Source organism: Hevea brasiliensis, chromosome 2 (genome assembly GCF_030052815.1).
Source record: "Hevea brasiliensis isolate MT/VB/25A 57/8 chromosome 2, ASM3005281v1, whole genome shotgun sequence".
NCBI lineage: Eukaryota > Viridiplantae > Streptophyta > Magnoliopsida > Malpighiales > Euphorbiaceae > Hevea > Hevea brasiliensis.
In genome coordinates, this window is record NC_079494.1 from 85,649,037 (window position 1) to 85,793,215 (window position 144,179).

A 144,179-nucleotide genomic window follows, 5' to 3' on the forward strand; every position below is an offset into this window, starting at 1 on the left:
TTTCTTGTTCCCAATATTTTGCCCAAGATGTATAGACCAACTTTAGTGAAGGAAGATTGAAAAATGGTGGCTTAAACCAAGAGAGAGAGAGCTTAAGGTGAGGACGGTCATGGAGGTTTTGAATGGGAAATAGAAATCGGCCAAAGTGAAAAATGATGAAAAAGAAGATAGTGAGTGGCTATACACCTATCCATTTGTTGTTTAAACACCCTTAGTACTCCACTAAATCCATTTAAATATTATTATAATCCAAAGTTTTCACAATTGCATTTAATCCCCCCATTTTCCTAATTTCCTTTTATTTATTCTATTTATTTGACTTTTAATTTTTATGGCATTTTCAAAATTTAGCACTACTAATTTTTTTATGAAAATTTAGGTCAAAATTCAACATGAGGTGTCAATTGACTAAAATGCCCCTATTCGGTTTGTATTTCCGATTTTTCAGGAACACTGATTTTTGTTGGTTTCTCGATTTTTCATTTTTTTGGGTACTAATTAATTAATTTTTTTTCTTTGACATTTCTAATGTCATTTATACCTCAATAGATGTTTATTTAAGTCTTAAAAATATTTTTCAGGGTTCCCCGCGGTCTAGGGCTAGTCAACAATCCTCATCGCAACTTCCCAGTGCGGTCACCCATTGCTACGGTTTTTGGCTTGTTTAACTTAATCACATTTCATTGCTCTTATTTTTCCTTTGTTTTTCTTGTATTTTTCCTCTATTGTATTTTATTATTTCATGTCTCCTCACTAACATTTAAGTGTAATTCTAAGCATTCTAGCTGTCCAGACAGACACTGGTCACCGGAACAGTAGTACGCACTACCGAATATAGGGGTGTTACAATTCTCCCTCCCTTAAAATAAATTTCATCTTGAAATTTTACCTGATTTTAGTCTCTGAACAACTGTGGGTGTTAGTAGTATGCCCTAGAGCATATAATTTAGTATGTATCTTGTACATATTTTTATTAATAAAAGGCATTTCCACTTTTCCGTTTACATAATATATTTATGTGTAATAGAAAAGGTCCATTGATATTTTGTTAGAAATATTATTCTTAAGTTGTTAAGAATATGAGTTACAATATTTCTAGCACGAACTATCATAAATAGGTTCACAATCGAGGATACTTCATAATAAGGACATGACTTATCCAGAAAGATTGTATTCATGATTATTCCCAAGTTATTTATATGAGATATAAATAAGATGGAATGGTGAGTCTCATGCCATATAACAAACATGATAGGCACTTATAAATGATAAGTAGGCCGAACCAGTGACACTTATGACAAGCACATGGAGTTTATTCTTGTCAATGTTTTGTCATAAATCATATCAGTGCATATAATCTTTAGACCTGAGATAGCACAGTTATCTTGTATATAGGTAGTTTGAGTTTGATACTGCTTTCATACTTGTACTGTGTATGGGTATATGGGCATGTGTTGGCTCCTACTAGTTATATATGGAGGTAGGTGTTGATCAAGATGGAATCTGTTCCTCTAAGTAAATAGAGATAAAATCCTATGTTCATTTAATTGTTCTTGATGTTTCAAGTTCCTGGCTAGGACAGATAGATTTATTCAGAAAAGAGTTTCTGATAAGAAAATCTTTTTAATCAAGAACTGGAATTAAAAGAGAACATAATATTCATAGCAAATGGAGTTTGACATAAACCATGACTCCAGCTTGAGTTGGGATTTTGTAACAGAGAGATTCTAGTGCATGGTAACATATGATTATAGGTTCATTTAAGGTAAACCTTATTACTAATTGGGTGGCTATGGCATGCTATGCTAGGTGTTAACCATGGTCTATGAGGTTCATAAATTGATTTAGAGAAATCATTTATGGTAAGAAAGAGTTCTAATGATATTAAGAGTTGATATCATGTCTCATTGCCAATTAATTTTTGGGTTGTAATTTCATTTATTTAAGTTCTTGTAAATTCGCCTTGGTATGCCAAGGATTACTATGTAATATTGGATTGCAAGAAGTTCAAGGAGGTCAAGAGCATTGGTGGGACCAGTGGGAGGAATTCAAGATCAAGTGTTGATTATGTACTCCTTCAGCAACTCTTATAAAATGAATGAATGAAATGCACCTAGGAATGCCCTGATTCAATTCTTGGTGGCTCAGTATTGAATCCCTTAAAAAGTCCATGATCATACCATATTTACTGCTTATCCATGAATGCATGAGATGTGTGGGAATGTATGCAATTATATGATATATGCGTGCTAAATGGATAATGTGCAAAGTGAGTCCTTAATAGTAATTAGGATGACCATAAAATCTTCCAAACAAATGATTAAGTTGGAAATGCTATAATAAAAGTAATTATAACATGGGCCCTCCATTGGGGCAATTATTTTAAGAAATTTTAAATAGTTGCATAAGATGCAATTAATTTAAGAGATTTTCTTAAGAATAATTAGTAAGCATGAGATGTTGTAAATATGTAAATGGTTTGGTGGCCAATATTGGATGTACCTGAGGACATTAAAATTATTTACATAATTACTGGCTCAATGGGATCAACTTAACTAATGCAAGATAAGTCAATAATGGATGTACGTGAGATTTTGAGCATTAGGGGCTAGGTAAAGGATTGAACCTCACAGGAGATGTGATGGGCAAGGAGTTGCTCACTTATAGTTTATTGTAATCCCAATAAATAGAATTATAAGAATTTAATCACTCACTAGAAATCCATCCATTTAGGATTTCCGTTTTCTACTTTGGAAGTGTAGGATTTGCTAAGTTAGTGAGAAGACCAATTTGATTAAAAGACCATAATTATTTTGGTTAATTACTTGATATATTTACTAATTAATCTGGTTATTTTTTGCAGTTAATTTTTTGATAATAATGAGCACAGAACAGCCACCACCATCTAATATCCTTGCAAGCATACTTGATCGTAATAGGTTGACAGGACCTAAGCTCTCTGATTGGATAAGAAATTTGAAACTTGTCCTGAACCTTGAACATATAGGATATGTTATAGATTCAAATGTTCCTGGTCCCTTACCTCCAGAGGCCACTCAAGAGGAACATGGAACTTTGGACAAGTGGAAGGAGCATGATATGAGAGCTAAGTGTTACATGCTTGCTTCCATGAGTAATGAGTTACAGAAGCAGCATGAGAACATGCAGAGTGTGAGTGAGATCCTCCTTCACCTACAAGAGTTGTATGGTGAGCATAGTAGGAATGCTAGGTATGAGATATCTAGGCAGTTATTCCGTATGATGATGTCTGAGGGACAAAATGTTGGGGATCACGTCCACAAGTTGATTCGGCTGATTGAGCAGTTGGAACATCTTCACTTCAACATGGATTTCCAACTACAGACGGATTTGATCCTTCAGTCCCTTCCTGAGTCTTTTGGGAATTATGTGACAAATTTCCTTATGACTAAACAGGAATGCACCTTAGCTGGTTTACTCAACATGCTGGTTATTGCCCAAAAGAATATGCCGGGCAATAAAGGAAAAGAGGTAGCTTTGATTGCATCTTATTTAGCTGGAAAGTCCAACAAGAAGAAGGGCAATAAGAAAAAGAAACCTCAGATTCTTGGTCCTTCCAAGAAAATAGCTAAACAAAAAGGGAAGACTAAAGCTAATGGAGGCAAAGGAAAGTGTTTCCACTGCCAGAAGGATGGGCACTGGAAAAGGAACTGCCCAGAGTATCTTGCTTCTCTGAAGGACAAGAAGGATAAACCTTCGGAAGGTATGTCAATATCTTGTTATTTAGATTTTGATGATACTCATAGTTCACCTACAGCTTGGATTTTAGATACTGGTGCCAGTTCTCACATTTCTAATGATATGCAAGAACTAGCAAATAGTAGCAGCTTGCGTTCTCAAGATGTTAGAGTCTGAATTGTCAATGGTTCAACTGTTGAAGCTTTAGCCATAGGATCTAAATCTTTTTACATGTTTGGACATGTTTTGTGTTTGGATAATATTTTATATGTACCTGATGCTTTTAAGAACATCATTTCTATATCTAGTTTGACTAGAAATGGCTATGAATTTCAATTCACAGATGATGTTTGCAATATTTATTTTGGAAATAAACATATTGGTTCAGGTTATATGAATGAAGGTCTTTATTATTTAGATAACAATGACAAACACAAAATGAATGCAAGTGATCTAAATGAATGCAATGCCATGGTGAAAACCAACTCAAGTTCAAAACATATTTGGCACTTATGGTTATGTCATGCTGCAAAAGATAGGATTGCAAAACTGGAGAAAATGGGGATTCTATCCTCATTGGGCTCTGAGCCTACTCCAACTTGTGAATCTTGCCTTCAGGGCAAAATGACTAGATCACCCTTTGTTGGACAAGGGCTAAGGGCTGAAAATATTTTGGAGCTAATACATAGTGATATATGTGGTCCATTTAAGGAAATAGCTAGAGGCGATTTTCATTACTTTATTACCTTTATTGATGATAAATCAAGGTTTGGGTATTTGTATTTAATGAAATACAAACATGAATCTTTTAAAAAGTTCAAAGAATTTAAACCTGAAGGAGAAAATCAAACAGGAAAGAGTATTAAAGCTCTTTGATCTGATCGTGGAGGTGAATATTTGAGTACTGAATTTGATGAATACTTGAGAGAGCATGGCATTGTTTCCCAGCTGACTCCTCTAGGAACACCACAGCTAAATGGTGTATCTAAAAGGAGAAATCGTATCCTATTGGATATGGTACGTAGTATGATGAGCTATACAGATATGCCAATCTCCTTTTGGGGATTTGCATTAGAATTAGCTTTGTATATTCTGAATAGGATTCCATCAAAATCAGTTTCTTCCACACATTATGAGATATGGCATGGAAGAAAACCAAGTCTTAAGCATGTTAAGATTTGGGGTTGTCCAGCTTATATCAAAAAGCTGAACACTAATAAATTGGAAACCAGATCAGAAAAGGGTCAATTTGTTAGATATCCAAAAGATAGTTTTGGATATTATTTTTATTTGCCTACATCACAAAAGGTTGTGGTAAGTAGAGATGCCACATTTCTTGAACAACAGTTTGTTCAAGAAGGAGGCAAAGGAAGGCAAATAGAGTTGGAATTAGAGAATTCTGACCAACCAACAGATCAGATGGATATAGATCCATCTAATCAACCTACACCCGTTGATGAAACATCTACAGCTGTTCCTCGTAGAACAACCAGGGTATCTCACCCACCAGTGAGATATGGTTTCCTTCATGAAGAAGAATAAGAATTGTTTACTCATGAAGAAGTAGATCATGGAGATGATCTACTTACCTATGAAGAAGCTATATTAGATATAGACTCTTTAAAATGGATTGATGCTATGAAATCTAAAATTGATTCCATGTATAAGAATCAAGTTTGGGATCTTGTTGACCCACCTGAAGGTATTGTACCTATAGGGAACAAATGGGTTTTCAAGAAGAAAATTGGTTCTGATGGAAAGGTAGAGACTTATAAGGCAAGGCTAGTAGCGAAAGGGTTTTGCAAAAGGCAAGGAATTCACTATGAGGAGACTTTCTTGTCTGTAGCCATGCTTAAATTACTTAGGATTCTATTAGCAAATGCTGCATACTATGATTATGAGATTTTGCAGATGGATGTCAAAACAGCTTTTCTCAATGGATACATTGAAGAAAACATTTTCATGGAACAACCTAGGGGTTTTGAATCCCAATATGGTTCCAACGTATGCAAGTAAAGCAATCCATTTATGGGTTGAAGCAAGCTTCAAGGAGTTGGAACATCTGTTTTGATGAAGCCATTAAATCCTTTGGTTTTATCAAAAATGAGGATGAGCTATGTGTATATAAGAAGGTTAGTGACAATGCTATCACTTTTCTTATCTTATATATGGATGACATACTGTTGATGGGTAATGACACAGGTATGTTGACAACTGTAAAAGTATGGATGTCAAATACATTCTCTATGAAAGACTTAGGGAAGGCAACTTATATTCTTGGGATTCGCATTTATAGAGATAAAGGGAAAAGAATAATTGGTTTATCCCAAAGTCTATACTTGGAAAAGGTGTTAAAGAGGTTTAACATGCTTGATTCCAAGAGAGGATTGTTACCAATGAGACATGGCATCCATCTTTCTAAAGAGATATCTCCAAAGACACCTGAAGAAAGAGATAAGATGGCCAGGATTCCATATGCTTTGGCTATTGAAAGTTTAACGTATGCAATATTGTGCACTAGGCCTAATATCGCATATGCTGTTAGTTTGACTAACAAGTATCAATCCAATCCAGGTTTAGAACACTGGATACCTGTCAAGAATATCCTTAAGTACTTAAGAAGAACTAAGGATTTATTCTTGATCTATGGAGGTGGAGACTTGCAATTGGATGGTTATACTGATTCTGATTTCCAATCAGATATCGATGATAGAAAGTCTACCTTTGTATATGTGTTCATTTGTAATGGAGGTGCAGTCAGTTGGAAGAGTTCCAAACAGAGCACGATTGCAGATTCCACTACCGAGGCTGAGCATATTGCTGCATCAGATGCTACAAAGGAAGCTGTTTGGATAAAGAAGTTCGTGACAGAACATACAGTAGTTCCTTCATTGAGTCAGCAGTTCCACTACACTGTGATAATAATGGAGCAGTTATACAGGCTATGGAACCAAGGTCTCACCAGAAATCCAAACATATAGAAAGGCGCTACCACATTATCAGAGAAATAGTTGGACGAGGCGATGTAGCCATGCAGAAAACAGCATCAGCTGAAAATTCAGCTGATCCATTCACTAAGCCTATGTCACAGACTCAACTAGACCGACATCTTGGGAATGTGAGTCTAAGATATTGTAATGAATGGCTCTAGTGCTAGTGGGAGATTATTAGTAGTATGCCCTAGAGCATATCATTTAGTATGTATCTTGTACATGTTTTTATTAATAAAAGGCATTTCTACTTTTCCATTTATATAAGATATTTATGTGTAATAGAAAAGGTCCATTGATATTTTGTTAGAAATTCTATTCTTAAGTTGTTAAGAATATGAGTGACAGTATTTCTAGTACAAAGTATCATAAATAGGTTCACAATCCAGGATACTTCATAGTAAGGACATGACTTATCCAGAAAGATTGTATTCATGTTTGTTTCCAAGTTATTTATATGAGATATAAATAAGATGGAATGGTGAGTCTCATGCCATATGACAAACATGATAGGCACTTATAAATGATAAGTAGGCCGAACCAGTGACACTTATAACAAGTACATGGAGTTTACTCTTGTCAATGTTTTGTCATAAATCATATCAGTGCATATAATCTTTAGACCTGAGATAGCACAGTTATCTTGTATATAGGTAGTTTGAGTTTAATACTGCTTTCATACTTGTACTGTGTATGGGTATATGGGCATGTGTTGGCTCCTAATAGTTATATATGCAGGTAGGTGTTGATCAAGATGGAATCTATTCCTCTAAGTAAATAGAGATAAAATCCTATGTTCATTTAATTGTTCTTGATGTTTCAAGTTCTTGGCCAGGACAGATAGATTTAATCAGAAAAGAGTTTCTAATGAGAAAATCTTTTTAATGAAGAACAGGAATTAAAAGAGAATATAATATTCATATCAAATGGAGTTTGACATAAACCATGACTCTAGCTTGAGTTGGGATTTTGTAACAGAGAGATTCCAGTGCATGGTAACATATGATTATAGGTTCATTTAAGGTAAACCTTATTACTAATTGGGTGGCCATAGCATGCTATGCTAGGTGTTAACCATGGTCTATGAGGTGCATCAAATGATTTAGAGAAATCAATTATGGTAAGAAAGAGTTCTGATGATATTAAGAGTTGATATCATGTCTCATTGCCAATTAGTGATGAGCCTAGTAAGTCACACATATACACAAGTTATCACCTAATTAAATATGATTTAATTAATTAATTAAAGAGTTTAATTAATTAATTAAATAGGTTTGGTTTGCAATTAGATTGCAAAGTCCCTAGCATGACTTGAAACCAAATCTAGATTATTAGATGTATAGTATAAGTTAAATTTATATTTAAAGTGTTTAAATATGAATTTAATTAATGAGGAATTAATTAATATAGATTAATTAATTAATTTATATTTGATATAAATTGATTAGAAGAAGAAAATTAATTATTTTGGGTTGAGAACTCAAAATTAAGACACAGGGGCATTTTGGTCATTTCACAGGATGATATGTTGCATCATGTGATGGTGACACATGGCATTACACATAAGCTTGCCAAATGTCTTTTAATCATGTAAGATGATTAAAATTCAGATTAAATATAGGTTTGACACTTGGCACAATGTGATTGGGTCAATTAAACCTAGAACCAATCAGAGGGTGACATATGGCAAGGGTTTAATGTGTTGACCTAGCTATATAAGTGTTTTTATGAAAAGAAAATATAATAACCAGCAGCCTCTTTCTTTGGTGCCGCCACCCAAGAAGGTTTCTCTCTTCTTCATCTTCTTCTCTCATCTTTCCAAGAGATTAACAAACAATCTCTTAAATTAAAAATACTAGAAATTGTTTCTAGTGTCCTGTTTACATCTTTAATCTCTTAAAAGGCAGAACTTGATTTTCTAAATAATAGAAAAAGCTTTAGAAGCTGTTCAAGAGCTGCCATAGGTGTTCTTGTTGTGGACAAGCTTACACTACAGTGCATCAAGAGGTTAGTGTGTTTGTTCTTGATTTAATCTAGGGTTCTAAAATTAATCTTATTAATTTTAAAATCTTAAATGGCAAATACAGATCCAAAAACATATTAAAAGAGTTTTAATATGTTGTTTATCATTGAAATCAAATAGATAAAAATAAATCTTGCATGATGCATGTGACCCTAGGTGAAAATTTTTGAATCAATGGTGTAAACTTGTGTTTTTCACGCTTCCGCTCCTTCAGTTCCATGATCAAAGAGGCTATGAGTTGTTTGAGGAATCTGCAGATTAGCATGAGATAAAGAAGGAGGAGAAGAACTTTTGTCCATGAGTGCTGGATGCTGAGAATGTGGTATAGAATTCGCAGTGGAATCGATAATCTTTTCGCTATTATAATAAGTTTTAGTGGAAATCGAAGAGTTTTCCATGCAATCTTTGTTCACCACTATGAGCTTCTTGTTGCTAGAATTGTCTCTTGCGAAAATGGATGAGGTTTGGCATTGGGTGTGTGTGTGTGTATATATAGATATATTTACACATGCACACATTCTTAGGTAGTAAGTAAGGTTATAGAAAGTACCATTCTTGGTGGTGGAACCTCTAAATCCTATTCCTATAAGATTGAGAGAAAATTCATTTAATTAATAAGAAATTTTTGTCTAGATTGAGTTATTATGGATTCAAAATACAAGATGTATAATAAAACTCATATGAGTAAATAGATCCAAATATTTATATTTTAAATTCACAATGAATCAAATTCAAATAAATTTTCTTCTTAATTAAGTGGCATACTAATGATCACATTGTATTAATTTCAATTTTTTTACCAATCCAGGCTAGTTGAATCATCATTTTCTCTCAATTCAAGAAACTCTAACAATCCTATCTAGCATTTCTCTCTCTATTATCCAAGATGGATATTATCATTTCCTTCCATTTCTTCATATTTTCCTTATTTATTTTTTTGTTTCCTTTCTTATATTAAAAATCAAAATGCCCAAGTTCTTTTAAGAAACTTATTATAATTTCTTAGTTGTCATACAATCCATCTGTAAATTCAATGAAGAAATGAGTTTAATGCATATACTTAATCTTTAATCTATTTTTTTCCCCTTGAATTTTTAATATTTTGAATTTTTTTTGCATAGAATATTTTGAAAATAACTAGTATTTGAAGCATATGTATTGTACATACATCAAATAATTCATAACACAATTATTTTATATATAATTTGCATATAAATGTTAAATATCCATATTGAAATAATTTTAATGTTAGTTTATTTAATTTTATGAATAAAATATTTATTAATTTAAAATTATTATATTTTTAAAAAAATTTATATATTATAATTAATTGAAATATTAATATTATTTTAAATGTAATAAAATAAAAATGTGATATAATAATAAGTTATTAAAAATTTAAATCAATAAAGATGTTGTTTAAAATTCAAAATGATAGACTAATTTTGCCTACAAATTAACTCATAGCATTATGTTCATTTGATGTGCCTAAGCATGGCAAATGTTTAACTTTCTCAACTTGGTTCTCTACTCATGTTGAATATGTGCATGGGATCTTGAATATGCATTAGGGGTGTGAAAGAAATAAACTTATTTGGGCATAAGAAAACTAAGTCTAAATAAATCCATCTCGAGTAACATGTGTTGGGTTTAATGTGCTATCTTAAAAAAAGCAAGTATAAGCGCATCAACGAGAGTCTTGTGGGGCATCTATCGGCTACTAAGAATAATTCAAAATTGACCAAGTTCAATCCAATTTATGTTAGGAAGTCTAATTGCATATATGGGCTTAATATAATTAAAATCATGTACATGGACTGAGGTGTTAATGGGTTGGAATTGTTAAGACAAGTCCAAGGAGAATTGAAGACCAAAGTGGGATATAGATTGGTTGCATGGGAGGTTTTGACTTTTCAAATAAGCACTTTTAGAAAAGAAAGATAGGGAGAATCAAATCTGATTTAAAGAATCACTTTTTGAGGAAGTTGACTTTTTAATATTCTGTCTCTCTCTCTTTCTTTCCAATTCATCCAGCCTATTCCTTATACACCAAGGATTTTTTTTATTATGCTTATTTGTTTTACTTTACTTATTGTAATAGGATTTCCTTTAACTTCTTATTTAAGTTATGTAAGTTTGGCTATAAATAAGTGATTCTCTAATTGTGTAAACAGACAAGTTTTGAGATTAATGGAATTGAAGCTTTATGCTTATTTCCCTTACACTTATCTCTTTTAAATAGTGTTGTGTGCTTGAGTCTTATCATCAATCTTATGTAGTGACTTGATTATTGTAACACCTACTATTTTCTGATGTTGGAATTCCTAACATTGATGGGAATTCTTAGGAAACTTAGTTTTTCATGGACAAAGGAAATAGTGGTAAATTTTGTATGAGAGCACGGATGTGTTAAAGATGTATATATGAATGATTATGTGTTGTTTATTTTTGCCAAGTAAATGGTTTAAGTGTGTTTTTTGATAGAATGAACTTCGACAGCCAAAAGTTAGACTTCTAGTAGCCGAAGTTCCCTTTTTTAGTTGAGATGTCCTTTCAGACAAAATAGACTATGGTAGCCCAAAGCTGGGCTTTCGGCAGTCAAAAGTCCCCTCGACAGCAGGCGTATAAATAGCCCATCTTGATTCATAATTTCAAAGAAAGAAAATGTTTCTCTCTTTTTGCAACTATTGCATGCAAAGGATTGGATTTGAGTTATCTTGGAGATCTTATGCTGGGATTTTATTAGGAAACTCAAGGTTCAAGAGCTAATTGCAAGTTTTCTCTACCATCTCCTCTAATGAAAGAAAGGTATTTCTCACTTTTTCAATTTCTTTTAAATGATCAAAATGATTTTAATTATGTTTACTTGAGTGAGTTCAAGCAGTTGGATTGCATGTAAGAAAAGAGTTGGATGTAAAACTTTTTTAATGTTTTAAGAGCTTTGCATGTTAAGTATGTTATGAATTTTCCACTACATGTTCTTTTCTGGGGTTCTTGGCAAGTTTAAAAAACTTGTTAGGCATAAGGTATTGGGCTCTAAGTTGCTTAAAATTTGAATAAGCTATGTTGATGTGTTTTTGCTTTTGATATTTTTCTTGATTAGAGAGTTGAAAATCTTGATTCTTGATGGATGATGGATGCATGCAGCACCCTTGAGAATTTTTAAGTGTTTACATGTGTTTGATGCGTGCTTATTTGGTTAAATAAGGTTTTGAGAGCAAAAGAATGTAATTTTTAAAGGTTTTCGCAATTTGGGTTTTTATAGAATTCGAATTGGAAATTCTAGAAATTCTTAGGTTTAGCTATAAAAAATTATAGTTTTAGTAGTTAAAGCAGCTGAAGCTTCACCAGAGTTTTTACAGTTCAGGACTTCGATAGACGAAGTTCTTAATTTTGGCAGCCGTAGTAGATAAGCTCGAGACTTCAGCAGGCATAGCCTTTACTACCCAAAAAGGGCATTTAAGGCCTAGGACTTTGGCAGCTGAAGTTCCTTACTTCAAAAGCCAGTGTTTGTTTTGCAAGCTATATTTCCCTTTTTGTTATAAGACTCGAAAACTTATTTAAGACCTGGAGCTGATCTGAATGTCACTTCAAAGAAGCTTACTCAATTGCTCTATGCTCTTTTCACCTGCGACAGTATATCAAGCTATCACTGAGTGGTGAACTCGGTGGTGCATAACTATAATTTAAAATATAGTACAATATACCATAACAAAAATTACAGCAAATAATTTAGAAATCTAGATACTCATCAAATTCCAAAACTCAAAATATTCATTGCCATTAATATAAATCATTTGTATAAAATGACTTTGATCACGAAATTCAATTTATCAAATCATAACTAACCATTTAAGGTAATTCCAACAAAATCAATTAGACATAAATCATAATTGAAATCATAATTCTTTACTATTCAAAAACCATTCTTTATCTCGAAAACCATTTTTTATCTCACTAACTATGCAAGACTAATCCGAAAGGGCCATCTTCGGGGTGATTCTAACTCCCTATGGTCGGAGAGGTCGAATCAGATTCTAACTCCTTATGGTCGGGGACGTCGAATCATCGTGCACAATACACATCACAATAATGAATCTTTCGAAATGGCCATAACATAAAACTTAGATCTAACCTCTAATAAGAAGAGAATCTAAGCCTGTGCACGTACCATGGTAATCAAAACACAACTAACTCCATTGTCTTCTCAACAAATGAGAGAGACGGGTAATAACCTAGTCAAGCATCTATAGTTAGATATAAAACAATATCACAATCCTTAGTGAGCATAAATCACAATACAATTTGATTCAAAGTCAATTCTAATAACCAATAATTTTTATGCTTATCACAATTCAAATCATAAATTTGCTTTTTTCCATGCAAATTGCCCATCACAATTCAAAACATGTTCTATCAAAAATTTTTCAAAACATAATTTATTCAATTCACAACAATGCTTAATACTTATGGAAATACCATTTCACAAAGCTAAATTCATACATACTATAATAATTTCAATAATCATTGAATTAAATCCAATGCTTGTTAAACATAATACATAAGAAAAATATGTCATTTAATCAGATGAAATATTTAGAACAAAATCAGTTAAAAACTAGTTGTGCACAAACCTAATTTGAGTCGCTCCTAGGCCTTAACTCAATGTTCTTTATGCTTCTCAATATCCTTATCAACTGAAAAACACAATTTAAAGTGTTTCAGTACTCAATGAATTTGTTTTCAACCATAAAATCCAATATCTAAATTTTCTTTGTACTATTCCCATCAATTCATTTTATTAGTCAACTTATAATGTTAACCCTTGATGCACTCTAAGTGAGTCAATTCCAATGTTACCAATATGTCACATTTTATAGCCCTTTAGTGTTAGTATATGTTACCAAACTCATTTCCAAGTGTATTGCATTTTATTGCAATTTACCGGATTTCGATGTACTATTTTGACCTAGCCGAACGACCTAGTTCCCTTGATTTTCGAGTTTCAGTCCAAACTACAAACTTGTAAGTCTATGACTTATTGCATGCGGGGCAAAATTTCCGGTCATTCTGAGTTGTGTAGACCAAATTATGGTCAATTTACCAATGCTAGACAGAATGCACTAAAATGGTAACTTTAGGTCATTTTTAGGTCACTTTTGGTTCGGCTAGTTTTGGTACCTAAACTTGTGCAAGCTATTTGGCTTGGTTCTGGCCATTTCTGGGCTTTGGTGTCTTCATAAGAATTGTAGATATATATCTAAACTATTAATGGTGAAAATTTCAGGTCATTTGGACCTGTTTTGAGTGAGTTATGGCCAAAACACTAACTATTGCCCAAATGGTCAATTTTCAAGCTTTTAAGTCACTAATCCGAATTTGGCCATTTTTCAAGTCACCTTCTAGGCAGAATTTTGGTAAGCTTCCTTCATGAAAGTTCGCACATTTTGTGCCTAGTTTCACCTCCAATTGGTCTCATGCCAATTAGAGTCACACATTTAAGGTTTTAAGCCAAAACATACACTGTCCTACTACACACTTCTCATCACTTACCAATTACATATTCAACACTTACCAAATTACTTCCTTCATGCCAACTCTGGTTTGTACCTTACCATTAGCACCTTTAACAACACATTTTTGGTCATTTTGGATAGCTTGTAACCATTCTCAATATGCACACTATAATACAGAATTTTCCAAAGTCCATTGTGAGAAGCATCACTATAAACTATATATTCTTTACCCGGTGTAGGTAAAGTCAGGACTAGAGCCTCAGTTAAACACCTATTCAATTCATTAAACTCTGCTGGCATTTATCTGTCCACTAAAATTTCACATCTTTCCTAAGCAGCTTGGTCAATAGAGATGCCAACATGGAGAATCCTTTCACAAAATGACAGTAGTATCAAGCTAAACCCAGAAAACTGTGAATCTCTGTGATATTTCTGGGTGGTTTCCAATTAAGGACAGCTTCTATCTTGCTAGGATCTACCTTAATACCCTCTACTGATACTATGTGCCCTAAAAAGGAGATCTCCTTCAGCCAAAATTCACATTTCGACAATTTGGCGTATAGCTGTTTCTCCCTCAAAGTTTATAGTACAATGCGCAGATGTTTATCATGATCTTCTGCATTCCTCGAATAGACCAATATATCATCTATGAATGCCACAATAAACTGGTCAAGGTATGGTCTGAAGATAATGTTCATCAGATCCATAAAAGCAGCCAGAGCATTAGTTAACCCGAATAGCATAACCAAGAACTCATAATGGCCATAGCGGGTTCTAAAGGCAGTTTTAGAAATACTCTGCTCTTGTACTTTCAACTGATTATAACTTGATCTCAGGTCAATTTTGGAGAACACAGCTGCACCCCTCAACTGATCAAATAAGTCATCAATGTGGGGCAATGGGTATCTGTTCTTTATTGTCACCTTATTCAACTATTGATGTCAATGCATAACCGGAGAGTGCCATCTTTCTTCTTTACAAACAACACTGGTGCTCCCCAAGTTGACACACTATGGCAAATAAAGCCCTTGTCAAGTAGTTCTTGCAACTGCACTTTCAATTCTTTTAGTTCTGTTGGTGCCATTCTATATGATGTTTTAAAGGTCCCTTAGGCAAATCCCACATCGGCAAAGCACGAAGATGGTTTTGGGTTCAAAAAGTAATGATATATAAAATGGGGGAACTAATTACTAGAGGCGCCTTTTGGTGGAATGGCCTTGAGAGTTGAAAGAACTCCAGCGTTAAGCGTGCTCACTTGAGATAAATCCAAGGATGGGTAACCTCCTGGGAAGTTCTTCGTTGCACTTATGAGACAAAACTGTGAGGCTTACGGCCAAAGTGGACAATTCCTCAAGTGGTTGGTTCCCGATCGTTACAATTGATATCAAAGCCGCTTGCGTGTCCTCTTGGGCGATGGTGGGGCAAACCTCAACGAGGACGCTGAGTCCCGAAAGGGGAGAAGAAAGGTCCCTTAGGCAAATCCCACATCGGCAAAGCACGAAGATGGTTTTGGGTTCAAAAAGCAATGATATATAAAATGGGGAAACTAATTACTAGAGGCACCTTTTAGTAGAATGGCCTGGAGAGTTGAAAGAACTCCAGGGTTAAGCGTGCTCGCTTGAGAGAAATCCTAGGATGGGTGACCTCCTGGGAAGTTCTCCATTCCACCTATGGGACAAAACCGTGAGGCTTATGGCCAAAGCGAACAATTCCTCGAGTGGTTGGTTCCCGATCATTACAAAGTAAAACTAACCTTAATGAATAGAAGCTTATTTAATTGAACTCTAGTTCTTTATCATGTATCATTTCATGATTTATTAAGTTATATATTTCTAGAACATGAATATGTTACATCATTGGATAATTATTATTAATGCATGATAAATGATGGATGACCCACTAATTTCCCCCTTTATATGGATATGATATGTTATATGTTATGATCATGCATGATATGAGGTGGTAAGACCAGGAGGGGTCTAAAAAGCCCTTGGCTCCCTATTATAAAAGAGGAAAACCCAAGGAGCTTATTTGTGAGCTGAGCACTTTGGTTATGTTATGTATTTAAGAGGAAGTCTTGAGGAGCATCAATATGAGCCAGGCAAATTGGTTATTGGAAATCATAGGTGACAAGTCCATCTTATGTGAATTTTTTATGATGTGGAAAACTCATGTAATTGATGGATTGCATATGTATGAGGTGATTAATATGATAAATGTAATGGTTGGTTTACTCACTAAGCTTTTTTAAGCTTACCTTTTTCCCTTAAACCCCAGATGCAGAGTTATAGGACTAAAGTTGTCTTTTGGAAGATCTATCAGGAGAAAGAGTTTTAGTAAGCTCTTATGTATGTTTAAGTTTTAGAATGGACATGTAATTGATAAAGGATTAGATACTGTGCTTGGTTTTAGAAAAGTTGTAATATGTTTTGCTTGAGTTTAAGATATGTATGTATGTTCACCTTAACCTTTAAGGCACACTCATTGAGTATTTATGAATGTATGAAAGAATTACACTTTAGCATTTATGAATGAAATAAAAAGGTTCAAAATTTGAACTATTTTAAAGGAAAATGATTTATGTTCTAATATAAATGCTAAAGTGTAATTATTTATGAGTTACTTAGATTTTGGTTTATATGGAATGAGTCATGTTTATCAAGTTTTTGGCTTGATACGGGTTCCAGCAACCTTAAGCAGACCCATTCTCTAGCACTGGTAATGGCCCTTAGTTGGGTCATTAAAAAGTTGGTGTCAAAGCTTTAGGTTAGATGAGTGGACCTAGATGCTAGTAAAAGTTATAGCAAAGAAAGAAAGAAAGTTTGTCAACTAGTACAGTTAGGGAAAATACATGTCCATTTGGGTTGTGTCCAAATATGTTATATGATGCGATTATGTTTCATGCCATGCTTTATGGCATTTTTTGTGTTCATGTGAATCCACATGAACTTTATGTATGATCATAACTTCTTAATTACTTTTAGAAAATGCGAGGTTCAAGACAGTCTGCAACGTTGACTGGTACACCACCTGAAAATGAAGGTACCAAAGTACTACTCGTTAACCATGTAGTTAGGGGAAAAGCCAGTAGAAGTGCAAGGGAAGAATCCTCAAGAGGCTCCAAAAGGTCTTTTGAGGTTAGTAAGGAGACCTCTAGTGCATCCAGAATGTTTGTGGATGTATAAAGGGGTTCTCATGGCTTTCAGCAACAGTGTGAGGACCTTGTTTTTTCTAGTTTGGGAAGAGAAAATGAAGATAGATATGAAGAGGAAGGGGATGAGTAAGAGTTTGTATCCTTACCTCTACAAGGCTAGGAACATAGGTTATCCATAACAGGGAAGTTTTGGAAATCCTAGGTTTATGAGCTGCCCTCAACATTCTTCCTTTATGCCCTATACACTTTACTTCCCACCATTTAGCCCTTACATTATGTATCCTCCTCAATAGTACCCTCAAAACCCTTTAACCACCATGGCAACTTATAACCCCATGGAGGGAGTTATAGGAGAGCAGGCGAGGCCACTAGTAGCCCTAACTGTTTAGACTCAAGGGACTAGGTTAAGCGGCAAATGTAAGGCAAAGATGAAAAACTAACTAAAATTGGATGTGCCTAAGTACAAAGAACGAAATATTCCTTTTGAGTATGTTAAGGCAGTCAAGACCACAGTTAATAAGTCGAAAGCTAGTGACAGTAGTGTTAGTAATGTGCACTAGAGCATAACATGTAATTTTATCTTATAAATATTCATTCCTTTTATGGCAATATAATTTTTATTTAGATTAAATTGTTTAACTTTATATGAAAAGATCCTTTAGTAGCTTGTTAGATGTTCTATTCTTAAGGTGTTTAGAATATGAGTGATGGAATAATCTGACACAAGTACTATGAATGTTGGTTCACAGTTGAGAATACCTCATTGGGCATGATTTATCTGGCTAAATTGTCACCTTTGTTTGTTTCCATAGATTAGTATGAGATACTAATGGAAGTGGAATAGTGAGTATCATGCGATCTGACATTATGATGTTGGGACAAACATAGCCGACACTTATATGATAAGTTGGTCAAACTAATGGCAAATAGATGACACATACATGGAGTTTGCTATTGTCAATATGTCGTCATCTAAATTATAATAGTGCATATAATTCTTTGACTTGAGATGACATAGGTGGTTTGAGTTTGATATTGCTAGCTTACTTATACTATGTACGGATGTATGGGCATGTGTTGGCACTGAATAGTTGCATATAGAGATAAGTGTTTAGTCAATATGGGTTTCATTACCCTAAGTAAATAGGGATAAAGTCTTATGCTATCTAAATCATTCTTGATGCATAAAGTTCCTAGCCAGGAGAAGTAGACTTAATCAGAAAAGAGTTTCTGATGGGAAAGCCACATTAATCAAGAATTTGAAATAAGATGAGGACATATGATTTGAAGCAATTAGGGTTGGACATAAACCGTGACCCTAGCTTAAGTTGAGACTTTGTAATGGAGAGAGCTTTGTGCATGGAATATATGATCAACGTTCTAAGAAAGGAATGGTTTAATACATCACTAATTAAGTAGTCATGATACACTATGTTTGGTATCCATTATGATTTATGAGAATCAAGGGTGGAAAGGGATTTTACTTTAGGTATGGAAAGAACTCCATTGGTATTAAAGAGTTAATATCATTCTCATTACCAATTGGTTGTGCACCTAAGAAGTCACACACAATACAAACAAAATGAGCAAGGCTTAATTAATTTAATTAATTAATTAAATGGTTTGATTAATTAATTAAATTAATGAATTTAGATTTGCAATCAGATTGCAAAAGTCCCTAGCATTACTTAAAACTATATTCAAGGAATTGGGTAAAAAGGAATAAATCCCATGTTGACCGAAAGTTGCATAAGTTGTAGCATCAGTTATGCAACATCAGCATGGAGTATGTTTTTACCTAGTGCAAATGTTGCACATGATATGCAACATTTGCATAGGGTATGCATTTGGGAGAAAGAAAATGCAAGTGTGTTTTAATGTCTCTTACATGAGTTGACTGGAGACTAGCCTTAGTAGGAGATAAGTTATGCACTTGTGGGATAAGTGTCACATGTGTCTCCAAAGTGGACAAATTCTCCAGTACTCATATGGTTTAGGGATTGGAAATCTCTAAAAGTTAGATATTTCCTCCCTAATTTAGGGATTTCCATATCCTTAAAGGTATAAACAAAAACTCGCATGCAACTTTAGGGATAACTTAGAGATCTTCCATCTTCTTCTTCTCCAAAGTCTCTCAACCACCATTAGAAAACCTTTATGGCTTTATTCCATAACTAGTTCAAGAGATATTTGAAGTTGCTATTCTCGAACTAGCAATTGAAGGAATTGTTTCTTCAAGTAACCCAAGGAAAACAATTCGAACCAAAAACCTCTTTGGTGCCATTTGGTCTACAAAAGGGAGGGTACACTAAGGTTTGCAGTTTAAGTGTTCAAAGGACTTGATCTTTGGTTCATGTGGATTGATGGAAGGGTTGACGTTTGGAAACCTAGCTTCCTGGAAAAAGGAGCTAGAATAGTGATTTTGTGCCCCCTTTGATAAGGGACCTAAACTTAGTTTAGGAGCTCTTGTTTATGTCTTCTAAATTACAAAATGAGAATGAGGACTTGTTGTAGTTGCAAGTGTTACAACTTTGATGTTTTGATAATAGCTTGCATGGAATTGGTAAAAGCATGAGATGTATGACATTTAGGCTAAATAAAAAATTTAAAATTTCCACTGCACAAGTCTAACCTTTAATTGGTATCAAAGTCACCTCAATTTGTTTTTAGGAGCAATATTGTGTATGCTTGTTGGTTGAATTTATGAGAAATTTTATTGTTCAAGTATTGGATGATGATCTTTCTTCAATGGTTTGTTGCGAAAATGTGTATTGGCATGTTAAAATGGCTTAAGGGAAGAATTTTGGTACTTTCCTATAGACCAACAAAAACATGCACAGGATACTACATAAGCTGTACGACAGCTTATGCACCTTATGCAAGAAATTCTAAAACCTACCAAAACATGCACATGATACTGCATAAGTTGTGTGACAGCTTATGCACATTGCGTAAAAAATTTTATAGTTGCTTAAACCTACACAGTGTTAGACATAGAGCATGCTGAACCTTATACAAGTGTTGTATGAGTTCTGTAAATGTTGTATAGGGTGCTTCTATTTCAACAAGGCACTATACAAATGTTGTATCAAATTATGTAAGAGTTACATTGGTAGTATATGGATCTTTTTCATTTCCAAATCTTAAAATTAAAGAGTTTAATTACTTCTTATTGGAATATGATCCCATTTTACTATTATAACTATATGATATTTAAAATGTTTTTCCATTCAAATGTTGAATGTATGGTTATGCATGATGGATGATCATGGATATGCTTATGCATGATAGATGATCATGGACTTTAGGAGACTAATGTGACTATTTCTTTCCTTTTATTCTTTTATGGGAATGTAATAATTAATTTTATTACATATAAGGGTTATATAATTTCTTATGGTTATATGTTCATTTATGTGGGCCTGTGAGTTTTTTTCATTGTAATTTCTTGCCTTCGTATGCCAAGGATAAATGTTGTAATTAGCATTCGTGGAATCTACAAGAAGAAAGGAGTCCAAATCATTGATGGGATTAGTAGGAGCACAAGACTTCAAGTGTTGAAGACTTTTTGCTTGTTTGTATAAAGATGGATATCAACCTAGAGTCCCATAGAATAGTCCATGATCATGCCTTTTACATTACTATTTGTTAATGAATGTATGTTTATGAAATATATGTTTATCAAGTGTATATGAGATATGCAAGAAAATTGGCTAATATGTAAAGTGAGATCAAATAATAATTGAGTTGACAAAGGAATCTTCTAACTAAATGGTTAAGTTGTAAATGATGTGATTTTAGAAATTGCATTATGGCTCTCTACTAAGACAATCACTTAGGAAGTTTTGAAGATTTACACTATCGGCTATGATAACATAGGGGTGGTGTTTTTGGTTTAAGAGATCTTCCTAAGGTAATTGTTAAGCATGAGATGTTGTAAGTATGTAAATACTTTAGTGACAAAGAATTGATGTACTTGATATCAGTAATAAATTTATAAGAATTCTATCGCCCACTAAAAATTCATCCCAACTAGGATTTCCATTTCCTACTTTGGAAGTTTAGGATTTGCCAAGTTAGTAGGAGGACCAATTTGGTTAAAATACTATAATCACTTTGGTTAATTACTTAATACAATTTACTAAGTAGAATCTTGTTATTTTCTACAGTTTAATATGATATAATGACACTAAAACCCACCAACATTCTCATTGGTATACTTGATAGCAATAAGCTAACTGGGCCTAACTTCTTGGACTGGTTAAGGAATCTAAAGATTTTCTTGAATTTCGAGTATATAGCATATGTTATGGACTTAAAAGTTCCTAATCTCTTGCCTGAAGGGGCTTGACAAGAGGAACATTACACTTTGGCAAAGTGGAAAGATGATGAGATGCAAGCTAAGTGTTACATGCTTGCTTTTATGACCAATGAGTTACAAAAGCAACATGAAAATATGTATACGGCATCTGAAATCCTAGACCACCTATAACAATTATATGGTGAACACAGTCAAAATGCTACATATGAGATATCTAAGTAGTTGTTCAGGATGAAGATGATGGAAGGAATGCATGTGCGAGCCCATGTGCATAAGATGATCAAGCTAATTGAGCAGCTTAAGTTACTCAGGTTCACTATAAACTTTTCACTCTAGATGAATCTGATCCTACAATCCTTTCCTAATTCTTTAGGATCATTTATTACAAACTTCCATATAATAAAGATTGAATAAACGCTTACAGGGTTATTGAATTTGCTAGTCATTGCTCAAAAGAACATGCATGGCAATAAAAAAAAAAAAAAGGGAAGTTGCTCTAGTTGCTTCTTCTTCTAGAAAGTCTAAGAATAAGGAAGGCAATAAGAAGAGAAAGACTTCCACCCTGGGTACATCTGGCTAAATAGGCAAGAAGCAATTTAAGAAACAGAAGGTTGAAGCTGTTGATGAGAAAGAAAGTGTTTCCATTGTCAGAAAATTAGGCACTAGAAGAGGAACTGCCCAGAGTATTTAGAGTCCCTGAAGAGCAAGTAGGATAAGCCTTCTGAACGTATGTCTATTTCTTGGTATTTGGATTCTGGTAATACTCATAGTTTATCTACAGCTTGGTTATTGATACTACTGTAAGTTCTCACAAATGTTTTGACATAGAGGAACTAGCAAGTTGTAGGAGCTTGGAGTGACAAGATCTTAGACTATGGATTGGCAATGGAGCAAATGTTGCAGCATTAGCCATAAGGTCTAAATCTTCATATATATCTAAACTTGTTTTGTTATTAGATTATATTTATTATCTACTTAATGCCTTTAAGGGCATCATTTTTGTATCTTGTTTAACTAGTAATGGATATGAATTTCTTTTTATAGATGATGTTTGCAAACTTTATTTGAGAAATTTATTAATTGGAATGGATATGAATTTCTTTTCATAGATGATGTTTGCTAACTCTATTTGAGAAATGTATTAATTGGCATGGGTTATTTAACTGATGGTCTTTATTATTTAGATAACGATAACAAAATAACTTCATGTAACCAAATTGAGTTTAATGCAATCATTGAACATAAATCAAGTCTAAAACAACTTTGACACTTAAGATTAGGTCATATTGTAAAGGATATGATCACAAAGTGATAAAAGTAGAGATTTTATCCACAATGGGTTCTAAACCTACCCTAATTTGTGAATTCTACCTTCATAGCAAGATGACTGGATCATCTTTTATTGGATAAGGGACAAAAGCTAAGGAAATTTTAGAGATGATACATAGTGATGCATGTAACCCATTTAAAGAAATGGCAAGAGGAGGTTTTTCCTGACGTATCAAGGTTTGGATATTTGTATTTAATGAAATACAAACATGTATCAATTGAAAAGTTCAAAGAATTCAAATCCGAAGTAGAAAAATAAATAGGAAAAGGTATTAGAACTCCAAGATCATATCAAGGAGGTGAATACTTAAATACTGAGTTTGATGAGTTTCTAAAGGAACATCGCATTATTTCTTAATTAACTACTCTTGGAGCACCATAGTTGAATGGTGTATTGAAAATGAGAAACCATAGCTTATTAGATATTGTGTGGAGCATGATGAACTATACAGATCTTCCAATCTCCTTATGGAGATTTGCATTAGAAATAGCTTTATATCTTATAAACTGTGTTCCTTCTAAATCAGTCACATCCACTACATATGATATATGGCATGGAAGGCAACCAAGTCTTAATCATGTTAAGATTTGGGGTTATCCAACTTATATTAAAAAGCTAAAGACCAATAAATTAGAAATAAGATCTGAGAAGGGATGGTTTGTTGGATATCTAAAAGATAGTTTTAGATATTATTTCTATCTTCCTATAGCACAAAGAGTTGTGATTAGCAGGAATTTTACTTTTATTGAAAAATAGTTTCTTCAAGAAGGTGGCAAACGAAGGAAAATAGAATTGGAGTTAGATAACTTTAACCAACAAATAAACGGATTGGATATTGATCCTCCCAATGACAAGCCTGTACCTATTGATGATGTCTCTACATCAGTTCCTTGAAGATCAAGTAGAATATCTCATCCTTCAGAGAGATGGATTTCTTCATGAGAATGAACAAGAGTTGTTCTTTCATGAAGAAGCTGATGATGGTGATAATCCTACAACTAATAAAGAAGCTATATCAAATATATGCTCTTCAAAATGGCTAGAAGCCATGAAGTCCAAAATGGATTCCATGTACAAAAACCAAGTTTGGGATCTTATAGACCCACTAAAAGGTATTGTGATTAATTCAAATTATATAGACATTTAGGGCACTATTCATTGCATTTAATTAGCATTTAGTCTCTTTTTACATTTATTTTTATGTGTTTTTAGTAATATTTTAGAAACCTATTAATCCAACCCAATAATTTGATTTTTATATTTTATCATGTGTTTTTATGTGGTTCTTGAGCTAAGGATGAGTTTGGAAGAGATTTGGAGGTCAAAAAGTGAAGAATGGAAGGCCAGAAGAATTACACGAGCCATGTAAACTACCCTATGTAACCTCCTGGACCCCATGCAACCTCTAGACAAAAGAAAACTTAAAAATTCAAGCTACAGAAAATTACACATGGCCACCCCGTGTAATGTTACATGGCCCTTGTACTGTCTCCAGACAACAATTTTAACCTGACTTTTCTTCCTTTCAACTCAACCCGAATGGACTTCTAAGGCATTTAGAACTCTGAAACAAGGGTTTATACACTAGATATAAATATAATAAGCCAAGAATTGAGGGAGGGGGAACCGATTTACATTCAAGAGTGCACATTAACTTCAAGAAAGGCAAAGGAGAAACAATATCTGGAAGATTACTAGAAGGGATTTTCAGCTGAAGTTCCAAAAGTCTAAGGCTACAATTCTCCATCTAGGTTCTTTCATTCTATTTCTTCTCATGTCTTTTCTTGATTTTATAAACTTGATTATAAAACTCACCAAGTGTACTCAATTTCTTTGTTCTAGGGTTAGGGATGTAGCACTCTCAATTTAATTATGGATTTCGCTTTATTTTATTTAATATATTGGGTATTTTTTTTCTTTAATTCAATCTCTTGTGTTCTTAATGCATGCTATGTATTAGTACCCACTTAGTGTTGATTCTAGATATTAACTGATAAACTGAAAGGTGAAGATTAATATTAGAAAATCAATTTTTTGAAATTAGGATTCTTGGTCTACAGATAGGCTGGAAGTCTCTGAAGATCTAATAATTAATCAAAGAATATACTGGGTTTTAATTAATTTAATGGCCACGAAAGTAGGTTTTAAGCTAATTAAAATGCACCTTGAGTTCCTTGAAAGAGGACTTAAGAAAACTTAGGATTAATTTTCTTCAAATTAATAATCACTCATTTATTGAATGAATTATATTGATTCTATAATTGATTAAAGTGTGAACTCCTAGCTTTAGAATGTTTTTATTAATTAATATTCAAGTTTAGTTAATTATTTTAGATTTTATTTCTTTTAATTTAGATTCAATTACTATTTCTGTAATAACCCTATTTGCATAGCCTGGTATATTTTACTGTTCCGGTGATCGGTATCGGTCCGGATAATTAAGGGGATTAGAATCATGTCTAAGACAACTAGATAAGCCCTGAACACAAATAATTAGTAATTGCCAATTAGTTAAGTATAAATAAGAAAAACAGAACATAAGAAGTTAAACGAGCCGAGAGTCACAGCAATGGGTAACCTTCTCGGGAAGGACTGCGAGGTCAATTTAAACTCAAATTTCGAACCGTAAAATGTGACACTGCGGTCCTTAGGACTATTGGGAACACAGTGGAAAAGAGAAAATCACGAAAAAGAATTGTTAAGCCAGTCAAATAATTTGGTCAGAGATCCGAAAGAAATATTAAATTAATTGCAAACCAGGTCGAACCGACGAGGGGCAATTTGGTCAATTGACTCCAAGAGCTGACTCCTGACCTAACTGTCAAATAAAATTGGAGAAAAGAAAATTTCAGAATCGGGAATTAAATTAAAGAACTATTGAAAAATTTAGGAAAATGGAAAAAGAAAAGAAAAAGTTTTATTACATCATGCTTACATCACTTAGATGACATCATGGGTGATGTCAAAAATCCAATTTAATTTTCCTACAAATATTGACCAAGTCAAATATGTTAGTTATCTTTAAAATAACAAAATAAAAAAAAAAATTTATTTAGTCTTCTTCCTCAAGGTTGCCATCCATATATCTCTCTATCCCTTACCCTCACTTTCCTCCATTAAAGCTCATTTTGAGCTTGAAGAACTCCTTGATCTAGCCATAAATCCCATGTCCCCTTAATTAAACCTTGTCTTTTAGTCTTGAAAAGAAGCTTGAGCAAGAAAGAAAGAAGAAAAGAATAAGGCAATTGAAGATTGAAAATCAAAGGTTGAGATTAGTGAGCAAACTTCCATTTCTTAGTTTAATTTCTATGCTTTTGGTTCAAGTAGCTTAGATTTTAACTTAAAATTAAAAGAAAATAATTGTTGGAGGACTAGAGGAAAATTCGGCCAGCTAGGGTTTTGATGTGTGTATGCATGAATTTGATTGAATTCAAAGTGTAGGTAAGCTTGCATGAGTATAGAAGTAATGCTAGTATTCTTGAAATTAGTTAAATACAATAAATATGTGAATTAGGGTTTGGCACCTAGGGTTTGGAAGATAAAAATGTGAGAATGTGTTAAATGGTGTGTTTGACTTGGTTTGAGGTGAGAAATGGTCATTTGTGACCAATTGGAGCATGTTAGAAGTGTTGGAACCAAATGCAAATTCGGATTGCTTGGGGTCATGCTATAGGCAGCAGGACCAAGGTCCCTTTCAGGGATCAAAACTGAAAATTTACAAGCCCAATTAGTGTGAGACCAATTGGGAATGAAAATACACATGAAATGGAACATTTTTCATTTAGGAATCATGCCCAAAAAGTGATGATAGCATAGTGAACAAGTTGACCAAATCCGGATTAGGCAATCTGACCTGTACAAAAATGACCAAATGAACAATGTTGGTTCATTTGGCCATAACTTGGGCTAGGCATGTCTAAATAACCTAAAATTTTACCAGTGGAAATTTGAGATATAGACCTAAAACTTTCATGAAGAACACAAATCCAAATTATGCCCTTAACCAAGCCATTTGGCCACCCAAATTTGGCGACCTAAAACTGCCAGAACCAGTTTGGTGCCTAGAAATTTGGGTTAAGTCCAATCCGAAAGCCATGATTCAAATGGCTATAACTTGAGCTAAAAAACTCCAAATGGAGTGATTCAAAAAGGAGAATAAAGTTAAGACAATAAGGAACAATTTCTGTACAGAAAACTTAGCCAAATTTTAACAGCAAAATGACCAATGGAACAGTGCAACATAAGACACCAAAATTGAAATTTTGCAATTTTGCCTAAAAGACCTAAGTTTTGAGAAAACAACCAAAACCAACAAAATTGGTGACCAAAATGTGGTCTGTGAGTACAGTTGGAGTTCCCATACCTTTTAAGTATAAGAAAGTCAATATTTTGACTTAAATAGTACCATGAATAGTAACCTCAACATGAAAATTTGCAAGAATGTAAGTTTAAACATATTGGAATTAGTTATTGAAATTATTGTGAGGCAAAGATATTGAGACACTAAAAAATTTTGTGTTTCAGTTGAAAAAGACCCACAAGGGACAAAAGACTAAGTTAAGGCCTAGACGCAACTTACATCAGGTTTGTGCACAATAAACCCTATTTAAGCATTTTATCATTGAAAAATTGATTTAGTACGCATTATGAGTTTAAGAACTTTTGTGTTGCCACTTTGTGAATGAAAATGTAACTTTGGAAATTGATTTGATTTTTATATGCAATATTTGAATAAATTGTTTTAAATTGATTTCGGATTCACACTTAGCATGACAGTGCCATATTATTCCCCCATTTATGGGGTTGATATCGATTATTTTCCTCCCTCTCTAGTTTACCAGTTGAGGTTGTAGATCGGATGAGTATTCATTAGCTAGCTAGCTACCTCCCTCATTGATTTCAATTAGTGGGGTTGTAGATTTCTTTGCCGTGGTGTACAATGCAGCATTGATCAGAAATTTTGTATCATTGCTTAAGTTGTGTATGAATTGGCAACACTGTGTTTATTAAATTAATTGACCCAAAATTTTGCTATAATGAGTTTTGATAGTTTATGAAATGTAATTGTGCAATATTTAAATTGTGTTTTGTCAATGAATGATTTATGTATTGTATTTTAAATTTTTATTGTGCACCACTGAGTATTTTTATACTCAACGATAGCTTATTCTGCTGTCGCAGATAAGGGCAAGGAGAAAACAGTAGAGTGAGCTGCTACTGAGATAGTGGACTTCACTGATCCTTTTTGTACGGGTATTTATTTATGCCCTTGTAATTATTTGATGTAAATATTGTAGTGTTCTATGTATCAATATAAAGTTGAGCAGTTATAAAATAAATTGTAATAATGTTATTTTGGATTTTCTTTTTGTAAATTAAGTACTATATGCAATGTGAATTAAATTGTAAAGTATTTTGAGATGACAAATTTTTTGTTGAATTGTGGAATTGTGTTGATTTGGGTTGGGAGTTGTGGAAAAATTTATTGGAAGTGTTTTTTTTAGGTATTTGAAGAACTGCTTTCCCAAAATACAGACGGCACTCTGCTGAAATTTTTATAAAATTTGTGGAAAAATAAAATGAACAAAAAAATTTTACTAATTTTGAAACTTCAATTAAATGTTTTTAACTCCTACCAAAACGCTCACCACTTCCAAAATGTAAGAAAATGATTTTAAAATCCCTTATAGTGTACTTAATGAATTATCGGTAGGTGAAGTTCAGTAGTTCGTTAGGTATTCTATGGGATCATGTTATGCCTTACAGAGGGGTAAAGTGTGACAATTTCTATACAATTTGATCATCTAGATAATTAAAATCACTATAGTTTGCTACTCAACACGGACCTCATGGGAATGATACTCTACTCATCACTTTATTACTTGTTAATGATCCGTGCACTTACGGGGTTATAAAATAGGAAACAAGTTTTTGACATCATTGTCGAAGATCAGTGCTTGATATCAAACGTTTAGTGATTTGATTAATCCATACATTCTTATTTCTTTTTTACTTTATTTTTCTATATGTCTAATTTTACTTGTTTGTTTTTTTTTTTTTTTTTTTTTTGTGAGGATCATTGAGATGTTTCGTTAGGAAGTCTTCACATGTTTTATTCAACAATACAATGGACCTTTTTATGATGCTTGGAGAAGATTTAATAATTTGGTAGAGCAATTTGACAATCATAATCTTTCAAATCATGAACTCACTCTCAATTTCTATAATGGTTTGGATAAAGTGACAAGGAATTGGGTAGCTAATGGAGCTTGGGCTACTGGTGATGATGTTCTTTAAAAAGACCATGAGGATACCATTCACTTGTTGAATGACATGGCAGATTTTGATTACCATTGGTATTGGGATCATTCATTGCAGGGTTGGAGTCACCAATATCCCCCACACATCTACTAACCTAACAGTTCACACTAACCATTCTAGCTGCAATTAGAGAAAATGGTAGGACTTGAAGAGGTGGTAGCACCATTGGAAAATTTTGACAACCTAATGGTGAACAATGAGCTATCAATTTATGAGGAGGAATTAAATGAACAAGATTGGGAGAATGAAAAAGCTTCAAGGGAATTTGAACCTATAGAAGAAGTTCAGCTTCAAGAACAAAATTCCTTTGAGGATGACTTACCAGTAGAGTTCCCACGAAAACAAGAGTTACTTGAAGAAGAAGTGGAACCTAAAGCTAAAGGAAACAACTCCTTTATAGTTGGTGGGTCATTAGAAAGGTGCTTACATGAAGACAAATCAGGACTGATGGTGGTAAATGAAGAAATTGATAAGACAATATATTTGAGTTCATTATTGGTGCTTACACATACACCACCAGAAGACCCTTTTCTATCATGGACACCTCCTACATCATCATATGTCTTCCATGAGGTAAAATAGTCCCCATCCCAAGCATATTAGTCTAAACCAAGTGTTGTTCATGCTACATGCAAACTTATCTCAAATCTTGCCAATCTTGAGAGGACCACAAATCAAGGCCCATATTTGGTGTTACCTGACAACTACTATGGGCGGAAGCCACTTTTTGATTAGCACATCTAAAAGGGGTCAAGGTAAAGACCTTAAATTATTGCTTCTTGGGAGGCAACCCAAGTTTTATTATTAATCTTTGCATTTCTTTTTATTTATTTATTTATTTCTTTTATTTTATCACCCTCCTAAATTTGTTTTGATGTTTGTTCATTTTGTAGGTTCAAAAAGCACTTAAAAGGAACAATGGAGATCAAGTTCACAAATTTTCAAAGGAATGCATGCTTCAAGGGGGTGTATTTTATATCCATTATCTTTTCCTTGTTACTACATTTATGACGTTGCTTTTGACCTAATTGTTTTATCTTAATGACATTGAGGACAATGTCAAATTTGAGTTTGGGGTGCAATAGAATTTGCATTTTAAGTTTTGCATTTTATGTAGAAAATTTTTTGCATTTTTGCATTTATAAAATCAATAAAATTTTTGCTTTTTTTTTTAGTCTTTTAATATGATGAAAATTGTTTTAATGGATGATTGAAGTAACTTTAAGAAGTTTGATATGTTTATTACTTAGAAAAGTATAAGGAAAAAAATATTCATAATGGAATTTACATTTGGCTTTGTGTAGATTATTTTTCCTAGGTATGTGTGCATCATTCCATTACAATGAACTAGTGAGTTCTTAGAGCAAGTATATGTGTATGGTTGTGATTTTCTAATTATCTCACCCACCTTAAAATAGGTCTTTTAAACTTATCGAGGCGAAATCCTAGCATTTACCTAATTAAGACATGATTTAGGCATTCTTTGATATAGCCTTATTGTAGCCTTAGCCACTCTTAATTATAATAAATCCCTTACAGCCAACTCAAGCCTATATTTTTACCTATATAATTTTCTTTGTTTACCCACATTATTTACCTAGCATTTATCCAAAACATTTAACTTACTCTTACGAGAGAGGTCGTCTGTAAAAGCGAGAAATACACTAGATTAAAAAGAGAAAAGAAAAGAAAATATGGAGAAAGAAATAAAAATAGAGGTGCTAGCATATGAAAATAAATTACAAAGAAATAATCCACCCAAGTATTCAAGGAATGAGTTTGGGGGGTGGAAACCAAAGAGGGATAAGTGTATCAAACACAAAATTATAAATAAAGTCCTTATTCACTTAGTAAGATGTATGATAGCAGTATAGTCAATTTGTAAATTTCTTCTCTCCATGGAAGAAAAAAGGAAAAAGAAAAACAAGAAAAAAATTTTTTTTTTGTGTTTTGATCTTTTATAGATTAATATCTCTCATACTTTGATTACTTTATATCCTTTTTCTTTGATTGCCACATTATCCTTTAATCCTAAAAGGCCTTTTTATCTTTTGATAGTGCATGCTACATAAGTAGAGATAGGGTTAAGAGATCTGCCTATGGGACTTGAGAAATTAAATTCAATACATTCATGTGGAGGCATTAGAGATTGCTAAGTGCACATGTGCTTATTTAAGTAAAGCAATTTCTTATAACTGGTGTGCGTACATATGTTTTGGGTTGGTAATTTGCGCTTTGCTAAATATTGGTGCATATAATGGATCTTGGCTTCTTAGCATTTTGATAAATTGTTGACATGTTGATCTTTTGAGGTTATCTTTGAAAGTCTAGATTTTCAATTCTTGTTATACCTAAAAGGAAAATACCTCTTATATGCATTTAAGTTTTCCTTTCCTTAAGGACAAGTAAATGTTTAAGTTTGAGGGTATTTGATGTAGTCAAATTACATAGACATTTAGGGTTAATATTCATTGCATTTTGTTAGCATTTAGTCTCTTTTTATGTTTATTTTTATGTGTTTTTAGTAATATTTTAGAAAACTTGTTAATCCAACCCAATTTTTTTATTTTTATATTTTATCAGGTTTTTTATGTGGTTCTTGAGCCAAGGACCTGTTTGGAAGAGATCTAGAGGTTAAAAAGTGAAAATGGAAGGCTAGAAGAATTACACAGGCCGTATAACTTGCCCTGTGTAACCTCTTGGGCCCTATGCAACCTTCTGGACAAAAGAAAACTAAAAAAATTCAAGCTACAGAAAATTACATGGGGTCACCCCATGAAATGTTACACGGCCTATGTACTGTCCCTAGGGAATAATTTTAACTCGACTTTTCTTCCTTCTAACTCGATCTGGATGGACTTCTAAGGCTTTTATGACTCTAAAACAAGGGTTTCTTACACTAGATATAAAAATAATATGTCAAGAATTAAGGGAGAGGGAACTAATTCACATTCAAGAGTGCACGTTAACTTTAAGAAAGGCAAAGGAAAAATAGGATTTGTAAGATTGCTAGAAGGGATTTTTAGTTGAAGTTCCAAAACTCCAAGGCTGTAATTCTCCATCTGGGTTCTTTCATTCTATTTCTTTTCATGTCTTTTCTTTATTTTATAAACTTGACTATAAAACTCACCATGTGTGAGTAGTTTCTTTATTCTAGGGTTAGGAATGCAGCACTCTCAATTTAATTGATCTAGTTTGATTTTATTTAATATATTGGACATTTTATTCTTTGATTCAATATTTTGTGTTCTTAATGCATGCTATATGTTGGTACTCACTTAGTATTAATTCCAGATCTTAATTGAAGGACTAAAAGGTAAATATTAATATTAAAAAATCAAGATTTTAAACTTAGGATTCTTGATCTACAGATAGGCTAGAATTTTATGTGGATCTAACAATTAATGAAAGAACATAATGGGTTTTAGTTAATTTAATCACTACAAAACTAGGGTTTTGGTTAATTAAAATACACCTTGAGTGCCTTAAGAGAGGACTAAAATAACTTAGGATTAATTTCCTTTAATGTAATAATCTTTCATTTTGTTGAATGAATTAGATTGATTCTATAATTGATTGAAGTGTGAACCCCTAGCTCTAGAGTTTTTTATTAACTAATATTCAAGTTTAGTTAATTATTTTAGATTTTATTTCTTTCGATATAGATTCAATTACTATTTATATATAATTCAATCATCTAGATAATTAAGATCACTATACTTTGGTATTCAACATAGTCCTTGTAGGAACGATACTTTACTCATCACTTTATTACTTGTTAATGATCCGTGCACTTGCGAGATTGTAAACCAGCAAATATATTGTACCAATAGGAAACAAATGGCTTTTCAAGAAGAAAATATTGTGGCATTAACCATAGGGTCTAAATATTTGTATATATCTGAACATGTTTTGTTATTAGATCATATTTTGTATGTACCTGATGCCTTTAAAAATATCATTTCTGTATCTAGTTTGACTAGTAATGGATATAAATTTCTTTTTCATAGATGATGTCATCTATGAAGGAGTTCTCATGGCTTGTCACAACAATATGAAAATCCTGAGTCTGCAGGCTTGGGAAGAGTGGGAGAATATAGTTTTGTGGAGGAAAAAAATGAGTCAGAGTTTGTCTCTCCTCCTCAGCTAGGACTGGAGTATGGGTATGGGTATCATTATCCACAACAGAGAAGTTTTGTAAATCTTAAGTTTATGAGCTATCCCCTAATAACCTTCTTTCATGCCCTACCCACTGTTCAACACATATCCCATGTATCCTCCTTAATAGTATGCCCATAGCACTTCAACCACCATGGGAACTTATGAAGAGAGTTACAGGAGAGCAAGCACCACTACCACCTCTTGCAACCCCATCAGTTCTTACACAAGAGGCCGAGATAACTGGTAGAGGTAAGGCAAAGATTATGAACTACTTAAAGTTGGATGCACCTAAATATAAGGAAGGAGATGATCCTTTCAAGTATGTTATGGCAGTCAAAAGAATAGCAGATGAGTTGGGTGCTAGGATAGCAGGGCCATTCAGATGGCCGCCTTTACCTTAAAATGTAAAAAGGTGAAGAAATGGTATAAGATCTACATTGCTGATAAGGTTGACAGTATGACCTGGTTTTAGTTTGTGGCGAAATTATAAGGAAAGTAAAGTTTATGTGTAATGGAAAATTATTATTTTATTTATAAATCTTTTTTATAGAGAAAAAAAGGAAGGGAAGTGATTTATTTATCTTATATTTTTTATAGAAAGTGTAACACCCCTAATTTTTAAATTTATGATTTTGTGAGAAAATATTAATATTTTATTTTATTTAAATTTTAGGAAATTATTTGAAATTTTTCTGATTTTAGAAATTGGGTTTGATTTTTCAAAATTATAAAACTTTTATGATTTTTTAAAAATTAATTAAAAGATCACGTGGCAAAACTAAAAATATATTTGGACTCTATGAATTTTTCTGAGTTTTCTAGAATTTTTTCAGAATTTTCGGGCCTCGTTTTTAGTCCCAAGGCAGAGTAAAAATTCAAAATTTTGTATCTTGAATCAGATCGTCCTGGTCGAATCGAACCGGCCTTCTTCTTCTTTTTTTTTTCTCTCCCCACACGTTCCCGTTGCTTTTCCTCTCTCTCCCGTTTTCTCTCTCCTCCCTCCTCCCCACGCCACGCCGCCGCCACCCCAGCCTCCCCACCTCGCTGGCTTGCCGCCCCAGCTCTTCCCCACTGCTGGCCAACACTCTAGGCTGCCGAAAATGACACGCTAAGCTTCCCCTATGCACGCGCACCGTTTCAGATTCCTAGCCAAAATTCGATCAATCTGGCCACTGATCGGACCGGGTCTTGTGTCAAACTTCATCAACACTTCGAGAGCTTTCCATAGACACCAAGAACACCAAAATCCATCAAGCGGTTTGCCCAATTTTGGTTCGAGAAATTTTAGCCTATTTCAACTTTTGGGCTAGATTTCTAGCAAACCGTGAACCCCACGAGAAAACCGAGAGTACCGGAGCGCTCCACTCATTGAGAGCTTCGCGGCAATATAAATTTTAAAATTTTTTGACACCGTTTTTTGGTGGGTCCCATGAAACTTCGTAGTATTTTTTTGAGTACTAAATGAGCTTATAAAATTCTGTAAAAATTTTGTACCAACCCTCGTGTTGTGGGCTTCGTGTAGGTACCTTTAATTCGCGGATATTTGATAGTTGCCCTGGTCTGTGAATTTCTGGCTAAATAGACAGGCTACCTAAAAAGTCTTGGAATTGGGTCGAGATTTTGGCTACCCCATCGTTGTCAGACGTCCCGAGCGCATTCACGAGGTCGGAATCCGCATAGGTAAACCCGAACCTTACTTTTTCTTCATTTTCTAGTGCTTGAATGGGATTAAAAATCTATAAAATATTCGTAGTAGCTCAAAAAATTATAATTCCTTTTGCATTAGCTTAGTAATAATGCTAAGGATCGTGGGGCAGAGTTTTAGAATTTTTAGAACTCATTTGGATAGTTTTTGCAAAAGGATTAATTATAAGGACTAAACTATAATTTTACATATTGTGATTGATGACTGTATGGATGGGCCCAGGAGGGGCTGTGTGATGTGATTGAGTTATGAGTGTATGGTTTGTGGATATAAAAGTGCGTTTCAAACCCATTTGCAGGTTGGGTAGGTCCTAGGTATAAGGAAGACTCTGCCGGATTTTCAGCACAGTTTAGGACATCTTTGGTCTTTTCTTAGTTTGTATTGAGTCAAGTTTATTAAATAATTGTGATAAAAATTGTCAGGTGAGCCGGGATAGCCTTCCTCCTCCGCCCAGCCGCCATAGTGACTGCGATTAAGTTTGTGAGTAAAATATTAATTTTAATTGTAATTTCGATATTATTATATGTTCAAGCATGCCCATGCATCACTTATAAATATGTATCTATGTAGTTAAACTCTAGGCATGTTTTATATTGCATTCACAACTGTTAAAGTGCCATGGATGTTATTGTGGTAATTTGGAGCAGTGTGCGCGCATTGGCGTGCATGTGGTATGGTGTTGGATATGGACAGGATGGATAAACATGGCTTGAGATCTTTGTTGGGACCCACTCCTTCGGGGTAGACACGGCTTGAGTTCTTCGCTAGGACCCCATATTTGGTTTATTAAGCGAAAGTTCGGCTTAAGATCTTCACTGGCAGAGGTTGGATTAAGAGGGCTATATAGGAGATCAGCTCCCGTATATGTATTGTTTGACATTATCGGGTGTGTGAGTGCTCCAAATTGTTTTTTGATGTCATTTTTATGAAATTTATGACGGTGTTGCATTTCACTCCACAGGGTGCATTAGCTTTAGATAGCTATAGAGATTATGGTTAAAATTGATATTTTACTCTCTGAGTCAAATGCTCACTCCTGTTCATTATTTTTTTCCAGGCAACAGGAGGATTATTATTATAGTTAACCTGCTTTTCTTCTTTACAGGTCATTTATTAAGTTTGTATAATTTTGTTAACTCCTAGAATTTCTGCATGTGTTAGAAATATTTATTTGATTGGGTCTGTAATATAATTATCATATTGGACCTGTAAACTTATTAAAAGCATGTATGGTTCGATTTGATGAGGGAGCCTAGCTCCCATTTATTTTTATGACATTTGATTATGTTGAGGGTGAGCTGAGCTCCCCAGATGATTATATATTGTGTTTACAGGTCGGGTGAGTCGGACTCTATCCGGTTGATCTTGAAATTGGGCCCAAATGGGCCTTAGAGTTGGGTTGAGGAATAGTTAGGCTTACTACGGGCCTCAGGGGCTTTATGTTGGCCCAGGTCCTAGTGCCGGTCCCGCCCATAGGTTGGGTCGTGATAAATGTGGTATCAGAGCTTAGGCTCCAGATTCTAGGGAATATTTGTCTAAAGTGTTGGGAAGAGTCTACTAGGAGTCACATGTGGAAAATAGGGTCAACATTCATCTTACATTGTCATCTTTGCTTCTAGTTTCTGCTTTACATAATTATGTGTAAATATGAGTCTGTAGAGCCGTGTAACATGCTGTTTTGAATTTTTGTGGGCTAATACTGCTGAATTTCAGGAAAATGCATTGAAGCAGAAGAAGTGCCACTGCACCAGAACCAGATGTGCCTGACGAGGTGTCAGCACAAGATGAGGTGCTTACCCCGAGGAGGCGGGGTAGGAGGCCTAGAGCTGCTCAAGTAGAGGAGCAGCCACCACCAGTTAAGGAACAGTCTTTTGTGGCCCTGGGTCCCATGGACCCAATGGTAGCTACTCTAGCTAGTTTGCAGATAACCATCGATATGATGGCACAGTATATAGTCGACCCTCCCCAACAGCAGCAGTCCACCACACCAAGAGGAGAACCTTATGAACAAATAATTATTTTTAAGAAGTTAGTGCCTGGTACTTATGATGTGTTAGACGATGCCTATCAGTTTTTGGATTCTTGCAAATAGGGTGGGATGGAGTTGCAGTTGACTGATAGGAGACTTATAGAGTGTGTGCAGCATGTCATGAGGCCTATGCCTAGACAATGAATGAATGACTACATATTACCTTGGATGGAAGGTTTGTCATGGACTCAGTTTGTGGAACTGTTTATCAACAGGTTTGTGCCAGAAAGTTTCAGAGATCAAAAGCAGTGGGCCTTTGAGGCCTTAAGGCAGAATGGCAGGTCTGTAGATGAATATGCTCTGAGAATTTGCAGGCAGCAGATATATCCCTACAGCAGTGGCTACAGAAAGTATGAAGGTAAAAAGGTTCCTAAAGGGGCTGGATAGGAGGTATGCAAACTTGGCCATGATGTCTAATCAGTCTTTTGATATGGTAGTTGATCGAGCCCGATAGATTGAGATTAGCTATATAGGAGATGACAGTGGAAGGGCAAAGAAAAATAGAGCAGAGGGTTCTTTAAGTGTTCCCCACATGGGCACTACGGATAGCGGAGGCCAAAGTAATTACAGAGGAAGAATTAGGAATAAGAAGAGTGGTTTTAGACACAAATCTTGAGGATTCAGACCAGGGTATGGATCCAACAGTGGTAACAGTTTGGGATACAACAGTTCTGGGTCTGGTTTAGGATCTTCCCTTACACCTTGCACACAGTGTAGAAGAGGATATTCAGGACCTTGTATGATCGGTTCAGGAGTATGTTTCATGTGTAGCCAACAAGTTCACTTTGCTAGGGAATGCCCCGTGTTCAGCGAGCCACAGATGGGGTCACAGGGTTTTGTTGCAAATGTTCCTCGTCAGTTGTATCCTGGTGCTTCCAACATTTAGGCAGTCAGTTCAGTGGCCAACAGGGTCGAGGACAAGGAGGATGTGGATTTGGAGGCAAATTAGGAAGTAGAAGTCAGTATCAGGGTTCTGCAATGCAGGGTAGGGGTCAAGAATGGGTTTTCACCCTAACCCACCAGGATGCTCAGGCTTCCAATGCAGTTGTGGCAGGTAGTCTTCTAGTCTGTTCCTATGAGGCTCATGTTTTGATAGATCCGAGTGCTACGCACTCATTTGTCTCCCCAGTGTTTGCCATGAGATTAGGTAGGAACCCTACAACTTTAGAATGCCCTTTGTTTGTAGCTACCCCGCTTAGTGACAACATAGATGTAGACATGGTTTTTCTGGGTAGCCCAATAGTAGCGGATGGAAGAATCCTCCCAGCAGACTTAGTTCCTCTACTAGTAATGGATTTCAATGTAATTTTGGGAATGGATTGGATGGCAACTCATTTTGCCACTTTAGACTGCAAGAATAAAAAGCTGTATTTTCACATATCTGGTGTGGAAGAGTTTAGCTTTGATGGTGAGAAGAGTGTGGCTCCATATAATTTGGTGTCAGCAATTAGCGCTAGAAAAATATTGAGGCGTGAATGCCAAGGGTATTTGGAATTGGTGAGAGATACATCTGTAGAAGGTGTTAACATGGAAAATGTTCCTATTGTCAGAGAATTCATGGATGTCTTCCCTGAGGAGCTTCCAAGGTTGCCACCAGGAAGGGAAATAGAGTTCTGCATTGATGTTGTACCAGGTACAAACCCCATATCAATGCCTCCTTATAGGATGGCACCAGTAGAATTGAAAGAGTTAAAGGAGCAACTACAAGAACTTTTGGACAAGAGTTTCATATGTCCGAGCACTTCACCCTGGGGTGCTCCTATTCTATTTGTGAGAAAGAAAGATGGGTCCTTGAGGTTGTGTATTGATTATAGACAGCTGAACAAGGTGACTGTGAAGAACAAGTATCCACTTCCTTGGATCGATGATCTGTTTGATCAGCTCCAAGGGGCCAAATTCTTTTCCAAAATAGACCTACGATTAGGCTACCATCAGTTGAGAATCAGGAATGAGGATGTGTCCAATACAGCATTCAGGATAAGATATGGTCATTATGAGTTCTTGGTGATGTCTTTTGGACTCACTAATGCACCAGCAGCCTTCATGGACTTGATGAACAGGGTATTCAAGCCATTTCTGGACCGTTTTGTCATCGTATTCATAGATGACATTTTGGTATACTCTCGGACTGAGGAAGAACACGTGTGGCATTTGAGGATGGAGTTGCAGACTTTGAGGGAGCACCAGCTATATGCCAAATTTTCAAAATGTGAATTTTGGCTAGAAAGCATCTAATTCTTGGGACACGTGGTTTCTAGTGAAGGCATTCAAGTGGATCCCAAGAAAATTGAGGCTGTAACTGATTGGCTTAGGCCTATAATAGTTACTGAGGTGCGAAGTTTTTTGGGCCTAGCTGGCTACTATAGGCGTTTTGTGCAGAACTTTTCCAGGATAGCAGCTCCCCTAATTAAGTTGACTCGGAAGAATGTTCCATTCATTTGGACATATGATTGTTAGGAGAGTTTCCAGAAGCTTAAGGAGTGTCTAACCACAGCCCCTGTGTTGACACTACCGATGAGTGGTGAAGGATATGCCATGTACTGTGATGCCTCCAGGGTTGGCGGAAGGTGTGTTTTGATGCAGAATGGAAAACTAGTGGCTTATGCTTCAAGGCAGCTAAAGAGGCATGAGGAGAACTACCCCACCCATGATTTGGAAATAGCGACTGTAGTCTTTGCACTAAAGATTTGGAGACATTACCTGTATGGTAAAGTGTGCGAGATATACACTGACCACAAGAGTTTGAAGTACATCTTCCAATAGAGGGATTCAAATTTGAGACAGAGGAGATGGATGGAGCTTCTGAAGGACTATGATTGTATCATCCAATACCACCCTGGGAAGGCCAATGTAGTAGCAGATGCTTTAAGCAGAAAATCTTCTGGCAACTAGGCGCACATATCAGCAGAGAAGAGACCATTGATTCAGGAAATACATGAGTTGATGGATCAAGGTATGATCTTAGATCTTTCAGATGAGGGGGTATTATTGGCCCATTTTTCAGTGAGGCCAAACTTGTGAGACAGAGTCAAAGTTTCCTAGCACAAAGACCAATAATTGATGAAGATCATAGAAAGAGTACAGCAGGGTGAAGGAGGAGAGTTTGGATTTGCCAATGATAGAGCCCTTATACAAGGTTCCAGGATATGTGCTCGATGTGGACAATCTCAGAAATGAAATCATGCGAGAGGCACACTATACACTATACAATATCCACCCAGGCTCCACCAAGATGTACCATGATGGGAAAGATAGCTATTGGTGGAATGGCATGAAGAGAGACGGAGCAGACTTCGTGTCCAAGTGCTTGACTTGTCAAAAGGTGAAGTTTGAACACCAGAGGCTGTCAGGGAAGCTACAAGAGCTTTCTATCCCAGAATGGAAGTGGAAAATGATTACTATGGATTTTTTGACTGGCATGCCTCGTACCATGCGAGGATATGATTCGATATGGGTAATTGTAGACCGTCTGACTAAATCAGCTCATTTCTTGCCTGTGAAGACCACATATTCTGTTGCACAGTATGTCTGACTCTATATTAAAGAGATAGTCAAATTACATGGAGTTCCTGCTTCCATAATATCAGACAGAGGGCCCCAATTCACTTCTCAATTTTGGAGGAAGTTGTAGGAGGCACTTGGCAAAGAGTTGAACTTTAGTACTACTTTCCACCCTCAGACAGATGGGCAGTATGAAAGGACAATCCAATCACTAGAAAACATGCTTTGCATGTGTGTTTCGGATTTTGGAGGTCAATGAGATGATCAGTTACCCTTGGTGGAGTTTGCCTACAACAACAGTTATCATTCCAGCATAGGGATGGCACCCTATGAGGCACTATATGGCAGAAAGTGTAGGTCTCCTCTGTGTTGGACGAAAATGGGAGAAGTAAAGGTGCATGATGTAGACCTAGTGTAGTACACTTTAGAGATAGTTCCTTTAATCAGTGAACGATTGAAAATAGCTTTCAGTAGGTAGAAGAGTTATGCAAACCCCAGACGGAGGGATGTAGAGTTTGCAGTAGGCAATTACATATTCCTAAAGGTTTCTCAATGAAAGGAGTCATGAGATTTGGGAAGAAGGGCAAGTTGGCACCTCGGTATATTGGACCTTTTGAGGTTACTGATAGAGTTAGAGCAGTTGCCTATCGGTTGGAGTTACCACCCGACCTTTCTCATATTCATCCTATATTTCACATCTCCATGCTCAAGAAATACATACCTGATCCTTCTCATGCGCTACAGCTGGATGTAGTAGAGCTGAAAGAAAACCTGACGCTTGAGGAGCAACCTGTAGCCATAGTGGACTACCAAGTGAGGCAGCTAAGATCAAAACAGATCCCTATGGTTAAGGTTTTGTGGAGGAGCCAGTCAGTGGAAGAGTGCACCTGCAAGTCAGAGCGGGACATGCGTAGCAAGTACCCTTATCTATTCAATGTGTAATTATGTACTTTATTCTACCTTGTGTAAAAAATTCGAGGACGAATTTTCTGTAAGGGGGGAAGAATGTAACACCCCTAATTTTTAAATTTATTATTTTATGGGAAAATATTAATATTTTATTTTATTTAAATTTTAGGAAATTCTTTGAAATTTTTTGGATTTTAGAATCGGGTTCGATTTTTCAAAATTATAAAACTTTTATGATTTTTAAAAATTAATTTAAATACCACGTGGCAAAACTAAAAATGTATTTGGACCCTACGAATTTTTCTGAGTTTTCTAAAATTTTTTTAGAATTTTTGGGTCTCGTTTTTGGTCCCAAGGCAGAGTAAAAATTTTAAATTTTGTATCTTGAATCGGACCGGCCTTTTTCTTCTTTTTTTTTCTCTCCCCTCGTGTTCCCGTTGCTCTTCCTCTCTCTCCCATTTTCTCTCTCCTTCGTTCTCCCCATGCCGCGCTGTTGCCATCCCAGCCTCCCGACCTTGCCATCCCCGCCAATCGACACTCCAGGTTGCGGAAATGACGCGCGAAGCTCCCCTTGCCCGCGCATGCAGTTTTTGCTTCCCAGCAAAACTCCGACCATCAATCGGATCAGGTCTTGTGTCAAACTTCATCTACACCTCGAGAGCTTTCCATAGACACCAAGAACACCAAAATCCATCAAGCAGTTTGCCCAATTTTTGTCCGGGAAGTTTTACCCCATTTCGACTTTTGGGCTAGATTTCTAGCAAACCGTGAACCTTACGAGAAAACTGAGAGTATCGGAGCAGTCCACTCGTCGAGAGCTTCGCGGCAATATAAATTTCAAAATTTTTGGCATCGTTTTTTGGTGGGTCCCATGAAACTTCGTAGTGTTTTTCTGAGTACTAAATGAGCTTAGAAAATTTCATAAAAATTTTGTACTAACCCCTGTGTTGTGGGCTTCGTATAGGTACCTTCAATTAGTGGAAATTCAACAGTTGTCCGGGTCTGTGAATTTCTGACTAGACAGACAGGCTATCAAAAAAGTCTCGGAATTAGGTTGAGATTTTGGCTACCCCATCGTTCTCAGATGTCCTGAGCGCGTTCCCGAGGTCGGAATCGGCATAGGTAAACCCGAACCTTACCTTTTCTTAATTTTCTAGTGCTTGAATGGGATTAAAAATCTATAAAATATTCATGGTAGCTCAGAAAACTATAATTCCTTTTGCATTAGCTTAGTAATAATGCTAAGGACCACGGGGCAAAGTTTTAGAATTTTTAAAACTCATTTGGGTAGTTTTTGCAAAAGGGTCAATTATAAGGACTAAACTATAATTTTACATATTGTGATTGATGACTATTTGGATGGGCCCAGGAGGGGCTGTATGATGTGATTGAGTTGTGGGTGTATGGTTTGTGGATATAGAAGTGCGTTTTAAACCCATTTGCAGGTTGGATAGGTCCTAGGTATAGGGAAGACTCTACAGGATTTTTGGCACTAATTAGGACATCTTTTGTCTTTTCTTAGTTTGTATTGACTCAAATTTATCAAATAATTCTGATAAAATTTGTCAGGTGAGCTGGGACAGCCTTCCTCGTCCGCCCAGCCACCATAGTGACTACGGTTAAGTTTGTGAGTAAAATATTAATTTTAATTATAATTTTGATATTATTATATGTTTAAGCATGCACATGCATCACTTATAAATATGTATCTATGTAGTTAAACTCTAGGCACGTTTTATGTTGCATTCACAACTGTTAAAGTGTCATGGATGTTGTTGTGGTAATTTGGAGTAGTGTGCATGCGTTGGCGTGCATGTGGTATAGTGTTGGATATGGATAGAATGGGAGACACGACTTGAGATCTTCGCTGGGACCCTGTCCTTCGGGGTAGACATGGCTTGAGTTCTTCGTTGGGACCCTGTATTTTGTTTATTAAGCAAAAGTCCGGCTTGAGATCTTCGCTAGCAGAGGTTGAATTAAGAGGGCAGTATAGGGGATCAGCTCCCGTATATGTATTGTTTGACATTATCGGGTGTGTGAGTGTTCCAAATTGCTTTTTGATGTGATTTGTATGAAATTTATGATGGTGTTACATTTCACTTCACAGGGTGCATTAGCTTTAGATAGCTATAGAGATTATGGTTAAAATTGATATTTTACTCTCTGAGTCGAACGCTCACTCCTGTTCATTAATTTTTTTTAAGGCTATAGGAGGATTATTGTTGTGGTTAACCTGCTTTTCTTCTTCGCAGGTCGTCTATTAATGTTTGTATAATTCTGTTAACTCCTAGAATTTCCACATGTGTTAGAAATTGTGACACCCCTTACCCGTGTACAGTATACCCGAGTAAGTAATGCCACACGGTGTACCGGCACACTCTAATATTCCTCAATTAATTTATATCATGCTTTTGCATATAATTTATGAAATACAATTTATTTAAACCATTTATCAAAAGTATCTTTCATTTAAGGTTCCGAAAATTTTAAAGAAAATCCGGCGGAGTACCGGCTAAAAATGGAGAAAACCGTTCTTCGGAACCTGTTAAAAACACTTCCAATATTTTTATTCCATCATTTCAAACTCCAATATCCAAAATCTCAACAATATTTCTCAATAGAAAATTCTCAATAATCTTTTCATTTCACAAACATCCATTTGTCATATACAAGCGATAAATACATGCTCAAATTTTGCATTCATAGTCATAACTTTCATTATTTACATGGACATCAAAATATATTACATGAGTTCAAATACATATGAAAAAGTAAAAATCTGCTACAAAATATCAAAATGACAAAATGACACCTAGTGCCCTACCAATGCACTGCAGGTAGTGAGGTGACACGGACACTGCGCAGAACTGCAGGATGGACTCACCCAGTCTGTGGTCTACTAGGCTCACGATCAGGATCTCCAGTACCGACGCGTGGCAAAAGCAACGCGCTAAATAATAATGCTTAGTGGTGCAATAATAAAATAACAAGAAATAACAGATATAAATATGTATCGCATGTACATGTTTTGTTTGTCATGTATTTGTATATCCATTCATTTATTTCTTCTACATTGCTCATTTTCATTCATTTGGTTGCCCAAGTAACCTACACTAGACGACTGGACTGGATAACGGGTAAACTGGCACTGGGTATCTAGTACCTCGGGCCGTCACACCATCGGTCGCATATGCATCACTCGGTGTGCAACAGAACAGCTACCAAGCTGTAAATAATCTCAGGCACAAGGCCAAGTCTCAATGCAAAGTCAGAATGGCTAAAAGCCATGAAATCACAGAATGGCATTTTTGCCATGTGCAGTACTGCTAACTGAACCCTATTGGCATGCCAAACTATCCAAACCAATCTTGTTAGGTATACTAGGGCATTTGAAACTTTTAAATTCTTCAATTTGTGAATTTATAATATTTGGTGTCACTATTCATCATTGGTCAACAAAAATGTTGACTTTTAGAATAAAAATGTGTACATTGACTTTGGCACTCCCAACATACCACATTTGGTGTTTAAAACTTGTTGGCATTAAGTGTTAATACCATTCCAAAGTGTAACTCAACACAAGAAGAATTTTCAGTTTTGGTGAGTCAATTTCACTGTTCCAATGGACACTGTTACCGTAGGAATTTGAAGAACTGTAAAACATGAAAGTTGTTCCTTATTTTGTCTAGTTGAATTTCCTTTTTTGAATCACTCCATTTGGAGTTTTGTAGCTCTAGATATGATCCAAAGACCCAAGCTGGCCGAATGTGCATTCCGCAGAAAATTACCATATCTACAGTGCATGAACAGTAACTAGAGTCACTTGGTTGGATGGGTTCTGGCCATAATTTGGGGTAGGTTCCTCATGAAAGTTGTTTGTCTATGTCTTAACTTGTTGCTGTAAAACTTTCAGGTCAATTGACCAAATCTACAGTGAGTTATGGCCAAATGAACAGCGATTCTTGCTCATTTGGCCAGTCTGAGAATCAGTTTGTGGTTCGGATTGGGGCCAAGTTTTGGTCCTCTTGCTTTGGTCCTTTGGGCATGGTTTCTTCAGCAAAAATGTGCCATTATAAACCTAGTTTCATGTCCATTTGGCCAAACACCAATTGGACTAACACAGCCAAAGTTATGGCTGTGTAATTGGACTGAATTTTCAGTCACCATTCTGCACCCTCTAGGCAGCACACACCTTCCCTTTGCCATGCTTCATTCCAGTCCCAATTAAGGTCAAATTCCTTCAAATGGTCACTAATTGACCATTAGGATGTACTTTAACAATTTCATAAGCCAAGCTAATTTTTACTTCCCAAAACCCTAGCTTCACAATATAATTTCTACAAGGTGCCTTAGTTAGCATACCAATTCATCACCTATATATATATATATATATATATATATATATATATATATATATATATATGTATCCTCAACATCATTTTTAGTACACTTTAAGACCAACAAAACACTTATTCCTATACCTTCAATAGGGCTGCCGAATTCTATATTGGACATACACATGAGTTTGGTTCATTTCATTCACAAATACTTGTTGGTTTCAAGTCCTTAACATAGAAATTAAAAGTTTTAAGTGTATATATGCACTAACCTTGTTGTATGCCAATCCAAACTTGAGAAAGCTTCACTTTCTTTCTTCTTCTTGGCTGCCAAAAGATTATGCAAGGTGCTAGGACAAATTTTAGTGAAAGGAAACTAGGGTTTTAGGGTGAAATGAAGGAGGGAATTGAAGGTTTGAAGTGAACAACAATGAAGGAGGGTTCTAGTGTGTTTCGGCTGGTTTGTTTTGGGGAGGATGACTGCTGCAATTTTTGCCAATTTGGTCTTCTCTTATCTCTTTTAATAGTTAGTCAAATAATAGTTTAATTTTGATTGGTCATTGTTTTCTTAATGACATCACCATGATGTCATAAATACCTTTTTTCCTCATTTTCTTTTCTTTCCTCCACTACTCATTTTCAATTTAATTTCTAGTAATGTTTATTCATATTTTACGTTATATTAATTATTTACTCAACTGGACAAGTCGGCCAAAAATCACCTCGGAAGGCGAAATGACCAAAATGCCCTCCGTTTGGCTTAACGGGTCAAAATAAATCTGTCTGGATTGAAAAAATTTTTCTATGTATTTTCTTGGCATTCTAATGCCATGGGAACCTCAATTACCCTTCTCTGGAGTCCCAAAAATTATTTTATAATCTTTCCCTCGGGTCTAGGGCTCCTCGTTGCGAGAACCGCAACTTCCCTCCGGTTACCCATCGCTTGGGCACCGGCTCGTTTTGCTTGGTTGTATTTTATTTCTAAAATTTTTACTAAGTGTTTCTTATTAATATTTGAGTTAATTATGGTTCCTGACTTTAGTTTAAATATTTTTCCTGACGTTCTAGGTATGCGGACCGACACCGATCACCGAGCAGTAGGATGTACGGAGTGGTTCTGGGAGGGTGTTACAACTCTTCCTCTAATTTAAATTTCGTCCTCGAAATTTACAGATGCAAACAGTTGAGGGAACTGTTGCCTCATCGTTTCTTCACTTTCCCAAGTTGCCTCCTCGGTGTTGTGGTGCCTCCAAAGCACTTTCACCAATGGAATCATTTGTTCCTCAACTCTTTCACTTCAGAGCTAGGATCCGTAGAGGTTCTTCTTCATATGTCAAATCATTTGTATTTCAATTTCTTCTCTGGAGATGACATGCGAAGGATCTGAGCGGTATCTTCTGAGCATGGACACGTGGAACACATTGTGGATCTTGTCCAGCTCTGGTGGTAAAGCTAGCCTATAGGCCACTGGACCCACACGTTCAATAACTTCATATGGGCCAATGAACCTAGGGCTTAACTTACCTTTCCTTCCAAACCTCAATACTTTCTTCCATGGTGACACCTTGAGGAACACCTTATCGCCAACCACATATTCTATTTCTTTTCTCTTCAGGTCGGCATAAGATTTACATGCATGCGAGGCAACCTTGATTTGCTTTGATTAGTTTCACTTTCTCCTCGATCTATTTCACAGTGTCAGCCCTACCCGGCTTATCTTCACCCAATTCAGTCCAGCACACTGGAGTTCTACATTTTCTACCATATAGTGCTTCATATGGGGCCATTTGAATGCTAGCTTGGTAGCTATTGTTGTATGCAAACTCTGCCAGTGGGAGGTATCTATCCCAACTTCCCTCAAACTCAATGACACAACTCCTCAGCATATCCTCAAGGACCTGACAAATATTTCATGTTATTATTATCATTTCAGTTCTATATTTGTATCAATTTCATGGGTTTCAATTATTTACCTGGATTACTCTTTCTGATTGCCCATCCGTCTGAGGATGGAAAGCTGTGCTGAAATGGAGTTGTGTACCCAAGGACTCATGTAACTTCTTCCAAAATCTCGATGTAAACCTTGGGTCTCGATCAGATATGATGGAAAGTGGAATTCCATGCAGTCTAACTATCTCACTAATATACAATTCTGCTAACCTCTCTAGTGAGTAGTCAGTCATAACTGGCAGAAAGTGTGCTGACTTTGTCAATCTATCAACTATCACCCATCTTTGCATCATGTTTCTTCCGGGTGAGAGGTAGACCACTTACAAAATCCATGGTGACCCGATCCCATTTCCATTCAGGTATGCGTATAGGCTGTAGCAAACCTGATGGAACTTGGTGTTCTGCCTTGACTTGCTGACATGTCAAGCATTTAGTCACATAGTCAGCTATGTCCTTTTTCATACCAGGCCACCAATACTGAAGCTTCAGGTCATGATACATCTTTGTACTTCCTGGGTGCATAGCATATACACTGGTGTGTGCCTCTTTTAGAATACTGGCTTTCAATTCCCCATTATCTGGTACACACAGTCTTTCTTTGTAATACAGACACCCATCTGCTTTCACCTCATAGTCAGTTGCTTTTCCCTCTGGGATTTTGCTCATAATAGCCATTAGCTTCTCATCTACCTTCTGCCCATCTAAAATCTGCTGTAGCAGGTTTGGCCTCACTTGCAACTCAGCCAAGATAGCTCCATCACGAACCAAAGATAGACGGGCATTCAATGATCTCAAGGCTGTTATGGATTTTCTGCTCAAAGCATCAGCAACTACATTTGCCTTCCCAGGATGGTAGTTAATTACACAATCATAATCCTTCAGGAACTCAATCCATCGCCTCTGTCTAAGGTTGAGCTCCCTCTGAGATGGCAAATATTTTAGACTCTTGTGGTGCAGTAAATGTAGCACTTTTCACCATACAAGTAATGCCTCCATATCTTCAGTGCGAAGATAATTGCTGCAAGCTCTAGATCATGGGTAGGGTAGTTCTGTTCATGTGGCCTCAACTGCCTGGAGGCATAGGCGACCACCTTCCCCTCTTGCATCAATACACACCCTAACCCATTATGAGAGGCATCACTGTAGACCACAAAGTCCTTTCACGACCTTGGTGTGTGCTGCTGGTGCCTCTGTCAACATAGCCTTCAACCTCTCAAAGCTGGTGCGACATTTGTCATTCCATCAAATCGACATTCTTGTGTAACAACTTGGTCATTGGAGCGGCTATTAGGAAAATCCCTTCACAAATCTTACGTAATACCCGGCTAGCCCCAAGAAGCTTGACCTCGATTGTGTTTAGGAGGCTTCCATTCCATCAAAGCTTCTATTTTCTTGGGATCCACCCTAATCCCATCAGCTGACACTATGTGTCCAAGGAATGCAATCTCATTCAGCCAAAAGTCACATTTGGACAACTTAGCATACAGCTTTTTTTCTTTCAGGGTTTGCAGAACAATCCTCAAATGCTCATCATGTTCTTCCCTGGTCTTGGAATACACCAAAATATCATCAATAAAGACCACTACGAACCGATCTAAGTATGGATGGAAGATACGGTTCATAAGGTCCATGAATGCTGCTGGTGCATTTGTTAGGCCAAAGGGCATCACTAGGAACTCATAATGCCCATATCGGGTCCTGAATGCAGTCTTTGGTACATCTGCATCCTTCACCCTCAACTGATGATACCCTGATCTGAGATCAATCTTAGAAAATACTCCTGCTCCCTTCAACTGATCAAACAGATCATCAATTCTAGGCAACGGATATTTGTTCTTCACAGTCACTTTATTCAACTGCCGGTAATCAATACATAGCCTCAAAGTCCCATCCTTCTTCTTTACAAACAGCACTGGAGCTCCCCATGGTGACACACTGGGGCGTATGAACCCCTTATCCAGCAACTCTTGCAACTGAGTTTTCAACTCCCTCAATTCAGTGGGTGCCATCCTATAAGGAGCAATGGAAATGGGTGCTGTACCCGGCAGTGTCTCAATAGCAAATTCGACTTCCCTTTCTGGTGGCAAACCAGGCAACTCTTCAGGAAATACTTCTGGGAAGTCTCTCACTGTGGGTATGTCACTCAAGTTTGGCTTAGCCTGCCTAGTATCCACCACATGTGCTAGGTAGGCTTCACAGCCTTTTCTCATCATTCTTCTTGCAATAGTGGCTGAGATGACATTGGACAAGAAATCTGTCTTTTCACCCACAACTGTAATTTCATTACCCTCCGGAGTTTTTAGAGAAATCCTCTTCAGTTTGCAATCAACTATTGCCTGATGACGTGACAACCAGTCCATTCCCAAAATCACGTCAAACACATGGAAAGGCAACTCAATCAGGTCTGCCAAGAATTCATACCCCTGAATTCTTAACGGGCAACCCTTGTATACTTTGTTCACCACTACACTGTGGCCCAATGGATTAGTGACCAGAATGTCTTGGTCACTCTCCCCTATCAGTATCCCCCTTTCTACGGGTAGGTTGATGCAAATGTAGGAATGAGTGGATCCTGGATCCACCAATGCATGCACAGGTGTAGTGTAGAGGAAGAACGTACCCCTTATGACGTCCGGGGCATCTTGCTCCTCCTGAGCTCTAATAGCATAAGCCCTTGCTGGTGGTCTACTGTCAGGCCTCTCTGCTGGCTCAGATGCAGGCCTCTGTGATGGTCCAACAGCCTCAGACTTGCCAGATTTTCTACCTCTCTGTGGTGCAGGAGCAGGTCTGTCTGCTTGTGTTGGAGCAGCTGTAGTAGTTCTGCGTGGACAGTTTCTCAACTGATGCTCTGCTGACCCACACCTCAAGCAAGCACCAGTCACTCTCCAACACTCCCCCTTATGCCATTTCTGACAGTGTGGACACGCAGAAGATGCTGGGGCTGGTCCCCTGAACCCCATCCCTGGAGAGCGCCCGCGATGGTGTGGACTGACCTCTCCTAGGGGTGAACTGTGGCCTGGGCCCCTGAGACTGACCCTGGCCCTGTGGTTGACCCGAACTCTGTGCAGGAGGACCCTTAAACTTCTTCCCAAATCTAGGAGCGGAACTAGACTGACCTGGTCCCCTCTTCTGCTGTCTATCCCTTACAGTGCGCTCCTTTGATTCTTACTTTTTCCACCTTTATTGCAGCTTCCACTAACTTGGTAAATTCTGTGATTCCCAAGGCAGTGAGCTGGATCTTGATGTTATCATTTAGTCCCTCTTCAAATCTCTTGCATCTTTCAGCTTCATTAGGGACTATCTCCCTTCCATAACGGCTCAATCGGACAAATTCCTTCTCATATTCAGTCACTGACAACTGTCTCTGCCTCAAGTTAATAAACTCTCTTCTTCTCTCTTCCAGGTATACAGTACCCACATATTTCTTCTTGAATTCAGAGAGGAAGAAGTCCTGTGATTCTGACTTACGGCTGCACTTCACTGAATCTGATGTCCCACCACTCATAAGCATCGTCTTGCAGTAAAGAGATGGCAGCTTCCAGGTTTTGCTCTGGAGTGCAGTGAAGTTGTTTTAGTACTCTGCCTGTTCTGTTCAACCAATTCTCGGCTGCAACAGAGTCATCTTCTCTCTTGCCATAGAAGTCCACAGCTCCAAACTTCCTTAGCCTTTCCAGGTGTGATTTCTGCTGTGGAGCTGGTGGTGGTGGTGGTGCTGGCATTACCCCGGCCATTTGTCTAAAGAAGTCGGCCATTTGCTGAAACATGGCCTGTGGAGGCTGAGCAGGCTCTGCTTGAGCTGGCGGAGCAGATTCTCTCATGCCCCCAGTCTCAGCTGCTGCAGGTGGAGCATGACTCTCCACTTCCTCCTCAACGGCTCTCTGAGATGAAGGGTCCATATCCTATTCAAAATAAGAAGGATAAACAGATCTGCGTTAGTGTCACCTCGACTCTTACAAATGCAATGCATGGTATGGACTCAATCTAGGCCCAGAAACGCCTAAACCGTGCTCTGATACCACTAAATGTGACACCCCTTACCCGTGTACAGTATACCCGAGTAAGTAATGCCACACGGTGTACCGGCACACTCTAATATTCCTCAATTAATTTATATCATGCTTTTGCATATAATTTATGAAATACAATTTATTTAAACCATTTATCAAAAGTATCATTCATTTAAGGTTCCAAAAATTTTAAAGAAAATCCAGTAGTCTTGGCTAAAAATGGAGAAAACCGTTCTTCGGAACCTGTTAAAAACACTTCCAATATTTTTATTCCATCATCTCAAACTCCAATATCCAAAATCTCAACAATATTTCTCAATAGAAAATTCTCAATAATCTTTTCATTTCACAAACATCCATTTCTCATATACAAGCGATAAATACATGCTCAAATTTTGCATTCATAGTCATAACTTTCATTATTTACATGGACATCAAAATATATTACATGAGTTCAAATACATATGAAAAAGTAAAAATCTGCTACAAAATATCAAAATGACAAAATGACACCTAGTGCCCTACCAATGCACTGCAGGTAGTGAGGTGACACGGACACTGCGCAGAACTGCAGGATGGACTCACCCAGTCTGTGGTCTACTGGGCTCACGATCAGGATCTCCAGTACCTACGCGTGGCAAAAGCAACGCGCTAAGCAATAATGCTTAGTGGTGCAATAATAAAATAACAAGAAATAACAGATATAAATATGTATCGCATGTACATGTTTTGTTTGTCATGTATTTGTATATCCATTCATTTATTTCTTCTACATTGCTCATTTTCATTCATTTGGTTGCCCAAGTAACCTACACTAGACGATCGGATCGATAACGGGTAACCGCACCGGGTATCTAGTACCTCGCCGTCACACCATCGGTCGCATATGCATCACCCGGCAGGCAAATGCCTACCAAGTCAGAATAATCTCGAGCACAAGGCCAAGTCTCAATGCAAAGTCAGAATGGCTAAAAGCCATGAAATCACAGAATGGCATTTTTGCCATGTGCAGTACTGCTAACTGAACCCTATTGGCATGCCAAACTATCCAAAGCAATCTTGTTAGGTATACTAGGGCATTTGAAACTTTTAAATTATTCAATTTGTGAATTTCAAATTTTTGGTGTCACTATTAATCATTGGTCAACAAAAATGTTGACTTTTAGAATAAAAATGTGTACATTGACTTTGGCACTCCCAACATACCACATTTGGTGTTTAAAACTTGTTGGCATTAAGTGTTAATACCATTCCAAAGTGTAACTCAACACAAGCAGAATTTTTAGTTTTGTTGAGTCAACTTCACTGTTCCATTGGACACTGTTACTGTAGGAATTTGAAGAAATGTAAAACATGAAAGTTGTTCCTTATTTTGTCTAGTTGAATTTCCTTTTTTGAATCACTCCATTTGGAGTTTTGTAGCTCCAGATATGGTCCAAAGACCCAAGCTGGCCGAATGTGCATTCCGCAGAAAATTACCATATCTACAGTGCATGAACAGTAACTAGAGTCACTTGGTTGGATGGGTTCTGGCCATAATTTGGGGTAGGTTCCTTCATGAAAGTTGTTTGTCTATGTCTTAACTTGTTGCTGTAAAACTTTCAGGTCAATTGACCAAATGCAGAATCAGTTTCAGGGTTCCGGATTGGGGCCAAGTTTTGGTCCTCTTGCTTTGGTCCTTTGGGCATGGTTTCTTCAGCAAAAATGTGCCATTATAAACCTAGTTTCATGTCCAATTGGCCAAACACCAATTGGACTAACACAGCCAAAGTTATGGCTGTGTAATTGGACTGAATTTTCAGTCACCATTCTGCACCCTCTAGGCAGCACACACCTTCCCTTTGCCATGCTTCATTCTAGTCCCAATTAAGGTCAAATTCCTTCAAATGGTCACTAATTGACCATTAGGATGTACTTTAACAATTTCATAAGCCAAGCTAATTTTTACTTCCCAAAACCCTAGCTTCACAATATAATTTCTACAAGGTGCCTTAGTTAGCATACCAATTCATCATATATATATATATATATATATATATATATATATATATATATATATATATATATATCCTAAACATCATTTTTAGTCCACTTTAAGACCAACAAAACACTTATTCCTATACCTTCAATAGGGCTACCGAATTCTATATTGGACATACACATGAGTTTGGTTCATTTCATTCACAAATACTTGTTGGTTTCAAGTCCTTAACATAGAAATTAAAAGTCTTAAGTGTATATTTGCACTAACCTTGTTGTATGCCAATCCAAGCTTGAGAAAGCTTCACTTTCTTTCTTCTTCTTGGCTGCCAAAAGATTATGCAAGGTGCTAGGACAAATTTTAGTGAAAGGAAACTAGGGTTTTAGGGTGAAATGAAGGAGGGAATTGAAGGTTTGAAGTGAACATCAATGGAGGAGGGTTCTAGTGTGTTTCGGCTGGTTTGTTTTGGGGAGGATGACTGCTGCAATTTTTGCCAATTTGGTCTTCTCTTATCTCTTTTAATAGTTAGTCAAATAATAGTTTAATTTTGATTGGTCATTGTTTTCTTAATGACATCACCATGATGTCATAAATACCTTTTTTCCTCATTTTCTTTTCTTTCCTCCACTACTCATTTTCAATTTAATTTCTAGTAATGTTTATTCATATTTTACGTTATATTAATTATTTACTCAACTGGACAAGTCGACCAAAAATCACCTCGAAAGGCGAAATGACCAAAATGCTCTCCGTTTGGCTTAACAGGTCAAAATCGTCTGTACCGATTGAAAAATTTTTCTAGGTATTTTCTTGGCATTCTAATGCCATGGGAACCTCAATTACCCTTCTCTGGAGTCCCAAAAATTATTTTATAATCTTTTCCCTGGGTCTAGGGCTCCTCGTTGCGAGAACCGCAACTTCCCTCCGGTTACCCATCGCTTGGGCACCGGCTCGTTTTGCTTGGTTGTATTTTATTTCTAAAATTTTTACTAAGTGTTTCTTATTAATATTTGAGTTAATTATGGTTCCTGACTTTAGTTTAAATATTTTTCCGGATGTTCTAGCTGTCTGGACCGACACCGGTCACCGGAACAGTAGGATGTACGGAGTGGTTACCGGGAGGGTGTTACAGAAATATTTATTTGATTGGGTCTGTAACATAATTGTCATGTTAGACCTGTAAACTTATTAAAAGCATGTATGATTGGATTTGAAGAGGGAGCCGAGCTCCCATTTATTTTTATGACATTTGATTATGTTGAGGGTGAGTTGAGCTCCCCAGATGATTATATATTGTGTTTACAGTTCGGGTGAGTTAAAAACTCTCCGTGAAATGGTTCATTTTATGGCCGGACTCTGTACGGTTGAATTCTTGAAATTGGGCCCAAATGGGCCTTAGAGTTGGGTTGAGGAATAGTTAAGCTTACTATGGGCCTCGGGGGCTTTAGGCTGGCCTAGGTCCTAGTGCCGATCCGACCCATAAGTTGGGTCGTGACAGAAAGAAAAGTGGGGGGAAAAAATTTTTATATTTCTACTATTATGTCCATATTAAATAAATAAGATTATATTAAAAAATAACTATTTAAGGAAAAAAATGGCATAGAAGAAAAATGTAAAATAGGCAAGCATGGTTTGTAGTGAGGAAAATGGAGAAGAAAATGGTAGGAAAAGGAAGAAAAAAAAATGTAATTCTCTTATTGTGTTAGAAAGAAAAAAGGGGAAAAATTAAAAACGCAATTCCCTTGCATAGAAAAAATTAAAATTAGAAAAAATTTATAAGGAAATAATAATTTTCCTTTGCATATAATTTTACTTTCCTTATAATTCTACTTACTTTTCTTTTTCAGTTTTCATTTTCATAAAATCGACCTTTATACCAGAAGAGAAATGGGCCTTAGTTGTTTTTTTGAGTTGGGTCCATAATTAAGCCCTTATACTGTATTTTTTTGTTTGCACTTTTGAGTTGAGCAAATCTTTTATTTTATTAATCAAAATCTTATATTTGACAAAAGCAAAAAAAAGAATTCAATTCTTTGAACATAAAACAATCTCTGACCCAAAAAAGTTTTAAAAAAATCATTTTAAAAGAAATAAAAATTAGGACAAAAGTTATATAATTGTATGAGAATTTAATTTAAATTTTTTTTTCATATAATTTATTCTAATGAAGTTTATATGGTACTGAAAAGAAAGAAGAAGAAAAGAAGGAAAGTGATTTAATTATTTTCTATTTTTGATTGAAAGAAAAGTGAGCAAAAAAATTATTATATTTCAACTATTATGCCTATGTTAAAAAAATAAAATTATAATGAAAAATAATTATTGAAGGAAAGAAACCACATAGAAGGAAAATAGACAACAAGACAACTTGTTTTGTAGTAAGGAAAATAAAGAAAAAAAGTGTAGGAAAAGGAAAAAAAAACTAAATTCTCTTATCTTATTGGAAAAAAAGAAATACAAAGAAGGAAAAATTAAAAAAAATGCAATTTCCTTACATAGAAAAAATAAAAAATTAAAAACTTATAAGGAAAAATAATAAGAAAATTAAAAATGCAATTTCCTTAAATAGAAAATTTAAAATTAAAAAACCTATAAGGAAAAATAATAATTGTCATTTGCATAAATATTTTACTAATAATTGTATTTACTTTTTTTGTCAGTTTTCATTTTCATAAAATAGCCTCTTATACTGTAAGAGAAATGGACCTTGCTTATTTGGTGAAGCTCTATACTTAGATCCTTATGCTGTATTTTGTTTTTTTCTTTTTTAGGCTGAGTAAGCCTTTTTTTTTTTAATTAATGAATATCTTATCTTCGACAAAAAGAAAGGAAAGAATTCAATTCTTTAGACTTAAAAGGAAAATTTATTTTTAAAGGAAGTTATATAATTATATAGGAATTTATTTTATTTAATTTTTTTTTTTTTGCACTTCATAATCTAAATTTGGAAGTCAATTTATTTTATATAATTATAATACAAACTAATGACAACCCAAATGGATTATACATTCCATAACAAGGTCATCTTCTCATGATTGTTATCAATTCTTTTTGGGTATGTTTTCTGAAAAGGAAAATTGAAGAAAAAAAAATAAAACAAATAAGGGAAATAAAATTTCTATGTAAAGAAAAGTATTATTTTTTATATATATTTTTTATAAAGAAAATAAAGGAAAAAAGGGAAAGAGATTTATTTATTTTCTATTTTTTTGATAGAAAGAAAAGCAAGGAGAAAAAAAATTATAATATTTATTCTATTATGCCCATATTAAATAAATAAGATTACATTAAAATAAACTATTGAAGGAAAAAAAAAAAGGCTTAGAAGGAAAACAGAAAATAGGTCAGCTTGTTTCGTAGGAAGTAAAATAGAGAAAAAGTTGGTAAGAAAAAAAAAAGGATAATTCCCTTATTTTATAAAAAAAAAGAAAGAAAGAAAAATTAAAAATGCAATTTCCTTAGAAAAAATTTAAAATTAAAAAACTTATAAGGAAAATAATAATTTTCCTTTACATAAATATTTTACTAATAATTGTACTTATTTTTCTTTTCTCAATTTTCCTTTTCATAAAATAGCCCCTTATACTGTAAGGGAAATGGACCTTGCTTGTTCAATGGAGGTCCATATTTAGATTCTTATGCTATATGTTGTTCTTTTCTTTTTTGGATTGGGCAAACATTTTTTTTTATCAATAAATATATTATCTTTGACAAAAAAAATAATTTAATTCTTAGAACTTAGAAAGAAAATTTATTTTTAAAGAAACTTATCCATATCATAATGTAAATTTGGAAATCAATTTATTTTATCATCACAAAAATTGAACTAATAATGTTTGTAACACAAACTGATGACAACCCAAAAGGATTACATGCCCCATAACAAGGTCATCTCCCCATGATGATCATCAATTCTTTTATGGTATGTTTTCTAAAAAGGGAAATTGAACATGTCACACCTTATCTCTTGTAAGGTATGACATGTTCCCATAGTATACCTAATGAATTACCGAACTACATCTACTGATAACCCATTAAATATACTACAAGGGATTTAAAAAAAAATATATATCATTTTATTTTATTCTTGTTTTGCGGAAAGCTGCATAGTGGCGGTAGTTAAAACTTTAACAAAACACATTTTTATACCCTGTTGAAACCGCAATGTAACTCAAGTAAAAGATTTACTTCAATCCATTTCCTAAGCATGATATTAATACCTTTACATTTCAAGTCTTACATTCATTAGAGAAAGTAAACTTAATATTATAAAAGTTACATTTGCATAAGTCTCAAAAAGAAGTACAAATACTTACAAACCCAAAACGCTTTTTACTACAAACTGCTCAATGTCCGTACATCATACATATAGTTACAAAATACATCAAAAGGAATTACAAGGGTATACCTACTACATATATACCCACAGTCAACACAAAATACTGCTTCCAAGTCTCTCACTCGGCAGCCTTCTCCTTTCCCTTACCTGCAACAGCATAATAAGCTATCACTGAGTATATCACCCAGTGGTGCACAACTAATAACTTTAAAAATTAGAGTTAAGTAAAACTTGTTAAAGTATAATAAATCACATTTTTCTTAAGCATGAAAACTTCACAATAGTTCTAAGTCCACAAGAGCAATTGTCACACCCTACCCATCCACAAGGCATAACATGATCCCGTAGTATACTTAATGAATTACCAACTTCGTCTACTAATAACCCATTAAATACACTACAAGGGATTTTAAACCTTTTCTTACTTCTTTTTACAGTGATGAGCACTATTTACTGGTGTTAATTTTTTTTTTAACTGAAATGAAACCAGATAACACATTTGAAGTATTAATAATTTTTGTAAAAATTTTGGCAGAGTGCCATCTGTATTTTGAATAAAACACTTCTTCAAAAACCTGTAAAAAACAATTCCAATATTTTGTTCAATCCCTAAACTCCAATATCTAGTCAACACAACAAGTTTCTCAACATTTGTCAACTCAAATCCACAATAATTTTCCTGTGTTTTCAAAAGCTGAGATAAAAGAAATATATCACAATATTTTTACAAGGTAAGACAATTTACAATTTTAGTTTACAACTTTAATGTACAATTTTAATTTATAATTTTAATTTACAACTACTCAAAACCAAGAACAATATATACATATAGTGAACATACATTACAATACAAAATGCAAAATATGGTATACTCAATATACCCGATGAACTCTCAATGTAGCACTAGCAGCCTACTCTGCTGTCCTGTCAGTCTGTCTACTGGCGATAGCAATGAAAAGCTATCGCTGAGTAAAATTTACTCAGTGTTGCACAATAATAATTTAAAATACGGTATGTAAAACTTTTATTGACAATTTATAATCCAAACAATTCACAATTTTTCAAAGCTCATATAAAACAAATTTGATCAAACAATTGAATAACACAGTGTTGCCAATCAATAACACAATTTGATCAAATAACTGAGTAACACAGTTTTGCCAATCAATAACACAATTTGATAAAATAACTGAGTAACACAGTTTTGCCAATCAATAACACAATTTGATCAAATAACTTAGTAACATAGTTTTGCCAATCAATAACACAATTTAGGCCATGACACAAATTTTTCTGAATATGCTGTTTGTACATCACGACAAGGCACACTCACCCTAATAATCGAAATCAATGAGGGAGGATGCTAGCTAGATAATGAGTACTCATCCACACTCACCTCAGACTGGCAAGTCAAAGAGGGAGGAATATAATCATACTCATCCCATAAATGGAGGAGGAACATAGTAATATTGTCATGCCAAGTGTGAATCAAAACAATTCCAAATCACAATATTTAAATATTTCATACAAACCACAAATCATATTTTATCTCAAAAATTTCATTTGCAAAGTAAACAACACAATAATTTCCAAATAAAATTCCCAAGTCAAAACAATAAAAAATTATTCATAACTCAATTCTCCAAATAAATTTTCTAGTAAAAGCAGTGAATATAAAAGTATTGTGCATAGACCTTTGATATATGCCTCTTGGCCTTGACTCAGTGTTCATTACGCTTCTCAATATCCTTTTCAACTGAAACACATAATTTAAAGTGTTTTAGTACTCAATGAATTTGTTTCTAATAATAAAATCCAATATTAAAATTTTCTTGGCACTATTCCCTTTAATTTATTTCATTAGTCAACCTATAATGTTGACCCTTGATGCACTCTAAGTAAGTCAATTCTAATGTTACCAATATATCACATTTTATAGCCCTTTAGTATTGGTATATGTTACCAATTTCATTTCCAAGTGTATTGTATTTTATTGCAATTTACTAGATTTCGGTGTACTATTTTGACCTAGCTGGACGACCTGGTTCCCTCGGTTTTCGGGTTTCGGTCCAAACTACAAACTTGTAGGTCTATGTCTTATTGCATGCGGGGCAAAATTTCAGGTCTTTATGAGTTGTGTAGGCTAAGATATGGTCAATTTACCAATGCTGGACAAAATGCACTAAAATGGTAGGCTAAGGTCATTTTTAGGTCACTTTTGGTTCGGCCAGTTTTGGTACCTAAACTTGTGCAAGCTATTTGGCTTGGTTCTGGCCATTTCTGGGCTTTAGTGTCCCCATAAGAATTGTAGATCTATGTTTAAACTATTCATGGTAAAAATTTCAGGTCATTTGGACCTCTTTTGAGTGAGTTATGGCCAAAACACTAATTGTTGCTCCAATGGTCAATTTTCAGGCTTTCAAGTTACTAATACGGATTTGGTCATTTTTCAAGTCACCTTCTAGGTAGAATTTAGGTAAGCTTCCTTGATGAAAGTTGGCACATTTTGTGCATAGTTTCACCTCCAATTGGTCTCATACCAATTGGAGTCACGCACTTAAGGTTCTAAGCTAAAAAACACACTGCCCTGCTGCACATTCTTCAACACTTACCAATTACACATTCAATACTTACCAATTACACATTCAATACTTACCAAGTTTACCTTTCATGCCAATTCTGATTTGGTACCATAACATTAACACCTTTACATCACATTTTCGTTATTTTGGACAGCTTGTAACCACTCTCAATATACACATTATAACTTAGAAATTTCAAAGTCCAATTACAATAATTTAACCACATGAACATGCCGCATTCACATGTCCAAATCCAAACAATTATTCACATACACATGCTGCCACTATAAGCAACATAATTCAATAATATTTCATGAACTTAAACACTTCAATCTTCTTTATGAGGCTGCCACAAGTTTACACATACCCATCAACTTCCATTTTCACTTTTCAAGCTTACAAATCAAACCTTACACTTGGAATTCAACTTCAATACAATTAAACATTTAAATCATCATCCAAACAACCATTTACATGCAAGGACAAGCTGTTCATGGTGAGATTTCATGCCTACTTAAATTGCTCAACTCCAATAATTCATCAACAACAAAAATTCTTCCATAAATCAACTACCCACAACATCCACTCAAAGTTTAATGAAGCAAGATTGAAAAATACACACCTCTTTAGGACTTCTTCAAAACTCCACCAAAATGTATCTTTCTTGCTCCTAGTATGCTGCCCAAGGTATGGAGGTCAAGTTTAATGAAGAAAGTTCTTGTAAAGGATGGCTAAATCATGGTGAACTTGAGCTTGGAGTGTGGATGGCCATGGAGGTTTCCATGGAAGAAAGGATTCAGCAATGAAGAAGAAGGATGAGGAAGAAGGCTGTTTTATGGAGGTGGGTGTCCAAAGCTTGGATAGGTGAAAATTATCACAAGTTAGTGGAGCACTAATGAAGATTATAATGGTTATTTATTCCAAGTTTCCAATTTTTGCAATCACACTTTCACTATTTACATAATGTATCTCCTTTTAAATTTTCATGATATTTTCCAACTGTAATATCATTTATATTTAATGGACATTTAGGTCAAAAGGCAACTCGAGATGTCAAATGACCACAATGCCCCTATTCGGGTTGCATTCCTAATTTTTTGGTAATACCGAGTTTTATCATTTTCTCGATTTCTCGTTCTTCTTTGTACTAATTAATTATTTTTTCTTTGATATTTCTAATGACATTTATACTTCAATAGATGTTCATTTAAGTCTTAAAAATATTTTCCAGGGTTCCCCGCAGTTCAGGGCTAGTCAACGGTCTATGCCTTAACTTCCCTGCGGTCACCCATCGCTAAGGTTTTCGGCTCGTTTAACTTGGTTACATTTCTTTGCTATTATTTTTCCTTTATTTTTCTTGTATTTTCTTTTCTTGTATTTCATTATTTTATGTCTCCTCACTAACTTTTAAATGTAGTTCTAGGCATCCTAGCTTTCCGGATAGACACTGGTCACTGGAACAGTAGAATGCACTACCGAATATATGGGTGTTACAATTCTCCCCCCCCCCCCCCCAAAAAAAAAAAAGAAAATAATAAATTTCGTCTTAACATTTTACCCAATAGCCATCTTACAATAGTCATACATTTGTTTTCTCCTTTCTATATGATCGTATAATCTTCTTTCCTTTGAATTTGTATAAGACTTTTAACAATCTAATGCAACATTTAATTTGTTTATATAATACCAATCTTTCCTTACTATTATTCTGTCTAATATTTCGATTCATGTTTCATTATTGAATGACCCTTGAGGTCATGTTAGAATTATTTATCTAATCATGGGTCCTTTGACCATTCTAGTCAACAATCTTACTCACATTCATAACATTTCTTTGTTATATCTGATCTAACTGTTCAAATTTTTACTTCCACAACTCTTCTTATCTATTAATATTTTATAACTTACTTCCTTTTGTACTAAACTATAACCTTTCAATATTATAACTTTTGAGTTTTAAATCCCTAAGTAGGATTTTCAAACTTATTTCCAACAACAAAATTTTGTCCTGGCATAACTATACCAAAACAGATGCCGTTGGCAACTATTCTCATCTTGGTGTACTATCGAGTAGTACGTAGCTCTACACAATAATTTCAAGTTAGTATTATAATCTGCAGCTTACAGTATAAACATCAAGAATATTGCATAGTTACTACGATACATCCCAATAGATCAAATTTTCCTATATTTTATCCTTTTCAAATTTACTAATATTCGAATCTTATTCTGATTACAATATACATTAACAATTACTAATAGTAACATCTTTGCCCTCATCTAGAGCAATTCTATTACTGTAACTTACTTTTAGGTAACTAACCATTTTTTTTTATATGAGGAACAGTAGGAAGGCAAACAATACTGGCACTAACATAAAAGTATACAGACCCCAGGTCAAACAATACATACATACATACATATATATATATATATATATATATATATATATATATATATATATATATATATATATATATATATATATATATCTTAGTTACTAATTGAGAAAGTACCAGCAACAATGTCAAAAGTCTCAGCCTCTTCCCTCTGTCGTATATCATATACTCTAGTTGAAGCATCACCCTGTTCTGGCTAATTCATAGTACTCTAACTTCTAGGTGTACTACCCTTACCTCTACCTCTACCTCTACTAACTGATGGTGAACTCTTTGGGGTAGAAACTTGGGTTGATCCCTCTAGTGTAGTAAATGATCTAGAACGACGGGGATTTATACAATTCCTAGCAAAATGACCAGTCTCTCCACAATTAAAACATGCTTCTATGGCTCTATAACATAACCCACTATGTGGTTTATCACAAGTTTCACAAAGTCGATATGACAATGCATTTTTGGGTCTCTGCTGAGTTTGCTGATCCGATCGGGATGGTTTCTGTCCACAAGATCTATCTCTACCTGATTCACGTGAACTAAATCCTCCAAAGTGCTTTCTCTTTCCTGACCCGCTATTAGGAACTTGATTAGTAGTCTTTCTAATTTTCTCTTTTTCTTCTATACTCTTTTTAACTATTTTTTCATTCTCAATTCTTTCCCGTTCCAGGGCTTGCGATATTAACTCTGAGAAATTCTGGTGTCGGAATCCCACAACTTGCATTCTTAGACTAGGCCTTAACCCAGTCTCAAAACGTTTACATCTGTCTATAGGGGTGGTAAGCAGACTTCCTGCATAATGACTCAATTGAGAGAAGTTTCTCCCATATTCTGCCACTGTTCTGTTCCTTTGTTTCAGACTTAAGAACTCCTATAGCTTCTGGTCCACATAGGCATCTGGGACATATTTTTGTCTGAACTCTCTGAGGAAGTCATCCCATGTCAACACTGGGGCTTCCACCAAACTATAGGGAATGGTTTTCCACTAGTCATATGCATCTCACTATAGAAGTGAGACTGAGTATTCAAACTTCAGCTCATCGGTGCAGTGCAGCTTCTTAAAAACTCTTTCCATCATTTCCAACCATTGTTCTGCCTTTAGCGGATCCACTGTCCCCTTGAACTTAGTAGCCCCATACTTAATAAGCTTGTCATACTGCCTAGCTAAAGGTTGTGGTTGAACCACTGGTGTCTATAGTGGGACTTGAGTAGGCATGTTACCAGCCATCTGTTGGAACATTTAACCCATTTACTGAGCAAATTGAGCAGGGAACTATGGTACTAAGGGGACTGGTGTGGCTGATCCACTCACATTGTGAAGGGCTGGGGCATCCTCTTGTAGTTCAGCCTCTATTGATTGATCGACTGAATGGTCCCCTTCTTCCATATTCAATTAGAGGATATTACACCTCCTGAATAATTAACATAACGAGATTTCCTCTTGTTAGTGCATATTTATAATGTAATGTACTGTATGTATCAAACCATGACATGGAGCAATTGTACTATGAAGAAAGAATATTCAAATCACAGGTCAAAACAGAATTTTAAAACTTGCTCTGATACCACTAAAACATATCACACCCTACCCCTCCATAAGGCATAACATGATTTCGTAATATACTTAATGAATTACCAACTTTGTCTACTGATAACCCACTAAATACACTATAAGGGATTTTAAACCTTTTCTCACTTCTTTTTACAGTGGTGAGCACTATTTACAGGTGTTAAAATTTTTTTCAACTGAAATGAAACTAGATAACACATTTGAAGTATTAATAATTTTTGTAAAAATTTTGGCAGAGTGCCATCTGTATTTTGAATAAAACACTTCTTCAAAAACCTGTAAAAAGCACTTCCAATATTTTGTTTAATCCCCAAACTCCAATATCTAGTCAACACAACAAGTTTCTCAACATTTGTCAATTCAAATCCACAATAATTTTCCTATGTTTTCAAAAGCTGAGATAAAAGAAATATATGATAATATTTTTACAAGGCAAAATAATTTACAATTTTAGTTTACAACTTTAATGTACAATTTTAATGTATAATTTTAATTTACAATTTTAATTTACAACTGCTCAAAATCAAGAACAATATATACATACAGTGAACATATATTATAATACAAAATGTAAAATATAGTATACTCAATATACCCGATGAACTCTCAATGTAGCACTAGCAGCCTAGTCTGCTGTCCTGTCAATCTGTCTACCTGCGACAGCAATGAAAAGCTATCTCTGAGTAAAATTTACTCAGTGGTGTATAATAACAATTTAAAATGTGGTATGTAAAACTCTTATTGACAATTTACAATCCAAACAATTCACAAATTTTCAAAGCTCATATAACACAAATTTGATCAAACAATTGAATAATACAGTGTTGCCAATCAATAACACAATTTGATAAATTAACTGAGTAACACAGTTTTACCAATCAATAACACAATTTAGGCCGTGACACAAATTTTTCCGAACATGCTGTGTGTACATCACTACAAGGCACACTCACCCCAATAATCAAAATCAATGAGGGAGGAAGTTAGCTAGATAATGAGTACTCATCCACACTCACCTCAGACTGGCAAGTCAAAGAGGGAGGAATATAATCACACTCACCCCATAAATGGAGGAGGAACATAGTAATATTGTCATGCCAAGTGTGAATCAAAATAATTCCAAATCACAATATTTAAATATTTCATACAAACCATAAATCATATTTTATCTCAAAATTTCCATTTGCAAAGTAGGCAATACAATAATTTCCAAATAAAATTCCCAAGTCAAAACAATAAAAAATTATTCATAACTCAATTCTCCAAATAAAATTTCTAATAAAAGCAGTGAATATAAAAAGTATTGTGCACAGACCTTTGATATATGCCTCTTGGCCCTGACTCAGTGTTCCTTACGCTTCTCAATATCCTTTTCAACTGAAACACACAATTTAAAGTGTTTCAGTACTCAATGAATTTGTTTCTAACAATAAAATCCAATATTTAAATTTTCTTGGTACTATTCCCTTCAATTCATTTCATTAGTCAACCTATAATGTTGACCCTTGATGCACTCTAAGTGAGTCAATTCTAATGTTACCAATATGTCACATTTTATAGCCCTTTAGTGTTGGTATATGTTACCAATTTAATTTCCAAGTGTATTTCATTTTATTGCAATTTACCGAATTTCGGTGTACTATTTTGACCTAGCCGGACGACTTAGTTCCCTCGGTTTTCGGGTTTTGGTCTAAACTACAAACTTGTAGGTCTATGTCTTATTGCACGCGGGGCAAAATAGCAGGTCATTCTGAGTTGTGTAGACAAAGATATGGTCTATTTACCAATGCTGGACAAAATGCACTAAAATGGTAGGCTTAGGTTATTTTTAGGTCACTTTTGGTTCGGCCAGTTTGGGTACCTGAACTTGTGCAAGCTATTTGGCTTGGTTCTGGCCATTTCTGAGCTTTAGTGTCTCCATAAGAATTGTAGATCTATGTTTAAACTATTCATGGTAAAAATTGCAGGTCATTTGGACCTCTTTTGGTTGAGTTATGGCCAAAAAACTAACTGCTGCTCAAATGGTCAATTTTCAGGCTTTCAAGTCACTAATCCGGATTTGGTCATTTGTCAAGTCACCTTCTAGGCAGAATTTAGGTAAGTTTCCTTCATGAAAGTTGGCACATTTTGTACCTAGTTTGACCTCCAATTGGTCTCATACCAATTGGAGTCACACACTTAAAGTTCTAAGCTAAAACACACACTGCCCTACTACACATTTTTCAACACTTACCAATTACACATTCAATACTTACCAATTTTACCTTTCATGCCAATTCTGATTTGGTACCATAACATTAACACACTTTATATTACATTTTGGTTATTTTGGCCAGCTTGTAACCACTCTCAACATACACATTATAACTCAGAATTTTCAAAGTCCAATTACAATAATTTAACCACATGAACATACCTCATTCACATGTCCAAATCCAAATCATTATTCACATACACATGCTGCCACCATAAGCAACATAATTCAACAATATTTCATGCACTTAAAAACTTCAATCTTTTTCATGAGGCTGCCACAAGTTTACACATACTCATCAACTTCCATTTTCACTTTTCAAGCTTACAAATCAAATCATACACATGGAATTTCAACTTCAATACAATTAAACATTTAAATCATCATCCAAACAACCATTTACATGCAAGGACAAGCTATTCATGGTGAGGTTTCATGGCTGCCTAAAAGGCTCAACTCCAATAATTCATCAACAATAAAAATTCTTCCATAAATCAACTACCCACAACATCAACTCAAAGTTTAATGAAGCAAGATTGAAAAATACACACCTACCTCTTTAGGACTTCTTCAAAACTCCACCAAAATTTATATTTCTTGCTCCTAGTATGCTGCCCAAGGTATGGTGGTCAAGTTTTATGAAGAAAGTTCGTGTAAAGGATGGCTAAATCATGGTGAACTTGAGCTTGGAGTGTGGACGGCCATGGAGGTTTCCATGGAAGAAAGGATTCGACAATAAAGAAGAAGGATGAGGAAGAAGGCTGTTTTGTGGAGGTGGCTGTCCAAAGCTTGGATAGGTGTCAATTATCACAAGTTAGTGGAGCACTAATGAAGATTATAATGGTTATTTATTCCAAGTTTCTAATTTTTGCAATTTGGCCACCATACTTTCACTATTTACATAATGTATCTCCTTTTAATTTTTCATGACATTTTCCAAGTGTAATATCATTTATTTTTAATAGACATTTAGGCCAAAAGGCAACTTGGGATGTCAAATGACCACAGCGCCCCTATTCGGATTGCATTCCCGATTTTTCGGTAATACCGAGTTTTATCATTTTCTCGATTTCTCGTTCTTCTTTGTACTAATTAATTAATTTTTCTTTGATATTTCTAATGACATTTACACTTCAATAGATGTTTATTTAAGTCTTAAAAATATTTTCCAAGTTTCCCCACAGTCCAAGGCTAGTCAACGGTCTACGCCACAACTTTCCGGTGTAGTCACCCATTGCTAAGGTTTTCGGCTCATTTAACTTGGTTACATTTCATTGCTATTATTTTTCCTTTGTTTTTATTGTTTTTTCTTTTCTTGTATTTTATTATTTTATGTCTCCTCACTAACTTTTAAATGTAGTTCCAGGCATCCTAGCTGTCCGAACAGACACTGGTCACCGAAACAGTAGAACGCACTACCGAACATAGGGTTGTTACAGCCATTTTTTGGAATAATATTTCAAATGAGAAATTACACTTCATAAATCACAAATCATAAAGCATTAGTGTTGCCAACATCAACACACAGTTTAGGCCATGACACAAAATTTCACAATTAGTGTCGTCTTATACACCACGACAAAGCAATCTCAACCTCACTAACTGTTATTAATGAGAGAAGGGCTAGCTAGCTAATGAGTACTCGTGTAGTCTTACCCCACTAAGCTTTATTAATGGGAGACATAATCAATATCCATTATCAACCCCAAGTACCCGTTACTAATAGGGAGTTCTGAAAGGGACTGTCATGCTAACTGTGGTTTCGAAACAGTTTTCAAAAGTTTTCCACTCAACAATCACATTTATAAATCAATAAACACATTCAAATCATCATAATATCCATATAAAGGTGGCAACACCCACATTTCTCAAATGCAAAAGAAAAACCATATTTTAGTCAAAGTAAACTTGTGCAAAATAAACTCATTCAAATAAACACATTCCAAACAATTTACAAGTTTAAAAACGAAGAAAAGGTTAGTTGTGCACAAACCTTCAATATTTCTTCTTTTTCGTCACTTACTTCTCCTTGCCCATTCCAACTTCTTTTTTTATTGAAAACACACAAATAGAATGCCTTAATACTCATCTCAATTGTTGCCAAGTACTCATTGCATGAGTATATAATGCCTCCCTAAGTTAGATTTGAAATTTCAAAGTGTTTTGAAATTTTTGGACAGCTTGGTGCCCTACTCTTTGAACCCAAATTTGTACCTAGTTTAAATCATAATTTGGTGCCATGTTCCCCATAAAAACTGTTCATCTAGGTCTTAACTTTATTTTCCTTTTTGAATCGCCTAATTCGGAGTTGTGTAGCTCAAGTTAAGACTAAAATAGTAATTACTATTCACATAGGTTAATTCTGGTAGATTTGGTGACTTATTTTTATCTAACAATTTAATTGAGTTAAGTTCATAATTTGGCCATATATTCTTCATATGAAATGTTCTACTCTATTTTAGGTTTCCTTCAGTTTAAGAATCATCTACATTGGAGTTTTCAATAGAAGGTTACGGCCTTGCAATTTACTATTTATATTACTATTCATGTTCTGGTAGATTTATCAACTCAAATTTGATTAGCAATTTGATTGGGTTAAGTTCCTAATTAGGCTTCAAGTTCCACATACAAAATATTCTAATATGTTTTAAGTTTCTATCGGTTCAAGAATCATTTAAATCAGAGTTTTTTAGAGAGAGTTATAGCCTTGCAAAATTTACTATTCATATGGTCAATTTACAAATTTTTAGATTTTGGCAGATTTGGTGACTCAATTTTGCTTAGTAATTTGATTGAGTTAAGTCCATAATTTGGCCTGAAGTCCTCCATATGAAATGTTATAATATGTTTTAGGATTCCATCAGTTCAAGAATCACCTAAATTGGAGTTTTCTAGAGAGAGTTATGACATTACAAAGTTTACTGTTCAAGTCAGCACACTACAGATTCTAGAATTTCATCTCTAGGTTCAAGCGAAGTTTTAGGCAATTTCTGGACAGTTTCTAGGTTAGGTCTCTTCATAAAAATTCTAGCCCTATGTCTTATGTTTCATTTCCAAGTGGTTTCACACCAATTGGAGTTGTGTAGCTCAACTTATGAGCTGTCAAACAAACTGGACTCAGTGAGTAAAATTCTACCCTAGGTCAAATTTTTATTTCTTGAATTACTTCCACTAACCAACATCAATTCACATTTAATTCACCCCAAATAACTATAATTTAACATTAAACACATCAAATGGCACTTCCTAGCATAATGTAATGCTCTCACTTTACGTAGTCCATACATTCTACTGATGCGGTGACATAATATCTATTCGGACAAGTTAGGATGACTGGGACTACACTTCAGTTGTAACATCTTCGCTTTAGCTATTCCATACTGTTTACTGTTCCGATAACCAGTGTCGGTCCGGACAGCTAGAACGCCCAAAAAAAAATTTAAATTAAAGTGAGGAACCAAAATTAACAAAAATATTAATAAGAAAAATTTAGGAAAAAAAAATTTAGAAATAAAATACAACCACGTTAAATGAGCCGGTGCCCTAGCGATGGGTAACCTAGTGAGAAGTTGTGGTTCTCGCAACTAGGAGCCCTAGACCAGGGGAAAAAATTATAAAATAATTTTTGGGACTCCAGAGAAGGGTCATTGAGCTTCTTATGGCATTAGAATGCCAACAAAATACTTGGAAAAAATTTTCAATCGATACAGACAATTTTGGCTCGTTAAGCCAAACGGAGGGCATTTTGGTCATTTCGTCTTTAAAGATGATTTTTGGGCCAACTTGTCCAGTTAAATAAATAATTTATATAACATAAAATATAAATAAATATTTTCAAAAATTTAATTGCAATTAAATAGACAAAAAATGGAGAGGAAATGAAAGAAAATGGATTTATGACATCATCATGATGTCATTAAAACTCACCCAACCAACCCAATCTTGACACATGGCATAAACATATATAAAAGAGGTAAAATGGGCTGGAAAAAGAAAGAAAAATCAGTTTCTTCTTCAACCTTTGGGGCGGCCAAAAAGCTCACCCAAGCTCCCAACCTCACCAAATCTCACTCCAAAACCCTAGCCTTCTTCACAAAAAATTAACCTAGCACCTTGAGGAAGCTTTGGGCAGCAAAAAGAAAGAAAAATCGAGAAGTTTTCTAAGCTAGGGAAACTCTCCAACAAAGGTTAGTGACCAATCCTTGCTTTCTTTTTGAAATGCATGTTTAGGGACAAAAAATTGAGGTAGAAAATGAGAGAAACTTAAATGAAATTGATAATTATGTAAACCCCCATTTTCAGTAGCTATGTGAAGGGTGGGGTTTTAATTGTTTTCCTTGAATAAATTTGGTATTGTGGCTGCCCATAACACTAACCTATTGTTTAGAATGGTGAAAGGCAAGTGAATGCATGAATTGAGATGGAATGGGTTAGATTTTGGGTATAAAATGGAGACTTTGATCATGTAATGATGAAAGTGAGTTTTAATGGTCAATTAGTGACCATTTGGTTATGTGTAAACAAGAAATGAGGTGGTTTGATTAGTGGAAATTGCAGTTGGGTGGCTGCCCATGGTGACCTGCAGAATTGGACATGAGTCCAGCAGGTTTTGGCAGCCATAACTTCAATTGTAGAGGTTCAATTGGTGCAAGGCCAATTGGACATGAAACTAGACACATAATGACACAACTTTGGTGAAGAAACCATACCCATAAAACCAAACTAAGTGGACCAAAAGCTTGCCCTAATCCGGGTGACCTGCAATCTGTTTCTGCAGAATGACCAAATGAACAGTATTTGGTCATTTGGCCATAACTCAGTGTAGAATGGTCCAATTGACCTGAAATTTTACCAGCAACAAGCTGAGATATAGACAACAACTTTTGTGAAGAAACTTAACCCAAATTATGACCAAAACCTATCCAACAAGTGAGTTACAGTCACTATTCATTGCACTATAGATATGGTCAGTCCAGAAAAAGTTCAATCCGGCCAGTTGTGGTTTCTGGACCATAACTTGAGCTACAAAACTCCAAATGGAGTGAATCAAAAAAAGAAATTCAACTACACAAAATAAAAAACAACTTTCATGTTGATCATTTTGCCAAATTCCCACTGCAAAAAAGACAAATGGAATAATAAACATGAAGCATAAAAACTGAAAATTTTGCTCAATTAGCATTAAGCTTAGAAATGGTACTGACAACCAATACCAACAAATTTTGAATGCAAAATGTGGTATGTTGGGAGTATTAAAACTAATGTACCTATTGTCTATGCAAAAGTCAACATTTTAGTTGACTAATGAAATGAATAGTAACTTTACACATAAAGTACAAATATTCAAGAAATGACTTTGTAAAATGCCCTAGTAGGCCTAATGTGATTGGTTTGGATAGGTTGGCATGCCAATAGGGTTTTGATAGCAGTACTGCGCATGATGTATGGCTTCATTGCCATTTTGTGTGAAGGAACGGAAGCGTGAAAAATACAAGTTTATACCATTGAATTCAAAAATTTTCATCTAGGGTCACATGCATCATGCAAGATTTATTTTTATCTATTTGATTTCAATGATAAACAACATATTAAAACTCTTTTAATATGTTTTTGGATCTGTATTTTCCATTTAAGATTTTAAAATTAATCAGATTAATTTTAGAACCCTAGATTAAATCAAGAACGATTACACAAACCTCTTGATGCACTGCAGCGTGGTTGCGCCTTTGAGATTTGTCTTCAGGACACCAAATGTTGTCCCTCTAGTTTGGCCACACCAAGAACACCTATGGCAGCCCTTGAACAGCTTTGAAAGCTTTTTCTATTAATTGGAAATTCAAGTTCTTCCTTCTAAGAGATTAGAGATGTAAACAGGACACTAGAAATAATTTCTAGTGTTCTTAATTCAAGAGATTTATGGCTAATCCCTTTGAATTGATGAGAGATGAAGAAGAATAGATAGAGAGCCTCAAAATGGCATGACAAAGGAGAGGAGTGGCTGCTGGTTGCTTTTTTCTTTTCATAACAACACTTATATAGCTAGGGTAACACATTAAACCCTTGCCACATGTCACCCTTTGATTAGCTCTAGGTTTTAGTGACCCAATCACATTGTGCCAAGTGTCAAACCTATATTTAATCTTGATTTTAATTATCTTACATGATTAAAAAAAAAAAACATTTGACAAGCTTATGTGTAATCCCATGTGTCACCATCTCATGGTGCCACGTGTCACACTGTGAAATGACTAAAATGCCCCTATGTTTTAATTTTGAGTTCTTAACCCAAAATAATTTTTTTCTTCTTCTAATCAATTTATATCAAATATAAATTAATTAATTAATCTCTATTAATTAATTTCTCATTAATTAAATTTATATTTAAATACTTTAAATATAAATTTAACTTATACTATATATCCAATAATCTAGATTTGGTTTCAAGTCATGCTAGGGACTTTGCAATTTAATTGCAAACCAAACCTATTTAATTAATCAATTAAACTCTTTAATTAACTAATAAATCATATTTAAATAGGTGATAACTTGTGTATGTGTGTGACTTACTAGGCTCATCACTAATTGGCAATGAGACATGATATCAACTCTTAATATCATCAGAACTCTTTCTTACCATAAATGATTTCTCTTAATCATTTTATGAACCTCATAGACCATGGTTAACACCTAGCATAGCATACCATGGCCACCCAATCAGTAATAAAGTTTACCTTAAATGAACCTATAATCATATGTTACCATGCACTAGAATCTCTCTGTTACAAAATCCCAACTCAAGCTGGAGTCATGGTTTATATCAAACTCCATTTGCTATGAATATTATGTTCTCTTTTAATTCCAGTTCTCGATTAAAAAGATTTTCTCATCAGAAACTCTTTTCTGAATAAATCTATCTATCCTGTCCAGGAAGTTGAAACATCAAGAACAATTAAATGAACATAGGATTTTATCTCTATTTACTTAGAGGAACAGATTCCATCTTGATCAACACCTACCTCCATATATAACTAGTAGGAGCCAACACATGCCCATATAACCATACACAGTACAAGTATGAAAGTAGTATCAAACTCAAACTACCTATATACAACATAACTGTGCTATCTCAGGTCTAAAGATTATATGCACTGATATGATTTATGACAAAACATTGACAAGAGTAAACTCCATGTGCTTGTCATAAGTGTCACTGGTTCGGCCTACTTATCGTTTATAAGTGCCTAACATGTTTGTTATATGGCATGAGACTCACTATTCCATCTTATTTATATCTCATATAAATAACCTGGGAACAAATATGAATACAATCTTTCTGGATAAGTCATGTCCTTATTATGAAGCATCCTCGATTGTGAACCTATTTATGATACTTTGTGCTAAAAATATTGTCACTCATATTCTTAACAACTTAAGAATAATATTTTTAATAAAATATCAGTGGACCTTTTCTACTACACATAAATATATTATGTAAACGGAAAAGTGAAAATGCCTTTTATTAATAAAATATGTACAAGATACATACTAAATGATATGCTCTAAGGCATACTACTAATAATCTCCCACTAGCACTAGAGCCATTCATTACAATATCTTAGACCTATCTTCTCAAGATGTCGGTCTAACTGAGTCTGTGACATTGGCTTAGTGAATGGATCAGTTGGATTTTCAGCTGATGCTATTTTCAGCATGGCTACATCGCCTCGCCCAACTATTTCTTTGATAATGTGGTAGTGCCTTTTTATGTGTTTGGATTTCTGGTGAGACCTTGGTTCCTTAGCTTATATGACTGCTCCATTGTTGTCACAGTGTAGTGGAACTGCTGACTCAATAAAAGGAACTACTATAAGTTTTGTGTAACACCATAGGCAAATCCCACATCGACAAAACACGGGAGAGATGCTGGGTTTATAAGTTGGTGGTTCGTAACTCCTAGTGACGCGTTTTAAAACTGTGAGGGCTTCGTCCAGAGCGGACAGTATCACTAGTGGGCCGGGCCATACACAAGTTGGTATCAGAGCTCGGTTGAGGTATAGTAAACTTGCGGAGCATAGGATCCTTAACGTCTTTTCAGTTTATCATTGCTTCAGATATCTACGTCCTTCGTACTTTTTCGCCTGTCTTAATTTGGCTCACATTTTCAAATTTAATGCTTGTTTATTAAAATGAATAAGTGCCTGGGTCTATTAGACGTAAGAGGAGAACTAAGGCCAAGGGTCTTAATGGTGCAAACCTTGATCCAACAGGGGAGGTACCACCTCAAACCATTAATCAGACATCTGAACAGATGCCTATGGCTAAGATTGGGGCACAACCATTCCAATTAGCTACTGCAGCTCAAGCACCTAGGGCTGGTCAAGTTACTGTGGCAGATCTGGCAGCAGGATTACATGCAGTAAATCGTGCTGTTAATACTATAACTGAGTACCTTAGAACTCAACCACAGCAACCAGTGGTTGGCTCTACTTTAGCACCCGCTCAGGATAGGGCTCGATTCCTTGACTCTACAGACTTTCTCAAGCTAAAACCAAAGGAGTTCACTGGAGAGGATGCATTAGCTGATCCCTTAGATTTTCTAGATGACATGGAGAGGTGTTATGACACTATGGGTTACAGTAGTGCTAGGATGGTGATGTTAGCAGGAAATCAGCTTAAGGGAGTTGCTCGTGAGTGGTATATCTCTAAGAAGAATGGGCGACCTGAAGGTTCTATCCTCTGGCCTGAGTTTCACTCTCTCTTCTTGGAGCGATTTCTCCCTCCTAGTGTTCAAGAGGCTAAGGCCTTAGAGTTTGAAACCTTGAAGCAAGGTAAAATGACAGTTACAGAGTATGAGATGAAGTTTACCAAATTATCCCGTTTTGGTAAACACTTGATTCCAAATGAGGATAAGAAGGCTCGCAGGTTTGAAAGGGGGCTTACGAGACAGGCTAATTGATCATGTAGCTCCTTCACGACTACCTAAATATGAGGAGGTGGTTGATCGGGCTAGACAGATGGAGATGTATGATGATGAACGTTGGGCTCGTGAGCAACGCAAGCGATTTAAGAAAGATAGTCAAGGTAATCAATTTAACAGAGGACAAAGTCATTAGGGTTCTTATCAGGATAATAAGCAGGGTTCTCAGTCTACAGTTGGTAATAGAGCACATCAATCTGGAGTTGGTCAGGGACGTGAGCAGAGGACACATGCAGGGAATGCCCGGTATAACCAGATTAGCACTGAGCATATTACCACTCTTTGTCATCATTGTGGTAAGCCACATAAGGGCACTTGTCATTGGGTCACTGGAGCATGCTTTGGTTGTGGACAGCTGGGACACCATAAACAGGACTATCCTACTAGTGAGACAACTCAGGGTGCTGGTCAAGCAACACATTCTGCTCCCTCTCAGGCTCAACCAGTTTCACAGTATAGTGGTAGAAGTCAGGGTTTTGGTGGTCGCGGTCTGGGTGGTAGAGGTTCTGGTCGTAGAGGATTTGGTCAAACTCAGGGACAGGCATCTGGTGGTAGAGGTCAAGCTAGGGTTTTTGCTTTGACTCAGCAGGATGCTCAGGCATCTAATGCAGTAGTGACAGGTACACTTCCTATTTGCTCATTTGATGCTAGAGTACTCTGTTTGATCCTAGTTCCAGTCATTCCTTTGTTTCTCCATACTTTTCCATGAGATTTAGTACACTACCTACTTTGTTAGAGTATCCTTTATCTGTATCAACACCTATGGGGGATGCAATAGACACTGATATGGTGTATAGGGGATGTATAGTTCACATTGGAGATAGGGAATTAGCTGCAGATCTTGTTTCTTTGGATATGTTTGAGTTTGATGTGATTTTAGTCATGGATTGGTTAGCCACTTATCACGTTTCATTGGATTGTCATAATAAAGTTGTACTCTTTAAAATTCCTGGGGAGGCAGAATTTCAATTTCAGGGAGATCGCAGTATGGCCTCTAGTAATCTTATCTCTGTAGTGAGTGCTAGATGATTAATGCGAAAGAGGTGTAAAGGGTATCTAGCTTATGTTAGAGATGTTCAGGTAGAAGGTGCAGGTTTGGAGAATGTTGCAGTGGTTAAGGAGTTTCCTGATGTGTTTCCAGAAGATTTATCAGGTTTACCCCTGGAGCGAGAGGTAGAGTTTGGTATAGACTTTGTTCCTGGAACTGAGCCCATATCTATGCCACCTTATCGTATGGCACCCGCAGAACTTAAGGAGTTGAAGGAGCAACTACAGGACCTACTATATAAGGGGTTCATTCGCTCTAGTGTTTCTCCATGGGGAGCTCCTGTGTTATTTGTACGGAAGAAGGATGGGTCTTTGAGAATGTGCATTGATTATAGGCAATTGAATAAGGTAACTGTGCGTAATAAGTATCCTCTTCCACGCATAGATGACCTATTTGACCAACTTCAAGGTGCAAAGTATTTTTCCAAGATTGATCTTCGATCTGGGTATCATCAATTGGGGGTCAAGAAAGAAGACATACTCAAGATAGCTTTTAGGATTAGGTATGGACACTATGAATTTCTTATAATGTCTTTTGGTCTTACCAATGCTCCGACCGCTTTTATGGATCTCATGAACAGAGTTTTCAAGCCTTTCTTAGATCAATTTGTTATAGTGTTCATCGATGACATTCTAGTATACTCAAAGAGTAAGGAGGAGCATGAGCAGCATTTGAGAATTGTCCTTCAGACCTTATGAGAACACAAGTTATATGCCAAGTTCTCAAAATGTGAGTTTTGGTTAGATAGTGTGGCTTTCCTAGGCCATACAGTATCTAAGGATGGGGTGTGCGTTGATAAGAAGAAAGTTGAGGCAGTGCTTCATTGGCCTAGACCCGCAACTGTGTCAGAGATTCGTAGTTTCTTAGGTTTAGCAGGGTATTATAGACGGTTTGTTCAAGACTTCTCTCGTATTGCAGCACCTTTAACTAAGTTGACACAGAAGAATGTGAAATTTAAGTGGTCTGAGGCTTGTGAAAAAAGTTTTCAGGAGCTTAAGACTCGTTTAACTCTGACACGATGTTAGCCCTTCCATCCGGATTAGGGGGTTATGTAGTATATTGTGATGCTTCTAGGATTGGTTTAGGATGTGTTTTGATGCAGCATGGATGGGTTATTGCATATGCTTCTCGTCAGTTGAAAAGGCAGGAGCAGAATTATCCAACTCATGATTTGGAAATGGCTGCAGTAATTTTTGCTTTGAAAATCTAGAGGCACTATCTGTATGGTGAGACTTGTGAAATCTTCACTGACCACAAAAGTCTCAAATACATATTTGACCAATGTGATCTTAATCTTAGGCAAAGAAGATGGGTAGAATTGTTGAAGGATTATGATTGCACCATACAGTATCACCCTGGAAAGGCTAATGTGGTGGCTGATGCTCTAAGCAGGAAGTCTTCTGGTAGTTTAGCCCATATATTTACCAAGATGAGGCCTTTGATTGGTGAATTACATGAGTTACTAGATCAGGGAGTAGAGTTTGAAATCATAGCTGGATCACTCTTAGTAGATTTTCGAGTTAGGCCTATCTTGATTGATCGAATTAAGGCTGCTTAAAAGAGGGATTCTCAGCTGTGTCAGATTATAGATAATATTCACCAAGGCCAAGCTCAAGGATTCATGTTGAATGATGATGGAGTTCTTCGTTATGGCACTAGACTTTGTGTCCCCAATGTTGATGAGTTGAGAAGAGAAATTATGGAGGAGGCACACCATTACCTTTACAGTACACCCAGGTTCAACTAAGATGTACCGTGATTTAAGGGAGCATTATTGGTGGGGTGGCATGAAGAGGGATATTGCAGACTTTGTTGCTAAATGTTTGACTTGTCAGCAGGTTAAGGCAGAACATCAGAGACCATCTGGGTTACTTCAGCCATTGCCTATTCCCAAGTGGAAGTGGGAGCATATTGCCATGGACTTTGTTGTGGGTTTACCTGGAACACGAGGTGGTTACAATGCAATCTGGGTGATAGTGGACAGATTGACAAAATCTGCTCATTTCCTTCCTGTGAAGACTACATATGACTTTGCTAAACTTGCACAGTTATATATAAACAAGATTGTTAGTCTTCATGGAGTTCCAGTTTCCATTGTCTCTGATCGTGGTACTCAGTTTACTTCTCGATTTTGGAAGAAATTTCAAGAAGCTTTAGGAACACGAGTAGACTTTAGTACTGCTTTTCACCCTCAGGTGGATGGACAGTCAGAAAGGACCATACAGACATTAGAGGACATGCTTCGTGCATGCGTTATGGATTTTGGTGGCTATTGTGATCATCATTTGCCTTTAGTGGAGTTTGCTTATAATAACAGTTATCAGGCAAGTATAGAGATGGCTCCATATGAGGCATTATGTGGTCGAAGGTGTAGGTCACCGGTTTGTTGGGATGAAGTTGGAGAAAGAAGGCTTACTAGACCAGAGTTGATACAATTAACTTCAGAGAAGGTTCGACTAATTCGTGATCGACTTTTGACTGCTCAAAGTCGACAGAGAAGTTATGCTGACCCTAAGCGTAAAGATGTAGAATTTATGATTGGTGATCATGTATTTCTGAGAGTTTCCCCTATGAAAGGAATCATGAGGTTTGGGAAGAAAGGGAAACTTAGCCCTCGTTTTGTTGGTCCATTTGAAATTTTGGAGAGAATTGGAGCAGTTGCTTATCGTTTAGCCCTTCCACCTGGTTTTGCACATATACATCCAGTTTTCCATATTTCTATGCTTAGGAAGTATGTACTAGATCCATCTCATGTTTTACAACCTCAAACCATGCAATTTAGGGATGATATGTCATATGAGGAGAAACCAGTAAAGATTTTAGATCGACAAATTAGGAAACTCCGGTCTAAGGAAGTAGCTTTGGTCAAAGTCTTGTGGCATAATCACTCAAGTAGTGAGGCCACATGGGAGGCAGAATCGGAAATGCGAGCCAAATATCCTCACTTATTTGATTCTTCAGGTTAGAATTTTGTCTATTCAAATTCGGGGACCGAATTTTTTTAAGGGGGGAAGTATGTGAAAACCCATATACATTTATTATTTATTATTATTTTATTTTAATTAGCTAACAATAATTTAATATATTTATAAATATATATATATATATATTTTATTAGATGGTCTGCTTATTTATTTTTAGATATATATATATATATTTGAAATTAAATATATATCTGCAATCTGAACAACCCAGTTCAATAATAACTCTTAACCCATTCTACACCTAATAGAACTCTTGAAATATATATATACCCTAATCATCTCTTCTGCTAAACTTTGCTCTCAAAACCTGTTTGTCACCTCCTTTTTCTATCAAAAACTCTCAGTAGAGAACCCCTAAATTTTTACTTCTCTATTCATCACATTCGATTCTATTTTTAAGGTAAAAATTCTCATTCCTTATTTAATAATGGGTGAATTTGATTTTATTTTCTTTCTTCGATTTGTTACAATTACTCTAGAAATTTATTTTTTTTCTTTGATCATTGGTATTGAATTGGGTTGATCATGATTACTGTGAAATAATAACCTTCAATTTATATTATATTATATATATATATATATATATATATATATATATATATATATATATATATATATATAAACCTTCGTCCCCTGTTTATACACCACCGAATTCGTCCCTATATATATATATATATATTTGCGGAATTACACGAGGTGCGGATTTGGATGAACAGTTATATATATATATATAAGTTATTTTATTTTATTATTATTTAATATTTTCTTTTATATTTTGGGTATGTAGGAGATTCAAATATTCAATCAGTCAGTTGAAATTGTCTCTCTTCCATTGAAAATAACTATTGTGTTGGAGGTTCCAGGTGAGTGGTAATTATAGTACATGGCACCATTTTTGTCCCTTTTAAAATTTCTTAGCATTAAGTTTGTTATTAAATGAAATTTTAAATCAATATTTTAACAATGATTTTATATGTGATTTTCTAGAGTTTTATTTTATTATTGAATTTTATCTCGATTTTGATTAAATAATTAATTTTGTCAACTATCTCTGCATTAGACCCATTAGGATTCCGGGAACAGGCCTTTAATGTATTTATATTGATTGATATTTGACTATAAAATTTACTGATGTGTTACTGAATTGATTTGAGATTGATTTGATTTTATTAATTTGATTTGAGATTGATTTGATTTTATTGAATTGATTTGAGAGTGATTTGATTTTATTGACTCTCTGAAACTATTGAAATACACTATTGAAATTACACTATCAGTTATTATTTGCTATCTGAAATTTTTTATTGATTTTGATTGATTTATACAAATTGATTTTCTATTTTGAATTGATACCTGTGCCCAGTATCTGTTTCTGTTATCTGGCCCCGCCGTGTGGACTATCACGGTATTAGGTTGCATTGTCGAGTCATGCATCATTGCAGTTTATGGTTTGCATTAGTATCATATGCATTGATATCTGTGAAGGAGGAGGAAGGTATCTGATATCTGGAAGCGCGCTTACCATCTGGCCTTTGGTGATGTGGGGTATCATCACCCTGGTGCACTGTACCATAAAATTTTTATTGAATGAATTTCTTTTATATTTTTATTTTTATGAAGTTATTTTATTAATGATTTTTGATAGCATGAGCATGATTTTATTGAACAGAAAATTTATTGTGAAATAAATCAAGCGTCTACCTGTTCCTATTCCGTTGTGTGCTATAATTATCATTCATTGAGCATCTAGCTCAAACCACGTTTTCTCATGCATTATCTGTTTGGATCAGTAGAATTCTGCAGCTGATCTAAATATTCAGTCCATTTTCTGGAGAGGGACAACTTTGATTTGTTTTCATGGTATGCCCGAATTCATGTTTTCTCGGGCTAATAATTAGTTTAGTTTATTGAACAGTTTAAGTTTTTATTTGAAATCTGTAGAGACTCCGCAGTTTACTTATGGGATATTTATGATGTTATTCAGCATTTTGTTTATTTGGATTTTGTCTATTTTTGGGATTAGTAAGTGACAATATATTCATTCAAGATACTCTGATAAGGCTTGCATGATTTAAGAATACTTAAATTATGCGCCGGTCACGGTTCAGAATTTTGGGTCGTGACATTTTGTCACGAACTTCTTTATCTAAACAGCTTCCTTTGCAGCATCTGATATAGCAATATACTCAGCCTCTGTAGTGGAATCTGCAGTCGTGCTCTGTTTGGAACTCTTTCAACTGACTGCACCTCCATTACAAATGAACACATATCCAGAGGTAGACTTTCTATCATCGATATCTGATTGGAAATCAGAACCAGTATAACCATCCAATTGCAAGTCTCCACCTCCATGAATCAAGAATAAATCCTTAGTTCTTCTCAAGTACTTAAGGATATTCTTGACAGCTATCCAGTGTTCCAAACCTGGATTGCATTGATACTTGCTAGTCAAACTAACAGCATATGCGATATCTGGCCTAGTACACAACATTGCATACATTAAACTTCTAATAGCCGAAGCATATGGAATCATGGCCATCTTATCTCTTTCTTCAGGTGTCTTTGGAGACATCTCTTTAGAAAGGTGGATACCATGTCTCACTGGTAACAATCCTCTCTTAGAATCAAGCATGTTAAACCTCTTTAACACCTTTTCCAAGTATAGACTTTGGGATAAACCAATTATTCTTTTCACTCTATCTCTATATATGCTAATCCCAAGAATATAGGTTGCCTCCCCTAAGTCTTTGATGGAGAATGTATTTGACAACCATACCTTTATAGTTGTCAACATACCTGTGTCATTACCCATCAACAGTATGTCATCCACATACAAGACAAGGAAGGTGATATGTGACACCCCTTACCCGTCTACAATGTAGCCGAGCAAGTTATGCTACTCAGTGTGCCGGAGTACCAATTTATATTTCTATTAAAATTTATCCCTTTATAATTCATTTATTTTCAATTTTGATAAATATGAATTTATCCGCAAATTTTATAGAAAATCCGGCAGAGTGCCGGCTGTAAATTGGAAAAACAGTTCTTCTGAACCTGTTTAAAAACACTTACAAAATAATTTCAAAATCCAAACTCCATTATATATATTCAAGTCAATCTCAAAATCTCAATCTCAATCACGATACTATTTTCAAAACTTTTCTGTTCACTTCATCACTTGAAGCATATTCACAAATAATTCTCAACATTTCATTTATCAACATACATAATGCAGAAAATCTCAATAATATGAAATTTCATATATTTACATTAATACATAATTACAGGAGTTTATAGTTACAATCCAAACTAATACAAAATGCAAAATACAAAAGGGCCACCTATAGTCCTAATGTCCTACCATATGCAGTGCAGATGTGAGGTGACTCTGGACTCCTGATGCAGCTCTGAAGACTCACCCCGTCTGATGTCTGCTGGGCTCCCCAGCTAGGTCTCCAGTACCTGCGCATGGCAAAAGCGACACGCTAAGAAATTCTGCTTAGTGGTGACAATATAAAATAATATAAAATGACATAAAATGAAACAAATATGCAGAATGTGTGTTTACATTTTTAGTAGACTTAACTTCTGATATTAATTTCATTATTATTTAATTAAACTCTGGTAAGGTTTATTATCATTGCCCGAGTAACCCATACTAATTGACTGGACTGGATAAACGGGTAAACTGACACTAGGTACTAAGTACCTCAGACCATCACACCATCGTTCACATTGTGTCTCCCGGTGTGCAACAGAACAGCTAATAAGCTGTAATAATTATTAGGGTTAAAACCCAAGTATATCAACTCAAATAATATAGCCAAAGGCTATTATTTCACATAATGGCATGGGAAAGCCATGAAACACAGAGTAGCATGAAGCCATATGCAGTACTGCTAACAGAACCCTATTGGCATGCCAAGCTATCCAAACCAATCTTGCTAGGTATACTAGGGCATATTACATTTTTAAGTTTTACAATTTTTGAATTTCAAGTTTTGGTGTTACTATTCACTTTATTAGTCAACCAAAATGTTGACTTTTGCATAGACAATAGGTACATTGGTTTTAATACTCCCAACATACCATATTTTGCATTCAAATTTTGTTGGTATTGGTTGCCAATACCATTTCTAAGCTTAAGTAGAATTATCAGTTTTCATGCCTCATTTTTCCTATTTCATTAGTCATTTTGGCAGCTGGAATTTAGAAAAATGATCAACATGAAAGTTGTTCCTTATTTTGTCTAGTTGAATTTCTTTTTTTAAATCACTCCATTTAGAGTTTTGTAGCTCAAGTTATGGTCCAAAAACCACAACTGGCCGGATTGGAATTTTTTTGGACTGACCATATCTACGGTCACGATGAGCAGTGTTGCAACTCCCTTGTTGGATAGGTTCTGGTCATTATTTGGGATAGGTTTCTTCATGAAAGTTGTTGGTCTATATCTTATCTTATTTCTGGTAAACTTTCAGGTCAATTGGACCTTTCTACATTGAGTTATGGCCAAATGAAGAATCACTGTTCATTTGGTCATTTTACAGAATCAGACTGCAGGTCACTGATTGCAACTCACTTGTTGGATAGGTTTTGGTCATAATTTGGGGTAGGTTTCTTCATAAAAGTTGTTGGTATATATCATATCTTGTTCCTGGTAAAATTTCAGGTCAATTGAACCTTTCTAAATTGAGTTATGGCCAAATGAACAATTTGGTCATTCTGCAGAAACAGCCTGCAGGTCACCCGGATTTGAGCAAGCTTTTGGTCCACTTGATTTGGTTTTATGGGCATGGTTCTTCACCAAAGTTGTGCCGTTATGTGTCTAGTTTCATGTCCAATTAGCCTTACACCAATTGAACCTCTACAATTCAAGTTATGGCTGTCCAAACCTACTAGACTCAAGTCCAAATTCTGCAAGTCACTCCATTCTGCAGGTCCCTTTCATGGCAGCCACACCAAACCCAATCCCATCACTCAACACACTACATTTCTAATTTAAACAGAACTAAATGGTCACTAATTGACCATTAAAATCAATTTTCATCATCACATGGTCAAAATCCCATTTTTATACCCAAACCCTAACCCTAACTTCTCAAATTATGCATTTAACTTGCATTTCATCAATCCACTTAGTAAATACATGTTGTGGGCAGCCATAAATGTCTTTTAATTTCATTAAACTCAACCCAATCAAACCCTAACAATGGCTGCCCAAAATCTAGGGTTTCCATCCAAATGGTATTCAATAATTTTTCTTTGCAATTCACACTTATTCAAGTCCCTAAACATGTATTCAAAGTAAAAATTTAGGGTTAGGTCACTAACCTTTGTTGGAGAGTTTCCCTAGCTTAGAAAACTTCTTGATTTTTCTTTCTTTTTGTTGCCCAAAGTGTCCTCAAGGTGCTAGGTTAATTTTTTTGTGAAGAAGGCTAGGGTTTTGGAGTGAGATTTGGTGAGGTTGGGAGCTTGGGTGAGCTTTAATTGAGTTTTTCCTTCCTCTCTCTCTCTCTCCACGTTTTTGGCTACCCCAAAGGTTGAAGAAGTCTGATTTTTTTTGTTCCATTTCCAGCCCATTTGTCTCTTTTAAGTGAGCTTATGCCATGTGTCAACATTGGGTTGGTTGGGAGAATTTTAAATGACCTCATGGTGATGTCATAAATTTATTTTCTTTCATTTTTACTCCATTTCTTGTCTATTTAATTGCAATTAAATTTTTAACAACATTTAATCATATTTTATGTTATATAAATTATTTATTTAACTGGACAAGTTGGCTCGAAAATCATCTCTGAAAACGAAATGACCAAAATGCCCTCCGTTTGGCTTAACGGGCCAAAATTGTCTTTATCGATTGAAAATTTTTTCTAAGTATTTTCTTGGCATTCTAATGCCATAAGAACCTCAATGACCCTTCTCTGGGGTCCCAAGAATTATTTTATAATTTTTCATAAATTTTTTTTTAATTTAATTTAATTTTTTTATTAATTATTTGAGTTAATTTTTGGTTCGTCACTTTAGTTTAAATATTTTTCTGAATTCTAACTGTCCGGACCGACACTGGTCACGGGGACAGTAGACTGTACGGACTAGCTAAAATGAGGATGTTACAACTCTTCCCTCTAATATAAATTTCGTCCTCGAAATTTACCTGATGCAAACAGTTGAGGGAACTGTTGCCTCATTATCTCTTCACTTTCCCAAGTTGCCTCTTCAGTGTTGTGGTGCCTCCAAAGCACTTTCACCAGTGGAATTTGTTTATTTCTCAGTTCCTTCACTTCCCGAGCTAGGATTTGTATAGGTTCTTCTGTATATGTCAAGTCCGGTTGGATTTCAATCTCTTCCATGGAAATGACATGTGAAGGATCTGAGCGATATCTTCTAAGCATAGAAACATGGAATACATTGTGTATTTTATCAAGTTCTGGTGGTAAAGCTAGCCGATAGGCCACTGGTCCCACACGTTCAATGACTTCATATGGGCCAATGAACTTAGGGCTTAACTTACCCTTTCTCCTAAACCTCAGTACTTTCTTCCATGGTGAGACTTTGAGAAACACTTTATCGCCAACTGCATATTCTATCTCTTTTCTCTTCAAGTCGGCATAAGATTTCTGTCTATCTGAGGCAACCTTCAGGTTAGCTTTGATTATCTTTACTTTCTCCTCAGTTTGTTTCACCAGGTCTGGTCCTACCAGCTTATCTTTGCCCAATTCAATCCAACACACTGGGGTTCTACATTTCCTCCCATACAGTGCTTCATACGGAGCCATTTGAATGCTAGCTTGGTAGTTATTGTTGTATACGAATTTTGCCAATGGGAGGTATCTATCCCAACTCCCCTCAAACTCAATGACACAACTCCTTAGCATATCCTCCAGGATCTATCACATAATTCACATTGTTACTATCATTTCAATTTATTAATTGCAAAAATTCAATTAGTTCTTAGGTTTACCTGAATTACTCGTTCTGATTGTCCATCCATCTGAGGATGAAAAGCCGTGCTAAAACGGAGTTGTGTGCCCAAGGCTTCTTGCAACCTTTTCCAGAATCTAGATGTAAACCTTGGGTCTCGGTCAGATATGATGGAAAGTGGGATTCCATGCAGTCTAACTATCTCACTGATATACAATTCTACTAGCTTCTCCAGTGAGTAGTCAGTCCTAACTGGCAGAAAATGTGCTGACTTTGTCAATCTATCCACTACCACCACACTGCATCATGCTTCCTTTGGGTGAGAGGTAGACCACTAACAAAATCCATAGTGACCCGGTCCCATTTCCATTCAGGTATGCTTATAGGCTGTAGCAATCCTAATGGAACTTGATGTTCTGCTTTAACTTGCTGACATGTCAGACACTTAGTCACATAGTCAGCTATATCCCTCTTCATACCAGGCCACCAATAATGAGGCTTCAAATCATTATACATTTTTGTGCTCCCCGGTTGCATAGCATAAACACTAGTGTGTGCTTCTTTCAGAATGCTAGTCTTCAGTTCCCCATCATCTAGTACACACACTCTTCCTCTGTAATACAGACACCCATCTGTTTTCACCTCATATTCAGTTTCCTTGCCCTCAGGAATTTTACCCATAATGGCCATTAGTTTTTCATCTGCCTCTACCCATCTTGTATCTGCTGTAGCAGGGTTGGCCTCACTTGCAACTCAGCCAAAATAGCTCCATCTTGAGCTAAGGACAGATAGGCATTGAGTGATCTTAAAGCTATGATGGACTTCCTGCTTAAAGCATCAGCAACTACATTTGCCTTCCCAGGATGATAATCAATCACACAATCATAGTCCTTCAGAAACTCAATCCATCGCCTCTGCCTGAGGTTGAGCTCCTTCTGGGTTGGCAAGTATTTTAGGCTCTTGTGGTCCGTATAGATGTAGCATTTTTCACCATATAAATAATGCCTCCATATCTTCAGTGCAAAAATAATTACTGCTAACTCCAAGTCATGAGTAGGGTAGTTCTGTTCATGTGGCCTTAACTGCCTGGAAGCATAGGCAACCACTTTCCCCTCTTGCATCAATACACACCCTAGCCTATTATGTGAGGCATCACTGTAGACCACAAAGTCTTTTCCGATCTTGGGCCGTGTTAACACCTTACATCAACATAGCCTTTAGCCTCTCAAAACTGGCTTGGCACTTGTCGTTCCAGCCAAATTACACATTCTTGTGTAACAACATAGTCATTGGAGCAGTTATAAGAGAGAACCCCTTCACAAATCTTCTGTAATACCCAACTAGCCCCAAGAAACTTCTGACCTCAGTTGTATTTTTGGGAGGCTTCTATTCCATTACTGCTTCTATCTTTTTGGGATCCACTATAATCCCCTTAGCTGATACTATGTGTCCAAGAAAAGAGATCTCACTCATCCAAAAGTCACACTTGGACAACTTAGCATACAACTTCTTTTCTCGCAGGGTTTGCAGAACAATCCTCAAATGTTCATCATGTTCTTCCCTGGTCTTGGAATACACCAGAATATCATCTATAAAGACCACTACAAACCGATCTAAGTATGGATGGAAGATACGGTTCATAAGGTCCATAAATGCTGTTGGTGCATTTGTCAAACCAAATGGCATCACTAAAAATTCATAGTGTCCATACCGAGTTCTGAATGCAGTTTTTGACACATCTGCATCCTTTACCCTCAACTGATGATACCCTGATCTGAGATCAATTTTTGAAAATACACCGGCTCCTTTCAACTGATCAAACAGATCGTCAATTCTGGGCAACAGATATTTATTCTTCACAGTTACTTTGTTCAACTACCGGTAATCAATACACAATCTCAAAGTTCCATCTTTCTTCTTCACAAACAGCACCGAAGCTCCCCATGGTGACACACTGGGGCATATGAACCCCTTATCTAGCAACTCTTGCAACTGAGTTTTCAACTCCCTCAATTCAGTGGGTGCCATCCTATAAGGAGCAATAGAAATGGGTGTTGTACCCGGCATTACCTCAATAGCGAACTCGACTTCCCTTTCTGGTGGTAAACCAAGCAACTCTTCAGGAAACACATCTGGGAAGTCTCTTACTGTGGGTATGTCACCCAAGTTTGGCTTAGCCTACCTAGTATCAACCACGTGTGCTAGGTAAGCTTCATAGCCTTTTCTCATCAATCTTCTTGCAACCGTGGCTGAGATAACATTGGACATGAAATCTGTCCTTTCCCCCACAATAGTGATCTCATTACCCTTAGAAGTTTTTAGAGAAATCCTCTTCAATTTGCAATCAACTATTGCCTGATGACGTGACAACCAATCCATTCCCAAAATCACGACAAACTCATGGAAGGGCAACTCAATTAGGTCTGCCGAGAATTCATACCCCTGAATCCTCAATGGGCAACCTTTATACACCTTATTCACTACCACACTGTGGCCTAGTGGATTTGTGACCAAAATGTCTTGATCACACTCCTCTACTGGAACTCCCCTCTCTATGGGTAGTTTGATGCAAATGTAGGAATAAGTGGATCCTGGATCCACCAATGCATGTACAGAAGTGTTGTAGAGGGAAAACATACCCCTAATGATATCCGGGGCATCTTGCTCCTCCTGAACTCTAATGGCATAGGCCCTAGCTGGTATTCTAGTGTCTGGCCTCTCAGCTGACTCGGATGCAGGCCTCAGTGATAGACCAGCTGCCTCAGGTTTGCCAGGTTTCCTACCCCTTTGTGGTGTAGGAGCAGGTCTATCAGTTTGTGTTGGAGCAATAGTAGTAGTCCTCTTCGGACAATTCTTGATATGGTGTTCTGTAGATCCATATCGCAAGCATGCACCGGTCACTCGCCAACATTCCCCCTTGTGCCACTTCTGACAGTACTGACAAGCAGAAGATGCAGGGGCTGGTCCCCTAAACACCGTCCCTGGAGAGCTGCCCATTGATGGTGTGGACTGGCCTCTCCTAGGTGTGAGCGTGGTGCAGGCCTGAGGCCCGACCACGACCTGTGGTGGTCTTGAACTCTGAGCAAGAGGACCCTTACTCTTCTTGCTAGGAGCAGAAAATGCACTGGACTGACCCGAACCCCTCTTCTGCTGTCTTTCCCTTCTGTTTTGTTCATTGATTCTGACCCTTTCCACTTTTGATGCAGCATCCACTAGCTTAGCAAAATCTATGATCTCCAATGCTGTGATCATGACTTTGATGTTGTCATTGAGCCCTTCTTCAAACCGTCTGCTCCTCTCTGCCTCTGTAGGGACTATCTCCCTCCCATGTCTGCTCAGTCTAACAAATTCACGCTCATACTCAGCCACTGACAACTGTCTCTGTCTCAGACTGATAAATTCCCTTCTTTGCTCTTCTAAATACACTTTGCTAATATATTTCTTCTTGAACTCTGTGAGGAAAAATTCTCAGGTGATCCGTTCAGGTTGCACCTCACTGGTTACTGTGTCCAACCACTGATATGCATCATCCTGAAGTAGGGACACAGCACCCACCAGGTTTTGCTCGGGGGTGCAATTTAACTGTTTCAGCACTCTGATGGTTCTATCCAACCAATTTTTTGCAGCCATGGGATCATCTTCCCTCTTCCCAAAGAAGTCCACGGCCCCATGCTTCCTCAATTTCTCCAGATGAGATTTCTGTGGTGCTAGTGGAGGTTGTGGCTGTGGTTGTGGTGGTGGAATTGCCCCCATCATTTGTCGGTAGAATTTAGTCATTTGTTGAAATAGTGCAAACTGAGGTTGGGCATGTGCCTCAGCTGCTGGTGGAGCAGGTTCTCCCCTGTCCCCAGACTCAGCCCTTGGCGGAGCATGACTCTCCACCTCTTCATCACCTGCTCTTTACGAGGCAGGATCCATATTCTATTCAAAATAAGAAAAGAAACAGATCTGCATCAGTGTCACCTCAACACTTACAAATGCAATGCAATGGTATGTACTCTATCTAGGCCCAGAAATGCCTAAACCGATGCTCTGATACCACTAAATGTGACACCCCTTACCCGTCTATAGTGTAGCCGAGCAAGTTATGCCACTCAGTGTGCCAGAGCACCAATTTATATTTCTATTAAAATTTATCCCTTTATAATTCATTTATTTTCAATTTTGATAAATCTGAATTTATCCGCAAATTTTATAGAAAATCCGGCAGAGTGCCGGCTGTAAATTGGAAAAACAGTTCTTCTGAATCTGTTTAAAAACACTTACAAAATAATTTCAAAATCCAAACTCCATTATATATATTCAAGTCAATCTCAAAATCTCAATCTCAATCACGATACTATTTTCAAAACTTTTCTGTTCACTTCATCACTTGAAGCATATTCACAAATAATTCTCAACATTTCATTTATCAACATACATAATGCAGAAAATCTCAATAATATGAAATTTCATATATTTACATTAATACATAATTACAGGAGTTTATAGTTACAATCCAAACTAATACAAAATGCAAAATACAAAAGGGCCACCTATAGTCCTAATGTCCAACCATATGCAGTGCAGATGTGAGGTGACTCTGGACTCCTGATGCAGCTCTGAAGACTCACCCCGTCTGATGTCTGCTGGGCTCCCCAGCTAGGTCTCTAGTACCTGCGCGTGGCAAAAGTGACGCGCTAAGCAATTCTACTTAGTGGTGACAATATAAAATAATATAAAATAACATAAAATGAAACAAATATGCAGAATGTGTGTTTACATTTTTGGTAGACTTAACTTCTGATATTAATTTTATTATTATTTAATTAAACTCTGGTAAGGTTTATTATCATTGCCTGAGTAACCCATACTAATTGACTGGACTGGATAAACGGGTAAACTGGCACTGGGTACTAAGTACCTCGGACCATCACACCATCGGTCACATTGTGTCTCCCGGTGTGCAACAGAACAGCTAATAAGCTGTAATAATTATTAGGGTTAAAACCTAAGTATATCAACTCAAATAACATAGCCAAAGGCTATTATTTCACAGAATGGCATGGGAAAGCCATGAAACACAGAATGGCATGAAGCCATATGCAGTACTGCTAACAGAGCCCTATTGGCATGCCAAGCTATCCAAACCAATCTTGCTAGGTATACTAGGGCATATTACATTTTTAAGTTTTACAATTTTTGAATTTCAAGTTTTGGTGTTACTATTCACTTCATTAGTCAACCAAAATGTTGACTTTTGCATAGACAATAGGTACATTGGTTTTAATACTCCCAACATGCCATATTTTGCATTCAAATTTTGTTGGTATTGGTTGCCAATACCATTTCTAAGCTTAAGTAGAATTTTCAGTTTTCATGCCTCATCTTTACTGTTTCATTAGTCATTTTTGCAGCGGGAATTTGGAAAAATGATCAACATGAAAGTTGTTTCTTATTTTGTCTAGTTGAATTTACTTTTTTAAATCACTCCATTTGGAGTTTTGTAGCTCAAGTTATGGTCCAAAAACCACAACTAGCCGGATTGGAATTTTTCTGGACCGACCATATCTACAGTGCAGTGAACAGTGATTGCAACTCCCTTGTTGGATAGGTTCTGGTCATTATTTGGGATAGGTTTCTTCATGAAAGTTGTTGGTCTATATCTTATCTTGTTGCTGGTAACATTTTCGGTCAAATGGACCTTTCTACATTGAGTTATGGCCAAATGAATAATCACTGTTCATTTGGTCATTTTGCAGAATCATACTGCAGGTGACCGGCTGCAACTCACTTGTTGGATAAGTTTTGGTCATAATTTGGGGTAGATTTCTTCATAAAAGTTGTTGATCTATATCTTATCTTGTTCCTGGTAGAATTTCAGGTCAATTGGACCTTTCTAAATTGAGTTATAGCCAAATGAACAATCACTGTTCATTTGGTCATTCTGTAGAAATAGCCTACAGGTCACCCGGATTTGAGCAAGCTTTTGGTCCACTTGATTTGGTTTTATGGGCATAGTTTCTTCACCAAAGTTGTGCCATTATGTGTCTAGTTTCATGTACAATTGGCCTTGCACCAATTGAACCTCTACAATTCAAGTTATGGCTGTCCAAACCTGCTGGACTCAAGTCCAAATTCTGCAGGTCACTCCATTCTGCAGGTCCCTTTCATGGCAGCCACACCAAACCCAAACCCATCACTCAACATACTTCATTTTTAATTTAAACAGAACTAAATGGTCACTAATTGACCATTAAAATCTAATTTCATCATCACATGGTCAAAATCCCATTTTTATACCCAAACCCTAACCCTAACTTCTCAAATCATGCATTTAACTTGCATTTCATCAATCCACTTAGTAAATACATGTTGTGGGCAGCCATAATAGTCTTTTAATTTCATTAAACTCAACCCAATCAAACCCTAACAATGGCTGCCCAAAATTTAGGGTTTCCACCCAAATGGTATTCAATAATTTTTCTTTGCAATTCACACTTATTCAAGTCCCTAAACATGTATTCAAAGTAAAAATTTAGGGTTAGGTCACTAACCTTTGTTGGAGAGTTTCCCTAGCTGAGAAAACTTCTTGATTTTTCTTTCTTTTTGCTGCCCAAAGTGTCCTCAAGGTGCTAGGTTAATTTTTTTGTGAAGAAGGCTAGGGTTTTGGAGTGAGATTTGGTGAGGTTGGGAGCTTGTGTGAGCTTTAATGGAGTTTTTCCTTCTCCTCTCTCTCTCTCTCCACGTTTTTTGCTACCCCAAAGGTTGAAGAAGTCTGATTTTTTTGTTCCATTTCCAGCCCATTTGTCTCTTTTAAGTGAGCTTATGCCATGTGTCAACATTGGGTTGGTTGGGAGAATTTTAAATGACCTCATAGTGATGTCATAAATCTATTTTCTTTCATTTTTACTCCATTTCTTGTCTATTTAATTGCAATTAAATTTTTAACAACATTTAATCATATTTTATGTTATATAAATTATTTATTTAACTGGACAAGTTGGCCTGAAAATCATCTCTAAAGACGAAATGACCAAAATGCCCTCCGTTTGGCTTAACGGGCCAAAATTGTCTTTATCGATTGAAAAATTTTTCTAAGTATTTTCTTGGCATTCTAATGCCATAAGAACCTCAATGACCCTTCTCTGGGGTCCCAAGAATTATTTTATAATTTTTCCTAATTTTTTTTAATTTAATTTAATTTTTTTTTATTAATTATTTGAGTTAATTTTTGGTTCCTCACTTTAGTTTAAATATTTTTCCGAATTCTAACTGTCCGGACCGACACTGGCCACCGGGACAGTAGACTGTACGGACTATCTAAAATGAGGATGTTACATGATAGCACTGTCACTAACCTTCTTTTATACACATGGCTCATCCTCATTTTTGATAAAACCAAAGGATTTAATGGCTTCATCAAAACAGATGTTCCAACTCCTCAAAGCTTGTTTTAACCCATAAATAGATCGCTTTAGCTTGCATACCTTGGAACCATATTGGGATTCAAAACCCCTAGGTTGTTCCATGAAAATGTTTTCTTCAATGTATCCACTGAGAAAAGCTGTTTTAACATCCATCTGCCAAATGTCATAATCATAGTATGCAGCTATTACTAATAAAATCCTAATTGGTTTAAGCATGGCAACAGGCGAGAAAGTCTCCTCATAGTCGACTCCTTGCCTTAGGCGAAACCCTTTCACTACTAGCCTTGCCTTATAGGTCTCTACCTTTCCATCAGAACCAATTTTCTTCTTGAAAACCCATTTGTTCCCTATAGGTATAATACCTTCAGGTGGGTCAATAAGATCCCAAACTTGATTCTTATACATGGAATCAATCTCGGATTTCATAGCATCAATCCATTTTGAAGAGTCTATATCAGATATAGCTTCTTCATAGGTAAGTGGATCATCTCCATGATCTACTTCTTCATGAGTAAACAACTCTTGTTCTTCTTCCTGAAGAAAACCGTATCTCACTAGTGGGTAAGATACCCTGGTTGTTCTACGAGGAATAGCTGTAGATGTTTCATCAACTGGTATAGGTTGACTAGATGGATCTATATCCATCTGATCTGTTGGTTGGTCAGAATTCTCCAATTCTAACACTATTTGCCTTCCTTTGCCTCCTTCTTGAACAAACTGTTGTTCAAGAAATGTGGCATCTCTACTTATCACAACCTTTTGTGAAGTAGGCAAGTAAAAATAATATCCAAAACTATCTTTTGGATATCCAACAAATCGACCTTTTTCTGATCTGGTCTCCAATTTATCAGTGTTCAGCTTTTTGATATAAGCTGGACAACCCCAAATCTTAACATGCTTAAGACTAGGTTTTCTTCCATGCCATATCTCATAAGGTGTGGAAGAAACTGATTTTGATGGAATCCTTTTCAGAATATACAAAGTTGATTCTAATGCAAATCCCCAAAAGAAGATTGGCATATCAGAGTAGCTCTGTTAGTAGTATGCCCTAGAGCATATCATTTAGTATGTATCTTGTACATATTTTTAATAATAAAAGGCATTTCCACTTTTCCGTTTACATAATATATTTATGTGTAATAGAAAAGGTCCATTGATATTTTGTTAGAAATATTATTCTTAAGTTGTTAAGAATATGAGTGACAATATTTCTAGCACAAAGTATCATAAATAGGTTCACAATCGAGGATACTTCATAATAAGGACATGACTTATCCAGAAAGATTGTATTCATGTTTGTTCCCAAGTTATTTATATGAGATATAAATAAGATGGAATGGTGAGTCTCATGCCATATAACAAACATGATAGGCACTTATAAATGATAAGTAGGTCAACTAGGTGACACTTATGACAAGCACATGGAGTTTACTCTTGTCAATGTTTTGTCATAAATCATATCGTGCATATAATCTTTAGACTGAGATAGCATGTTATCTTGTATATAGGTAGTTTGAGTTTGATATCGCTTTCATACTTGTACTATGTATGGGTATATGGGCATGTGTTGGCTCCTGCTAGTTATATATGGAGGTAGGTGTTGATCAAGATGGAATCTGTTCCTCTAAGTAAATAGAGATAAAATCCTATGTTCATTTAATTGTTCTTGATGTTTCAAGTTCCTAGCCAGGACAGATAGATTTATTCAGAAAAGAGTTTCTGATGAGAAAAATCTTTTAATCGAGAACTAGAATTAAAAGAGAACATAATATTCATAGCAAATGGAGTTTGACATAAACCATGACTCCAGCTTGATTGGGATTTTGTAACAGAGAGATTCTAGTGCATGGTAACATATGATTATAGGTTCATTTAAGGTAAATCTTATTACTAATTGGGTGGCCATGGCATGCTATGCTAGGTGTTAACCATGGTCTATGAGGTTCATAAAATGATTTAGAGAAATCATTTATGGTAAGAAAGAGTTCTGATGATATTAAGAGTTGATATCATGTCTCATTGCCAATTAGTGATGAGCCTAGTAAGTCACACACATACACAAGTTATCACCTATTTAAATATGATTTAATTAATTAATTAAAGAGTTTAATTGATTAATTAAATAGATTTGGTTTGCAATAAAATTGCAAAGTCCCTAGCATGACTTGAAACCAAATCTAGATTATTGGATGTGTAGTATAAATTAAATTTATATTTAAAGTGTTTAAATATGAATTTAATTGATGAGAAATTAATTAATAGAGATTAATTAATTAATTTATATTTGATATAAATTAATTAGAAGAAGAAAATAATTATTTTGGGTTAAGAACTCAAAATTAAGACACGGGCATTTTGGTCATTTTGCAGTGTGACACGTGGCACCATGAGATGGTGACACATGGCATAACACATAAGCTTGCCAAATATTTTTAATCATGTAAGATGATTAAAATCAAGATTAAATATAGGTTTAACACTTGGCACAATGTGATTGGGTCACTTAAACCTAGAGCTAATCAAAGGTGACATGTGGCTAGGGTTTAATGTGTTAACCTAGCTATTTAAGTGGGGTTATGAAAAGAAAACACAACCAGCAGCCTCTCCTCTCATATGTCACGCCACTTTGAGCCTCTCCAGCTATTTCTCTTCATCTCTCATCAATTCAAAGAGATTAGCCATCAATCTCTTGAATTAAGAACACTAGAAATTGTTTCTAGTGTCCTGTTTGCATCTCTAATCTCTTAAAAGGCAGAACTTGAATTTCTAATTAATAGAAAAGGCTTTAGAAGCTGTTCAAGGGCTGCCATAGGTGTTCTTGGTGTGGACAAGCTAGAGGGACAACATCCGTGTCCTCAAGACGAATCTCAAAGCGCGAACATTTGCGGCACATCAAGAGGTTAGTGTAATCGTTCTTGATTTAATATAGGGTTCTAAAATTAATCTGATTAATTTTAAAATCTTAAATGGCAAATACAGATCCAAAAACATATTAAAAGAGTTTTAATATGTTGTTTATCATTGAAATCAAATAGATAAAAATAAATCTTGCATGGTGCATGTGACCCTAGGTGAAAATTTTTGAATTCAATGGTATAATCTTGTGTTTTTCACGCTTCCGTTCCTTCAAGCTCATCATACTACGTACCATATCCAATAGGGTACGATTTCTCCTTTCAGATACACCATTCAGTTGTGGCATTCCTGGAGGAGTCAGCTGAGAAACAATGCCATGCTCTCTCAAGTATTCATCAAATTCAGTACTCAAATATTCACCTCCACGATCTGATCGAAGAGTTTTAATACTCTTTCCTATTTGATTTTCTACTTCAGATTTAAATTCTTTAAACTTTTCAAAGGATTCATGTTTGTATTTCATCAAATACAAATACCCAAATCTTGATTTATCATCAGTAAAGGTAATGAAATAATGAAAGCCCCCTCTAGCCATTTCTATAAATGGGCCACATACATCACTATGTATTAGCTCCAAACATGTAAAAAGATTTAGATCCTATGGCTAAAGCTTCAACAGTTGAGCCATTGCCAATCCGGACTCTAACATCTTGAGAACGCAAGCTGCTACTATTTGCTAGTTCCTGCATATCATTAGAAATGTGAGAACTGGCACCAGTATCTAAAAGCCAAGCTGTAGATGAACTATGAGTATCATCAAAATCTAAATAACAAGATATGGATATACCTTTCGAAGGTGTATCCTTCTTGTCCTTCAAAGAAGCAAGATACTCTGGGCAGTTCCTTTTCCAGTGCCCATCCTTTTAACAGTGGAAACACATTCCTTTGCCTACATCAGCTTTAGTCTTCCTTTTCTGTTTAGCTATTTTCTTGGAAGGACCAGGAATCTGAGGTTTCTTTTTCTTATTGCCCTTTTTCTTGTTGGACTTTCCAGCATAAGAAGATGCAATCAAAGCTACCTCTTTTCCTTTATTGCCCGGCATATTCTTTTGGGCAATAACCAGCATGTTGAGTAAACCAGCTAAGGTGCATTCCTGTTGAGTCATATGGAAATTTGTCACAAAATTCCCAAAAGACTCAGGAAGGGACTGAAGGATCAAATCCATCTGTAGTTGGAAATCCATGTTGAAGTCAAGATGTTCCAACAGCTCAATCAGCCGAATCATCTTGTGGACATGATCCCCAACATTCTGTCCCTCAGACATCCTCATACGGAATAGCTGTCTAGATATCTCATACCTAGCATTCCTGCTGTGCTCACCATACAACTCTTGTAGGTGAAGGAGGATCTCACTCGCACTCAACATGTTCTCATGCTGCTTTTGTAACTCATTACTCATGGAAGCAAGCATGTAACACTTAGCTCTCATATCATGCTCCTTCCACTTATCCAAAGTTTCATGTTCCTCTTGTGTGGCCTCTGGAGGTAAGGGACCAAGAACATTTGAATCTAGAACATATCCTACATGTTCAAGGTTGTGGTTTTCGGACCCTAACTTGAGTTACAAAACTCCAAATGGAGTGAATCAAAAAAAGAAATTCAACTAGATAAAATAAGAAACAACTTATTTTGCTCAATCATGTTGATCATTTTGAAGGAACGGAAGCGTGAAAAACACAAGATTATACCATTGAATTCAAAAATTTTCACCTAGGGTCACAAGCACCATGCAAGATTTATTTTTATCTATTTGATTTCAATGATAAACAACATATTAAAACTCTTTTAATATGTTTTTGGATCTGTATTTGCCATTTAAGATTTTAAAATTAATCAGATTAATTTTAGAACCCTAGATTAAATCAAGAACGATTACACTAACCTCTTGATGTCTTTGCAGTGTCTGCGCCTTGGAGATTAGTCTGCAGGACACCAGATGTTGTCCCTCTAGCTTGTCCACACCAAGAACACCTATGGCAGCCCTTGAACAGCTTCTAAAGCCTTTTCTATTAATTAGAAATTCAAGTTCTGCCTTTTAAGAGATTAGAGATGCAAACAGGACACTAGAAATAATTTCTAGTGTTCTTAATTCAAGAGATTGATGGCTAATCTCTTTGAATTGATGAGAGATGAAGAGAAATAGCTGGAGAGGCTCAAAGTGGCGTGACATATGAGAGGAGAGGCTGCTGGTTGTGTTTTCTTTTCATAACCCCACTTAAATAGCTAGGTTAACACATTAAACTCTAGCCACATGTCACCTTTTGATTAGCTCTAGGTTTAAGTGACCCAATCACATTGTGCCAAGTGTCAAACCTATATTTAATCTTGATTTTAATCATCTTACATGATTAAAATTATTTGGCAAGCTTATGTGTTATGCCATGTGTCACCATCTCATGGTGCCACGTGTCACACTGCAAAATGACCAAAATGCCCCTGTGTCTTAATTTTGAGTTCTTAACCCAAAATAATTATTTTCTTCTTCTAATTAATTTATATCAAATATAAATTAATTAATTAATCTCTATTAATTAATTTCTCATCAATTAAATTCATATTTAAACACTTTAAATATAAATTTAATTTATACTACACATCCAATAATCTAGATTTGGTTTCAAGTCATGCTAGGGACTTTGCAATTTAATTGCAAACCAAATCTATTTAATTAATCAATTAAACTCTTTAATTAATTAATTAAATCATATTTAAATAGGTGATAACTTGTGTATGTGTGTGACTTACTAGGCTCATCACTAATTGGCAATGAGACATGATATCAACTCTTAATATCATCAGAACTCTTTCTTACCATAAATGATTTCTCTAAATCATTTTATGAACCTCATAGACCATGGTTAACACCTAGCATAGCATGCCATGGCCACCCAATTAGTAATAAGATTTACCTTAAATGAACCTATAATCATATGTTACCATGCACTAGAATCTCTCTGTTACAAAATCCCAACTCAAGCTGGAGTCATGGTTTATGTCAAACTCCATTTGCTATGAATATTATGTTCTCTTTTAATTCCAGTTCTTGATTAAAAGATTTTCTCATCGAAACTCTTTTACGAATAAATCTATCTGTCTGGCCAGAACTTGAAACAGCAAGAACAAAAAAATGAACATAGGATTATATCTATATTTACTAAGAGTAACAGATTCCATCTTGAACAACACCTACATCCATATATAACTAGTAGGAGCCAACACATGCCCATATACCCATACATAGTACAAGTATGAAAGCGAGATCAAACTCAAACTACCTATATACAAGATAACTGTGCTATCTCAGGTCTAAAGATTATATGCACTGATATGATTTATGACAAAACATTGACAAGAGTAAACTCCATGTGCTTGTCATAAGCGTCACTGGTTCGGCCTACTTATTATTTATAAGTGCCTATCATGTTTGTTATATGGCATGAGACTCACCATTCCATCTTATTTATATCTCATATAAATAACTTGGGAACAAACATGAATACAATCTTTCTGGATAAGTCATGTCCTTATTATGAAGTATCCTCGATTGTGAACCTATTTATGATACTTCGTGCTAGAAATATTGTCACTCATATTCTTAACAACTTAAGAATAATATTTCTAACAAAATATCAATGGACCTTTTCTATTACACATAAATATATTATGTAAACGGAAAAGTGGAAATGCCTTTGTTAATAAAAATATGTACAAGATACATACTAAATGATATGCTCTAGGGCATATTACTAACAATCTCCCACTAGCACTAGAGCCATTCATTACAATATCTTAGACCCATCTTCTCAAGATGTCAGTCTAACTGAGATTATGACAAAGGCTTAGTGAATGGATCAGCTGGTTTTTTAGCTGATGTTATATTTTCTGCATGGCTATATCGCCTTGCCCAACTATATCTCTGATAATGTGGTAGTGCCTTTCTATGTGTTTGGATTTTGGGTGAGACCTTAGTTCCTTAGCCTGTATGACTACTCCATTGTTGTCACAGTGTAATGGAACTGCTGACTCAATGGAAGGAACTACTGTAAGTTCATCACGAACTTCTTTATCCAAACGACTTCTTTTGCGAGATCGATGCGAGAATATACTCGACCTCGATGGTGGAATCAGTAGTCGTGCTGCTTGGAACTCTTCCAACCGATCGCACCTCCATTACAAATGAACACATATCCAGAGGTAGACTTTCTATCATCGATATCTGATTGGAAATCAGAATCAGTATAACCATCCAATTGCAAGTCTCCACCTCCATAAATCAAGAATAAATCCTTAGTTCTTCTCAAGTACTTAAGGATATTCTTGACAACTATCCAGTGTTCCAAACCTGGATTGGATTGATACCTGCTAGTCAAACTAACAGCATATGCGATATCCGGCCTAGTACACAACATTGCATACATTAAACTTCCAATAGCCGAAGCATATGGAATCCTAGCCATCTTATCTCTTTCTTCAGGTGTCTTTGGAGACATCTCTTTAGAAAGGTGGATACCATGTCTCACTGGTAACAATCCTCTCTTGGAATCAAGCATGTTAAACCTCTTTAACACCTTTTCCAAGTATAGACTTTGGGATAAACCAATTATTCTTTTCACTCTATCTCTATAGATGCGAATCCCTAGAATATAGGTTGCCTCCCCTAAGTCTTTCATGGAGAATGTATTTGACAACCATACCTTTTATAGTCATCAACATACCTGTATCATTACCCATCAACAGTATGTCATCCACATATAAGACAAGGAAAGTGATAGCACTGTCACTAACCTTCTTATATACACATGGCTCATCCTCATTTTTGATAAAACTAAAGGATTTAATGGCTTCATCAAAACGGATGTTCCAACTCCTCGAAGCTTGTTTCAACCCATAAATGGATCGCTTTTGCTTGCATACCTTGGAACCATCTTGGGATTCAAATCCCCTAGGTTGTTCCATGAAAATGTTTTCTTCAATGTATCCATTAAGAAAAGCTGTTTTGACATCCATCTGCCAAATCTCATAATCATAGTATGCAGCTATTGCTAATAAAATCCTAATTGATTTAAGCATGGCAACAAAGTAGAAAGTCTCCTCATAGTCTATTCCTTGCCTTTGGCGAAACCCTTTCGCTACTAGCCTTGCCTTATAGGTCTCTACCTTTCCATCAGAACCAATTTTCTTCTTGAAAACCCATTTGTTCCCTATAGGTACAATACCTTTAGGTGGGTCAACAAGATCCCAAACTTGATTCTTATACATGGAATCAATCTCGGATTTCATAGCATCAATCCATTTTGAAGAGTCTATATCTGATATAGCTTCTTCATAGGTAAGTGGATCATCTCCATGATCTACTTCTTCATGAGTAGACAACTCTTGTTCTTCTTCATGAAGAAAACCATATCTCACTGGTGGGTGAGATACCCTGGTTGTTCTACGAGGAACAACTGTAGATGTTTCATCAATGGGTATAGGTTGACTAGATGGATCTATATCCATCTGATCTGTTGGTTGGTCAGAATTCTCCAATTCTAACTCTATTTGCCTTCCTTTGCCTCCTTCTTGAACAAAATGTTGTTCAAGAAATGTGGCATCTCTACTTATCACAACCTTTTGTGAAGTAGGCAAATAAAAATAATATCCAAAACTATCTTTTGGATATCCAACAAATCGACCTCTTTACGATCCGTCTCCAATTTATCAGTGTTCAGCTTTTGATATAAGCTGGACAACCCCAAATCTTAACATGCTTAAGACTTGGTTTTCTTCCATGCCATATCTCATAAGGTGTGGAAGAAACTGATTTTGATGGAATCCTATTCAGAATATACAAAGCTGATTCTAATGCAAATCCCCAAAAGAATATTGACATATCAGTATAGCTCATCATACTACGTACCATATCCAATAGGGTACGATTTCTCCTTTCAGATACACCATTCACCGTATGCGTTCTGGAGGAGTCACCGAGAAACAATGCCATGCTCTCTCAAGTATTCACCAAATTCAGTACTCAAATATTCACCTCCACGATCTGATCGAAGAGCTTTAATACTCTTTCCTGTTTGATTTTCTACTTCAGATTTAAATTCCTTAAACTTTTCAAAGGATTCATGTTTATATTTCATCAAATACAAATACCCAAACCTTGATTTATCATCAGTAAAGGTAATAAAATAATGAAAGCCCCCTCTAGCCATTTCTTTAAATGGACCACATACATCACTATGTATTAGCTCCAAAATATTTTCAGCTCTTAGCCCTTGTCCAACAAAGGGTGATCTAGTCATTTTGCCCTGAAGGCAAGATTCACAAGTTGGAGTAGGCTCAGAGCCCAATGAGGTTAGAATCCCCATTTTCTCCAATTTTGCAATCCTATCTTCTGTAACATGACCTAACCTTAAGTGCCAAGTATATTTTGAACTTGAGTTGGTTTTCACCATGGCATTTCTTTCATTTAGATTGCTACACTCTGGCCAGTGGAAACACTTTCTTACTGGCAATGGAAACACTTTCCTGTTGGCAGTGGAAACACTTTCCTTTGCCTCCATCAGCTTTAGTCTTACTTTTCTGTTTAGCTATTTTCTTGGAAGGACCAGAATCGAGGTTTCTTTTTCTTATTGCCTTTCTTCTTGTTGGACTTTCCAGTGTAAGAAGATGCAACCAAAGCTACCTCTTTTCCTTTATTGCACAGCATATTCTTTTGGGCAATAACCAGCATGTTGAGTAATTCACTAAGGTGCATTCTGTTTGGTCATATGGAAATTTGTCACAAAATTCCCAAAAGACTCGTGAAGGGACTAAAGGATCAAATCCGTTTGTAGTTGGAAATCCATGTTGAAGTCAAGATGTTCCAACCGCTCAATCACCGAATCATCTTGTGGACATGATCCCCAACATTCTGCCCTCGGACATCCTCATACGGAATAAGCTGTTTAGATATCTCATACCTAGCATTCTGCTTTGTGCTCACCATACAACTCTTGTAGGTGAAGGATGATATCACTAGCACTGCATGTTCTCATGTTGCTTCAGAACTCATTACTCATGGAAGCAAGCATGTAACACTTAGCTCTCATATCATGCTCCTTCCACTTGTCCAAAGTATCATGTTCCTCTTGTGTGGCCTCTGGAGGTAAGGGACCAGGAACATTTGAATATAGAACATATCCTATATGTTCAAGGTTCAGGACAAGTTTCAAATTTCTTAGCCAATCGCATGATTAGGTCCTGTCAACCTGTTGTGATCAAGTATGCTTGCAAGGATATTGGATGGTGGTGGTTGTTTTGTGCTCATTTTTATCAAAAAATTAACTGCAGAAAATAACCAGATTAATTAGTAAATGTATCATGTAATTAACCAAAATGATTATGGTCTTTTAATCAAATTGGTCCTCCCACTAACTTAGTGAATCCTACACTTCCAAAGTAGAAAACTGAAATCCTAGTTGGATGGATTTCTAGTGGGTGATTGAATTCTTATAATTCTATTGATCATCCTCAGGTACATCCATTATTGGAATTACAATAAACTATAAGTGAGCAACTCCTTGCCCATCACATCTCATGTGAGGTTCAATCCTTTTACTAGCCCCTAATGCTCAAAATCTCGTGTACATCCAATATTTACTTATCTTGCATTAGTTAAGTTGATCCCATTGAGCCAGTAATTATGCAAATAATTTTAATGTCCTCAGGTACATCCAATATTGGCCACCAAACCATTTACATATTTACAACATCTCATGCTTAACAATTATTCTTAAGAAAATCTCTTAAATTAATTGCATCTCATGCAACTATTTAAAATTTCTTAAAATAATTGCCCCAATGGAGGGCTTATGTTATAATTACTTTAATTATAGCATTTCCAACTTAATCATTTGTTTGGAAGATTTTATAGCCATCCTAATTACTATTAAGGTCTCACTTTGCACATTATCCATTTAGCATGCATATATCATATAATTGCATACATTCCCATACATCTCATGCATTCATGGATAAGCATTAAATATGGTATGATCATGGACTTTCTAAGGGATTCAATTCTGAGCCACCAAGAATTGAATAAGGGCATTCCTAGGTGCATTTCATTCATTCATTTTACAAGAGTTGCTGAAGGAGTACATAATCAACACTTGATATTGAATTCCTCCCACTGGTCCCACCAATGCTCTTGACCTCCTTGAACTTCTTGCAATCCAATATTACATAGTAATCCTTGGCATACCAAGGCGAATTTACAAGAACTTAAATAAATGAAATTACAACCCAAAAATATTACAAACTTAATAATACATGCCCAAAATAAATTAAAATAAATTAATTAATTTACAATCCCAAAGAAACATAAAAGAAATAAATCCAATCACATTGGTCTTTTATAGTCCATGATCATCCATCATGCATATCACTATTTAACAATTAAATAAAACATACATTCTTAAATTAAATTGAATATCTCATATTCAACTTAAAATCCAGATTTGAATATGATTCAAATAAATTTAAAAATTCAGATTTGAATCTCATTCAAACAAATTTAAAAATTCAGATTTAAATCACATTCAAACAACTTCAAAAATTCAGATTTGAATCACATTCAAACATTTTTTAAAAAATCAGATTTGAATCACATTCAAATATTTTTTTAAAAAATCAGATCTGAATTTTATTGAATCAATTTTAAAAAATCAGATTTAAATATGATTCAAACAACTTTAAAAATTCAGATTTGAATCTCATTCAAACAACTTTTAAAATTCAGATTTGAATCACATTCAAACATTTTTTAAAATTCTGATTTGAATCATAATTTAATTGTATGATTAAAACAACTAATTAAACACTTTAATTAGTCAAAGAATAGGCCTTAGATCATACAACAATTGCAGAATTAAAAGCCAAACCTTGAATCACCCATGGAACCATTGTTGCCGCCACCAATGGTGGCTTCTCCATGTGTGACGCCACATCTCATGATCCAACCATCAATGAATCTCTTGATCTCATGATCAAACACACAATTAAATTATATAATCAACAATATAAATGGCAAATATAGTGGCTCTGATACCAATTGAAGGAACGGAAGCGTGAAAAACACAAGATTATACCATTGAATTCAAAAATTTTCACCTAGGGTCACAAGCACCATGCAAGATTTATTTTTATCTATTTGATTTCAATGATAAACAACATATTAAAACTCTTTTAATATGTTTTTGGATCTGTATTTGCCATTTAAGATTTTAAAATTAATCAGATTAATTTTAGAACCCTAGATTAAATCAAGAACGATTACACTAACCTCTTGATGTGCCGCAAATGTCTGCGCCTTTGAGATTCGTCTTCAGGACACCAGATGTTGTCCCTCTAGCTTGTCCACACCAAGAACACCTATGGTAGCCCTTGAACAGCTTCTAAAGCCTTTTCTATTAATTAGAAATTCAAGTTCTGCCTTTTAAGAGATTAGAGATGCAAACAGGACACTAGAAATAATTTCTAGTGTTCTTAATTCAAGAGATTGATGGCTAATCTCTTTGAATTGATGAGAGATGAAGAGAAATAGCTGGAGAGGCTCAAAGTGGCGTGACATATGAGAGGAGAGGCTGCTGGTTGTGTTTTCTTTTCATAACCCCACTTAAATAGCTAGGTTAACACATTAAACCCTAGCCACATGTCACCTTTTGATTAGCTCTAGGTTTAAGTGACCCAATCACATTGTGCCAAGTGTCAAACCTATATTTAATCTTGATTTTAATCATCTTACATGATTAAAAATATTTGGCAAGCTTATGTGTTATGCCATGTGTCACCATCTCATGGTGCCACGTGTCACACTGCAAAATGACCAAAATGCCCTTGTGTCTTAATTTTGAGTTCTTAACCCAAAATAATTATTTTCTTCTTCTAATTAATTTATATCAAATATAAATTAATTAATTAATCTCTATTAATTAATTTCTAATCAATTAAATTCATATTTAAACACTTTAAATATAAATTTAATTTATACTACACATCCAATAATCTAGATTTGGTTTCAAGTCATGCTAGGGACTTTGCAATTTAATTGCAAACCAAATCTATTTAATTAATCAATTAAACTCTTTAATTAATTAATTAAATCATATTTAAATAGGTGATAACTTGTGTATGTGTGTGACTTACTAGGCTCATCACTAATTGGCAATGAGACATGATATCAACTCTTAATATCATCATAACTCTTTCTTACCATAAATGATTTCTCTAAATCATTTTATGAACCTCATAGACCATGGTTAACACCTAGCATAGCATGCCATGGCCACCCAATTAGTAATAAGATTTACCTTAAATGAACCTATAATCATATGTTACCATGCACTAGAATCTCTCTCTACAAAATCCCAACTCAAGTTGAGTCATGGTTTATGTCAAACTCCATTTGCTATGAATATTATGTTCTCTTTTAATTCCAGTTCTTGATTAAAAGATTTTTCTCATCGTAAACTCTTTTCTCAATAAATCTATCTGTCTGTCCAGGAACTTGAAACATCAAGAACAATTAAATGAACATAGGATTTTATCTCTATTTACTTAGAGGAACAGATTCCATCTTGATCAACACCTACCTCCATATATAACTAGTAGGAGCCAACACATGCCCATATACCCATACATAGTACAAGAATGAAAGCAGTATCAAACTCAAACTACCTATATACAAGATAAATGCTATCTCGTGTCTAAAGATTATATGCATCGATATGATTTATGACAAAACATTGACAAGAGTAAACTCCATGTGCTTGTCATAAGCGTCACTGGTTCGGCCTACTTATCATTTATAAGTGCCTATCATGTTTGTTATATGGCATGAGACTCACCATTCCATCTTATTTATATCTCATATAAATAACTTGGGAACAAACATGAATACAATCTTTCTGGATAAGTCATGTCCTTATTATGAAGTATCCTCGATTGTGAACCTATTTATGATACTTCGTGCTAGAAATATTGTCACTCATATTCTTAACAACTTAAGAATAATATTTCTAACAAAATATCAATGGACCTTTTCTATTACACATAAATATATTATGTAAACGGAAAAGTGGAAATGCCTTTATTAATAAAAATATGTACAAGATACATACTAAATGATATGCTCTAGGGCATATTACTAACACATTTTGCTAAATTCCCACTGTAAAAATGACAAATGGAACAGTAAAAATGAAGCATAAAAACTGAAAATTTTGCTCAATTAGCATTAAGCTTAGAAATGGTATTGGCAACCAATACCAGCAAATTTTGAATGCAAAATGCGGTATGTTGGGAGTATTAAAACCAATGTACCTATTATATATGCAAAAGTCAACATTTTAGTTGACTAATGAAATGAATAGTAACTTTACACATAAAGTACAAATATTCAAGAAATGACTTTGTAAAATGCCCTAGTAGGCCTAATGTGATTGGTTTGGATAGGTTGGCATGCCAATAGGGTTTTAATAGTAGTACTGTGTATGATGTATGGCTTCATTGCCATTTTGTGATGTGATAGCCTATGGCTATAATGATTATGATGTTTTATTAGGCTTTATGCCTTGTTGCTTTTATGGCTTATTAGCCATTTTGTCTGCACAACTGGAGACACATTGTGAACGATACTGTGACTGCCCAAGGTACCTGGTACCCAGTGCTAGTTTACCCGTTTATCCTGTCCGGTCAACTTGTATAGGTTACTTGGGCATGGAAAAGTATAACTGTAATTGAACTGATTATTAAGGAAATTACGGAAATTAAATATCAAGAATGATTACAATAAAATACAAAGAAGCTCAAAATCATCAAGGACACAATTAATAAAATGCATGAAGAAATTAATATTATATTTTACTTTATTTTATTTTATATTGTCATCACTAAGCAGAATTGCTTAGCATGTTGCTTTTGCCACGCGCAGGTACCAGAGACCTAGCTGGGGAGCTCAGCAGACACCAGACAGGGTGCGCCTTCAAAGTTGCATCTGGAGTCCAAAGTCACCTCACATCTGCACTGCATATGGTAGGACATTAGGATTTTGGTTAGCAATTTATATTTTGCATCTTGTATTAGCTTTGGGTTGTAACTATAAACTCTTGTAATTATGTAATTATGTAAATATATGAAATTTCATATTATTGAAATTTTTTGCATAATGTATGTTTGATAAATGAAATATTGAGAAATATTTATGAATGTGCTTCCAGCAATGAAGTGAAAAGAAAAAGTTCTGAAAATAGTGTTGTGATTTGAGATTGAGATTTTATAGATTGACTGGAATGTGTATAATGAATTTTGGATTTGGAAATTATTTTGGAAGTATTTTTAAATAGGTTCAAAAGAACTATTTTTCCAATTTACAGCCGGCACTTTGCCGGATTTTCTATAAAATTTGTGGATAAATTCAGATTTATCAAAATTAAATATAAATGAATTATAAAGGGATAAATTGTAATAGAAACATAAATTGGTGCTCCGGCACACTGAGTGGCATAACTTGCTCGGCTACACTGTAGACGGGTAGGGGTGTCACATCAGTGATAGTGAGAAGGCATAAAATGATGAAATAAATAATAAGAAAATATAAAAAAAATTAATGAAAAATAAAAGAGGGGAAATGAAACTAGGTTAAATGAGCCGGCATCGTAGCGATGGGTGATCGCATCGGGAAGTTACGGAGAAGGCAATTGCCGACTCCAGGACCGTGGAAAACCCTCGGAAATAATTTTTGAGAAATAATTAAAGACCTATTGAGGTGTAATTAACCTTGAAAATATCAAAGAAAAAATTAATGAATTAGTACAAAGAAAAATGAAAAATTAAGAAATCGACAAAAATCGGTGTTACCGAAAAGTTAGAAATATAACCCAATAAGGGGCATTTTGGTCAATTAACACCTAGAGTTAACTTTTGACCTTAATGTCCATTAAAAATAAGTGATATTAAACTTTTAAAATGTCATGAAAAATAAGAAATATGGTACATAATACAAATAGTAAAAGTTTGGGGCATAAATTACAAATTGTGAAACTGGAAAATTAATTAATCCTAAACTAAGGTTAGTGCTCCACTAATTATATTTTAAGGGACCTATATAAGGCTTTAGTGGATAGAATTGAGATCATCTTCAACCTCCTCATAACCATATGAAAATGAATCTCCATGGAAACTCCATGACCAAGCTTGGAAACACCACTATGCACCCATGATTTAAGCCTTATTTCACCATACTTTCTTCATTAAAGCTTCCACACTCAACTTGAGGAAGCTTTTGGGAGCAAGAAAGGAAGGATTTGGGGAGGTTTTGGGAAAGCTCTCAAGTGGTAAGTGTCCAATTTTCCTCCCTTTCTTTAGTAAACTTGATATTTATGTTAAGGGGAGTTGATTGGTGTTGAAATTTGAAAGAAATTGTTGAGTTTGCAATCTGCTCATTTTATGCAACCATGGGAGGTGAGCTTACTTGAGTTTTTCTTACATTAAATTGATGGGAATTGATGGGAATTAGTGTTGGTTGAGTCAATTTGAAGTTCTAGCAATTTAATCCTCTTGTATGTGTGATTGAACAATTATGAAAGCCTTGGCAAACTGCCATTTTTGGCAGCCTTGAAGAGCATGGATTAGTGTTTGATCTCATGAAATTAATTGATGAATTCTATTAGTGATGGTTTCAGGGCAATGTATATGAAGTGATAGTGGAAGTATATGTAACAAATTAAGTGATTACATGTATATATATTGTGTTGAATGTAACTTTGAGAATTAAAGTTGTAATGTGTGTGTTGAGAATTGTTATATTCTACCCAAAGTGAACAAAATGTGAAGTGATGACTGGATTTTGTATGGTACCATATAAGAATTTAGTATGAGAGGTTTAAATTTAGCAACTAAATATGTATGTGATTGGTGTTTGAGGAAAGTATAAAAGGGCAGTATGCAAATGAGCCTATAACCCTAACTGTGTGACCCCAATTGGTATGAAGCCAATTGGAGGTGAAACTAGACACAAAATGTGCCAACTATCATGTTGAAAGCATACCTAAATTCTATCCAGGAAGTGACACTAAAACTGACCTAATCCGGATTTGCAACCTTGCAAACTTGAAAATTGACCATATGAACAATAGTCAGTCTTTTGGCCATAACTCACTCAAAACAGGTCCAAATGACCTAAAATTTTATATCAATGAAAAAGTTAGACATAGGGCTACAACTTTGGTGAAGACTACCAAGCCAAAAAATGTGACACCCCTTACCCGTCTACAGTGTAGCCGAGCAAGATATGCCACAGAGTGTGCCGGAGCACCAAATCATATTTCAATTCAATTTACCCTTTTTACTTATTTATTTACAATTTTTGATTAATCTGAATTTTTTCACAAATTTTATGGAAAATCCGGCAAAGTGCCGGCTGTAAATTGGAAAAACAGTTCTTCTAAATCTGTTAAAAACACTTCCAATAAAATCATCACTTCATTCTCAATCAACCACCAATATATTCTCAACAATTTCTCAAATGACTTCAGTATCTCAAAATTAAATTCAATTCATATCACAGTCAACTCAATAAGAAATGCTTACATTTATTACTAAACATAGTTCATAGATAATTACATCAAAAGCATAATTACATGAGTTTATAATATTCATTACAGAAGTTTATAAAATACAAAATACCAAAATACTGAAAGTGGCTTAATGTCCTCCCAAATGCACTGCAAATGTTAGGTGACTCTGGACTCCGTGTGCAAATCTGAAAGCTCACCCTGTATGAGGTCTGCTGGACTCCCCAGCTATGTCTCTAGTACCTGCGCATGGCAAAAGCGATACGCTAAGCAATTCTGCTTAGTGGTGACAATATAAAATAAAATAACTAAAATAAAGTAAATATATATAATGTTTTTTTACATTTTTGGAAGACTTAATTTCTGATATTTATTGCAGTATTATTCAATTAAAATTTGATAAGATTTATTATCATTGCCCGAGTAACCTCTACTAGTCGACTAGACTTGATAAATGGGTAAACTGGCATTAGGTACTAAGTACCTCGGACCATCATGCCATCAGTCACATTGTGTCTCCCGGTGTGCAACAGAATAGCTAATAAGCTGTAATAATCATTAAGGATATAATTCAAGTATAATAACTCAATTAACATAGCCAAAGGCTATTTTATCACAGAATGGCATGAAGCCATATGCAGTACTACTAACAGAACCCTATTGGCATGCCAACCTATCCAAACCAATCTTGCTAGGTATACTAGGGCATATTACACTTTTAAGTTTCATAATTCTTGAAATTAAAGTTTTAGGTTACTATTCGATTCATTAGTCAACAAAATGTTGAATTTTACATGGATAATAGGTACATTGGCAACATACCACATTTTGCATTCTAAAATTGTTGGTATTGGTTGCCAATACCATTTCAAAATTTTCAGATTTCAAGCTTTGTGTTTACTATTCCATTAGTCATTTTTGCAGTGGAAATTTGACAAAATGGTCAACATGAAAGTTGTTCCTTATTTTGTCTAGTTACATTTCCTTTTTTGAATCACTCCATTTGAAGTTTTTTAGCTCAAGTTATGGCCCAAAAACCACAATTGGTCGGATTATAATTTTTCTAGAATTTCTGGACTGACCAAATCTATAGTATTTTGAGCAGTGACTGCAGGTCACTTTTTGAATATGTTATGGTCATAATTTGGGTTATGTTTCTTCATGAAAGTTGTAGGTCTATATCTCAGATTGTTGCTGATAAAATTTCAGGTCAATTGGACCTTTCTACACTGAGTTATGACTAAATGACTAAACATTGTTCATTTAGTCATTTTACCCAGGTACATTGTAGGTCACCCAGATTATGGCAATCTTTAGGTCAACTTGATTTGATTTTCTAGGCATGGTTTCTTCACCAAAGTTGTGCCATTATGTGTCTAGTTTCATGTCCAATTGGCATTGCACCAATTGAATCTCTACAATTCTAGTTATTACTGCCCAAACCTGCTAGACTCATGCCCAGTCCTGCAGGTCACCAAAGGCAGTCACACCAACTTCAATTCCCACTAAACCAACCACTTCATTTCTTATTCAAACAAAACCAAATGGTCACTAATTGACCATTAAAACCTACTTTCACCATTACTTGATCAAAGTCTCATTTTCATCCCAAACCCTAACTCAACTATCTTAAACCAAGCATTAAAACTTGCATTTCATTACTCCACTTAAGATACTAATACTAAGGGCAGTCATACTTCCATTTTAGCTCCATAAAAATCATCAAAATCTGACCACAACCAAGGCTGCTAAAAATATGGGAGGGGCATACACAAGGTATTTTTTAAATTTCATTGTAATTTTGCACTTAATCATACTCCTTTAACATGAATTTAAAGAGAAAATCAAGTTTAAGTCACTAACCTCTAATGGAGTGAAATTGCAACTTCCTAGGGTTCTTCTTTTTCACTTCTTTTTGCTCCCAAAAGACTGACCAAGATGGAAGAACAAGTTTTTGTGTTGGGAAACTTAAGTTTTAATGGGTGAGAACCAAGCAAATCAACCTTTGGTTAGCTTGAAAATGGTGGACATGGAAGAGGAGTGAGACGGCAATGAAGAAGGGATAAGGCTTTCTGATTTTTTTTTTCTTTTGTTTTCTGCCCAGTAAGTCTTTTTAAACATATTAGTGCCGTTTGTCAACATGTGATTGGGTGGGAGAATACTAATGACATCATAATGATGTCATAATCCTCATTTCTCTCATTTTCTATCCTTTTCTTGTCTATTTAATTTCAATTAAATTTTTAACAATATTTATTCACATTTTATGTCATATAAATTATTTATTTAATTGGACAAGTTAGCCAAAAATCATCTCTGAAGATGAAATGACCAAAATGCCCTCTGTTTGGCTTAACGAGCCAAAATTGTGTGTACCGATAGAAAAAAATTTTCTAAGTATTTTCTTGGCATTCTAATGCCATAAGAAGCTCAATGACCCTTATCTGAAGTCCCAAAAATTATTTTATAATTTTTCCCTCGGGTTTAGGGTTGCTAATGGCCTTCACCGTCACTTCCCCTTCGGGTTAGTCATCACTGGGGTTTCGGCTCGTTTAACCTTATTGTATTTCGTTTCTAAATATTTTTCCTTGATTTTTATGAGCATTATTTAATTTCTTTATAACTCCCCACTTTAGTCTAATTATAATTGTAACACCCTCCCCGTAGCAACTCTGTACATTCTACTATTCTGGTGACCAGTGTCGGTCCGGACAGCTAGAACGTTCGGAAAAATATTTAAACTAAAGTGAGGAACCATAATTAACTAAATATTAATAAGAAAAATTTAGGAAAAATTTTAGAAATAAAATACAACTAAGTTAAATGAGCCAGTGCCCAAGCGATGGGTAACCTAGTAGGAAGTTGCAGTTCTCGCAACTAGGAGCCCTAGACCCGAGGAAAAATTCATAAAATAATTTTTGGGACTCCAGAGAAGGGTCATTGAGGTTCCTATGGCATTAGAATGCCAAGAAAATATTTAGAAAAATTTTTCAATCGGTACAGACAATTTTGGACCGTTAAGCCAAACGGAGGGCATTTTGATCATTTCGTCTTCAGAGATGATTTTTGACCAACTTGTTCAGTTAAATAAACAATTTATATAACATAAAATATGAATAAATGTTGTTAAAAATTTAATTGCAATTAAATAGACAAGAAATGAAGAGAAAATGAAGGAAAATGGACTTATGACATCATAATGATGTCATTAAAGTTCTCCCACTCAACCCAATGTTGACACATGTCATAACTATATTTAAAAGAGACAAATGGGCTGAAAAATGAGAGAAAAACCAGATTTCTTATTTTTTCTTTCTTCCTTGCCGTAAGCCTCCACCATAGCCACCATTTTCAAGCTTTTTTTCAAGCTTGATTTCACCAACTTCTACCCAACTAAACCCTAAACTTCCAATACAAAAAAGTGTTCTTGCATCTTGGAGATTCTTTTGGGAGCAAAAAGAATTAAAAAGAAAGAGTTCTTACAAGCTTTGGATTAGCTTCCTAAGAGGTTAGTGACTTAAATTAGATTTTCTCGTTAAATTCATGTTGAAGGAGCATGATTGAGTGTAAAAGTGCAAAGAAATTTAATAAATATCATGTGTATGCCCATCCTATAATTTTGGCAGCCATGGATGTGGTAAGGTTTTGATGATTTTCATGGAGCTAAAATGTTAATAGGGCTGCCTTAACAATATTCTCTCAAGTAAAATGATGAAAGGCTAGTTAAATGCAAGATTGGAGATGATAGGGTTAGGGTTTGAGTATAAAATGAAGACTTTCAACATGTAATGGTGAAAGTGAGTTTTAATGGTCAATTAATGACCATTTTGTAATTGGTAAACAAGAAATGAAGTGTGTTTAGTGATGGGATTTAGGTTTAGTGTGGCTGCCTGTAACACCCTCCCTGTACCAACTCCGTACATTCTACTGTTCCAGTGACCGGTGTCGGTCCGGACAGCTAGAACATCTGGAAAAATATTTAAACTAAAGTCGGGAATCATAATTAACTCAAATATTAATAAGAAAATTTTAGTAAAAATTTTAGAAATAAAATACAACCAAGTTAAACGAGCCGGTGCCCTAGCGATGGGTAACCAGAGGGAAGTTGCGGTTCTCGCAACGAGGAGCCTTAGACCCGGGGGAAAAATTATAAAATAATTTCTGGGACTCCATAGAAGGGTTATTGAGGTTCCCATGGCATTAGAATGCCAAGAAAATACCTAGAAAAAATTTTCAATCGGTACAGACAATTTTGACCCGTTAAGCCAAACGGAGGGCATTTTGGTCATTTCGCCTTCAGAGGTGATTTTTGGCCGACTTGTCCAGTTGAGTAAATAATTAATATGACATAAAATATGAATAAACATTACTAGAAATTAAATTGAAAATGAGTAGTGGAGAAAAGAAAGGAAAATGGGAAAAAGACTTATTTATGACATCATTGTGATGTCATTTAAAATTTTCCACCAATCACACTTAAGCAACTAATTGACTAACAAATAAAAGAGACTAAAAGAAGACCAAAATAACAAAAATTGTAGCAGCCATCTCCCTCCCCAAAAGCCAGCCGAAACATGCCCTAGACCCCTCCATTGATTTTTTTTTCAATCAAGCTCAATTGCTCCCTTTGTTACACCACTAAACCCTAACCCCTTTCATTAAACCTTGACCATATCACTTGGGGAAGCTTTTGGCAGCCAAGAAGAAGAGGGAAAGTGAAGTTTTGAGCTTGGGAAAAATCTCCCTACAAGAGGTTAGTGCATATATGTAGTTAAAACTCATTAATTCCATGATTGATGCTTGTAATGGATGAGAAATTGTGAAATAAATGAAACAAATTCATGTGTATGTCCACCATAGAATTCGGCAGCCCTAATAGAGGAATGGTTTTGATTGTTTTAATGGACTTAAAGTGAGCTAGAAATGGTGTTTAAGGTATGAATATGCATGGATGTTGAACTAGTGTGCTAATTGAGGTTTATGGGTAAATTGAGTTGGACATTAGGGTTTTGAGAAGTGAAACTTTAACTTGGCTTATGAAACTGTTAAAGAACACTCTAATGGTCAATTAGTGACCATTTGAGGTATGTTGACCATAAATTGGACTGAAAAATGGCTTGGCAAAGAGAATGACTATGCTGCCTAAAGACAGCAGCAATGGACTGAAATTTCAGTCCAATTACACAGCCATAACTTTGGCTGTGTTGGTCCAATTGGTGTTTGGCCAATTGGACATGAAATTAGGCTTATAATGGCACATTTTTGCTGAAGAAACCATGGGCAAAAGACCAAAGCAAGAGGACCAAAACTTGGCCCGAATCCGGATACCCTGCAACTGATTCTGTTCATTGGCCATAACTCACTGTAGATTAGGTCAATTGCCCTGAAATTTTTAAAGCAACAAGTTAAGACATAGACAAACAACTTTCATGAAGAAACCTACCCCAAATTATGGCCAGAACCAATTCAAAAATGCAATCACAGTCACTGTTCATGTTACTGTAGATATGGTCAATTCTGCAGATTGGCAATCCGGCCAACTGTGATTTTTGAGCCATATCTGAAGCTACAAAACTCCAAATGGAGTGATTCAAAAAAGGAAATTCAACTAGACAAAATAAGGAACAACTTTCATGTTTGTCATTTCTTCAAATTCCCACTGAAACAGTGTTTAATGGAACAGTAAACATATGCTTCAAAAACTGAAAATTTCTGCCCTCTTAGTTTTAAATTAGAAATGGTAATGGTGACCAATTCCAACAAGTTTTTAAGGCAAAATGTGGTATGTTGGGAGTGCCAAAACCAATGTACCTAATTTCTACCTAAAATTCAACATTTTAGTTGACCATAGAGGTAAATAGTAACACCGAAACTTGAAATTCAAAGATTGAAGAATTTTAAAGTATCGAATGCCCTAGTATACCTAACAAGATTGGTTTGGATAGTTTGGCATGCCAATAGGGTTCGATTAGCGATCGCACATGGCAATATGCCATTCCGTGATTTCATGGCTTTTAGCCATTCGACTTTGTATTGAGACTTGGCCTTGTGCTCGATATTATTACACTTATTAGCCGCTCATTACACACCGGAGATGCATATGTGACCGATGGTGTGACGGCGAGGTACTAGATACCCATTTAAGGCGTTATCGATCCGATGCGTCTAGTGTAGGTTACTTGGGGCAACCAAATGAATAAAAGTGGACAAAGTAAATGATATACAAATATCAAACAAATAAAACATATACATTCACTACACATTTAAATTCTTGCTATTTTCTTTTATTATATTATTACACCACTAAGCATTATTGCTTAGCGCGTTGCTTTTGCCACGCGTAGGTATTGGAGATCCCGATCGTGAGCCCAGTAGACCACAGACTGGGTGAGTCCATCCTGCAGTTCTGCACAGTGTCCTTGTCACCTCAACTTCTACAGTGCATTGGTAGGACACTAGGTGTCATTTTGATATTTTGTAGCAAATTTTTACTTTCTCATATGTATTTGAACTTATGTAATATATTTTGATGTTCATGTAAATAATAAAGATTTATGGTTATGTATGGAAGTAATTTGAGTATTTAATTGTTGTTTATATATGAGAACCCTGAGAAAGGGATGTTTGAGAAAAGAAAAGGTTGTTGAGACCTGAAATTGAAAAATTATTGAGACTCTATTGATGAATTGAAGTTGGGATTGTTTGGAAATTATTTGGAAGTGTTTTTAACAGGTTCCGAAGAACTGTTTTCTCCATTTTTAGCCGGTACTCCGCCGGATTTTCTATAAAATTTTCGGAACCTCAAATAAATAAAAATTTTCATAAATGGCTTAAATAAAGTATATTTCATAAATTATATGCAAAAGCATGATATAATTTAATTAAGGTATATTAGAGTGTGCCGGTACACAGTGTGGCATTACTTACTCAGGTATACTGTACACGGGTAAGGGGTGTCACATTTAGTGGTATCAGAGCACGGTTTAGGCGTTTCTGGGCCTAGATTGAGTCCATACCATGCATTGCATTTGTAAGAGTCGAGGTGACACTAATGCAGATCTGTTTGTCTTTCTTATTTTGAATAGGATATGGATCCTTCATCTTAGAGAGTAGTCGAGGAGGAAGTGGAGAGTCATGGTCCACCTGCAGCAGCTGAGACTGGGGGTAGGGGAGAACCTACTCAGCCAGCTCAAGCAGAGCCTGCTCAGCCTCCACAGGCCATGTTTCAGCAAATGGCCGATTTCTTTAGACAAATGGCCGGAGTAATGCCAGCACCACCACCACCACCACCACCAGCTCCACAGCAGAAATCACACTTGGAAAGGCTAAGGAAGTTTGGAGCAGTGGACTTTTTCGGTAAGAGAGAAGATGACTCTGTTGCAGCCGAGAATTGGTTGAACAGAACGGGCAGAGTTCTAAAACAACTCCACTGCACCCCAGAGCAAAACCTAGAAGCTGCAGTATCCTTGTTGCAAGACGATGCCTACGAATGGTGGGACACTGTGTCCATTGAAGTGCAGCCAGAAGCTGTAACTTGGGACTTCTTTCTCTCCGAGTTCAAGAAGAAATATGTGGGTACTGTATACCTGGAAGAGAGAAGAAGAGAGTTCATTAACCTGAGGCAGAGACAGCTATCAGTGGCCGAGTATGAGAAGGAATTTGTCCGATTAAGCCGCTACGGAAGGGAGATAGTCCCTAATGAAGCTGAAAGGTGCAAGAGATTTGAAGAGGGACTAAATGACAACATCAAGATCCAGCTCACTGCCTTGGGAATCACAGAATTTACCAAGTTAGTGGAAGCTGCAATAAAGGTCGAAAAAGTAAGAATCAGTGAGCAGACTAGAAGGGAAAGACAGCAGAAGAGGGGCCCAGGTCAGTCTAGTTCAGCTCCTGCATTTGGGAAGAAGTTCAAGGGTCCTCCCGCACGAGTTCACTCAAAGAATGTGGTCGTGGTCTCGGGGCCAGGCCATAGTTCACCCCTAGGACAGGACAGTCCACACCATCGTGGCGGCTCTCCGAGGATGGGGTTCAGGACCAGCCCAACATCTTCTCGCATGTCCGCACCGAAATGGCACAAGGGGGAATGTTGGAGAGTAACTGGTGCCTGCTTAAGATGTGGGTCGACAGAGCATTAGCTGAGGAACTGCCCACGTAGAACTACTACAGCTACTCCAACACAAGCAGACAGACCTGCTCCTGCACCGCAAAGAGGTAGAAAATCTGGCAAATCTGACGCAGTAGGACCATCACAGAGGCCTGCATCCGAGCCAGCAGAGAGGCCAGATAACAGACCACCAGCCAGAAATTATGCCCTGAGAGCTCAGGAGGAGCAAGATGCCCCGGACGTCATCAGGGGTACGTTCTCCCTCTACAATACACCTGTGCATGCATTGGTAGATCCAGGATCTACTCATTCCTACATTTGCATCAACCTACCCGTAGAAAGGGGGATACTGGTAGGGGAGAGTGACCAAGACATTCTGGTCACTAATCCATTGGGTCACAGTGTGGTAGTGAACAAAGTGTACAAGGGTTACCCGTTAAGGATTCAGGGGTATGAATTCTTGGCAGACCTGATTGAGTTGCCCTTCCATGAGTTTAACGTGATTTTGGGAATGGACTGGTTGTCACGTCATCAGGCAATAGTTGATTGCAAATTGAAGAGAATTTCTTTGAAAACTCCTGGGGGTAATGAGATCACAGTTGTGGGGGAAAGGACAGATTTCTTGTCCAATGTCTTCTCAGCCACCGTTGCAAGAAGAATGATGAGAAAAGGCTGTGAAGCCTACCTAGCACATGTGGTGGATACTAGGCAGGCTAAGCCAAACCTGGGTGACATACCCACAGTAAGAGATTTCCCAGAGGTATTTCCCGAAGAGTTGCCTGGTTTGCCACTAGAAAGGGAAGTTGAATTTGCTATTGAGACACTGCCGGGTACAGCACCCATTTCCATTACTCCTTATAGGATGGCACCCACGGAATTGAGGGAGTTGAAAACTCAGTTGCAAGAGTTGCTTGATAAGGGGTTCATACGCCCCAGTGTGTCACCATGGGGAGCTCTAGTGCTGTTTGTAAAGAAGAATGATGGAACTTTGAGACTATGCATCGATTACCAGCAGTTGAATAAAGTGACTGTGAAGAACAAATATCCGTTGCCTAGAATTGATGATCTGTTTGATCAGTTGAAGGGAGCAGGAGTATTTTCTAAGATTGATCTCAGATCAGGGTATCATCAGTTGAGGGTGAAGGATGCAGATGTGCCAAAGACTGCATTCAGGACCCGGTATGGGCATTATGAGTTTCTGGTGATGCCCTTTGGCCTAACAAATGCACCAGCAGCATTTATGGACCTTATGAACTGTATCTTCCATCCATACCTAGATCGGTTCGTAGTGGTCTTTATTGATGATATTTTGGTGTATTCCAAGACTAGTGAAGAACATGATGAGCATTTGAGGATTGTTCTGCAAACCCTGAAGGAAAAGAAGCTGTATGCTAAGTTGTCCAAGTGTGACTTTTGGCTGAATGAGATTGCATTCCTTGGACACATAGTGTCAGCTGATGGGATTAGGGTGGATCCCAAGAAAATAGAAGCAGTGATGGAATGGAAGCCTCCCAGGAATACAACTGAGGTCAGAAGCTTCTTGGGGCTAGCTGGGTATTACAGAAGATTTGTGAAAAGATTTTCCTTAATAGCTGCTCCAATGACCAAGTTGTTACACAAGAATGTCAGATTTGACTGGAATGACAAGTGTCAGGCCAGTTTTGAGAAGTTGAACGCTATGTTGCCAGAGGCACCAGTGTTAACACAGCCAGTGTTAGGAAAGGACTTTGTGGTCTACAGTGATGCCTCATATAATGGGCTAGGGTGTGTATTGATGCAAGAGGGGAAGGTGGTCGCTTATGCTTCCAGGCAGCTAAGGCCACATGAACAGAACTACCGTACCCATGATCTAGAACTTGCAGCAATTATCTTCGTACTGAAGATATGGAGGCATTACTTGTATGGTGAAAGGTACTACATTTACACAGACCACAAGAGCCTGAAATATTTGCCAACCCAGAAGGAGCTCAACCTTAGACAGAGGCGATGGATTGAATTCTTGAAGGACTATGATTGTGTAATTGACTACCATCCTGGGAAGGCAAATGTAGTTGCTGATGCTTTGAGCAGAAAGTCCATCACAGCTTTGAGATCATTGAATGCCCGTCTCACTTTGATTCGAGATGGAGCTATTTTGGCTGAGTTGCAAGTGAGGCCAAACCTGCTACAGCAGATTTTAGATGGGCAGAAGGTAGATGAGAAGCTGATGGCTATTATGAGCAAAATCCCAGAGAGAAAAGCAGCTGACTATGAGGTGAAAGCAGATGGGTGTCTGCACTACAAAGGAAGACTGTGTGTACCAGATAATGGGGAATTGAAAGCCAGTATTCTAAAAGAGGCACACACCAGTGTATATGCTATGCACCTAAGAAGTACAAAGATGTATCATGATCTGAAGCTCCAATATTGGTGGCCTGGTATGAAGAAGGACATAGCTGACTATGTGACTAAATGCTTGACATGTCAGCAAGTCAAGGCAGAACATCAAGTTCCATCAGGTTTACTACAGCCTATACGCATACCTGAATGGAAATGGGATCGGGTCACCATGGATTTTGTAAGTGGTCTACCTCTCACCCAAAAGAAACATGATGCAGCATGGGTAATAGTGGATAGATTGACCAAGTCAGCACACTTTCTGCCAGTTAGGACTGACTACTCACTGGAGAAGTTAGCAGAATTGTATATCAGTGAGATAGTTAGACTTCATGGAATTCCACATTCCATCATATCTGATCGAGACCCAAGGTTTACATCGAGATTTTGGAAGAAGTTGCATGAATCCTTGGGTACACAACTCCACTTCAGCACAGCTTTCCATCCTCAGACGGATGGGTAATCAGAAAGAGTAATCCAGGTAAACAGTTGAACCAATTGAATTAATACAAATATTGAACTGAAATGATAACAATAACATGAAATATATGGCAGGTCTTTGAGGATATGCTGAGGAGTTGTGTCATTGAGTTTGAGGGAAGTTGGGATAAATACCTCCCACTGGCAGAGTTTGCATACAACAATAGCTACCAAGCTAGCATTCAAATGGCCCCATATGAAGCACTGTATGGGAGAAAATGTAGAACTCCAGTGTGCTGGACTGAATTGGGCGAAGACAAACTGGTAGGACCAGACCTGGTGAAACAGGCTGAGGAGAAGGTAAAATCAATCAAAGCCAACTTAAAGGTTGCCTCAGATAGACAGAAATCCTATGCCGACTTGAAGAGAAAAGAAATAGAATACACAGTTGGCGACAAAGTGTTCCTCAAGGTATCACCGTGGAAGAAGGTATTGAGATTTGGAAGAAAAGGTAAGTTAAGCCCTAGGTTCATTGGCCCATATGAAGTCATTGAACGTGTGGGTCCAGTGGCCTATAGGCTAGCTTTACCACCAGAGCTGGACAAGATCCACAATGTGTTCCACGTGTCCATGCTTAGAAGATACCGCTCAGACCCTTCACATGTCATCTCCAGAGAAGAAATTGAAATACAACCAGATTTGACGTATGAAGAAGAACCTCTACGGATCCTGGCTCAGGAAGTGAAAGAGTTGAGGAACAAGCAGATTCCACTGGTGAAAGTGCTTTGGAGGCACCACAACACCGAGGAGGCAACTTGGGAAAGTGAAGAGACGATGAGGCAACAGTTCCCTCAACTGTTTGCATCAGGTAAATTTCGAGGACGAAATTTAAATTAGAGGGGAAGAGTTGTAACACCCTCCCTGTACCAACTCCGTACATTCTACTGTTCCGGTGACCGGTCGGTCCCGGACAGCTAGAACGTCCGGAAAAATATTTAAACTAAAGTCGGGAATCATAATTAACTCAAATATTAATAAGAAAAATTTAGTAAAAATTTTAGAAATAAAATACAACCAAGTTAAACGAGTATGTTCTAGCGATGGGTAACTAGAGGGAAGTTGCGGTTCTCGCAACGAGGAGCCCTAGACCCTGGGGAAAAATTATAAAATAATTTTTGGGACTCCAGAGAAGGGTTATTGAGGTTCCCATGGCATTAGAATGCCAAGAAAATACCTAGAAAAATTTTTCAATTGGTACAGAAAATTTTGACCCGTTAAGCCAAACGGAGGGCATTTTGGTCATTTCGCCTTCAGAGGTGATTTTTGGCCGACTTGTCCAGTTGAGTAAATAATTAATATGACATAAAATATGAATAAACATTACTAGAAATTAAATTGAAAATGAGTAGTGGAGAAAAGAAAGGAAAATGGGAAAAAGACTTATTTATGACATCATTGTGATGTCATTTAAAATTTTCCACCAATCACACTTAAGCAACTAATTGACTAACAAATAAAAGAGACTAAAAGAAGACCAAAATAATAAAAATTGCAGCAGCCATCTCCCTCCCCAAAAGCCATCCGAAACATGCCCTAGACCCCTCCATTGATTTTTTTTTCAATCAAGCTTAATTGCTCCCTTTGTTACACCACTAAACCCTAACCCCTTTCATTAAACCTTGACCATATCACTTGGGGATGCTTTTGGTAGCCAAGAAGAAGAAGTAAAGTGAAGTTTTGAGCTTGGGAAAAATCTCCCTACAAGAGGTTAGTGCATATATGTAGTTAAAACTCATTAATTCCATGATTGAGGCTTGTAATGGATGAGAAATTGTGAAATAAATGAAACAAATTCATGTGTATGTCAACCATAGAATTCGGCAGCCCTAATAGAGGAATGGTTTTGATTGTTTTAATGGACTTAAAGTGAGCTAGAAATGGTGTTTAAGGTATGAATATGCATGGATGTTGAACTAGTGTGCTAATTGAGGTTTATGGGTAAATTGAGTTGGACATTAGGGTTTTGAGAAGTGAAACTTTGACTTGGCTTATGAAACTGTTAAAGAACACTCTAATGGTCAATTAGTGACCATTTGAGGTATGTTGACCATAAATTGGACTGAAAAATGGCTTGGCAAAGAGAATGACTATGCTGCCTAAAGACAGCAGCAATGGACTGAAATTTCAGTCCAATTACATAGCCATAACTTTGGCTGTGTTGGTCCAATTGGTGTTTGGACAATTGGACATGAAACTAGGCTTATAATGGCACACTTTTGCTGAAGAAACCATGCCCAAAAGACCAAAGCAAGAGGACCAAAACTTGGCCCCAATCCGGATACCCTGCAACTGATTCTGCGGAATGACCAAATGAACAGTAATTGTTCATTTGGCCATAACTCACTGTAGATTTGGTCAATTGCCCTGAAATTTTTAGAGAAATAAGTTAAGACATAGACAAACAACTTTTATGAAGAAACCTACCCCAAATTATGGCCAGAACCAATTCACAAATGCAATCACAGTCACTGTTCATGTTACTGTAGATATGGTCAATTCTGCAGATTGGCAATCCGGCCAGCTGTGGTTTTTGAGCCATATCTAGAGCTAAAAAACTCCAAATGGAGTGATTCAAAAAAGAAAATTCAACTAGACAAAATAAGGAACAACTTTAATGTTTGTCATTTCTTCAAATTCCCACTGCAACAGTGTTTAATGGAACAGTAAACATATGCTTCAAAAACTGAAATTTTCTGCCCTCTTGGTTTTAAATTAGAAATGGTAATGGTGACCAATTCCAACAAGTTTTTAAGGCAAAATGTGGTATGTTGGGAGTGCCAAAACCAATGTACCTAATTTCTACCTAAAATTCAACATTTTAGTTGACCATAGAGGTGAATAGTAACACCGAAACTTGAAATTCAAAGATTGAAGAATTTTAAAGTATCGAATGCCCTAGTATACCTAACAAGATTGGTTTGGATAGTTTGGCATGCTAATAGGGTTCAGTTAGCAGTACTGCACATGGCAATATGCCATTCCGTGATTTCATGGCTTTTAGCCATTCTGACTTTGTATTGAGACTTTACCTTGTGCCTGATATTATTACAGCTTATTAGCTGTTCTGTTGCACACCGGGAGATGCATATGTGACCGATGGTGTGACGGCCCGAGGTACTAGATACCCAGTGCCAGTTTACCCGTTATCCAGTCCAGTCGTCTAGTGTAGGTTACTTGGGGCAACCAAATGAATAAAAGTGGACAAAGTAAATGATATACAAATACCAAACAAATAAAACATATACATTCACTACACATTTAAATTCTTGCTATTTTCTTTTATTATATTATTGCACCACTAAGCATTATTGCTTAGCGCGTTGCTTTTGCCACGCGTAGGTACTGGAGATCCCGATCGTGAGCTCAGTAGACCACAGACTGGGTGAGTCCATCCTGCAGTTCTGCACAGTGTCCTTGTCACCTCAACTTCTGCAGTGCATTGGTAGGACACTAGGTGTCATTTTGATATTTTATAGCAAATTTTTACTTTCTCATATGTATTTGAACTTATGTAATATATTTTGATGTTCATGTAAATAATAAAGATTTATGGTTATGTATGGAAGTAATTTGAGTATTTAATTGTTGTTTATATATGAGAACCCTGAGAAAGGGATGTTTGAGAAATGAAAAGGTTGTTGAGACCTGAAATTGAAAAATTGTTGAGACTCTATTGATGAATTGAAGTTGGGATTGTTTGGAAATTATTTGGAAGTGTTTTTAACAGGTTCCGAAAAACTGTTTTCTCCATTTTTAGCCGGTACTCCGCCGGATTTTCTATAAAATTTTCGGAACCTCAAATAAATAAAAATTTTGATAAATGGCTTAAATAAAGTATATTTCATAAATTATATGCAAAAGCATGATATAAATTAATTATGGTATATTAGAGTGTGCCGGTACACCGTGTGGCGTTACTTACTCGGGTATACTGTATACGGGTAAGGGGTGTCACACTGCCCTAGGTGACCTGCAGAATTTGTAACACCCTCTCGGTAGCAACTCCGTACAGTCTACTGTTTCGGTGACCAGTGTTGGTCCGGACCGCTAGAACGTTCGGAAAAATATTTAAACTAAAGTCAGGAACCATAATTAACTCAAATATTAATAAGAAAAATTTAGGAAAAATTTTTGAAATAAAATACAACCAAGTTAAACGAGCCGGTGCCCAAGCAATGGGTAACCAGAGGGAAGTTGCGGTTCTCGCAACGAGGAGCCCTAGACCCTGGGAAAAATTCATAAAATAATTTTTGGGACTCTAGAGAAGGGTCATTGAGGTTCCTATGGCATTAGAATGCCAAGAAAATATTTAGAAAAATTTTTCAATCGGTACAGACAATTTTGACCCGTTAAGCCAAACGGAGGGCATTTTGGTCATTTCGCCTTCAGAGATGATTTTTGGCCGACTTGTCCAGTTAAGTAAATAATTATTATGACACAAAATGTGAATAAACATTACTAAAAATTAAATTGAAAATGAGTAGAGATGAAAAGAAAAGAAAATGAAAGAAAATACCTAATAATGACATCATATGATGTCATTAAAAACCTATCCACCAATCACAATTTGTTAAACTCATTAAAAGAGATAAAAGTGACCAAAAATTTGAAAAAACAATCTGCATCTTCAACCTTTGGGCAGCCTAAAAAACGTTGAGAGAGAGAGAGAGAAGAGGTTCCACCATTAAAGCTCCCTTAAGCTTCATTTCCCACTTCAAACCACCTCAAAACCTTGTCCTCCCTTCACTAAAAATTTCCCTTACCACTAGAGCAAGACTTGGGCAGCAATTAGAAGAAGAGAAATTGGAAGAAAGTGAGGTGTGAACAAGCTTAGAAAATCACCAAAGAGGTTAGTGCCATAACCTTTGCTTTTACATCTTTCTAATCATGAATTTGAGCTAAGTTAAGTTAAAAATTTGACAAAAATTGAATTAATGAAGCATGGTTATATTCCATGAAGTTTTGGCAGCCTTGACATGAGTTAGGGTTAGGAGAAATCTTTGGTTTAAAGTGACATATTGCTGCCCCTCTTATAAATTATATGATTAGTATAGCAAATTAGGAGTGGGATGCATGAATTAGAGGCTTGGTCAATTAGGGTTAGGGTTTTGGAGAGAAACTTGGACCTTGTTTAGGTAATGGTGAATGAACATTTTAATGGTCAATTAGTGACCATTTGAGGCAAGTTAATCATAATTTGAAGTGAGCTAATGCATGGCAAAGTGAAATGTGCAGGCTGCCTAGAGACAGCAGCAATGAGGCTGTGATTCCAGCCCACTTAGACAGCCATAACTTTGGCTGTGTAGGTTCAATTGGTGTTTAGCCAATTGGACATGAAACTAGACTTATAATGGCACATTTTTTCTGAAGAAACCATGCCCAAAAGACCAAAGCAAGAGGACCAAAAGTTTGCCCCAATCTGGATACCCTGCAAACTGATTCTGCAGAATGACCAAATGAACAGTAACTGTTCATTTGGCCATAACTCACTGTAGATATGGTCAATTGATCTGAAATTTTTACAGCAACAAGTTAAGACATAGACAAACAACTTTCATGAAGAAACCTACCCCAAATTATGACTAGAACTTAATCAAAATGGCAGTCACAGTCACTGTTCATGGTACTGTAGATTTAGTAAATTCTGCAGAATTGAAATCCGGCCAGCTGTGGTTTTTGGACCATATCTGGAGCTACAAAACTCCAAATGGAGTGATTCAAAAAAGAAAATTCAACTAGACAAAATAAGGAACAACTTTCATGTTTACCATTTCCTCAAATTTCCACTGTAACAGTCCCTAATAGAATAGTAAACTTATGGTACAAAAACTGAAAATTCTGCCACTTAGTGTTAGGCTTAGAAATGGTAATGGTGATCACTTCCAACAAGTTTTAAATGCAAAATGTGGTATGTTTGGAGTGTCAAAACCAATGTACCTATTTTCTATCCAAAAGTCAACATTTTTGTTGACCAATGAGGTGACTAGTGACACCAAAACTTGAAATTCAAATGTGAAATTAGAAATGCATTTAGGGGACTTTAAATTGTAATTGGCAATTAATACTAGCAAATGTAAAACTCAAAATGTGGGATCTTGGTGTAATTAGAATTAATATATCCATTAACTATAAAAAAGTCAACATTTTGGTTGACTAGTAAGGTGAATAGTAATCAAAATGATTAGTAAATTAAGATGAAGACCTAGAACCAATTCTAAGCTTAAATGCTTAGAATTGTATGACAAATGTGGACTATGCATCCTAGTCAAAATTGTTAAAAAGAAATTAAGGCCATAAATTTGAAATCCATGAAATATTTATGGATTACTTGAAACATGAAAAATAAGTCACCTAATTGATATGAATAGATAGTTAGGGCTTATATGCCCATCACAAATGGAATTCATAAAATATTAATAACTCAACTCGAAATATAAAATTTGCAATTACATAAGTAGATTCTTGAATGTATAAATGAGAAAAGGAAAAATGTTTTGAATACAATGGTACATGTGAACCATTGTTTAGAATTGTGATTAATATAAATAACATAAAAAATGAATAAATGAACCATATTAATGTATGAATGAGACATTAGTTTTCATTATTGTAGAAAGGAGAAGTATTTTGAGTACAATGGTATAAAAAGGATAATTGATGTGAATTGTGATCATATAAATGATCAAATAAATGTATGAATTATAATTGAAATTTATTATGAAATAATGAAGTCATAAAACACAATGTATTAATGGTTAATGATATTATGTGCCCTTGTATTGCCTAGACATGTGTGTCAGATTGGATAGTTTGGCATGCCAATAGGGTATTGTTTTAGCAGTACTACGAAAGGCTTTATGCCTGTATTCATGGCTTTATGCCCGTATTCATGGCTTTATGCCCGCATTCATGGCATTATGCCAACATTCATGGCTTCTACGCCCGATTATGTGTTATCATGGCTTTTTAGCCATACTGATTGCATACGTGGTTGACGTTCTGCGTCCCATGGTATGACGGCCCGAGGCACTGCGGTGTCCAGTGCCAACGACCCGTTATCCGGTTTAGCCAGCCTGTCATAGGTTACTTGGGCAGTGAAATTTATTGAAATAAGTTAAGAATATTAGTAATAAACAAAAAAATATTAGAAATTAAATAAATGAGTAAGATGACCAAAAATAAATTAGAATAGTTATTTATTAGAAAGAATCGAAATGAACTAGACCGGTATCAAAATTTACTTATTACGAAACAATCTGAGACAACCTAGAAAGTATTGAGAAAATGCTAAAAGATTAGCAAAGAAAATTATAACATACATAAATATTGCAAATGTGACTTACATGATAATATAAGCATAAATTTATCATTTTTATATCATTTTTCTTTGTACATTATTACTATACATTGGCGAAATAAACACTTCCAAAGAAGACTAAATTACGATAAAACATATTAAATTTTAGAATCGCATGTGAAGTATAAATAAATCTTAATTATTTAAATTATGTTTTATTTCTATCTTTATTTGTATATTATTTCCTTGTTATATTATTGCACCATTAAGCAGCAATGCTTAGCGCGATGGAATTGTTTCCTTCGCGCAGGTACTGAAGCTAGAACCCAATGGATGTTTGACTGGGAATTTTGGGAGTTCTGATCTGCAGAAGTGTTTGAAGTATTCAAAGCTTGTCACCTCCTCAGCAATGCATGTAGATAGGGCCCATATAGATCATATTTTGTATTTTGTTTAAAATGCTATATATTGTATTATAATGTAGATTATGAACAGGTAATTAATAGGAATGCGATGTAAATTAATTAATTAGCTTTTTCATATGTAATTAATTTATATATTATGTAAATTATGAAATTTTGTAATTATTTTGTAAATTATGTAAATTAAGGAAATTTGAAAATTTTGCTTATGTAATTTGAGAATGTTTACATATGAATTGAGTATGAATGGAAATGTATGGAAATGATTATGAAATTGAAATGTATGGATGAGATTTGAATTATGAGAAAATTATGAGAATGATTGATGAGATAATTATGATTAGCATGGATAAGATTTTATTTTGGAAATATTATTGAATTTCAAACAGGTGAATATTGAAATACGCCAAACGATAATAAAATAGGGGAAACTCCGCTGGTTTCTCCGTCGAAAAATAATTGATATTAAATTAAATGAATTCAAAATTATTTTAAAAAAAAGTAAGATAAGTTAGGGTGCTCCGGCACCGATTGTAGCACGCCTTGCTCGGCTATACTTTAGTCGGGTGAGGGGTGCTACAGAATTGGACATGACTCCAGCAGGTTTGGGCAGCCATAACTTAAATTGTAGAGGTTCAATTAGTGTTTGGCCAATTGTACATGAAACTAGACACATAATGGCACAACTTTGTGAAGAAACCATGCCCATAAAACCAAACCAAGTGGACCAAAAGCTTGCCCCAATCCAGTGACTGCGATGCATCAGAGAATGACCAAATGAACAGTGTTTGGTCATTTGGCCATAACTCAGTGTAGAATGGTCCAATTGACCTGGAATTTTACCCACAACAAACTGAGATATAGACCAACAACTCTCATGAAGAAACTAATCCAAATTATGACCAGAACCTATCGAACAAGCGAGTTGAAGTCACTGTTCACTACACTGTAGATATGGTCAGTCCAGAAAATTTTCAATCCGGCCAGTTGTGGTTTTTGGACCATAACTTGAGCTACAAAACTCCAAATGGAGTGATTCAAAAAAAGAAATTCAACTAGACAAATTAAGGAACAACTTTCATGTTGATCGTTTTTCCAAATTCCCAGTGCAACAGTGACTAATGGAACAGTAAACCCAAAGATTGAAAACTGAAAATTCTGTCCAATTCACATTAAGCTTAGAGATGGTATTGGCAACCAATACCAACAATTTTAAAATAGAAAATGTGGTATGTTGATGATATTTAAATTAATTTACTTATTGCCAATACAAAAGTCAACATTTTGGTTGACCAATGAAATGAATAGTAATCATAAAAATTCAATTTCAAAGAATTACATAAATGAAAAGTGTTAAATGCCCTTTGTAGACCTAATGTGATTGGTTTGGATAGGTTGGCATGCCAATAGGGTTCTGTTAGCAGTACTGCATATGGCTTCATGCCATTATGTATTTCATGGCTTTCCATGCCATTCTGTGACATAATAGCCTTTGGCTATGATATTGAGTTGTTATACTTGGGTTTAATCCTCGATAATTATTACAGCTTATTAGCTGTTCTGTTGCACACCGGGAGACACAATGTGACCGATGGTGTGATGGCTCGAGGTACTTAGTACCCAGTACCAGTTTACTCGTTTATCCAGTCTAGTTAACTAGTATAGGTTACTCGGGCAATATTAATAAATCTTACCAAACTTTAATCGAATAATATTGCAATAAATATTTGAAATTAAGTCTACCCAAAAATGTAAACATACATTCTGCATACATGTTATTATTTTATTTTATTTTATTTTATATTGTCACCACTAAGCAGAATTGCTTGGCGCATCGCTTTTGCCACGTGTGCATCGAGACATAGCCGGGAGTCCAAAGAGACCTCATACAGGGTGAGTTTTCAGATCTACACTCAGAGTTCAAAGTCACTTCACAAATTGCAGTGCATTGGTAGGACATTGGGCCACCTAAGTCTTTTGTATTTGTAAAATTTTGTTATGTATATCATAAACTCATGTAATCATATTTTTACTGTAATTACCTATGAGCTGTGTTCAGAAATAAATATGAGTATTTCTCATTGAATTGGGTGTGATATGAGATAAATGTGAATTTTGAGATATTGATTTGATTTGAGAAATTGTTGAAAAATGTTGGTGGTTAATTGAGATTGAGATTATAATTATATTGGAAGTGTTTTTTAAACAGGTTCAGAAGAACTGTTTTCTAATTTATAACCGGCACTCTGCCGGATTTTCTATAAAATTTGCGGAAAAATTTAGATTTATCAAAAAATTATAAATAAATGAATAAAAAGGGATTAATTGAAATTAAAACATGAATTGGTGGTCCGACACACTGAGTGGCATAACTTGCTTGGCTACACTGTAGACGAGTAAGGGGTGTCACATTTAGTGGTATCAGAGCACGGTTTAGGCATTTCTGGGCCTAGATTGAGTCCATACCATGCATTGCATTTTTAAGAGTCGAGGTGACACTAATGCAGATCTGTTGTCTTTGTTAAATAGGATATGGACCCTTCATCTCAGAGGGAAGTTGAGGAGGAAGTGGAGAGTCATGCTCCACCTGTAGTAGCTGAGACTGGGGGTAAGGGAGAACCTGCTCCACCAGCTCCATCAGAGCCTGCTCAACCTACACAGGCCGTGTTCCAGCAAATGGCTGAATTCTTCAAACAAATGGCTGGGGTAATGCCACCACCACCACCACCTCCACAACCGAAATCACACCTGGAAAGATTGAGAAAATTTGGAGCAGTGGACTTCTTTGGCAAGAGAGAAGATGATTCTGTTGCTGCCAAAAATTGGTTGAACAGAACAGGCAGAGTTTTAAAACAACTCCACTGCACTCCAAAGCAAAATCTAGAAGCTGTCATATCTCTGTTACAAGACGATGCATATGAATGGTGGGATACGGTGTCTAGTGAAGTGCAACCAGAAGTAATAACTTGGGACTTCTTCCTCTCAAAATTTAAGAAGAAATATGTGGGTAGTGTATACTTGGAAGAGAGAAAAAGAGAGTTCATTAACCTGAGGCAGAGACAGCTGACAGTGGCCGAGTATGAAAATGAATTTGTCAGATTAAGTCGCTACGGAAGGGAGATAGTCCCTAATGAGGCCGAAAGGTGTAAGAGATTTGAAGAGGGATTAAATGACAACATAAAGATCATGATTACTGCCTTGGGAATCACCGACTTCACCAAGTTAGTGGAAGCTGCAATAAAAGTTGAAAAGGTTAGAATAATTGAGCAGACCAGAAGAGAGAGACAGCAGAAAAGGGGCACGGGTCAGTCTAGTTCATCTTCTGCACCTGGGAAGAAGTTCAAAAGTCCACCTGCACAGAGTTCAGGTCAACCACAAGGTCAGGGTCAGTCTCAGGGGCCCAGGTCACGGTTCATCCCTAGGAGAGGTCAGTCCACACCATCAGTGGGCAGCTCTCCTGGGACGGGGTTTAGGGGACCAGCCCCAGCATCTTCTGCATGTCCACATTGTCTGAAATGGCATAAGGGGGAGTGTTGGAGAGTGACTGGTGCCTGCTTAAGGTGTGGGTCGACAGAGCATCAGCTAAGGAACTATCCACGCAGAACTACTACAGCTGCTCCAACACAAGCAGACAGACCTGCTCCTGCACCACAAAGAGGTAGGAAATCTGGCAAATTTGAGGCAGTGGGACCATCACAGAGGCCTGCATCTGAACCAGCAGAGAGGCCTGAGGGTAGACCACCTGCCAGAGCCTATGCCATGAGAGCTCAGGAGGAGCAAGATGCCCCAGACGTCATCAGGGGTAAGTTCTCCCTCTACAATACATCTGTGCATGCATTGGTGGATCCAGGGTCCACTCATTCATACATCTGCATCAACCTACCCGTAGAAAGGGGGATACTAGTAGGGGAGAGTGACCAAGACATTCTGGTTACTAATCCATTGGGCCACAGTGTAGTGGTGAACAAAGTGTACAAGGGTTACCCGTTAAGGATTCATGGGTATGAATTCTTGGCAGATCTAATTAAGTTGCCCTTCCACGAGTTTGACGTGATTTTGGGAATGGACTGGTTGTCACGTCATCAGGCAATAGTTGATTGTAAATTGAAGAGAATTTCTCTGAAAACTTCTGAGGGTAATGAGATCACTGTTGTGGGTGAAAGGACAGATTTCCTGTCCAATGTTATCTCAGCCACAGTTGCAAGAAGAATGATGAGAAAAGGTTGTGAAGCTTATCTGGCACACGTGATTGATACTAGGCAAGTTAAGCCAAACCTGAGTGATATACCCATAGTAAGGGACTTCCCAGATGTATTTCCTGAAGAGTTTCCTGGTTTACCGCCAGAAAGGGAAGTCGAGTTTGCTATTGAGGTAATGCCGGACAAAGCACCCATTTCCATTGCTTCTTATAGGATGGCACCCACTGAATTGAGGGAGTTGAAAACTCAGTTGCAAGAGTTGCTTGATAAGTGGTTCATACGCCCCAGTGTGTCACCATGGGGAGCTCCAGTGCTGTTTGTAAAGAAGAAAGATGGGACTTTGAGGTTATGCATTGATTACCGGCAGTTGAATAAAGTGACAGTGAAGAATAAGTATCCGTTGCCTGGAATTGATGATCTGTTTGATCAGCTGAAGGGAGCAGGAGTATTTTCTAAGATTGATCTCAGATCAGGGTATCATCAGTTGAGGATGAGGGATATAGATGTGCCAAAGACTGCATTCAAGACTCAGTATGGGCATTATGAGTTTCTGGTGATGCCCTTTGGCCTAACAAATGCACCAGCAGAATTCATGGACCTTATGAACCATATCTTCCATCCATACCTAGATCGGTTTATAGTGGTCTTTATTGATGATATTTTGGCATATTCCAAGACCAGGGAAGAACATGATGAACATTTGAGGATTGTTCTGCAAACCCTGAGAGAAAAGAAGCTGTATGCTAAGTTGTCCAAGTGTGACTTTTGGTTGAATGAGATTGCATTCCTTGGACACATAGTGTTAGCTGATGGGATTAGAATGGATCCCAAGAAAATAGAAGCAGTGATGGAATGGAAGCCTCTCAGGAATACAACTGAGGTCAGAAGTTTCTTGGGGCTAGCTGGGTATTACAGAAGATTTGTGAAGGGATTTTCCTTAATAGCTGCTCCAATGACCAAGTTGTTACATAAGAATGTCAGATTTGACTGGAATGACAAGTGTCAGACCAGTTTTGAGAAGTTGAAGGCTATGTTGACAGAGGCACCAGTGTTCACATAGCTAGTGTTAGGAAAGGACTTTGTGGTCTACAGTGATGCCTCTCATAATGGATTAGGGTGTGTATTGATGCAAGAGGGGAAGGTGGTCCCTTATGCTTCCAAGCAGCTAAGGCCACATGAACAGAATTACACTACACATGATCTAGAGCTTGCAGCAATTATCTTCGCACTGAAGATATGGAGGCACTACTTGTATGGTGAAAAGTGCTACATTTACACTGTGACACCCCTTACCCGACTACAGTGTAGCCGAGCAAGTTATGCCACTCAGTGTGCCGAAGCACCAATTCATAGTTCTATTACAATTTATCCCTTTTAAATCATTTGTTTACAATTTTCGATAAATCTAAATTTTTACGCAATTTTTATAGAAAATCCGACAGAGTGCCGGCTATAAATTGGAAAAACAGTTCTTCTAAACCTGTTTAAAAACACTTCCAATAATTTCCTATCATTCACAAGCTCCATTTGTATAACATCAATTTACAACAACTTCTTAACAATTCCTCTATTTGTCATTCATTCATTTCACATCATCATTAGACTCAAATCATAAATAAATTCTCATATGTTATTTTGATCACAAATTACAAGTACTTACATTAATACAAAATTATATTACATTTGTTTCAAATACACATGATAAAATAAGAGTTTAATTACAAAATTTACAAAAATCATAAAATACAAAATGGGACCTAGTGTCCTACCAATGCACTGTAGTCTGTGACATGACACAGACACTATGCAGAACTGTGAACGGCCTTACCCAATCTGTGGTCTACTGGGCTCTCTGTTCAAATCTTCAGTACCTACGCGTTGCAAAAGTGGCGCGCTAAGCATAAAGCTTAGTGGTGCCAATAATACAAGAAAATATAATATGCAAATAAAAATAATAATTTCCTAGCTATTGTGTTCATAAGAAATGAATAATTACTAACTTATTGTTTAGTTGAGGGCTAATTATGTTTTATGATATTAACTTCTTCATGCATTTTGTTAATTATTTTCTTCATGATCTTGAGCTTCTTTGTATTTTATTATAATCATTCCTGATCTTTAATTTTCGTATTTTCTTTAATAATCAGTTCAATTAAAGTTATACTTTTCCATGCCCAAGTAACCTATACAAATTGACCGGACTGGATAAACGGGTAAACTAGCACTGGGTACCAGGTAACACGGGCCATCACACCATCAGTCACAATGTGTCTCCCGGTGTGCATACAGAATGGCTAATAAGCCATAAGAGCAATAAGGCATAAAGTCAAGTAAAACATCATAATCAGTATAGCCATAGGCTATCACATCACAGAATGGCAATGAAGCCATACATCATACGCAGTACTGCTATCAAAACCCTATTGGTATGCCAACCTATCCAAACCAATCACATTAGGCCTACTAGGGCATTTTGCACTTTTAAATTTCACAATTTTTGAATTTCAAGTTTGAATATTACTATTGATTTCATTAGTCAACTAAAATGTTGACTTTTGCATAGACAATAGGTACATTGGTTTTAATACTCCCAACATACCACATTTTGCATTCAAAATTTTTTGGTATTGGTTGCCAACACCATTTATGAGTTTAAAGTTAATTGAGCAGAATTTTCAATTTTTATACCTTCTCTTTACTGTTCCATTAGTCATTTTTGTAGTGGGAATTTAGCAAAATGATCAACATGAAAGTTATTTCTTATTTTGTCTAGTTTAATTTCTTTTTTTGAATCACTCTATTTGGAGTTTTGTAGCTCAAGTTATGGTCCAAAAACCACAACTGGCCGGATTGGAATTTTTCTGGACTGACCATATCTACAGTGCAGTGAACAGTGACTGCAACTCCCTTGTTGGATAGGTTCTGGTCATAATTTGGGGTAGTTTTCTTCATGAAAGCTGTTAGTCTATTAAAATTCACCAAATTTTAACCCAGCAGCCTCAACATCCCAAATATCATTTGTACCAAATTTCATAATTTTATAAGCATCATAACTATTTATTTTTCTCAAATTTCAATAGCCAAAATTCAGAATTCAACCTACAGACAGCCTGTGTTCAACAATATATTTCTCCAAATCTAACTGTTGAACAACCACCAAATTTTAACCATAACTTCCACACATACATACCTCAAACATATCCAAAAATCAGCCGTAGATGTTGAGCCAAACTCACCTGGACGGAAGAGAAACATGCACCCTACTTTGAACCCTGTTTCGCATCGCTCATCTCCTTCTCCGTCTTCCTTTCTTTCTTTCTTTTCCTTTTCTCTCTCTTTCTCTCTTGATTCAGCCCGTATGAAGAAGGAAACTGTTGGTTTCTTTTGTTTTTATCTCATTTTTGCTTCATTTTTATCCCTTTTTTTATTTTGTCAAGTGGTGATTGGGTGGGAGTGCTTAGTGACATAAGCATGAGGTCAAAATTATAATTTTAATTCATTTTATTTTCTTTTCTTCTCTACTCATTTCCAATTTAATTTTTAGCAATATTTATTCATATTTTAGATCATAATAATTATTTGCTTAATTGGACAAGTCGGCCAAAAATCATCTCTGAAGACGAAATGACCAAAATGCCCTCCGTTTGGCTTAATGGGCCAAAATTGTCTGTACTGATTGAAAAAAATTTCTAAATATTTTCTTGGCATTCTAATGCCATAGGAACCTCAACGACCATTCTCTGGAGTCCCAAAATTTATTTTATGAATTTTTCCCTGGGTCTAGGGCTCCTAGTTGCGAGAACCGCAACTTCCCACTAGGTTACCCATCGCTAGGGCACCGTCTCATTTAACTTGGTTGTATTTTATTTCTAAAATTTTTTTTCTAAATTTTTCTTATTAATATTTGTGTTAATTATAGTTCCTCACTTTAGTTTAAATATAAATTATTTATTTATTTTTATTTTTTTTTGGACGTTCTAGCTGTCCGGACCGACACTGGTCACCGGAACAGTAGACTGTACGGACTAGCTAAAATAAGGATGTTACAACTCTTCCCCTCTAATAAAAATTTCGTCCTCAAAATTTACCCAATGTAAATAGCCAAGGAGCTACTACCTCTTTATTTCTTCACCTTTCTGTATTATCCTACTTCACTTTCTCCTTAGTCTCAATCCTATCCTCAAACAGTTCTGTACTCATTCTTTTTCATCTTAAATATAGTCTCCTTCTCATTTCCATTCGCTATCTCATTGTCTCTTCACTCTCTTATTCCATACCCTAACCTAAAATAAACAGGAAATACAGATCTGCAATTGTGTCACCTCAACTCTTATGAATGCAATGCATGGTATGGACTCAATCTAGGCCCCGAAACGCCTAAACCGTGCTCTGATACCACTAAATGTGACACCCCTTACTCGACTACAGTGTAGCCGAGCAAGTTATGCCACTCCTTGTGCCGGAGCACCAATTCATAGTTCTATTACTATTTATCCCTTTTAAATCATTTGTTTACAATTTTCGATAAATCTAAATTTTTACGCAATTTTTATAGAAAATCCGGCAGAGTGCCGCCTGTAAATTGGAAAAACAGTTCTTCTAAACCTGTTTAAAAACACTTCCAATAATTTCCAATCATTCACAAGCTCCATTTGTATCACATCAATTTACAACAATTTCTTAACAATTCCTCTATTTGTCATTCATTCATTTCACATCATCATTAGACTCAAATCATAAATAAATTCTCATATGTTATTTATAATCACAAATTACAAGTACTTACATTAATACAAAATTATATTATATTTGTTTCAAATACACATGATAAAATAAGAGTTTAATTACAAAATTTACAAAAATCATAAAATACAAAATCGGACCTAGTGTCCTACCAATGCACTGTAGTCTGTGAGGTGACACGGACACTATGCAGAACTGTGAACGGCCTTGCCCAATCTGTGGTCTACTGGGCCCTCTGTCCAAATCTTCACTACCTACGCGTTTCAAAAGCGACGCGCTAAGCATAAAGCTTAGTGGTGCCAATAATACAAGAAAATATAATATGCAAATAAAAATAATAATTTCCTAGCTATTGTGTTCATAAGAAATGAATAATTACTAACTTATTGTTTAGTCGAGGGCTAATTATGTTTTATGATATTAACTTCTTCATGCATTTTGTTAATTATTTTCTTCATGATCTTGAGCTTCTTTGTATTTTATTGTAATCATTCCTGATCTTTAATTTTTGTATTTTCTTTAATAATCAGTTCAATTACAGTTATACTTTTCCAAGCCCAAGTAACCTATACAAATTGACCGGACTGGATAAAAGGGTAAACTAGCACTGGGTACCAGGTACCTCGGGCCGTCACACCATCGGTCACAATGTGTCTCCCGGTGTGCAAACAGAATGGCTAATAAGCCATAAGAGCAATAAGGCATAAAGTCAAGTAAAACATCATAATCAGTATAGCCATAGGCTATCACATCACAGAATGGCAATGAAGCCATACATCATACGCAGTACTGCTATCAAAACCCTATTGGCATGCCAACCTATCCAAACCAATCACATTAGGCCTACTAGGGCATTTTGCACTTTTAAGTTTCACAATTTTTGAATTTCAAGTTTGAATATTACTATTCATTTCATTAGTCAACTAAAATGTTGACTTTTGCATAGACAATCCATTGGTTTTAATACTCCCAACATACCACATTTTGCATTCAAAATTTTTTGGTATTGGTTGCCAATACCATTTATAAGTTTAAAGTTAATTGAGCAGAATTTTCAGTTTTTATACCTTATTTTTACTGTTCCATTACTCATTTTTGCAGTGGGAATTTGGCAAAATGATCAACATGAAAGTTGTTCCTTATTTTGTCTAGTTTAATTTCTTTTATTGAATCACTCTATTTGGAGTTTTGTAGCTCAAGTTATGGTCCAAAAATCACAACTGGCCGGATTGGAATTTTTCTGGACTGACCATATCTATAGTGCAGTGAACAGTGATTGCAACTCCCTTGTTGGATAGGTTCTGATCATAATTTGGGGTAGTTTTCTTCATGAAAGTTGTTGGTCTGTTAAAATTCACCAAATTTTAACCTAGCAGCCTCAACATCCCAAATATCATTTGTACCAAGCCGGTCCCAAGCCCGGGTAAAGGAGGAGGGTTGCGGTAGGTGACAACCAGCGTAAAAATTTCGTCACACCCTATGATATGGATTCAATTGATATAAACATTGGGGCGTCCTCTACTAACGACGCGCTACATCAGAGCCCGGGTGTAGTGATAAATATGCAAGGGTGTAGGGCGTTCACCGAAAGCGACGCGCCATGCCGGCGCCCCAGTGTGGTGTTAAGTGAGCAAGGGTTCCCACATCATGGATGGGTGTGGGTAAAGAAGTTAGTCCATAGGACAGATAGTAGAACAAATAGTGGAACAGAACACAAGAAAGATATAGAAAACAATAGAAGATATCATAGAAGGAGACCAGTTAGGAAGGAGCGGGATAGGAGGAGGATCAGGGTTTGTACTTGGAATGTTGGATCACTTACAGGAAAATTAATGGAGCTTGTGGATACCTTGGAAAGGAGAAGGGTGAATATTGCTTGCATTCAGGAGACTAAATGGGTAGGAGAGAAAAGTAAGGAAGTGGGTAATTCAGGGTACAAACTGTGGTTTACCGGAAATGAGAGAAATAAGAACGGAGTGGGTATAATCATAGACAGAACATTGAAAGACGCAGTAGTAGCTGTGAAAAGAGTAGGAGATAGAATTATACTAGTAAAGCTAGTACTAGAAGGAGAAATAATAAATATAGTTAGTGCTTATGCCCCACAAATAGGACTAGACAGTGAGAGTAAACAAAGGTTTTGGGAAGATATGGATGATTTAATGCAAAGCATACCGAATGAAGAGAATGTTTTCATTGGTGGAGATTTGAATGGACATGTAGGAAGTGATAGGCAAGGTTATGAGAATGTTCATGGAGGTTTTGGTTTTGGCAGTCGAAATGAGGAGGGAACAAGCATCCTGGATTTTGCTATGGCATACGACCTAATACTAGCAAATACCTCCTTTATAAAAAGAGAGTCGCATTTAGTGACTTTCAAAAGTGGGCAACATAGAAGCCAAATCGACTTCCTCTTAACCAGGAAGACAAATAGAGCTCTATGCAAGGATTGCAAGGTCATTCTAGGAGAGGCTTTAACAAGTCAACATAGGTTGGTGGTCTTGGATGTCAAGTTTAGGAACAATTCAAGTAAGGTTAGAAGAAATAGTGTAGCTCGAACAAAGTGGTGGGAGTTCAAAGGAGTAAAGCAAGTGAAGTTCAAAAATGAGCTTCTCGAGTCCGAAGTATGGAAGCTAGATATGGAGGCCAATGATATGTGGATACAGATGGCATCAAAGATTAGAGAAGTAGCTACAAAAGTACTTGGAGAGTCTAAAGGACATGGACCACCCTCAAAAGAGAGATGGTGGTGGAATGAGGAATTACAAAAGGCAGTGAAGAGAAAAAGGGAATGGTATAAGAAATTACCTAAATGTGATAATAATGAGGCATATGAACAGTACAAGATAGCAAAGAAAGAGGCAAAAAAGGCAGTTAGTCAAGCAAGAGCACAAGCCTTTGAAAAGTTATATGAGAAACTTGGAACTAAAGAAGGGGAGAAAGATATTTATAGATTAGCAAGGAGTAGAGAAAGGAAATGTCAAGATCTCAATCAAGTTAGGTGCATTAAGGATAAAGAAGGAAAAGTGTTGGTGAAAGATGAGGACATTAAAGAAAGATAGAGAAATTATTTTAATGATCTCTTTAATAATAGTCAAAATGGTAATAGCGTGAATATAGATTATAGAACAATAGAAAAGAATGTAAATTATAATAGAAGGATTCGATCTTTAAAAGTAAAGGAAGCACTTAAGAGAATGAAAGTGGGTAAAGCCTGTGGACCCGATGAAATACCAATTGAAGTGTGGAAGTATTTGGGAGATATGGGAGTGGCATGGTTAACTAAATTATTTAATAAGATTCTAAACTCAAAGAAAATGCCTGATGAATGGAGGAAGAGTATTTTAGTACCTATTTTTAAAAATAAGGGAGACATACAGAGTTGCTCAAACTATAGGGGAATTAAACTCATGAGCCATACTATGAAGTTGTGGGAGAGAGTTGTGGAGCATCGACTACGTCATGATACGTCTATCTCTCTCAATCAATTTGGTTTCATGCCTGGTCGTTCAACTATGGAAGCGATCTTTCTCATTAGAAGCTTGATGGAGAAATATAGAGATGTGAAGAAAGATCTACACATGGTTTTTATTGATTTGGAGAAGGCTTATGATAGTGTTCCAAGAGAGATCTTATGGAATGTGTTAGAACAAAAGAGGGTATCTATTAGGTACATACAAGTATTGAAAGATATGTATGAAGGAGCAACTACTATTGTGCGCACAGTGGGAGGGGACACAAGTGATTTTCCGATCTCAATTGGATTACACCAAGGATCAGCCATAAGCCCTTACCTTTTTACATTAGTTTTAGATGAACTGACAAAACATATACAAGAGAGTATTCCTTGGTGCATGATGTTTGCGGATGATATTGTTCTGATAGATGAGACACGAGAAGGAGTTAATAGGAAGCTAGAACTTTGGAGAAGTACTCTAGAGTCAAAGGGTTTTAAGTTAAGTAGAACGAAGACGGAATACATGCATTGCAAGTTCAGTGAAGGCCAAACTGGTGATAGGGAAGGAGTTAGTTTGAATGGGGTGGTGCTGTCCCAAAGTAATCACTTTAAATATCTAGGCTCAGTCCTTCAAGTAGATGGGGGATATGAGGAGGATGTTAGTCATAGGATTAAAGCCGGATGGTTGAAGTGGAGACGTGCCACGGGAGTTTTATGTGATCGTAAGATTCCCAATAAATTAAAAGGAAAATTTTACCGTACAGCCATATGACCAGCTATGTTATATGGTAGTGAGTGTTGGGCACTGAAAGAGTCGTATGCATCTAAGATAAGAGTTGCAGAGATGAGAATGTTAAGGTGGATGAGTGGCCATACTAGACTAGATAAAGTCCGTAATGAGAGTATCAGAGAAAAGGTAGGAATGGTGCCAATTGAAGATAAGTTGAGAGAAGGGAGATTGAGGTAGTTTGGACATGTGAAGCGTAGACATACGGAGGCTCCAGTTAGACAAGTAGAGCACATTAGGTTAGAGGATAGAAAGAAAAAAAGGGGTAGACCTAAATTAACTTGGAGGAGAGTAGTACAACATGACTTAGAAGCATTACACATTTCTGAGGATTTAACCCAAAATCGTTCAGAGTGGAAAAAGCG